This window comes from Dendrobates tinctorius, unplaced genomic scaffold (genome assembly GCF_039654945.1).
Source record: "Dendrobates tinctorius isolate UK_male_01 unplaced genomic scaffold, ASM3965494v1 ptg000032l, whole genome shotgun sequence".
NCBI classification, from domain to species: Eukaryota; Metazoa; Chordata; class Amphibia; order Anura; family Dendrobatidae; genus Dendrobates; species Dendrobates tinctorius.
The window spans coordinates 7,752,156-7,896,334 of record NW_027361700.1 but is presented as its reverse complement, the minus strand read 5'-3'; the positions used below and the strand labels follow the sequence as shown (position 1 = coordinate 7,896,334).

Sequence of the window (144,179 nt, the reverse complement as noted above, 5' to 3'; positions counted from 1 at the left end):
TTCAATTGGTTCGTGTTTTTTTTCTGATGTGATTTTTCTTTTCTCGATTTTTTTTTTTTTTTGCTTTTTCTTATAAATTTTATCTGTGAATGTAATAAAGAAATGTTATTTTATATACAAATCAATGATCGTGTTTTATCATGTGATAGATTCGCACGTCACAGTGTGAACTTTGACTTTTTACAAAAAACATGTGACTATTGGCGCCAATTTTCAAATGTGAAGTGTATTTAATCTGGAAGCAACGCCACTTTTTCATGTATGCTATCCCCTGAGGAAGAAGTAGCTCATACTTCGAAATGCGTTGGGAAAAATAAAAAAAATATCGATCTTTTAATGTATTAGTAATCAGCGCACGAAGTCCAAAAAAGTTCCATAGGAGTTGATGTTTCCACGGTCACTTGTTTGACCCTTGGACGTGCAGCAGCTGATCAATAACTATGCGCTGACAAAAAACTGGTGTGTGAAACAGGCCTAATTAGTTGAATACCTTGTGATATTTACATGCAGGCACATGCACTTTAAATCGTATGCCATTATATTTAATTACATGTTGGTAATTAGTGTTACTTTAAACCACCTTCCCACCTCTTAATGTTGATTCAGGGCCCGGTTTATACACTCATTTTTCTGTCCCTTCCCCTATATATATGGACTCTTTCTTTGTATGTATTTGTACATGTATATTGACATTGTAATAAAATTTGAATTTTATTTTTTTGGATTTACACTCAGTTTTTTTGTTTATTATGTCTGATCGAGTGTAACATTTGGGAACTTTCCCTGGTCTCCATGTAATTCGATCCTATTGAGGATCACTTGTTAAATAATTACCATGCATTCTGTTCTAATTTGCATATATATTGTGTAATGGCTGTGTCTGACCGTACAGGAACATGGTCTGATCATACCACAGCTCCTGGGCAGGGGAGGAAGCCAAAGAGTATACAGACTTTACAGCAGGGGATCGCAAATAATTATTTCTTTGAGGTAAAATATTAAAAATAAAGAAAACAGATGTGATTGCATACTGTAAAGTTTGTATCCTCTTTTCCTTCCTCCCCTGCCCAGGAGCTGTGATATGATCAGACCACGTTCGTGCAGTCAGACACGGCCATTAGGCTGTGTTCACACACAGCTTTTTTTAGCGGTTTTTACCGCGGTTTTCACTATAAAACCGCTAAAAATAAGGTGCACAGTCATTTCTATGCATTTTGCACTTTTTGTGCACATTGATGCGTTTTTTACTGCGAAAAAACCGCATCGCGGTAAAAACCGCAGCATGCACATTAATTTTGCATTTTTTTCCGCGGTTTAGGCTTCTCCCATGCTTTTAGAAACCGCTGCGGTAAAAAACGCATCAAAACCGCGCAAAAACCGCCGAGGAAAAATAGGTGCGGTTTCTGGGAAGGGATTCAGGTTTTTGTGCAGAAATTTTCTGCAACGTGTGCACATACCCTTACACAGTACACAGCAGGGGCACATTAAGATTAAAAAAAAAAATGCTCCTGTGCCGAGATAATTATTTCCACAATTGGATGTGTTTATTATTCCAAGATGTACTGATTAAAATCTACTTTAAAATTAACTTTGTTCATGGGAAAACCCCTTTAAAAGATTATCAGATTTGTTTTTTTATAAAAGCTAATGTCAGACAGTATACAACACTCCAGAGGTTTAGAACCATACAAGAACTGTATTCAATGAAACACACTTATGACAAGCCTTCCTACTACATTACAAATATAAATGAAAATTAAGGAGACAAAGGAATATTCAGAAATGCATTAACTATTCCATCCATGTGGATGTGCAGCATGAATGACAATAAGCAAGGGGTGTTATTATAAGGACTGTCCAGGATAAGCTTCTAGTTAACCAAAAAGGCTTGTTGGTGTATAAAATAATAAATAGAACTGGCTACCCACCCTCCTGGCTCCAGCGCTGCCTCTCGGTTGTTTTTCTGGGCTTTGCTGATAGAATATTTGTACTATAGCCTGTCAACAGAACTTGCAACCGACTACAGCCAATCACTGGACTAAGCAAGTCATGCCATCTATATCGGCAAAGTTGCTGAGCCCAACGATTGGCTTCAGTAGTGGTCACGTGCGCGGTCATGACCACTGCAGTCTACTACCAAGGATCAGAGCAGCAGCCCAGAGGCACTGCTGGGGCCAGGAAGGATGAGTAACCACTTCATTTATTATTTTATGCATCTACAAGCCTTTTGGTTAAACAGAAGTTTATCCTACACAAACTTCTGAGTAGAGAAATAAAAAATTCTAGGAATGTAAATGAAGCTTTTAAAATAACATTTCAACTCTGCAAACTAAGAAGGAATGCTTTTGAAAGGTACAACTTTAACAAATATCAAAGCAAACCTGTTTTGGCGGCCATCATTTTGCAAAACTATCAAACTACAGGCCATTACCAAGCATGTTTATAGTCCTAAGGCAACACTAAATTTTCACAAAAATCCAATCTGCAATTACATTTATAATTTTATTTTTCGTTATCAAATTACCTGCTGCCAATAAAAACTATTAACAAAATTAACCACTTCAAGTTTGGCCAAGATCTGCTAACTGGAATGTTTTATATACACGCTCATCTGTTCCGGCAGGTAAGACTAGATAAGTACATTTTATGCACAACATCTTGTGTCAATCAATATACACATTTTGAAGTGTGAACGCTGACATGCTAAGGCTCAGTTGACATCAGCACTGACAATTTCACTGTCTTGTACCATCATAGGAATAGGAAATTCATGCAGAGCAGGATCTTTCATACAACAGTCACCATCATCAGACCCCAATTACTTGTAATCTGTTCTGGCAGGTTCTCTCATTTTTAGAGGAATAGAGCTGCATGCTGCACTATTATCCTCACAAAAATCAGACTCAGAGCCTAAATATGGCACTCACACTTATTAATGAACTATGTAAACATGTTAAGCATTGAAACTTACTATACAAAGTTAAAAAAAAGAAAAAACTCATTTCATGTGCAATTGCATCTAAAAAGATACTGGAAAAGCATTGGAGAATATGGATTTAGCATTCAATCTGGGATCGAGGAGTGCGCCGCAAATTCATAGTGTGCCGATGCAATTCTTGCATCTGTCTAATTCTATCTTTCTGCCACATCAAGTTAGGGGGCATGGGGTATTTCTGTGTCCCATGCAAGTATCTGAATGGGATTCTCACATGACAGGCTGTAGCGCGGCACCGCGGCTGAGGCATGGGCGGGAGCAGCATCCAGCGCTTGCGTTCAGCACAATAGCGGTATGCCTCTTTCCTGTATTGTTTGTCTATGTCATCACTGTTCTTCCAACCCCCAATAATAAAAACATCATCTTTATAGTAGCAGATAGCTGCCCCTTCTATGCCTAAAACTTCTGGTGGCAAGCTCTCAAGAATTTCATTTGAGACTTGCCTAGAAATTTTACTTTGAGCCTCATCCACAGTCACAGAGTAGCTCTTAGGACAGCAAGAGGCAGTATTATAGAAATTGGTGCATGCAACTGACATCTGGAATGCACAGTAATTGTCCAGAAGTGGCAAAGACTCAATATCCTGCCATCGACTACTTTCTATGTCATATCTACAGTTGATTGTTCTAAGGCCATCTTCATTATCACTGTCAACCGGTGTGCGAGCAGTTATGTAAACGTAACGATCTTCTACACTAACAGCTTTCACATCACGTAAAATCTTGGGTGCAGATTCTAAGATCTGCCATTTATCTTGCTCAGGGTCATAGACAGTGACATCTTTGAAGCCTGGGCTAAAGTTGCCATGACCCCCAATACTATACAGGTTGCCCTTCACAGACATAAGGCCAAAGGAATGTTTTCGAGTGATTAAGTTGCATACTTGTTCCCAAACGTTTCGGTTTGGATTGTATCGCTCAACAGTTTTAGCAAACCCAGGTTCCATGGAGCCAGCCACATATACATGAGCATCTGTAGCCATTACTGCATGTCCATCGAGGTGATTGTGAATATGAGGCAAGTTCACCCATCGATCTTCATGAATAAAATAGCCAACACATTCACTTAAGTAGTCTCCTCCTTCCGAAACGCCTCCAATGACCATAATTACATCCATATTCTGGCCAAATCGTGGCAACGACGTCATGTGGGTGGCCAATGACTGCAGGTTTCCAGTTTGTACATTTTCTGATCGCAAAGCATGGCCCTCAACAGCCTCAGCAACCAACTGCAAGCAGGCATCATTTGCAGCAACCAGCCTATCAGCTTTCACATGTCTTGTAAGATAAGTGGGTTTCATTTGAGAGAGTCGAAGGAGCTTAAACAATTCCTCAAAATACTTCTCCCTTTCATCAGCATTTTTCTGAATCCATTTTAGAATGGCCTCAAAGAGGATCTCTTCGGAATCTACCGTAATCTCGGGATCGGAGAGCCAATCTCTAACAAGATGGAATGGAAGTGTATAAAATTCATCATCCTCGATGACCTTGTAAAAATTTCTACGAATCATGTCAGCTGACTTCAAAGCTAGCTGGTTCAGTGTGTACATATGAGCCAAACTGTGAATAGCAACACAGTTCGAAAGATTGAGCTTTTTCTTCAGAAATTCTCCACAGAAGTCCTTCAATCGAAGCAACAAAAGTCTAAACAGCGAGAAAAAGAGAAAAGAAAGAAAAAAAAAAAGAAGAGGTTAGATTACACTGGTGAAATATATTAAAGAGGCTGTGAGCCCTCATGAAATGTCTATTTTAATAAATACTAAATAATTTCTAAGTACTCTCTTGTACCGAACCGGTTACTCCTCCTTATTAACTGGCCTGCAGTCTTCCCGACATCGGAAAATGTTGGTCTGCATATAACTCTGCAAAACATTGTAGAATGTCACTGCGAGTAAGCAGCAAAGCGTTGGCTACCAAACACAGCCAGACTCCCAATAGAGAGGACAGATGTGTTATTACTTACTCTGCCTTCCTGATCACGGTATACACAGCATTGAATGAGCGCTCTGTAAACAGTACAGGAAAAAGAGAAACCGCTTCCTTCTCCAGACCCAAAGATCATGTGCTCTGTAGGTGCAAGGAGAAAGCAGAAGCTGCTAGGTCTTAGACTAAAGGCCCCGTCTCACATAACGAGATCGCTAGCGAGATTGCTGAAGCGTCACCGATTTTGTGACGCAACAGCGACCTCGTTACGTGTGACACTTCGCAGCGGGGGCCTGGTCGCTGCTATGTCGCTGATTGTGCTCGAATGTCCTGGGCCATTTTTTGATCGCTGGTGTCCCGCTGGCCAGTGCGCATCGCTGTGTTTGACACCGACGAGCGACCTCAAATCATGGACTGTTATGAATGAGTCACCGTAGGAGGCAAAAACAGAAATGCTAGCTAAGTCCAGAAAACCAGAGAAGTTGGCAGCTATCGGATTGCAGACCCCTGAACCTATCAACACAACTAGCAGTAGCCTTGGGGGGTTCCTACGATGCCCTAGACCCCTCGATCACAGCCGGAGGACTATATAGCCTAAAGACGGAAAGGGAAATCTAAACTGCCCCAGAGCAGACCCCAAAGCAAAAGGCAGCCCCCAACATATAATGACGGTGAAGCAAGAAGAAAGAACACTAACACCAACAAAAAGATAGACTGAGCAAAGACGGGGCCCAAGCTAACTAGATAGGAAAGGACAGGAAGGCTGCTGTCTGCAATCCGAGAAAAACCCTATGAAAATAAGAGCCAACAAACTGACAGTGAAAAAGGCCCTGAAGACGCTAGGCTTCAAAAAGGCTATGTCAGTACTCAGGAATATTCTGAAGACAGAGCAACAGGCAAAAGGAGATTCAGCTCACCCCAGCAGGGAATGGCAGAATCCAGAAAAGCAAGGCAAACAAAAACAAAACACAAATGCTAACAGGCAAAGCAGAAAACTTAGCTTTAGAGGAGCAGGAATCAGACTGGTCTCCTAGAAGTCCACAGAGAAATCACCCGCAGGGCAGAAGGGCGTCGGCAGCCTTATATCCAGTCCGTGACTCCACTCAGCCAGTCATCATCATTAGGCTCAGGTGCCTGATAATCAGGCTCATTACCTTCCTTTACCAGAATAGGGAGTTCACCAGACCTCAGTGACGAAGGGGAAAATGAACTCACAACAATGGACGCAGGCAGGAGTCGTCAGAATCGCTGCTGAGTGACAAGGTCCTAACGAACGCCGAGGTCGTTATACGGATTGCTGGATCGTTGCTGCGTCCAGGGGTAAATCTGACTGTTTGACAGCTTACTAGCGACCATTTAGCGATACCCTTACAGTAGATCAGTTCAGAAGTGCAATTAGAAGGTTGAATTTGCCCTGTAACTGGGGATAATATGCCAAAATCAGTTATAGGGAGAATCCACAAAAAACAAAAAAAATGTATTTACCGTATATACTCGAATATAAGCAGAGATTTTCAGCCTGATTTTTTGGGCTGAAAGTCCCCCTCTCGACTTATATTCGAGTCATATACACCGGGGGGTCGGAGGGAGAGGGGGGGGGCGGGGGTGTCAGGTCATACTTACCCGTCCTGACGCTGTCTCTTGAGCCCCCAGCTTCTCCGCGCTCTCTCTTCCTGCCTTCAGCGGTCACGTGGTACCGCTCATTAAAACTCATGAATATGCGCATATTCATGAGTTTTAATGAGCGGTATCACATGACCGCTGAACGCAGGAAGAGAGAGCGCGGAGAAGCTGGGGGCTCAAGCGACAGCGTCAGGACAGGTAAGTATAGCGATACTCACCTGTCCTGCGTCCATGGCTGCTTGCTGCTGTCTGTCATCCGTCAGTGACTTCAGACAGCAGAGGGCGCGGTGACGTGATTAGTGCGCGTCGCGCCCCCTGCACTCTGAACGTCATTGACTGATGACGTGGCAGATAGCGGTGAGCAGCCATGGACGCAGGACAGGTGAGTATCTGACACCCAGCAACGAAGAGGTGAGTATGTCATTTTTTTTTTATTTTTACATGCAGCAGCAGCAGCACATGGGGGAATAATCTAAGGAGCTTCTTATGGGGGCAGCATATGGGGGAACAATATGGAGCTTCTTATGGGGGCAGCATATGGGGGAACAATCTATGGAGCTTCTTATGGGGGCAGCATATGGGGGAATAATCTATGGAGCATTTCCCACCCTAGGCTTATACTTGAGTCAATAAGTTTTCCCAGTTTTTTGTGGCAAAATTAGTGGTGGGTCGGCTTATACTCGAGTATATACGGTAAATGTTGAAATGTTCCACATTATGTGAAATAAATAAAAAAGTAAATAAAAGCATTACAAAAATCCAAAGTCAGTTCAAATTGCTGCTCCAGGACAAAAAACATTCTAGATCTATACAACGCCATTTGGGTATTGGCATAAAGCATCTTTTGTCAGGCAGATTGCGCCTTAAAAACCACTGTCAAAAGTGAACATAGTGCACAGCAATGTTAAAAAGACATACAGTAGCTGTGCACGTTTCAATTTTTTGTTACTTTTCAGTCGCTTGAAGGTTTGGAAATCGAGAAGTGGTTAGAAGTAGCATGTTCATTCATGGGGAGGCTTACAACAAGTTAAACTACATAAAAATAAAAACATAAGTTAAAAAAAAAAAAGTCGCCATGTGATGCAAAAAAACAAAAGCGCCAGCAAAGCCGCTACAGGAAAAACATTGCCATTTTTTTCTTAAGCGGTTTCGCAGAGGAAAACCTTAGAAGGTGCATCGGTATCTTAACCTCTTACTGCCATCGGACAGAATAATACGTCCAATGACAGCACCCCTGCGTTGATGTGGGCTCCGGCGGTGAGCCCGCATCAAAACTGGGACGTCAGCTGTTTTGAACAGCTGACATGTGCCCGCAATAGGTGTGGGTGGAATCGCAATCCACCTGCGCCTATTAACTAGTTAAATGCCCGCAATAGGTGTGGGTGGAATCGCAATCCACCTGCGCCTATTAACTAGTTAAATGCCGCTGTCAAACTGACAGCGGCATTTAACGCATGCCTCCAGCCATTGGACCGAAAACACGCGAACCGCCGACCCCCGTCACGTGATCAGGGATCATCGGTTCGTCGGCATAACAACCAGAGGTCTCCTTGAGACCTCTATTGTTGTTGATGTCGGATTGCTATGAGCACCACCCTGTGGTCGGCGCACATAGCAGTACAATAATGCTGCTACATAGAGGTGATCTGAGCATTGCCTCTATGTAGCAGAGCCAATCGGGCTATCGCAGCTTCTAGTTTCCCATGGATGCTATTTAAGCATGCCAAAAGTTAAAAAAAGGTTTAAAAAATATTAAATCACCACATATTTGGTATCACCGTGACATTGCGTTAAAATGCAATAACGGACAATCAAAAGATTGCATCTGCACAAAAGTGGTATCATTAAAAACGTCAGCTCAGTGCACAAAAAATAAGCCCTCACCCAACGAGAGATCATGAAAAGTGGAGACGCTACGGGTCTCGGAAAATGGCACAATTTTTTTTAGCAAACTTTGGAATTTTTTTCACCACTTACATAAAAAAGAACCTAAACATGTTTAGTGTCTATGAACTCGTAATGACCTGGAGAATCATAATGGCAGTTCAGTTTTACCATTTAGCGAACCTAGCAAAAAAGGCAACAAAAAACAAGTGTGGGAATGCACTTTTTTTGCAATTTCACCACACTTGGAATTTTTTTCCTGTTTTCGAGTCCACAACAGGCTAAAACCAATGAAGTCGTTGAAAATTACAACTTGTCACGCAAAAAATAAGCCCTCACATAGCCATATTGACAGAAAAATAAAAAAGTTATGGCTCTGGGAAGAAGGGGAGCAAAAAACGAAAACGCAAGACTGAAAAAAAACTCCGGTCATAAAGGAGTTAAATAAGTCATTTCAATATAATATCTTACTGCCTTCCAGTTCTTAAAGAGGCACTTTATGACTTTAGCTGTAGCGGTCATTTAAATCACTTTTATGAGAATTCGGTATACAAATATATACAAGTATGGCTAGGAGGAAGTGGCTCAGGATTTTTTTTCTTCCTTCAATATAAGTCAGCAGGTGGATATATAAGTATACCAACTAAAATAAATAGCTGACAAACATTCCGTCAAAGTTAGTTTTATGCGGACAAGTCCAAAACCTGCACGATTGGATGGAAGAAAATGGGGCGTGGGGGGTCCCTTTGCCTAGTAGAAGAAATCAAAGAATACACTGGACACATTGTTTATGAACCTGATGTATTTACAAAGGAAATGGTAACCCAGCCTGCCCTCGCCTCTCAATGGTGATTGATGGCAGCTCATCAATCAACGTGAGGACGACAAGAGGAACGCTCCCATTACAGACAGAACATTCACTTTTATGGAACAATAAAAAAAGGGTTATTCAGGGCTATTTTTTTTTATACTATTGGCCTAAGAACTATCAGGCAGGTAGTTTCTAACTATCAAGCATGTTGTGCTCAACGTCAACCTCGGCCAGCACAGAGTGATCACAGACTACTGGCATCTCCTTGGCAGCGCAGCGGCTAATCTTCCGCTCCGTTGACAAGGCGTGACTGCTGACGTCATGCCGATCGACAGCCGGATCCCCACTGCCTGTCAGCATAACGTCAGCACTCACGCCCCGTCGTCAGAGAGGCCCCAGAAGGAGAGCTGCTGTGTTGATGTGGAGCAGCTGAATCGCCAACAGGAGCAGTCAGTGACTGCTCTGAGACGGCGCCGGGTAGTGGATAACAAAGGCACCTACCTGCCTGTTAAATTTTAGGCCCACAGTAAAAAGAAAAAAAAAGAAAATAGTTCTCGACAACCCATTTAAAAAGGGAAACTCATGTCCTAAAACTATTTACTTGCAAATATAGGGGCAAATTCATCAAGACTTGCGCAACACAAGCTCACAACGGCAGTCTTGCGCCATAAAAGCTTTGATGGATCAGGGCCGTTGTGTTAATCAGCAGGTTAATATAGTTAAAAACCATCTCTGGCTCCCTTACTGGAGCAGCGGCTACAGAGAGAAAATTAAGTTTTTAGTCTCCCTTCAGCCACTCGCTTCCAGTTATGAAGGTATTGGTTAGAGTCATTGCTTACTTTATACAGCAAGAACGCTGTACACACTCCTCGGCACATTGACAGTCTGTTTGGACACAGACAATGTGCCAGGGCGTGCATTTATATGGCACACAGAGTATATAGTGAGCGATGATTGGAAGCAGATGCTGCAGTCGCTGCTCCAGCATGTTCAGCCTGACATGACTTTACCTCTGATTACCTACAGATTCCCCTCTATCTGTAGGTAAATGGTGTTTTTTGGAGGATATGACAGGTTTCCTTTGATCTAACACTCACCGGCATCATGTACATCATAAAAGATAACTCAATAAGCAAAGAAATATCCTTTAACCCCTTCACGACCAATGACGCCACATAGGCGTCATGAAACCTGGTACAAATCTGACCAGTGACGCCTATGTGGCGTCATGACTTTAAAGCCCCCCCGCGGGTCGGGTGACCTAGGTCACTGAAAGGTCACCCGACCCGCAGATACCGGGGGTTTTGTTCTTCAGCATAGGGGGCGTGGCTTCGCCCCACGTGACTACGATCGCTCTGATTGGCTGTTAAAAGTGTAACAGCCAATCAGAGCGATAGTAATATTTCATCAATGAAAATTGATGAAATATTACAATCCAGCCATGTCCGACGCTGCTGTAGCATCGGACATGGCTGCTGACAGCGATCCGACCCCCCACCCCCCACCCGTTAACGGGGGCGATCTGCCCCCCGCCACTGAATGACAGCGGCGATGTGCGATATTGGAAAATGGCGGGCGCATGCGCAGTGCGCCCGCCGGCTCCAATTTCCATTCATTCATTTTGATCACTTTCACAGTGATCAAAATAGAATGAAATGTAAATAAACCCCCCGTTTATCATCCCCATAGGCAGGATCAACTAATAAAATAAAGAAATTATTTTTATTTTTCCATTAGGGTTAGGGTTGGAAAGAGGGTTAGGGTTGGAAAGAGGGTTAGGGTTGGAAACAGGATTGGGGTTGGAAAGAGGGTTAGGGTTGGAAAGAGGATTAGGCTTGGAATTAGGGTTAGAATTAGGGTTGGAATTAGGGTTAGGGTTGTGGTTAGGGTTATGGTTAGGATTAGGGGTGTGTTGGGGTTAGGGTTGGGATTAGGGATGTGTTGGGGTTAGGGCTGTGTTGGGGTTAGGGTTGAAGTTAGAATTGAGGGGTTTCCACTGTTTAGGCACATCAGGGGGTCTCCAAACGCGACATGGTGCAACCATTAATTCCAGCCAATTTTGCGTTCAAAAAGTTAAACGGTGCTCCCTCCCTTCCAAGCCCCGACGTGTGCCCAAACAGTGGTTTACCCCAACATATGGGGTATCAGCGTACTCAGGAAAAATTGGACAACAACTTTGGGGGTCTAATTTCTCCTGGTACCCTTGGGAAAATAAAAAATTGGGAGCTAAAAAAATATTTTTGTGGAAATTTTTTTTTTTTTTATTTTCACGTCTCTGCGTTATAACCTTCTGTGAAGCACTAGGGGGTTCAAAGTGCTCACCAGGCATCTAGATAAGTTCCTTGGGAGGTCTAGTTTCCAAAATGGGGTCACTTGTGGGGGGCTTCTATTGTTTAGGCACATCAGGGGCTCTGCAAACGTAACGACGACCGCAGACCATTCCATCAAAGTCTGCATTTCAAAACGTCACTACTTCCATTCCGAGCCCTTATGTGTGCCCAAACAATGGTTCCCCCCATATATGGGGCACCAGCGTACTCAGGACAAACTGTACAACAACTTTTGGGGTCCAATATATCCTGCTACCCCTGTGAAAATAAAAAATTGCTGGCTGAAAATCTTTTTTTTTGAGGAAAAAAAAATATTTTTTATTTTCACGGCTCTGCGTTATAAACTTCTGTGACGCGCTTGGGGGTTCAAGGTGCTCACCACACATCTAGATAAGTTCCTTGGGGGGTCTAGTTTCCAAAATGGGGACACTTGTGGGGGGTTCCACAGTTTAGGTACATCAGGGGCTCTGCAAATGTTACATGGTGCCCGCAGACCATTCCATCAAAGTCAGCATTTCATAATGTCACTACTTCCCTTCCGAGCCCCGACGTGTACCCAAACAGTGGTCCCCACCCACATATGGGGTACCAGCGTACTCAGTACAAACTGGACAACAACTTTTGGGGTCCAATTTATCCTGCTACCCTTATGAAAAAAAAACTTGCTGGCTAAAATTCATTTTTTTTTTAGGAAAAAAAAATATTTTATTTTCACGGCTCTGCGTTATAAACTTCTGTGACGCGCTTGGGGGTTCAAGGTGCTCACCACACATCTAGATAAGTTCCATGGGGGGTCTAGTTTCCAAAATGGGGACACTTGTGGGGGGGTTCGACAGTTTAGGTACATCAGGGGCTCTGCAAATGTTACATGATGCCCGCAGACCATTCCATCAAAGTCAGCATTTCATAATGTCACTACTTCCCTTCGAGCCCCGACATGTACCCAAACAGTGGTTCACCCCCACATATGGGGTACCAGCGTACTCACGAAAAACTGGACAACTTTTGGGGTCTAATTTATCCTCGTACCCTTGTGAAAATAAAAAATTGCGCACTAAAAAATAATTTTTTGAGGAAAAAAATATTTTTTATTTTCATGGCTCTGCGTTATAAACTTTTGTGAAGCACTTGGAGGTTCAAAGTGCTCACTATGCATCTAGATAAGTTCCTTAGGGGGTCTAGTTTCCAAAATGGGGTCATTTGTGGGGGAGCTCCAATGGTTAGGCACACAGGGGCTCTCCAAACACGATATGGTGTCCGCTAACGATTAGAAGTAATTTGCATTTCAAAAAGTCAAATGGCGCTCCTTCCCTTCTGAGCCCTGCCATGTGCCCAAACAGTGGTTCCCCCCCAAATATGGGGTACCAGCGTACTCAAGACAAACTGGACAACAACTTTTGTGCTCCAATTTCTCCTGTTAGCCTTGTGAAAATTAAAAATAGTGTGCTAAAAATCATTTTTGAGGAAAAAAAATATTTTTTATTTTCACTGCTCTGTGTTATAAACTTTTGTGAAGCACTTGGGGGTTCAAAGTGCTCACTACACATCTAGATAAGTTCCTTAGGGGGTTTAGTTTCCAAAATGGGGTCACTTGTGGGGGAGTTCCAATGTTTAGGTACACAGGGGCTCTCCAAACGCGACATGGTGTCTGATAACGATTGGAGCTAATTTTCCATTCAAAAAGTCAAATGGTGCTCCTTCCCTTCCGGACCCTGCCGTGCGCTCAAACAGTGGTTTATGACCACATATGAGGTATCGGTGTACTCAGGAGAAATTTTTTAACAAATTTTAGGATCCATTTTATCCTGTTGCCCATGTGAAAATGAAAAAACTGAGGCTAAAAGAAAATTTTTGTGAAAAAAAAGTACTTTTTTTTTTTTACAGATCAATTTGTGAAGTACCTGTGGGTTCAAAGTGATCACTATGCATCTAGATAAGTTCCTTGGGGGGTCTAGTTTCCAAAATGGGGTCACTTGTGGGGGAGCTCCAATTTTTAGGCACACAGGAGCTCTCCAAACGCGACATGGCAACCGCTAAATATTTCAGCATATTTTCCATTCAAAAAGTCAAATGGTGCTCCTTCCCTTCTGAGCCCTGCCGTGCGCCCAAACAGTGGTTTATCACCACATATGAGGTATCGGTGTACTCAGGAGAAATTGCCCAACAATTTTTAGGATCCATTTTATCCTGTTGCCCATGTGAAAATGAAAAAATTGATGCTAAAAGAAAATTTTTGTTGGAAAAATTAAAATGTCCATTTTTTCTTTCCACGTTGCTTTAGTTCCTGTGAAACACCTGAAGGGTTAATAATCTTCTTGAATGTAGTTTTGAGTAGCTTGAGGGGTGGTTTTTAGAATGGTGTCACTTTTGGGTATTTTCTGCCATATAGACCCCTCAAAGTGACTTCAAATGTGAGGTGGTCCCTAAAAAAAGGGTTTTGTAAATTTTATTGTAAAAATGAGAAATCGCTGGTCAACTTTTAACCCTTATAACTTCCTAACAAAAAAATATTTTGTTACCAAAATTGTGCTGATGTAAAGTAGACATGTGGGAAATGTTATTTAGTAACTATTTTGTGTCACATAACTCTCTGGTTTAACAGAAAAAAAATTCAAAATTTGAAAATTGTGAAATTTTCTAAACTTTCGCCAAATTTCTGATTTTTTCACAAATAAACGGAAAAATTATCGACCTAAATTTACCACTAACATGAAGCCCAATATGTCAGGAAAAAAAACTCAGAATCGCTAGGATCTGTTGAAGCGTTCCTGAGTTATTACCTCATAAAGGGACACTGGTCAGAATTGCAAAAAATGGCCTGGTCATTAAGGTCAAAATAGGCTTGGTCATGAAGGGGTTAAAGACAAAGCAGGATGTGAAGTGCTCGGAGCTGTTCTGTATGGTGGGTATTTATTGGATCAATATCTCAGTGTTGGATTTACACAAGACCATGATGGGGAGATTCTCACACTAATTGGGACTGAATAGATATCCAACTGATATTCAGTACATTAGTAACTTAGTCACAGCTTGTAACATCTACGGTATATGTGATCACACTGTCCTAAGGGGTTTTATAGAGTTGTAGCCAGGGCTGTGGAGTCGGTAAGCCAAACCTCCGACTCCTCAATTTCCATGACACAGACTCCAACGCCAACACCACCAAAATGGACTCCGACTCCACAGCCCGGGTTGTGGCAGCTGTTTGTTTTTGTTGTGTTTTTATCAGCAAGAGCTATAAGAGGTAACTCACACAAGCGTATTCATCGGACAAGTGCTATCTGATGTTCTATCGGACAGCATTCAGACCAATGTTGTACCATGGGACAGTGCAGATCTGCTGTTCATTGCTCTTGCAGATTCTGCACAATTTAAAAAAAAAAAAAAAAAATTGCAGCATGCTGTGAGTTATGCACATGCACCCATTCAAGTCTATGAGTGCATGTAAGGCTGTGTGCCCACGTTGCGTTTATGCGTTTCTGCCGCTAGGTAAAACGCATTCCATGCAATCCTATGGGATTCCGCAGTTGCTGTGTCAATGCTGCGGATTTTACCGCTGCGGAATCGCATAGCGGAAAAATCTGCAGCATGTTCATTAACTTACCGGAATTGCAGCGATTCCGCCGCCATAGGATTGCATTGAAACGCTCATTTTACGCATGGTGGGCATAGCCACATGTGTAAAGTGGGCGCTTCATGTGCAGATGGTACCCAGGGTCTGGAGGAGAGGAGACTGTCCTCCATGCCCTGGGTACCATATTCCTGTTAAAAATAGAATTAAAATAAAAAATAGGGATATACAGTGCCTTGCGAAAGTATCCGGCCCCCTGGAACTTTTCAACCTTTTCCCACATATTATGCTTCAAACAAAAAAGATACCAAATTTAAATTTTTGGTGAAGAATCAACAGGTGGAACACAATTGTGAAGTTGAACGAAATTTATTGGTTATTAAAATTTTTTGTGGAAATGTGGGGCATGCAATATTATTCGGCCCCTTTAACTTAATACTTTGTTGCGCCACCTTTTGCTGCGATTACAGCTGCACGTCGCTTGGGATATGTCTCTATCAGTTTTGTACATCGAGAGACTGAAATTCTTGCCCATTATTCCTTGGCAAACAGCTCGAGCTCAGTGAGGTTGGATGGAGATCGTTTGTGAACAGCAGTTTTCAGTTCTTTCCACAGATTCTCGATTGGATTCAGGTCTGGCCTTTGACTTGGCCATTCTAACACCTGGATACGTTGATTTGTGAACCATTCCATTGTAGATTTTGCTTTATGTTTGGGATTATTGTCTTGTTGGAAGACAAATCTCAGTCTCAGGTCTTTTGCAGACTCCAACAGGTATTCTTCAAGATTGGTCCTGTATTTGGCTCCATCCATCTTCCCTGTCCCTGATGAAGAAAAGCAGGCCCAAACCATGAGGCTGCCACCACGTTTGACAGTGGGGATGGTGTGTTCAGGGTGATGAGCTGTGCTGCCTTTACGCCAAACATATCGTTTGTCATTGTTGCCAACAAGTTCGATTTTGGTTTCATCTGACCAGAGCACCTTCTTCCACATGTTTGGGGAGTCTCCCAGGTGGCTTATTGCAAACTTTAAACAACACTTTTTATTGATATCTTTGAGAAATGGCATTTTTCTTGCCACTCTTCCATAAAGATCAGATTTGTGCAATGTATGACTGATTGTTGTCCTATGGACAGACTGTCCCACCTCAGGTGTAGATCGCTGCAGTTCATCCAGAGTGATCATGGGCATCTTGGCTGCATCTCTGCAGTTCATCCAGAGTGATCATGGGCATCTTGGCTGCATCTCTGATCAGTCTTCTTGTTTGAGAGGAAAGTTTAGAGGGACGGCCAGGTCTTAATAGATTTGCAGTGATACTCCTACCATTTCAATATGATCACTTGCAGTGCTCCTTGAGATGTTTAAAGTTTTGGAAATCATTTTGTATCCAAATCCGGCTTTAAACTTCTCCACAACAGTATCACGGACCCGCCTGTTGTGTTCCTTGGTCTTCATGATGCTCTCTGTGCTTCAAACAGAACCCTGAGACTATCACAGAGCAGGTGCATTTATACGGAGACTTGATTACACACAGGTGGATTATATTTATCATCATTAGCCATTTAGGAAAACATTGGATCATTCAGAGATCCACAAAGAACTTCTGGAGTGAGTTGGCTGCACTGAAAGTAAAGGGGCCGAATAATATTGCATGCTCCACTTTTCAGCTTTTGAATTTCCACAAAAATTTAAAATAACCAATAAATTTCATTCAACTTCACAATTGTGTCCCACTTGTTGATTCTTCACCAAAAGTTTACATTTGGTATCTTTATGTTTGAAGCATGGTATGTGGGAAAAGGTGGAAAAGTTCCAGGGAGCCGAGTACTTTCGCAACGCACTGTACTTACCCTCTGTCAGCCCCCAGATTCATCAGCGGCGCTGCCAAGTTCCGTTCCCAGGCGTGCTTTGCGAGAATGACCTGTGATAATGTAGCCGTCACGTGACCGTGACGTCACAAAGGTCATTCTCGCAAAGCACGCCTGGGAACGGAACTTACCGGCAGCAATGTTGAGGACCGGGATCACCACTGAGAACGGGGACCGCCAGGAGGTGAGTATAACTTTATTTTTTTTTAAATTATTTTTAACATTCTTTTACTATTGATGCTGCATAGGCAGCATCAATAGTAAAAAGTTGGTAAGACTTGTCAAGCACTATGCTTGACAAGTGTGACCAACCTGTCAATCACTTTTCCAATTGATGCTTCAAATTGCTTGGAAAGGCGCTAGCATTCTGCAAGCTAAAAACGCTTTCAAAACGCTTGTTTTGCGGGAAAATGCATGTGAATTCCGCATGTGTTTTACACGCAGGGGGGGGAGTTGTGGAAATGCTGCGGACAAATCCGCAGCATTTCTACAATGTGGGCACATAGCCTAACACTTCGGACTGTACCTGGAGGACATCCGAGTGCAGTCCGATTTACGCGGGCACAGACAACGGAGGAGATAGGTGCAGAGAACTTAATCTCTATGATATGAATCTCTCATGCGAGATAATCGAATCACACTAAAGAGACACTCAGATCAGTCGCTAACAGAGTTTGTGCTAAGTGTCATTAGTATAATCGGCCCAATTCTCTCGTATGAAAGAATCACTCATATGACCCCGGCCTAAATTATATTTCTGTACTACTTGAGTTACAGACTTTGATCCATATGATGTTGGCGAGTGTTATATTACTCTGTCATACATGATGGTGTTAAGTAATTATTGGTTAGTCTCTGTATTGTGGACTACAAATGAACATATTGTTTCATAACTAAACAAATTTGTTTTGCCATTTTACTGGCTACTTTATAGGGCTGGGAAGGGGTCAGAAGTATTAAAAAAAAAAAAAGCATACTCACCTGTACGAGGTCTGTCCCAGACCACCAAATTATAATAGGAGCAAGAAGGGGGGGGGGTTACAATAACAATGAGCTACCTTCATACTAAGCTGTGCTCTTCTTCCCTCACTCCCCACAGTCTGATCTCTTTGGCAATACCGACACTAGTCGTAGAGGACACATCCCGTTACTGAGTACTTGGTAGTGTCGGAAAAGCCAAAGAGCTAACGTTGACTGTAAGGAAGGAGGAGGACCTAGTGGGGGGCAGGACAGGCGATTATTTGCTTATTTTTTCACCCATTCCTCCGTGTATTATGCTATGGGGTCTGGGGAGACCTTCAAACATGCACACATGGTCAAAATTGTTGGTACCCCTCGTTTACTGACAGAATAATCCACAATGGTCACAGAAATAACTTGAATCTGACAAAAGTTTTTAATAAAAAAATGAAAATAAACAAATTAAAGTCAGACATTGCTTTTCAGCCATGCTTCCACAGAATTATTAAAAAAATTAAACTCAAGAAACAGGCCTGGACAGAAATGATGGTACCCTTAACTTAATATTTTGTTGCACCTTTTGAGGCAATCACTGCAATCAACCGATTCCTGTAACTGTCAATGAGACTTCTGCACCTCTCAACAGGTATTTTGGCCCACTCCTCAAGAGCAAACTGCTCCAGTTGTCTCGTGTTTGAAGGCTGCCTTTTCCAGATGACATGTTTCAGCTCTTTCCAAAGATGCTCAATAGGATTTAGGTCAGGGCTCATAGAAGGCCACTTCAGAGTAGTAATGTTTTCCTCTTAGCCATTCTTGGGTGTTTTTAGCTGTGTGTTTTGGGTCATTATACTGTTGCAAGACCCATGACCTGCAACTGAGACCAAGCTTTCTGACACTGGGCAGCACATTTCTCTCTAGAATCCCTTGATAGTCTTGAGATTTCATTGTACCCTGCACAGACTCTAGACCCCCTGTGCCAGATGCAGCAAAGCAGCCCCAGAACATAACAGAGCCAGCCTCCTCCATGTTTCACAGTAGGGACAGTGTTCTTTTCTTGATATGCTTCATTTTTCCGTCCGTGAACATAGAGCTGATGTGCCTTGCCAAAAAGTTCCATTTCTGTCTCATGTGTCCATAGGACATTTTCCCAGAAGCTTTTTGACTTGTCAACATGTAGTTTGGCAAATTCAAGTCTGGCTTTTTTTTTTTTGTGTGTGTTTTGTTTTTTTTAACAGCGGTGTCCTGCTTGGTCCTTTCCCATGAAGTCCACTTTTGCTCATACAATGACGGATGGTGCGATCTGACACTGATGTTCCTTGTGCTTGAATCTGTTTAGAAGTTTTTCTGGGCTCTTTTGTTGCCATTCATATTATTTGTCTCTTTGATTTGTCATCAATTTTCCTCCTGCTGCCACATCCAGGGAGGTTGGCTACAGTCCCATGGAGCTTCAATTTCTGAATAATATGTGCAACTGTAGTCACAGAAACATCAAGCTGCTTAGAGATGGTCTTATAACTTTTACCTTTAACATGTTTGTCTATAATTTTCTTTCTAATCTCCTGAGACAACTCTTTCCTTTGCTTCCTCTGGTCCATGTTGAGTGTGATACACACCATGTCATCAAACAGCACAGTGAGTATCTGTAGCCCTCTATACAGTACAATCACTGATTCCAAGATTGTCGACACCTGTGATGCTAATTAGTGGACACATTCTGACCACATTCTGTGGAAGCATGGTTGAAAAGCAATGTTTGACTTTCATTTGTTCATTTTCATAGATTTTTGATTTATTATTACTTTTGTCAGATTTAAGTTATTTCTCTGACCATCGTGGGTTTTTCCGTCATTAAACGAGGGGTACCAACAATTTTGACCACGTGTGTAAATGGTTTCTCAAAGCAATTCAAATCTGAAAGAATTGTGTTCAGGACGCACAGAATCTGATGGGATAATTCCAGCGATTCAGACGGGAAAGCATTTGGGGCGATCTGTTCATGGCCAGTACTGTGGCAGCTCTGGATATGGAGACGGGTGACAGCTGTCATTGTTGCCATGACAGACCCTCACCCGTCAGCCGCCTCCCCCCGACACACACACACACACTCACCCGTCAGCCGCCTCCCCCCGACACACACACTCACCCGTCAGCCGCCTCCCCCCGACACACACACACACACTCACCCGTCAGCCGCCTCCCCCCGACACACACACACACACACACACACTCACCCGTCAGCCGCCTCCCCCCGACACACACACACACTCACCCGTCAGCCGCCTCCCCCCGACACACACACACACACACCCGTCAGCCGCCTCCCCCCGACACACACACACACACACACACCCGTCAGCCGCCTCCCCCCGACACACACACACCCGTCAGCCGCCTCCCCCCGACACACACACACACACACACCCGTCAGCCGCCTCCCCCCGACACACACACACACACCCGTCAGCCGCCTCCCCCCGACACACACACACACACCCGTCAGCCGCCTCCCCCCGACACACACACCCGTCAGCCGCCTCCCCCCGACACACACACCCGTCAGCCGCCTCCCCCCGACACACACACCCGTCAGCCGCCTCCCCCCGACACACACACCCGTCAGCCGCCTCCCCCCGACACACACACCCGTCAGCCGCCTCCCCCCGACACACACACCCGTCAGCCGCCTCCCCCCGACACACACACCCGTCAGCCGCCTCCCCCCGACACACACACCCGTCAGCCGCCTCCCCCCGACACACACACCCGTCAGCCGCCTCCCCCCGACACACACACCCGTCAGCCGCCTCCCCCCGACACACACACCCGTCAGCCGCCTCCCCCCGACACACACACCCGTCAGCCGCCTCCCCCCGACACACACACCCGTCAGCCGCCTCCCCCCGACACACACACCCGTCAGCCGCCTCCCCCCGACACACACACCCGTCAGCCGCCTCCCCCCGACACACACACCCGTCAGCCGCCTCCCCCCGACACACACACCCGTCAGCCGCCTCCCCCCGACACACACACACACACCCGTCAGCCGCCTCCCCCCGACACACACACACACACCCGTCAGCCGCCTCCCCCCGACACACACACACACACCCGTCAGCCGCCTCCCCCCGACACACACACACACACCCGTCAGCCGCCTCCCCCCGACACACACACTCACCCGTCAGACGGCTCCCTCCCCCCCCACTCACTCGTCAGACGGCTCCCTCCCCCCCCCACACACACACTCACTCACTTGTCAGACGGCTCCCTCCCCCCCACACACACTCACTCGTCAGACGGCTCCCTCCCCCCCCCACACACACTCACTCGTCAGACGGCTCCCTCCCCCCCCCCACACACACTCACTCACTCGTCAGACGGCTCCCTCCCCCCCCACACACACACTCACTCACTCGTCAGACGGCTCCCTCCCCCCCCACACACACACACTCACTCACTCGTCAGACGGCTCCCTCCCCCCACACACACACACACTCACTCACTCGTCAGACGGCTCCCTCCCCCCCCACACACACACACTCACTCACTCGTCAGACGGCTCCCTCCCCCCCCACTCACTCGTCAGACGGCTCCCTCCCCCCCCACACACACACTCACTCACTCGTCAGACGGCTCCCTCCCCCCCCACACACACACTCGTCAGACGGCTCCCTCCCCCCCCACACACACACTCGTCAGACGGCTCCCTCCCCCCCCACACACACACTCACTCGTCAGACGACTCCCTCCCCCCCCCCCCCCACACACACACACACACTCACTCGTCAGACGACTCCCTCCCCCCACACACACACACACACACACTCGTCAGACGGCTCCCTCCCCACACACACACACACTCGTCAGACGGCTCCCTCCCCCCCCCCCCCCCACACACACACTCACTCGTCAGACGACTCCCTCCCCCCCCCCCCCCACACACACTCACTCACTCGTCAGACGGCTCCCTCCCCCCCCCCCACACACACACACTCACTCACTCGTCAGACGACTCCCTCCCCCCACACACACACACACTCGTCAGACGGCTCCCTCCCCCCCCACACACACACACCTGTCAGACAGCTCCAGCACCTCATGCACGTTGCCAGTGCACACTCGGATCTGCCCCGTGTACATGTATTGAATAACGGCCTCCACAGTCTCCAGATCCGGCCCGGGCTCCGCGCTCCATTTCATGTCCACCCGGCCCGAGCGTGACTCCTGGAAGTGTCCGGACAGCAGCGGGGTGAAGTAATCCGTGGCCGCCGCCAGCACTGAGCGATGAGCGGGGAATTCGCGACCTCCTCCGACGAACACCAGAGTCATGTCACAGAACAGGCCCTGCTTCCTCTGCTCGTTCTGTCGCCACGCCAGGTCCGAGCAGTGCGTGTCCGCCATGAACACCTCGGACTCTCCATCCTCTACGGCCCCATCCCGCTGCTCTGCATCCTCCTGAGCCGACAGCTGCGGAGACAGCGACGTCATGGCTAGTGCCGCAGCCATCTCAGCCTCCAGCGTGCAGAAGCCTCCACTTTTCCGGCCCGACAATCGCCTACGTCACCACAACTTGTCACTCTAAACATACAGGCGACGTGTAGGAGGAATGCGCACATACGTCATCACGTTTACGTGCATTCAGTTAAACTGTCTAAATTGCTGCACTTCTAGAGTCTAAAGGGTGTTGTTAGGCGTGTCTGCACGGCCAGCAGCGGCCATGGATCCGGAGACCCATAATATACTGAGGTACTAGACAGGCAGGTAAGAGGTGGAGCAGCTCAGTACCAGCCAATCAGGTTCCAGCTTCCAGGTTAGTAACTGTAAGTGGCGATCTGATTGCACTACACTGCTTCAGGTATGTCTCCAATATGGAGGGTTTCCCTGGTGAAAGAAGCCATGCTGGGACCACGGCAGCATGGTGATGACCGCCCACTTAGGGCACTTAGAAATAAGTATATGTCAGCTGCAAACTATACCTAGCACAATGGCAGCACCAATGATGGCTGTTTAACTGCGTAGTTGCCGCTGTCAATAGCGATGTCCAGATGGGTAGCAAAAGAATCTGAATCACCCCATCAGCACCCTGCGATTGCCAACAGTGTTTCAGTGCAAAAAAAAAAATCATTCCACTTTGCGTTAAGTTTATGTGATACAATAATTTGGTTGGGGGGGTCCAGTGCATTGGCCACTCAAAGTCACATCAGAGGTGAATAATAAAATAACATAGGATAGGGAAAGTCAGCTCACCACGTTTGGCATTTTTTTGACAGCCAATGAACATGTGGGGATTGCTGGCCTTTGAAGGACAAGTTTCGAAACGTGCGTCGGGGTGTGTGCTGCACTTGGACCATGGACCACCCCAGGTATCTCCACTCTGACTGTTTATTTCTACCCTTATTATGTACCATGGTATTTCCACCCCAGATATTAATTTAGTACATGTGACATGTTCATCCTTGTATTCATCTAGCATACATGGATCTCCGTATCTACACCACACACCTGAGTCTGTCTAATTACTTATTTCAACCCATACTTGCTTATGAGGCATTTTCTTAATTTAGGAGCGTCCTCACTGATTGATTGTGTCAGGAATTTAGTTACTGGGAATATAATCAATTTGTCATGAGATACATCACCCGACAACTTTTGATTCCACTTTCAGTTCCAGTTAGGAACTTGCATCTCCCTGGTGCCCCTCTTATCCTCAGGTCAGTCAGGGAACTGCACCTAGGATAAGTGGTCGCCTGAAAGGCTGCCTTGTCGCGTACTGGCTATCAGGCACTCTGCAGTGAGGGCGGTGTGTATATCACCAGTCCCAGGCAAAGAATAAACCTCCGATCCGACACTGCCAGGGTTCCCCAGTGCCACCAGTTCCTCGTTTGATACTAAGACCTATAACCAACCCACAGGTAGCGTGATTTGGCGCGGAGTACATGTCGGTTCAATCATAGAGCAAAAAGAACAAATTTATAAGTTTACTCCAGAAAATATAGGCAGTGTTTACAAAATTACAAAAGATATTACAAAAGGAGACAAAATAAAGTATGTACAAACAGTTACAAATAAAAGGGATTAAAAGAAGAAACTTACTCTCTCAGTCACAGGCATGATGTGACGATAAAGGGGAGGAGGGCCTTCCCAAGGAAAATGGTTCATCAGCACAGCATCTTAGCAGGCTCTTCTGGCATCTGACACCTCCCCTAATAAGTGTCACAGCTTTATGCTTTTGCCCAAAACCAAGGGTCTCCTCCCTTGCTGACCTCACTTGGTGGGCTGTGTTAGAGGATGTATGCCACTTTTGAAAAGTTAATAAAACTCCTATTTTTCCATATCTTTGGCTAGGGGGCTCACAGGGTGATGACGGGCTGGGAGGCAGAAACTGTTTCCCCAGTTTCTGATGGGCGTACCCGGCTGCAAAACGCCATGCGTAGCCGTAATTATACTGATTCTGGAAATATATTTTTTCCTGTCTCTAGGATCATTGTGTTATTAAATTCGACCTGGAATGGGCAAAGGAGATCTTGGCGGGAAAAACGGTATTTAAAGGGAATCTGTCACCCCTTTTTTGAGGTATCATATAATGATATCATTCAATTGTGTGTCACATAAGGATTCTCTTAGTACTTTTGCTTCCCCCTGACCCCGCACCTTTCATGCATAAATACCTTTGTTATATCGGTTCAGATGTATGTAAACTGCTGCTGTCCAGTCCGCTGGGCGGGGCTTACTCAACTGATTCCCATCCCCTTCCCTGTCTTGCTCTACCCAAGAAGAAATGCATAGAGCAAGACAGGGAGGGGGGAGCAGATGAATAAGCCCCGCCCAGCGGACCGGACAGCAGCAGTTTACATACATCTGAACCGATATAACAAAGGGGGGAAGCAAAAGTACTAAGAGAATGTGACACACAATTGAATGATATCATTATATGATAGCTCAAAAAAAGGGGTGACAGATTCCCTTTAACTGGCCAGATGCAATAAAAGTGACCAGCTGCTGAAAGGAAGGGGAGAGAGTGCATAGAGTTTCACAGAGGCAGAGAGAGGGGGGACGCTTTCTCTTTACAAACCAATAGGGGGAAGGACAGTAATTCAGCTCTGGATTTTTACCTCGGATATTAGGTAATAACTCATATTTTCCTGACAGATTGTTAATATCGCTCTTGACTTTACATTCATGTGCTTCTCCCTATTAATCTGGTGTTTGCCTAATTATTATTATTTATTTTTTATCTTGTATTATAATTATTGTTTTTCATTCAAGTGTGGGCACTTCTTTGCACGTAGTGCTACCATTTACCATGCTTGTTTAATAAAGGTACTTGTATCCTATATACTTCGTCCCATACATCTTTTCTTTGGACCTCAGGTTCGGCACATCCTCTTTTGGTTCACCATTATTACTGTGGCAGTTGTGCATCAAAAGAATACAGTCAGACTTGGTTGGGTCACAATCGCATCGCTTTGATACTGCAGTCTTATACGTCCATCTGAGGTGTACAAATTTGTCTGCCATTGTAATACTGCAATTTTTTCCACCAGTGACATTTTATATGGCATTTATGTGCTACAGTTGGGCCTCAATTCAGCACCAACCAGTCTTCCACACAGTTCTGTCTCAGTAGCCGCGATTCTGGACCACATATTCCTCACCCTGATCCTCCTTCCTTTCAGCATGCCAAGTGCCCGGAGACAAGTGATCCCACACTTGGACACTCCCAAGAGCTGTTCACATTTCCATTTATAGATTCTGGCCTCTCGCCCTACCTGTTTCAAGCGAGACATGAGGAGACCACATGTAGCGATGCTCAAATATTTGAGCAGCTATGCTCACAAGAAGGCGACGGTGGGAAAATTCAATTACTGTCGCAAGAGCTGAATGATGATGAGACACAAATGCCTGCAAGTGCTTCTGTTACATCAACAAGTCAGTAGGAGGACCAGGGTGCGGAAGTAGAAGACAAGGTGGTGGACGATAAAGTCACCGACCCAATATGGGAAGGTGACTTGCGGAGCAAAGAAAGCAGCGCACAGGGGGAGTGATCCGCAGCACCACAACTTAGCAGGAAGAGGCAGTGGGGTGGCCAGAAACACTAGGCAGGTAACTTCCCCAGATCACCAACATGGGTGAAGTTGCCTAGTCAAGGGTTACGAGTTCACGAGTCTGGAGCTTTTTTTTTTATTTTTTTTTTTTCAAAGACAGAACAGATAACCCAAAAAAGGTCTTCTTCTTCCATCATCTTCCGTGCCATCATCAGCAGGGACCACCACCACAATGCTCAGGCACAAGCAAGCAAAGCACCAAACTATTTGGGCCAAACACCAGGATCCAGAAATAGTATTTGCGGGTGACACCACTGCCTGTTCTATGTGCACGCCAATCCCCTGTCCAAGACGTAGGCGCACCTGTCGTTGCACACTTGCAACCACTTCCATATCTTTGTCCCATCGCTGCATTTACGTGTCCCTACGTCAGTCCTTGGAACACAAGCATAAATACGCAGCCACCCACAGGCTACAATACTAAATGGCCACATTTCTAGACTGCTTGCCCTGGAAATGTTGCCGTTTAGGCTTGTGGAGATGGAACCTTCAAGCATCCTCATGGAGGCGGCCATCTATCGCTATCCGGTCTTCACCTTACACAGGAGAGGCATTTTGCCCATTCACACTGTAGATGTTTATCGCACAAGAAAGGCATTTATTAGATGATAGGACCCATCAGAGAAGTGTCACCTTGTCGCGGTTGATGGGCTCACATGAATTGGCCAATTTAGGCGCTAAGAACCTTCATTTTGTAAGTAATTTTTTTTTTTTTACTTATTACAGTTTATTCAGCAATTATGATAGATTTTGTGTTCGCATGTGTATTGGTCTCTACAAAGTTCTGCTGCATTCCTCCTTTTTGCAAGTTATGTATTCATTGCAGTAGGCACCTGTTCATTCTATATGGAGGTGCAGGTCAGGTTTTTTTGTTCCATGCTGTATGTAGTTTAGCAGCTTCTATGATATACAAATATGTAGTATACTATTGTATGTCATCTAAATATGCTAATCTCTTTCATGAGCTATCATTATTAGCTTTGTATTGTGTTGTTTCGCTGTCCTGGCAGTTTAACCCCTCATGCTACTATTGTGACATCGGCACATGAGATCAGAGTTGTGAGATTATGCCTACATTAATAAATAAATCTTTATTTTTATATTGCGCCAACATATTCCACAGCGCTTTACAGTTTGCACACATTATCATCACTGTCCCCGATGGGGCTCACAATCTAAATTCCCTATCAGTATTGTCTTTGGAATGTGGGAGGAAACCGGAGTACCAGGACTCCAGCGCTGCAAGGCTGCAGTGCTAACCACTGTGCTGCAGCAGTGTAACCAGCGACGTGGCGGTGAAATGTATATGGGGTTAATTTATGCTGCAACTGATTCTATTGATATGTACGGTTTAACCATCACTATTTTTGCAACTAAATAAGCTCTGATTTTTACCACTGTGGCACATCTGCTGTGTGAATGTGTTCTTAGGGTGCAATTAATACAGAGAATGCAATTCAGTACCAAGATGACGGGAGGAAGCATCTTCCTTGCACGATGTGTTAATATTGTGCCTGTTTTTCATACCAGAGTCTTCACCTCTGCTTCTATTAGGTTTTAATCTGGATTGTGTAATTTTAGATATTTAATAAACTAAATCTGTTCCAATTGGATTTTTTACTCCCTTTATTTTAGGATTTATATCGACTTCTCGAGTTGTCCCCTATACATTAATTGTATCCCTCCTTTTGACCCATGGACCGAATCTTTACATATGTGACTTTTCATGTGCGCATGAATTTATAGCAGCTTTTCCTAAGAAAAATTGATGGTAAAAGTCTCCACAACACATCTGGGGGTCTTGAGCTTTCCCATTGACTTGTAGAGAGTGTCTTCAAAGTAAAAAATGCCAGAGGAATGGACGTGACACATCTTTTAACCACTCGGAATTTTTAGAAATCCAAAGCGGTTAAGAGACATTGGAAAGCCTGAACATATAAATAGCAAGTCGTTTTTACATAGAAATGCATCTATTCATTCTTGTGCTTGTCCTCTCATAAGTTTTTCAGGTAGTTTCCACCTGAAAAAGACATGGTGTGCCCCTACCTTTGGCTTATTTATGAACCACACTGGTCTCCGTGTTGCTTCACAGGTGTCAAAATGCCTGTTATTAAAAAGGAACAATCATCAAATTCATGGACAGGCAGCATGACTGAGACAATAGCTGCAGTATTGCAATCAGGTATGATTAAGGGCTCTTTCAGATGTCGGATCACAATGCACAGGCTGGCCGCACACCTCCCAATCAGAGCATGACGGCTTCATATATTTCTATGAAGCAGTCATGTTCGAGTCAGGAGATTTTCAGCCAGTCTTTGCATTGCGATTGGACATCTGAAAGAGCCCTTACTCTGAAATGCTGCTTCTTCCAGTCATGCACCCCATGCTCTCCCTATTTGTGTACTTTGGGGGGGAAAGACCAATCAGTTAACTGGGCGGGAAGAAGCCAACAGTGGACTAGTCAGCCGTGGCACAGTCCCCGATCAGCTTCAAACATCACAGAATATCAACATACCCGTCTGTTTTCATGTAGCTGGGCTCAGATTCATGCTGCTCACAATTCAGGTTCCCATTAGTCCTCCGAACATGTACTTGAACAGATGTCTGAATATCTGTAGTTTTCATTGACCGACCATATACCCATTATAGTTTATGGAGCTGTTCACACACACATCTATAATTTTTTGTAGTATAATGAGGCCCTGAAACATGTGCAGTAATCATCTAGTAACGCTGGTTATGGCGTTTCTCGGCGTCCTTCATGTGATGGCCAGTAATCCAGACTGGATCAGACACCACTATTATTATTCACACAGCTGTTATCCATTATGAAATTATGATTAAGGAACACAGAGGTTTAAATGTAATTGAATAAGGCACTTTACAGCACAAAGCACTTTGTATGATGTATTTTAATATATGATTATAGCACAATGAAATAAGTAAAAGAAATTATGGTTTTATATGACTTTTCGCACTTTATGATGGAATCATGATTGATTGAGGATTATTAAAACCTTAATGACCGGAACGTTTATCTGTTTTGCGTTTTCATTTTTTTGCTCCCCTTCTTTCCAGAGCCATAACTTTTTTTTATTTTTAAGTCAATATGGCCATGTGAGGGCTTATTTTTTGTGGGACAAGTTATACTTTTGAACAACATCATTGGTTTTACCATGTCGTGTACTTAAAAACGGGAAAAAAAAAAATCAAAGTGCGGTGAAATTGCAAAAAAAGTGCAATCCCACACTTGTTTTTTGTTTGGCTTTTTTGCTAGGTTCACTAAATGCTAAAACTGACCTGCGGTTATGATTCTCCAGGTCATTACAAGTTCATAGACACCAAACATGTCTGGGTTCTTTTTTATCTAAGTGGTGAAAAAAATTCCAAAGTTTGCTTAAAAAAAAAAACATTTTCCAAGACCCGTTGCGTCTCCATGTTTGGTGATCTCGGGTCGGGAAAGGGCTTATTTTTTGTGGGCCGAGCTGACGTTTTTATTGATACCACTTTCGTGCAGATACCTTCTTTTGATCGCCCGTTATTGCATTTTAATGCAATGTTGTGGCGACCAAAAAATTGTAATTCTTGAGTTTCGATTTTTTTTTCTCTCGCTACGCCATTTACCAATCAGGTTAAACCTTTTCTTATTGATTGGGCAATTCTGAACGTGGCAATACCTAATATGTGTATGTGTTGGTTTTTTTATTGTTTTATTTTGAATGGGGTGAAAGGGGGGTGATTTAAACCTTCATTTTTTTTTAGATTTTTAAAAACCAGTTTTTTTTTACTTTTTGCATGCTTCTAGCCTCCATAGCCCGATTGGCTCTTCTACATAGAGGTGATGCTCAGATCGCCTGTATGTAGTAGAATTACTGCATTGCTATGAGCACCGACCACAGGGTGGCGCTCATAGCAATCTGGCATCAACAACCATAGAGGTCTCAAGGAGACCTCTGGTTGTTATGCCGACGCACTGTCCACCCCCCCAATCACGTGACAGGGGTCAGCGGTGCGAGTATTTCCGGCCAGATGGCCGGAAGCGCTCGTTAAACGCCACTGTCAGTGTTTGACAGCGGCATTTAACTAGTTAATGGGTGCGGGTGATCATGATTCCACCCGCGCCTATTGCGGGCACATGTCAGCTGTTCAAAACAGGTGACATGTCCCGGCTTTGATGCGGGCTCACCGCCTGAGCCCACATCAAAGCGAGGGGTGCTGCAATCGGATGTACTATTCTGTCCGATGGCAGAAAGGGGTTAAATTATATGTACAGTGCCTACAAGTAGTATTCAACCCCCTGCAGATTTAGCAGGTTTGATAAGATGCAAATAAGTTAGAGCCTTCAAACTTCACACAAGAGCAGGATTTATTAACAGATGCATAAATCTTACAAACCAAAAAGTTATGTTGCTCAGTTAAATTTTAATAAATTTTAAACATAAAAGTGTGGGTCAATTATTATTCAACCCCTAGGTTTAATATTTTGTGGAATAACCCTTGTTTGCAATTACAGCTAATAATCGTCTTTTATAAGACCTGATCAGGCCGGCACAGGTCTCTGGAGTTATCTTGGCCCACTCCTCCATGCAGATCTTCTCCAAGTTATCTAGGTTCTTTGGGTGTCTCATGTGGACTTTAATCTTGAGCTTCTTCCACAAGTTTTCAATTGGGTTAAGGTCAGGAGACTGACTAGGCCACTCCAATACCTTGATTTTTTGCCTCTTGAACCAGGCCTTGGTTTTCTTGGCTGTGTGCTTTGGGTCATTGTCTTGTTGAAAGATGAAATGACGACCCATCTTAAGATCCTTGATGGAGGAGCGGAGGTTCTTGGCCAAAATCTCCAGGTAGGCCGTGCTATCCATCTTCCCATGGATGCGGACCAGATGGCCAGGCCCCTTGGCTGAGAAACAGCCCCACAGCATGATGCTGCCACCACCATGCTTGACTGTAGGGATGGTATTCTTGGGGTCGTATGCAGTGCCATCCAGTCTCCAAACGTCACGTGTGTGGTTGGCACCAAAGATCTCGATCTTGGTCTCATCAGACCAGAGAACCTTGAACCAGTCTGTCTCAGAGTCCTCCAAGTGATCATGAGCAAACTGTAGACGAGCCTTGACATGACGCTTTGAAAGTAAAGGTACCTTACGGGCTCGTCTGGAACGGAGACCATTGCGGTGGAGTACGTTACTTATGGTATTGACTGAAACCAATGTCCCCACTGCCATGAGATCTTCCCGGAGCTCCTTCCTTGTTGGCCTTGGGTTAGCCTTGACTCTTCGGACAAGCCTGGCCTCGGCACGGGAGGAAACTTTCAAAGGCTGTCCAGGCCGTGGAAGGCTAACAGTAGTTCCATAAGCCTTCCACTTCCGGATGATGCTCCCAACAGTGGAGACAGGTAGGCCCAACTCCTTGGAAAGGGTTTTGTACCCCTTGCCAGCCTTGTGACCCTCCACGATCTTGTCTCTGATGGCCTTGGAATGCTCCTTTGTCTTTCCCATGTTGACCATGTATGAGTGCTGTTCACAAGTTTGGGGAGGGTCTTAAATAGTCAGAAAAGGCTGGAAAAAGAGATAATTAATCCAAACATGTGAAGCTCATTGTTCTTTGTGCCTGAAATACTTCTTAATACTTTAGGGGAACCAAACAGAATTCTGGTGGTTTGAGGGGTTGAATAATAAATGACCCTCTGAATAAACTTTTCACAATTTAAAAAAAAATTAAACAAAGAAATAACATTCTTTTTTGCTGCAGTGCATTTCACACTTCCAGGCTGATCTACAGTCCAAATGTCACAATGCCAAGTTAATTCCGAATGTGTAAACCTGCTAAATCTGCAGGGGGTTGAATACTACTTGTAGGCACTGTATATATACACTCACTTGTATGTGAAAGTCATTGCTTGAAAAAGGCTCAGTGTGAGCCGAAACGTCACCACTCCATGTGGGTCTGAATAAAAGCCACATTTTTTTCACTAAGTCTATGGAGTGCTGCCTTCCTTTTTCGCTTTATTTTTGTAGATCATTTGACCACAAAATAAAAAAAGGGGAAAAAAAAAAACAACACAGGACATGTCCTTTATTTTTTATCGCTGTTATGAATAAAAATTACCCATACAAGTCTATGGGTCCATGAAAATCATTAACAGTACATGTATGGCAACTGTGTGCTGTACGTAATTAACATTGTAATTCATAGGAAAAAGCTTTTTAAGGATATGTATTTACATTTTCCATACCTAAACATCGGTGATGAAACACGGATGGTAAAACCTGAAGCACTGACAAAAGTCAAATCAAAAATGCTGATGACACTTGGGACAGTTTTTATTTTTGCACATGTGAAAAATCACAGACTTCTGAATGAGGCCTTAAGGAGATTACTATTGATTGCATGAATAACCACCTCTTTATACCTGAAAATCAAACGCTAGTCAGGAAATCGGAGGTAATCCATGATTTAATGTGTCTGAAATATTTCAGCAAGCTCTACAGCAGTGCACCCACATTGGGAGACATTTAATAAAACCAATGAAAAGGAAGAATGAGGACATTGCCTCAGCCACTGATCAGATCCCAGTGCTGCAGTAGTAAGGAAGGCAGGTGCGCCGAACCTTGCACACAGTCAATGAGGACTTAAGTCCGACACAGTGCCATTTCATTTAATAAATACGGTCGTCAGTACAATTTAATCTGACGTAAACGTACACACATCAAAGTAAAAGAATGTAACATATTAATCAATGAGGAAGGGGGGGTGGGAAAATATAAAATAACACATTTAAAAAAAAATGAATAAACACTCTTGACCATAACATTAAAGACATTAAACAGCAACATAAAATTCTAGTCTCTGTTTGCATTGCTGCAGAACGCAAGAACTACTGCAAGAAGCCTGCACAGAGGAAGCGTCCATCGGGTGCGCAACAACGTATCAAGTAGCCTAACGGGAGCGTCTTTCATATGACTACATGGTCATGTGTTCAGGCAGAACATAGGAGATGTCATCCCAAGGATGTCGATACAATCCTTGCTTCAGCCTCTTTTGGTCCAAGTAATGTCCTGCAAAAAATAACATTAATATTTCATATAAACAGATGTCACCAGGAAGTAACTGTTGATTGTAAACCATGTGTTAACAGCACCACACTGATCCCTACTGTAGCTCTGCTACCCTGAAGTGAATGAGGCGGAGATGTAACATTACCTACTCCCTTAATCGCCTCCTTTTCTTTCATTATAGTTTGTCTCGTTGCAGTGAAAACTACTTATCTAGAAACTCACCAGCATTTCCAAACAAACAAAAAGTGTGAACAGGTGCGAGCTAGTAGAGCCACTATATAACCGTTTGATATTTGCAGTGTACACCTGACTGAGTACTCCTCCCATCAGCCTAAGGCGGTTTTAAATAGAGCTTGATCCTACCCACCATATAATTGCAGGCTTTTAGCCCAGAAAAGAGGCATCATGTTAGGTTTGAGTCCCTTGTCGCTGGCTGTCGGGCTCACACGAAATGGCCAATTTGTGCCTAAGTACCTTCATTTTTACCATGTTTTCTACAGCAGTAATGCAGTTCCAATTTCATATATTCAATATTAACATATTATAATGATTCAGAGTGCAGCTTTAATTGGTTAACAAATCTATAAAGACATCTTCTCTCGGTCTCTGGAGCCAATTCTTGCTCCTCCTCGCTGTAAGAAAACTGGCTACAACAGAAACCTGCTCCCATTGCAGTAGAGAAAAAAAAAAAAAAAAAAAAAAAAAAAAAATCATCCAGCCTCACTCCTTGGCTAATGGGAAGGGCTTCATTTGGCCACAAAACATAAAAGGAGTTGTCCACTACTAGGACAACCTCGTCTTAAACTAAATGTTCGGCCCCGATAAAGCCTACACTTACCTCCTGGGCCGGCTTGTTCCAACAATGTCAGCACTCGCTCTCCCCGGGGCTGTGATGCGGTGGAATGAAAGGTGATGCCCGGCATCCAATCAGCGCTGGCATCGCTGACTCCGCCTTCGGACAAACTGAACATGAAGAGGAAGTCCGGGATGAGCTGCAGACTTGGCTGCTGCTTGATGTTCAGTTTGTCTGAAAGCGGAGACAGTGACAGCAGGGCTGATGGAGCGCCGGCATCGCAACACCGCACCACAGCCCCGAGGTGAGCTAGTACAGACACCGTGGGAACAGTGCCACCACGAGATGAGAGTATAGGGTTTATAAATTTTATCGGGGCCGAACATTTAGTTTAAGAAGGGGTTTTCCTAGTAGTGGACAACCCGTTTAATGAAACTGATCAACAGGAGGATTAACCCCTTTGTTCCTTGCAAGATTTCTACAAAATCATTTCAAAGTGTTCAGAATCATGAAGAAAAAACCTTCAGACTAAAACCCTAAGGACAACTATTGTACTAATCACTTTATATATTAGCTTCGAGGTTTTTTGTTCCTTTATACCAATTGTATTATTACGACTAGATGATTGCAGTCCTGTAACAGTAGTGCTATGATACAAAGATTGTTTGCTTATGTATTGATCTCGATAGTTGAACAAAAAGTGCTAAATTCCACATATGTAGGGCACATGTAGACTGATCCCTACCACATAGTACAAACAATTACCCTTCGCCATAAACAGTGGAAGGTACTGCCTCAAGTTCTTATACAAATAGGTAATTTTGCAATTTACCTTTTACTAAAAATCCTCTTTGTTCTCAAGAATGTTGAGATTTTTAAATCTTTAGTTTACTGCTCATTGCCTAGGTAACTGGCCAACTATCAGCATTGGCCAGTTTCCAAGGCCAGGAGTGCAAGCTTTGCTATACGGCTTACAAGTACGGCTCAAAAGCTAGCCAGCTCCACTGCTGCTGCTAGCGGCATTTGAGGGAGTAGAGTTTTCGCCAGCGGAGCAAATATGCCACTAGTCCCAAATGTGGATCATTAGGTGTGCACCACCCTCCCAGAACTCATGGAGGCTGGGGAGTGATGTGCTCCTACAGACAGAAGAGAATACTCCCTTTAACTATGATCTACAAACTGTAAGAAGTATATAGCATAATTTTACCGATAAACCCCATGCTTCGTCCCAGTACAAAGATGCCGTTCAGTGCTCCAATATCGATGTACTCATCAGCTTCTTCCCTGATAAGAAAAAAAAACAAACACATTTTGGAAAAAATCCTCAAAACTAAAAATCTGAAAAGTTAGCAGTAATTAAGTGACTAGCTGATCACTGCCACATTATCTCCATGTACTGCACAAAAACCAAGAGAAACTATACGTCCATACACCGCACACAAGAAGGTTATTGAAAGCCTTCATCCAGTCAATATACAAGAATAGAAGACTATAGTTACCTTGTAAAAGAACCACAGTTCCTCAATAAATCCACAAAGGCAACACCAATCAGGCCATCTACATTCAGGATCAGATTCGGTTTCTACCAGGGTAAAAAAGAAAAGAATTAGGCCTTGATAATTTTCTGCATGACGCTATAAAGACTGCATTTAGAGTAGATTTCTCTTTCTAATTTGTGGTTTTTAATTTAGTTTTTGCATTTGATTCTAAAAAGGTAGGATACATAGAATAAGAAAGAAGTATAAATCAGCGTTTATGTCCTCGTGATAATAACTGAGCTGATCTAGCAAGTCCCAACAGTTCTCATTACGTAAACCCATGCATGATTTTTATGTGATCTGTAAACTTGAGATAACATAGCAATTATACCTACAGGTGACTATGATTTACTATTCTAAATCCATAATTACTGATATGGAATTGCCCCCCACCCCCTTTTTCCTTACAAGAACTCCCACTCTTTCTAGTAAAACGTTTCACAAGATTTTGGAGTGTATTTATGGGACGTTTTGCCAAGTCATCCAGAAGCGAATTTGTGAGGTTAGACAGTGAGGTGGGCCAAGAGGTCCGTGCTCGCAATCTCCATTCTAGTTCATCCCAAAAGTGTGCAATGGGGTTGTGAAGTCTCTGTGTGGCCGGTCATGTTCTCCCACACCCATGTCTTTATGGGCCTTGCTTTATGCACTGGAGCAGTCATTCTGGAACAGAAAAAGGCCTTCCGCAAACTGTTCCCACAAAGTTGGAAACTACAATTGTCCAAGTGATCTTGGTATAATGAAGCATTAAGATTTTCTCCTCACTAGAAATAAGGGGCCTCAGCCGACCCCTGGAAAATAACCGCATAGCATGATCCCTCGTCTACCAAACTTTTCCATGTGCACAGTGCAGCTAGGCAGGAAACGTTCTCCTGGCATTCACCAATCCCAGACTCGTCTATTACGATTGCCAGTGATTTCTCAGTCCAAAGCCCAATGTACTTGTGCTTTATACCACTGCATGTGACACTTGGCATTGTGCTTGGTGATGTAAGGCTCGTATGTAGTCATTGGCCATGGAAACCCATGAGATGAGGCTCCCAGCATACAGATTTTGGGCGGATAATGCTGATTGTAACAACACTGACATCTTATTACAGGACCACACTTATCAGTGAACTAGTTAGAAAAAGCCATTCATTCACAAAATGTTAGTAAAGACAAACTGCATGACGAGGGGCTGGAATTTAGGCTAGTTTCACACTGGCGTTCAGGAGGGCTGCGGATGGCAGCCTGGTTCCTCCAAAATTTTGCGTTTCTGTGCAGTCGCTGCACACATCAAATCGCCGCATGCGGACACATCAGCATACAACGCATGTCCCTGCATACCTAATGTTAAAGATAGGTACGCAGGGAAATGCTGGACGCTTGCGGCAGTAGTAGGTGGAGCATGGGCGGAGCTTCACGGAGGAAGAAAGGAGGAAGTGGGCAGCCATCCGCAAGCCCTCCTGAACACCAGTGTGAAACTAGCCTAATACACTCGTGTCAATGGGGCTTAAAGAGGTATTCCCATCTCCAAGATTCTATCCCAATATGTAGTAAGTGTAATGTTAGTATTAGCAAATACTTCCAATTAAAAGTGTAATATTTAGTTCTTCTGATTCGCTATGTCACTTTCCCCATGTGCAGGGCACTACAGTAGCTAAGGTATCCATGGTTACGACAACTAACAACTAGCACTTTGAGTGCTCGTAACCAAGGTTACCCAAGCTACTGTGCCCTGCACATGCAGTAGGCAACATAGCTTATCAGAAGAACTATACTACATTTCTAATTGGAGATATTTGATAATTATAATACTACATCTACTATATATTGGGATTGAATCTACGAGATGGGAATACCCCTTTAAATGTAAAACATGAATGAAATGATTAAAAGGGGTCTCCCAATACTTTTCTTTATGTAGTGTATAAAGACTGCATTATATGCTCGAGATGTGTTCATATTATACTTACATACTTCCAGAGACTAGTAGATTATAAACTAAATCAGTGAATAGTCAAGCATTTTTCATTAATGAGAGATATTTTAAATAACCTTTGATGTGGTGATCTTTTCCACTTCCAAAGCATAGTCTAACAGGGGAGTAGCAGGGAAGTTTTGTTTGACATAGTCTTTCAAGATCTGTACTCGCATGTCTGGATTGTTGATCTAAAAAAATAAATACATTAAAAAAATGTTACAAAGACCATCATTAAACCAAAATGTAAAAATGTTCTAGATTCCCAAGAAACAGGAAAAAAAAAACCTACATGTATCGATATAAAGAAAAATATAATTGATTCTTCAACACCCTCACCCACAATTAAAGTATACATCAAAAGTAGAATTTAATCAATGTATGGGACACTTACAGACTTGACTCTGTGCCCAATGCCCATAATAAGTTTTCCTTCCTTCTTCATCTTGTTAACAAATTCCATTGGGATGAGACCGCTGTCAAAAGCCTTGCTAAACATCTTGGCAGCAGCATCAAGGGCACCACCAAAGCGATCTCCCTGTAAAATATTATATAGTACGTTGGCACAATGTACACTTTGGGAAATAAGTTCTCTCACACTGAAGTTTTATGGTGAACTTACAATGGTGAGTAGACCAGATGTAAGACTGGAGATGAGATCTTTCCCAGCTCTAGCACAGACAATAGTGTTATGAGCTCCGGATACGGCCGGTCCATGGTCTGCGGTTACCATCAGACACATTTCAATAAAGTGGGAGGCATACTTGGGTACCCTGGATGAAGTAGAAATGGTTAAGTTAAGCAGGTCTACAAGTTGTAACAAAATGCATATACAGCATAGCAATGACTCTTACCGTCTTTGGAACCAAAGTAGCCCCAATACTCCACCGATGCCAATGTCCTCCTTGAAAACATCAGTTATGGGCATCCCAGCATAAATGAGCTCTTGTCCCCTCTCATCACAGATACTGGTCATGAAGGAGGCTGGCTTTCTGATCAATCCCAACTCCTGAAGGGAAAAAAAAATAAATAAATAAAGAACACAATATAAAAAGCTGACATCGGCATGTAACAAGCACTTCCGGCAGTCGCATCAGAAATCGCCCACCGGTAACCCAGTGTCACATGATCACGGGGCATCGGTGTGTTAGTATGACAACTAGAGGTCTTCTGGAGACCTCTATGGTTGGCATTGCCGGCTTACTGTGAGCACCACCAAGCGGTCGGCGCTCATAGCAAGTAATTCTACTACATAGAGGCGATCTGATCATCACCTGTATGTAGCAGAGCCGATCGGACTATGGCAGCTTCTAGGCTCCCATGGGGACTATTGAAGCATGCCAAAAGTAAAAGAAAAAAAACACCAAGGTTACTTACCGGTAGCCGGTTTTTCCGGAGCCCATGACGGCACACATGAGAGAGGGGATCCGCCCAGTCAGGACAGGAACCCTACTGAAGATAAAAGGGCGGTACCTCTCCCTCGCTTCAGTTGGTTTACAGAGCATGAGAGGCCCCCCGGGTTAGTACACATGGTAAAACTATCACCACATTATATCTAACTAAAGAAACACCCAAACTATAGTGCACACCAAAGGAGTGAAAAGGGGGGGAATATACAGGTGCCGTCATGGGCTCCGGAAAAACCGGCTACCGGTAAGTAACCTTGGTGTTTTCCCGTCTCCCATGACGGCACACATGAGAGACTTTTGTAGAATAAGACACCTTAGGGAGGGACCACCGCTTGCAGCACCCTTCTACCAAAGGTTAGGTCAGTAGAGGAAGACAGATCAAGTCGGTAGTGTTTAAAAAAGGTGGAAGGTGAGGACCAAGTAGCGGCTTTACAAATTTGCTCAATCGATACCTCAGCCTTCTCTGCCCAGGAGGTAGCCACGGCTCTGGTGGAGTGAGCCTTGATGCCTTCTGGAACCGGAGCGCCACTTGCGGAGTAGGATAACATAATGGCCTCCCTGATCCATCTGGCAATGGTACTCTTAGCTACCCCGTGCCCTTTTCTACTACCCTGAAAGGCTACAAAAAGGGACTGATCTTTCCTCCACTGACTAGTTATTGACATATATTGTATTATGGCTCTTCTTACATCTAATGTATGGAACTTTTGCTCCCCCGGGTTTCTGGGATTGTTACAGAATGACGGCAAGGAGATCTCCTGAGTCCTATGAAACTTTTGGACTACCTTGGGGAGATAGGCCGGGTCTGGTCTTAGAACCACACGGTCATCCAAGATCTGTGTATAAGGAGGACATATAGACAGAGCTTGTAGGTCGCTGACTCTTCGGGCTGACGTTAAGGCTACCAGTAAGACCGTTTTAAGTGTAAGTAGCTTTGGTGACAGCTCTAGTAGTGGTTCGAAGGGGTCTTTGGTTAAAGCCTCCAAAACTAGGTTCAGGTCCCAGGGTGGTATCTTTGGGATAATGACCGGCCTTGACCTGCCACAGGACTTAATGAACCGGGACACCCACCTATTGGCTGCTAAATTGCAGTTATATAGGGCCCCCAAAGCTGAGACTTGGACTTTGAGTGTGTTAGTGGCTAACCCTAGTTGCAGCCCCGACTGTAAGAACTCTAGGATAGGTCCCACTGGAGCAACATCCCCTAAAGGTTCTCCCAGGAAGGCTAGGAACTTTTTCCACTTTCTACCGTAGATTTGGGATGTTATTGGTTTCCTACTTTTCAACAGGGTGGAGACTAACCCTGGAGAGAAACCCTGGCGACTCAGTAGCGCCCTCTCAAATTCCAGGCTGCTAGATGGAAGCCCTTCACCTGAGAGTGGACCACTGGTCCCTGGGAAAGCAGGTCTGGAATCTCTGGTAGTATCCATGGATCTGTCACTGACATGAGCCTCAGAAGGGAGAACCAAGGCCTTCTCGGCCAAAAGGGAGCTATAAGAATTATTCTTGCCCGATCCTCCCTGATTTTCCTGACTACTACTGGGATCATTGTTATCGGGGGGAATGCATAGGCCAGGATGAACTTCCAGGGTATTTGTAGGGCATCTACTGCGAAGGGGCTTTCCCTTGGATTTAGCGAGCAGAACTTCCTGACCTTCCGGTTGTGTGCAGTAGCAAACAGGTCTATTTCTGGTCTGCCCCAGGCCTGAACTATTTGTTGGAAGACTCGGGAGTTTAGGGACCATTCCCCTTGTCTTAGATGCCTGCGACTCAGGAAGTCTGCTTGTATATTTTCTGCCCCCTTTATGTGCAATGCTGTGATGGATAACAGATGTTGTTCTGCTAGCTGGAAGAGTAGATCTGATATTTGCATGAGGCCCCGAGATCTCGTTCCCCCCTGATGATTGATGTAGGCTACTACTGCCTGATTGTCCGTCATGACCCGGGTGTGGCGGCCCTGAAGTAAGGGAAGGAAATGTTTCACGGCTTTTTTCCACTGCCCATAGTTCTTTTACATTTGAATTCTGATCGCTTTCTAGTGAGGACCAGGTCCCCTGTATTGTATGGGATCTCAGGTGTGCTCCCCACCCTGTGGCACTCGCGTCTGTCATAATGATGTCCTTGACTGGTTTTTGCCACGGGACACCAGCTGTTAGATTCTTTTCTACAGTCCACCAGAGCAGGGAATCTCTTACAGCCACTGAGAGACATAGTTTGCCTTCTAAATGCCCTTTTAATTGTTTCTGCGCAGACAGGACTTCCCACTGTAGTTGCCTTAAGTGGTACTGCGCCCATGTTACTGCGGGTATACATGATGTCAGTGAGCCTAAAAGGGACATTGCGTTCCTCAGTGTCATATTTGGCCTTTGTATTGCTGTGCGAGCTAGGCCTCTTATCTTGGCCATCACTTTGGTGAATACCCTGGGGGCTGTAGACAGGCCAAACGGAAGGGCTGCGTACTGGTAGTGTCTCACCTGCCCCTGGATATAGAGCGCTACTCTCAAATATCTCTGATACTCCCGATGGATTGGGATGTGATAGTAGGCATCTTTTAAGTCTATCACTGCCATGAGGCAATGCTGGAACAGGATCTTTGTGGCTGTGTTGATTGACTCCATTTTGAAGGAGCAATTGTCTATCCACTGATTGAGTCTCCTCAGGTTGACAATGGTTCTCCAAGAGCCGTCTGGTTTTTGTATTAAGAAGAGGGGGGAGTAGAACCCCCTTCCTTCTTCTTGCGCTGGGACTTCCTGTAGGACTTGTTTTTTCACTAGTCCCAAGACTTCCGTCTCCAGGGCCAGCTGTTGCTCTTGGGCTTTCCTTCTGGGTGTTATTATGAAGGTATGCCTGGGTGGTCGGATGAATTTTATTTTTAAGCCGTCCTTGATTATATTTAGGACCCATGTACTGGGGGAGATATTTGCCCAGGCGGAAAGGAAGAGAGAAAGCCTTCCCCCTACCTCCGGCCCAATGTCATTGGGGAGATTTTTTGGAGGAAGTGGAGGGCCCTTTAAACATATAGCCCGATCCTCTTTTTTCTTTAAAGTCCCAGCTTTTTCTATCTCCCGGGGGACGACCCCTGTTAAATCTCCTCCTCCGAAAGGGCTGCTTCTTAGGTTCTCCCGGAAATCGGGGAAAGCTTTTCTTCCTATCCCCCGCATGCTCCAAAATCTCTTCTAGTTTTTTCCCGAAGAGGAATTGGCCATCGCATGGAATGGAACATAACTTGTGCTTAGAGGGTAAATCTCCGGGACACCCTTTAAGCCACAGGGCTCGTCTTGCCGCATTTGACAGGCTTGCTGCTCTAGCTGTCAATCTTGCGGAGTCTGCAGAGGAATCGGCCAGGAAAGCCGCTGCTCCGTGCACCAGTGTCAGATTAGCTAGAATTTCGTCTCTAGGAACTCTATCCTTGATCTGGTCCTCTATTTGTTGCAGCCAGACCATGAGGGCACGAGCGGTACAGGTACCGGCTATTGCTGGCTTCAATCCCCCTGCTGAAGCTTCCCAGATGTGCTTCAGAAACCCATCTGCCTTCTTATCAAGCGGGTCTTTCAACACGCCAGAATCTTCTAATGGTAGGGATACCTTTTTTGAGGATCTGGCTACAGCCCCATCAATTTTTGGGACTTTTTCCCAGGTTTCTGAGTCCTTCTGGTCAAAGGGGTACCTCCTCTTTGATGTGGAAGGTAAGCCCCCTGACCGCTCTGTCTTTTTCCATTCCCTGTCAATTAGCGCTTTTATTTTATCATTTACAGGGAAGGTACGCTTTCGCTTTTCCTCCAGTCCTCCAAACATTACATCCTCTAATGATTTGGGAGTTTTTTCTTCTTTAAGGCCCATTGTAGCTCTAATGGCCTTGACCAGTTTTTCTACGTCCTCCGTTGGAAAACATGGACGGCCGCCTATATCGCTGTCCGAGGAGGATTCTGAGGACTGCGTGGAGGAAGAGGAGGTGGAGGGGGACAAAGATCTATCCCGCCCCTTCTGCTTTGGCGAGGCCTCTGAATCAGAGCTCCTTTTACGGTTTCTTTTCTTTTTAAGGGCCGCCTTTAGGGAACCTTTCACCTCCTGATGTATTAACTCCTTCAGACTAGTCACCAAATCAGGGGTCTCCTCCTGTATAGTCCTGTTAATACAGTCAGCGCAGAGATCTTTCTGCCACTGATCTGCCAGCGGGTTTTTACATAGGGCGCATTCTCTATTTTTGGTTTTGCTGCTGGCCTTCCTCGCCCCCTAGTGATCAAACAGAAAAAATGGAACCCCATTACCATAAGGGTGACATTCACGTAGATCACTCACCACCGCTGTCAATCAGGGGTACCGATCTCGGAGGCTCCTCAGATGCACTCGTGATGTTTCTCCTGGAAGTCACCGAAGTCATGCCGATTGCGCTTATGACTGCCGCTCCCACCACTGGAGCGACTGCTTCTGGTATGTTGGCGGCTCGGCCTGGCATCTGGCGAGAGGTCTTGCTGCTGACGCTGATGCTGTCGCTGCTGCTGACGCTGCTCGTCTTGCCCCACTTCCATTCTGAAGCCTTGGGCATGAGTGCGTCTTCTGTGGTCATCCCCCTTATGTAAGGGGGATTCACTGCACTCTCCGCCTCCTCCGGTTACCCCCACAGCCCCTCCCCCCCCCTGCCATACCGCTGGGATCTCTCTCCACCGATCGGCGTTCTTCACCATGGGCGCCGCCATCTTGGATTGTCGGCGCCGCCTCCGACGTCACGCGGGCACGCCCCTTCCCCAGCGTGCCCTGCGCGTGACGTCAGAGGAGCGCGACCCGGAAGCGGCCGCTCCTTCAGCGCTCGGGATCACCGGCAGAGGGGGAGAGGGCGGCGCGGCAGCCACGGCAGAGCCCCAGGACCCCCGCCGTGCTGTTCCTGCGCCCGCTCGGACGCTGAGCCCCGGAGGACCCGCGGACGGCGCTTCCTCCATCCCGACGCCCAGCGCTCAGGAGCCCAGCCTGATCTTCTACGCCGGCACGGGAGAGGGGCAGGTAAGTGTGACCTGCTGTCTTCAGCACGGGTCCCTGTCAGGACAGGAAACCCAACTGAAGCGAGGGAGAGGTACCGCCCTTTTATCTTCAGTAGGGTTCCTGTCCTGACTGGGCGGATCCCCTCTCTCATGTGTGCCGTCATGGGAGACGGGAAAAATATATATAAAAGCTCAAATCACACACCCCTTTCGTCTCATTCAAAATAAGATAAAGAAAAAAAAAACTGGTATTGCCGCGTTCAGAATCGCCCAATCAATAAAATAAAGGATTAACCTGATCGCTAAATGGTGCAGCGAGAAAAAAAGTCAAAACGCCAGAATTATGTTTTTTTGGTTGTCGCGACATTGCCTTAAAATGCAATAACAGGAGATCAAAAGATCGTATCTGCACCAAAATGGTAACATTAAAAATGTCAGCTCGGCACGCAAAAAATAAACCCTCACCCGGCCCAAGATCACAAAAAATGGAGACGCTAGGGGTGTTGGAATATGGTACATTTTTTTTTTTTTTTTTTTTAACAAAGTTTGGACATTTTTTTCACCACTTAGATAAAAAAGAACCTAGACCTGTTTGGTGTCTATGAACTCGTAATGACCTGGAGAATCATAATGGCAGGTCAGTTTTAGCATTTAGTGAACCAAGTAAACAATCCAAACAAAAAACAAGTGTGGGATTGCACTTTTTTTGCAATTTCACCGCACTTGGAATTTTTTCCCCCCGTTTTCTAGTGCACGACATGGTAAAATCAATGGTGTCGTTCAAAAGTACAACTTGTCCCGCAAAAAACAAGCCCTCACATGGCGATACTGATGGAAAAATAAAAAAAAAAGTTAGCTTTGGGAAGAAGGGGAGCGAAAAACAAAAATGCAAAAGCATTGTACGAAGGATTTCAGAGTAAAGGGCCCGTCACACTAAGCGAGATCGCTAGTGATGTCGCTAAAGCGTCACCGATTTTGTGACGCAGCAGCGATATTGCTAGCGATATCGCTGTGTGTGATACTTACCTCCAACCGGCTCCCCCGCTGGTTATCGCTGATCGCGCGAGAACGTCCTGGACAGTTTCTCTTCAGCCGCTTCTTGCTGGGCTTCCTGCTGGCTCCGACGAGCGACGCATGGATGTGGGCGGGAGGATGTCTTCATCGCCGTGTCTGACGGGTAAGTAACGACCGCCGCTATGTCGCTGGTGAGATCTGCCTGTTTGGCAGCTCACTAGCGATGCACCAGCGATCCTGACCGGGTCGCATCGTTGTCGGGATCGCTGATGCATCGGTAAATGTGACGGTACCTTAAGGCATACCTGCCTGAAATGAAGGAGCCAGACTCTGTATTATGTTGTCCATCATTAGGGGCAGCATGTCAGCATACCTGTCAATGCATAGAATACCAGATTGGTGGGGTTCAACAACAGACACCCTCACTTATCAGCTGGTATTAGCTCCGACAGCAGCTGGATGTAAACAGCACAGGTACATTCAATATGTAGTAACACCTTAAATAGGATCGGATCTGCAATACCCAGCAGGAACCACTAAACATTAGACAGGCCATTGCTATTCCACTCCAGTCAAATTCAGCTGCTGGATGTCAGCACCATTAATCTGATATCCTAGGAATAGGTGATCAATATATTGTGAGCGGACAACCCCTTTAATGATTTGCTTCCAGATATGTTATCTTCTCATGAGAAGTACCTACCCTTGCCCAAGAGTAGTCCATTGGAACTGTAGGAGGTGGCACCTCCTCTGCTGGCACTATTTCTCCCTTGGCAACCAGATCTTCGTATACGGACCTGAACAGAGTACAGAAGGTTACTTTGGTATTGCTTAGTCTGGTTATTAAGACAACTAAAGCACCCAAAATTTGTATATGTGATATACCGTATGTGTTGAATTTAAAGGGGCGTTCCAACAATAGAGATCTAACACCTATCACTAGAACAGAGATCTCAAAGCTACTTCTCTTCCTCACAAAAAAAAAAAAAAAAAGAGAAAGGAGCTTGCATGGAGCAGCGGTCAGGCACTAATGATCGAGTATGGCACTTGGTCACACAGAAGATTTGATGCAATTTTTTCATCAGATTTATAAATTGAAAATCTGTAGCACAAAGTGAAGCTCATTGAAACATTGTGAATTTCTATGCAGAAGAATACCAGAGATGCATCCAATCAGATCAACTTCTGTCTGTGGATTGCACCCTTTACAACACATGGGGTAAAATCTGCCGCTAAAAAAAAAAAAAAAAAAAAACACCATGTCATACAGATCTGGCATAGAATCAGCAATGGATGTTTTTTTTTTTTCCCTCTGACATGTGGACACACCTAATCAGCCCAATAGACATTTAACAGAGCACCAGGGGGCTTTTCACCTATCCCGTAAGTGGGTCATAAATGTCTACTGTGGGATAACCCCCTTAATGGATGCCATATAAAACAGTGAAGTGGAACTAATAAAAACCTACAACATCTCAATCTAACAAATGTGCCCTGTGCTAGAGTCCACCACCTAACAAATATCTCTTTTTCACAATACATGCATATGGATAACCTTATAGAAGAAAATACTGCATTACATAGATGGAAACTATATAAAATTCAGAATTTAAAAAAAAAAACCTATCTGAAAAGTGCTCATTTATTGTCTCACTTACTGAATTACATCACCCAGTTCATCAAAGCTACGTGGCACAAACACGCCTGCTTCTTTCAAGGCTTGGTTTTTGGCAACCGCGGTTTCAGATGCCTGGTTGGCACAAGCTCCAGCGTGTCCAAACTGCACCTGTGGGTCAGGAATATGGGTTGGTAAAAGTTTAGTGTTGATTAACCTCTATCAGCTAATAATATAGAATGCAAAACATGCAATACAGAAAACCAGAAGTATTTCCAAAGAAGAAACCTTTCAGCTTTTCAAAAGAAAGGCATTCCTGCAGGCCATGGACTGTAATGTTATATTTTACAGAAACATTAGTGCTGTATGTTCTTGGAACTTGGAGTATGTGACCAGTTATTACATATTGTGGGAGAATAATCTTAGTAAGGCATAAGTCGCATGTCCAACATTCAGAGTCTGAGAATGGACCGTGATGCCCAGACCGGCTGTGGGCCTCCTGACTCTACAGCCTCATGTATGCTTATGAGGCAGACACTCCAGACATCAGGATCTGTACTCTGATTGGATGGCTATGTGCCCACGTTAGCGTTTTAAACCTGACAAAACCGGATTCATTCCCAGAAAATGCGCGTTTTATTTCTGTGCATTGTTGACAAAAAAAGGTGCGTTTTTGACGCTTTTTTCCGCGCATCTTCTGGGCCCATAGGAAATAGCTAAAAGGGGGACTACGCCGCAAAATTAATGAACATGCTGCATTTTTAGCCGCTAAGCGTTTCCTTAGCGGAAAAAAAAAAAACCGCATCCATTGGCACAAAAAAGGCCAAAATGCATTAAAATGAATGAGAAGCTTATTTTAAGCGTTTCTGAAGCGTCTGATCCGGAACAAACGCTTAAACGCTAACGTGGGCACACAGCCGAAGTGTCGGATGTGTAAACCTGGCTTATATTGTAATGCAGCCTAAAGGCTTTTTCCACATTGATTTTATTATTTTACTACAGAGGTAAAAAAAAACAAAAAAAAACCACTTGATATTACACACCCTCCTCCCTAGGTCCATCTCCAGTCGCTCGATACTAGTTGCAGTGTTGACGTCACAACTACAGCATTCATCACTGCTGCAGCCAATCGCAGAGCTCAATGGCTCATTTCAGCAACCTTGGTGGAGCCGCTGAGCTCACTGGCCGGAGTGCAGCAGTGATGAGCGCTGTAGGGGAGATATCACCACAAAGTTATAGAGTAGCAATAAGAAAAAGAACTGCAAATTGAAAACAAAATATGAGGCTTGTCCTACTAGAGGATAAAGTATTTGTAGTATAATTGCATAGATCTGTCACCTTTCCAGTGAGATTCCAGAACATCTTGCGGTTCTGTGATCTGAACCAACACCTGTATTATTGGATTGCCTAATTAAATGTCGCGTCAGATGACTTTGCAGAGTAAGTTGCCGTGTATGTGTGTGAATAATCACACTTTTCTGACCCTTATATGACTTGTACAGTATGTTGCATTTTATCAGTTTGCCTCCCAATATAGGAGCTGGTCACTAGAAGCTGCAGCAGCTTCTCTATTGTGCCTCTCCAGGTGATTCCCTCTCCTCTGTAAGTAGACTTCTATACCCAGCAGCTGAAATCTGATCCCTCAGTGAAGACAGATCTTAAAGGGAACCTGTCACCTCTTTTTGCCGCTATAAAAGATACGCCCACCGCCTTTCAGGGCTTATCTACAGCATTCTATAATGCTGTAGATAAGCCCCCGGTCTGACCTGCAAGATAAGAAAAATAAGTTTTATTATACTCACCCAGGGGGCGGTCCGGTCCGATGGGTGTCGCAGGTCTGGGTCTGGCACCTCCCATCTTCATGCGATGTCATGCTCCTGCGCAGGTGTACTTCTCTGCACTGTTGAGGGTAGAGCAAAGTACTGCAATGCGCAGGCGATGGACCTCTCTGACCTTTCCCGGCACCTGCGCACTGCAGTAGTTTGCTCTGCCCTCAACAGGGCAGAGAAGTACACCTGCGCAGGAATGCGACACCAAGCAAGCAGGAGTAAGACATTGCATGAAGATGGGAGGCGCCGGACCCGGACCTGAGAAACCCATCAGACTGGATCACACAGGAGAATGCTGTAGATAAGCCCTGAAAGGCGGTGGCCGCATCTTATAGCGGCAAAAAGTAGTGACAGGTTCCTTTTAATACAGATGGTCATATTTTAGAGTGAATGATCAGTGCAGTAGATAGGATTGCAAGATGTGTAGTGACATGTAAGTGGGGTAAGAGGCATTTTTCTCAGATTTTTGATGATTCTGATCTCCACTTGCACTTTGATTTATGAAAAAAAATTGAAGGAATAGTCGATGAAATCTTGCACATTTGAACAGATTTAGATTCATGTCAGTGGGAAAAGGATAGATTCGCTCCAACAAAGTGTTAATCCGCACAGCGGGGAAGCCCATTCATTGCACAAGTGATTGTGTGAGCTGGTACTGCAAACATGCGTACCGCGGGAAGTGCTCCATGAACCGGGGTGCCACTCCAAAGGAATTAGCCACAATAGATACAAAAAAAAAAAAAAAAAACACGGATGGCACTCACCGGTTAAAACTTCTTTATTACAATACTTTACCAGTAGAAGCGCTACTGCAGCGCGAAACGGCTGTCTTCCTTTCCACTCCTGCTCCCATCCTCCCTATGCCGATGTTTTAAAGTATTGGAATAAAGAAGTTTTAACCAGTGAGTGCCATCCTTTTTTTTTTTTTTGTATCCATAAAGTATAGATTAGATTTTTTTTTTTTTTTAAAGATACAACAAAATTCAACCCATCCTACATTTTCTACCCGTACCTCAGATGAGAACATGGTTGCACAGGTACCTATACACCAGCATACAATGGGCTTGGTAAGTCTACCTTCTTTAACACCGCGACATATCTTATATTCCTCTGTGCCACCAATCTGAAAGAAGGAAAACCATCATTTAAGTTTCATTACAATTAAAGGACCATAAAAAGGAAAAAAGTCTAATAGTAAATTTTGGATTTATAGATAAATTCCCACCTCTCCAAGGACCACAATCATTTTAACGCCTTCAGTGTCTTGATAGCGGAGGACATGATCCATAAAGGTAGAACCAGGATACCTAACAGTAAAGAAATGACAGGGTCTATAAAGACAGTGGTCGTGATTGAATAATAAATGCCATTGGGTGTGACCTAAAATGGTCCTTACCGGTCTCCACCAATGGCCACGCCTTCATAAACGCCATCTGTGGTTCTGGAGATGATGTTATTAAGTTCATTAGACATACCCCCAGAACGAGAGACATAAGCAACACTTCCGGGACGGTAAAGTTTAGAGGCCAAGATGTTATCCAGCATTCCTCCAGTGTTCCCAATCTTGAAACAGCCAGGCTTGATGCCACCAACCTACACATGATGAACACTTTATGTGAGCACCAATAGAAAATAATAATCCTCCCTCAAGGAGAATACCCATACTATAGGTAATTCTTACTGTTGCAGGTCCAATAATTGTGACCCCTTTTTCATCAGCCTTCTTGATCAGCCTCCTGGTTAAGGCCTCTGGGATTCCTTCAGCGATTATGGCAATGGTGTGGATCTATTAGGGAAATACAACCCTGAGCAAACACTATAACAAGATTATTAAAAAAAAAAAAAAAATACTAAGAATAAAATAAACCTGAGGGTAATTCATGGTCTCCATGGTACTGTCATAAGCAGACCTTAGGGAGGCAAAGTTGATCAGAACGTCCACTTCAGGATGCTTTCTCATGGCATCGGCCATGTTCTTAAAAACTGGAATGAGGATTTCTTTGTGTCCCCAATAGAACTTTTGCTTATGATCACCACTGGTAAGAAAGGGATATCCAATTAAAAAATTAAAATTACTGAGTAATATAATTGTCAACCCATACTTTTTGCCTAGATCACGTTAAATGTGGTCATTTTCAGATTCCATGTCTAACTAAATAAAAAATAAAATGGATCAATTGTAGACATCTTCTTATGGTCTTTATTCATAGTTGTCCAACATAAAAATAGTATGCTAAATCGCTATATTTTTGACAAAAAATACTAAGGTTCACAGACTTACGTGAAAGGGTAGACCATTGCTGAAACCGATGGTTCGGAACGGGAGCATATATAATCGAAATCCAGCATGCCTTGAACTGCCCGGGTCTGCATGCCCCACACAATAGCTTTGGTATGGTGGCTGAACAGCGTAGTTGCCTTAGCTGCAAAAGAACATGGATGGGACTTAGCCGGCATGCAATAGGGAAAATTGGACACACTATGAATCCAAGCAGAAAGGTGGCATAGAGCAAGGAACACACAGCAAGTCAAGGGAGCACACACCGGATGACCTGCACACATCTACGGAGTTGTCGGTCTACACCTTAGTTTTTAGAATAGTTATCTATTCACGAAACTTGTAATATGATTTGCATTTTGTTAAATTCAATGCTGAAAACAGTATTTAGCCAATTACAGGCACTGCAGAATTTCTTGAGTGTTTATGGTAACTTTTGTGAAGTTCCAAATGTATTAAAAGCATACATTCTACTTTTAATTTCTAACTCGTCACTTGAAAAATTATAAATCTGCAAATCATATTATTCATCTGGCAACATAAATAGAAAAAGTTGGAAATAAGCTACAGGATAAGTGTCCCAGAGCGCCAAGCTACTGCTTTAGAGATACTTAATGAACCTACGTACACGTCAGTGACAAAAACAACCATCAAAGCAAACAAGTCACACAAGCCAGCACATCATGGCTAGGCCACGTTACTAGGGTTGGAGTGTCACTAATGGTCTCCCATGCAGACTTATCATTGCCGACATCAGCCATCTTACCATTTTGATGGTTACCATAGAATCTAGAAAAACCTATTTTAGCCATCTTTTTACACCAATTGAAATATGACTCTCGTTAATGAAGGATACCATACACTCTTAATGAGTCACATCCATTGGAAGGAATAAAGTCGGCAAAGCGGGGTCAACTGAAGATCTAGTGTGTATGGTGTCCTCCTGAATGGTCCCAGTTGTCGTGGAAAAGAAGAATTGCACAGATCCATTTCAACATGCCTGATCCTTTGGTTTTATAGGACCCAAGCTGCCCTAAGGTGTCTTAATTCACCGTCACTATACAAAACAATGCATGCTTGATCGACTGAAACCTGCAACAGTATGGGGGTGGTAAAGATAAATGGTCGTCAGCTTTACACATACCATACTCCTCTTTTCTCCAGACAGAAGCCAGCATTACCACTTGTATGGCCACCTCAATTTTAGACATTTTTCTAGGATTTACTTCCATAATAACTTTAAGCATGACTACCCTTTTGCATAGCAGAATAGGTCTCCTCTTATTTTTAGGTTTCCTATTGTGAAATGTAGATTTAATTATATCATAGAAGGATCCCATATTAAAATGGACACAATCTGCATTGACATACTGACAGCCAGGAAGAAGTCCATTTTCACAGCAACTATAGTAGACCGTTAACTACAAAACCACCATGGTTACTTACAGGTAGCCGGTTTTTCCGGAACCCATGACAGCACCACATGAGAGAGGGATCCGCCCCGCCAGGACAGGAACCTACTGAGACATAAGGGGCGGCACCTCTCCCCCGCTTCAGTTGGGTTACAGAGCATTGAGAGGACTTCCCGGTTAGTTACATGTTTAAGCCAACACCACATCACTCAAAAGCACCCTACTAATTGTGCACACCCATACGGTGGGGAGGGGGGGGAATATACGGGTGCTGTCATGGGTTCCGGAAAAACCGGCTACCGGTAAGTAACCATGGTGGTTTTCCCTTCACCCATGACAGCACCACATGAGAGATTTCTGGAGACTTCGAAACACCTTAGGGAGGGACCACCGCTTGCAGCACCCTTCTACCAAAGGTTAAGTCAGCAGAGGAGGATAGATTTAATCTATAGTGCTTACAAAAGGTTGAAGGTGAGGCCCAGGTAGCAGCCTTACAAATTTGTTCAATTGATACCTCTGCCTTTTCAGCCCAGGAGGTCACCACGGCTCTGGTGGAATGAGCCTTGATGCCATCAGGAATCGGGATACCACTAGCTGTGTAGGCTACACTAATGGCCTCCCTAATCCATCTAGCAATAGTCCCTTTTGAAACCCCGTAGCCTTTCCTGGCACTCTGAAAAGCTACGAATAGGGACTGGGACCTCCTCCGCTGGCTAGTGACAGATATGTATTCTAAGAGAGCCCTCTTAACATCCAAACTATGGAATTTTTCCTCCCCAAAATTTTTCGGATTCTCGCAGAAGGATGGGAGGACAATCTCCTGACCTCTAATGAAATCTGACGCTACCTTAGGGAGATAAGCGGGGTCTGTTCTTAACACTACCCTATCCTGAAAAACTTGCGTATAGGGTGGATTTATTGAGAGGGCCTGCAAGTCGCTTATTCTGCGGGCTGACGTAAGGGCCACTAAAGTGATCGTCTTTAGGGTCAGAAACTTCAGGGGTAGCTGGTGTAACGGCTCATATGGTTCCTTTGTAAGGGCTTCGAGCACTAGGTTTAAATCCCAGGGGGCTATTCTGGGTATTGGGATAGGCCTAGCTCTATGGCAGGATTTAATGAATCTGGCTACCCACCTATTTGATGCCAATTTGCAGTTGTAGAGTGCCCCCAGTGCAGATACCTGAACCTTAAGTGTGTTCACTGCTAATCCCATCTGCAGCCCCGATTGTAAGAATTCCAGGATGGCACTAATCCGGGGTTCTTTTCCTAACGGCTTACCTAGGAACTGTAGGAACTTATTCCATGTTCTGCCGTAGATGTTAGTCGTCACTGGTTTCCTGCTCTTTAGCAGGGTGGCCACCAGCCCGGGGGAGAACCCTCTATCCATTAAAAGCGACCTTTCAAATTCCACGCCGTCAGATGGAATCCTTTGACCTGAGTGTGGAATATTGGCCCTTGCGCTAGTAGGTCCGGGATCTCTGGCAGAACCCATGGATCGGAGAGGGACATTCTTTGTAGTAGAGAGAACCAGGGCATTTTCGGCCAAAATGGGGCTATTAGAATCACCCTGGCTTGATCGCTTCTGATCTTCCTGACAACTGTTGGGATCAGAGCCACTGGGGGGAACGCATAAGCTAGCCTGAAGTTCCACTGGATGTGCAATGAGTCCACTGCCCATGGCTCTTTTCTCGGGTTCAGAGAGCAAAACCTTTCTGTTTGCCTGTTGTACTTGTTGGCAAAGAGGTCTATTACTGGTTTCCCCCAAAGCTGCATTATTTTTTGAAAGATGGAACGATTTAGTGTCCATTCTCCTTGCCTCAGGGTATTGCGACTCAGAAAATCTGCCTCTATGTTTTCTGCCCCTTTTATGTGTAAGGCTGTCAAGGAGTGTAGGTGTTCCTCTGCTCTGCTCAGAATGTCGCTTGCCGCTTTCATTAGGGAGTGTGATCTTGTCCCCCCCTTGGTGGTTGATATACGCCACTGTTACTCTGTTGTCTGACATGATGCGTACGTTGCAACCCTGGAGTAATGGAATGAAGTGACTTAGGGCCTTGTTCACTGCCCACAGTTCTCTTAGGTTGGAAGATTCTTCCCTTTCTTGAGCTGTCCAGGAGCCCTGGCCTATTAGGCCCCTTAGGTGTGCCTCCCACCCCGAGGAGCTTGCATCTGTTAAAATCACATCTGTCGTCTGTCTGTCCCAAGGTATTCCTGAGGTCAGATTTGTACCGTTCAGCCACCAGTTGAGAGAATCTCTGGTTTTTACGGAAAGCTCCAGCTTCCCTTCTAAACACCCTCTTAGCATTCTTTGCGCTGATAATATCTCCTCCTGGAGTTGACGGGTGTGAAACTGAGCCCACCTTACCGCCGGAATACAGGCTGTTAGGGTACCTAGTAGGGACACTGCCCTTCTCAATGTCATACATGGTTGGTTCCGGGCCGCCGAGACCAGATTTTATACCTTCTCTATTTTGGAATCCGGGAGCAGACACTCCTGCCTTTCTGAATCCAGTATGAAACCCAGGAAGGTCTGTTTTTTTAGGGGTTGTAATTTGGATTTTTTGAAATTGATTATCCACCCGGCTCAACTGCGCCGTGCAGTGGTCCTCTGAGCTGCCCACTATAAGAAAATCGTCCAGGTATGGTATTATAACTGTTGTGAATTCTGAGAAAGGCTGTCACCTCTGCTATGACCTTGGTGAAAACTCTCGGGGCTATGGACAGGGCTGTGGAGTCGGAGTCGGAGTTAGTTTTGGTTGGAGTCGGAGTCGGTAGAAATGTACCGACTCCAGCTTTAAAAAAAATGTATTAATATTTCATAATTGAACTTTCATATGAATTTTATAAATGTTACTCAAATATATATGTTCTATCAAACTATGAACAACAGTGATAAGCAGTTCTGCTGGAGATAGAGACATTTCTTACTTCTTTTGTGTGTCACTGTTCTCCACTGCCCTTATCTAATCTTATACTTGGTTAACCTCATGCTGCCCCAACCCCCCTACTTACAATGTATGAAACTGAAAGTGAAAATGTGTTGCAAATTCTTAGTAGTAAAGCTCCTCCTCTAGACTAGATCATACTAGGTGTGCGTCTTCCAAGCATCTCACAGCTGCCTGCTACTCAGAAGAGGAAGACTGTAAGAAGTATAATCCTTTCAACAACCTCGCATCAGTTAACTGTGAGTACATGAGGAATAATAACAGTATTACTGACCACTATATCAGTTGTACGACCTGGCAATAATTTTGTACAATTGTTTTTAGGAAAAACAATTGTCATTTGGATTGTGAATGCAGAATTAAAAACCTGAGAATGTCAAAGAAGCATCACATTAAATCAGCTGTATTTGAACATTTCACCATCACTCAAGATAGAAAACATTATGTCTGTCAGTGTATGACAAATGATCCAGACAAAAACAAATGCTGTGAAGCCAAGATGAGTGCATATTCAGGCAAAGATAAAAATGCTCCTACCAGAGCTTCTAATCTAAAGAGACATTTACAGCGCTTTCATCCAGAAGTACTGAAAGCAGTGGATGAGAAAGACTGCATCCAAACCAATGAACCAGTGCCCAGCTCTTCCAGCCAAACAAAGGAGCAGAGAACTTTGCAGCCATCAGTTGCAAGATATTTTGTCAGTAACAAAGTTACTGTGACAATGACAGTAGATACATTTAAAAAACAGATCATAGAGCTTGTTGTAAAGGATAGTGTGCCTATTTCATTATTTTCACGACCAGCTTTTATGTGTCTGAATGGGGAAATGGCCCGCAAGCTTGATGTTTCTCTGGAGAGAGAGAGAGTATTAGAAAATTAGTAATCGAAGAAGCTTTTAAACAAAAGGAAGAACTTAAAAAAACTCTCAAGGGACGCTTTCTGTTTCTTAAAATGGATGCCTGCACACGTCACAGAGTGAACTATTTTGCCATCAATGTCCGATTTGTTTGTGACAAAAATGAAATAGTTACCAAGACATTGGCAGTAAAAGACACCAAAGCTCATCACACCAGTGAGTTTCTCCAGGTCTTGGTGGAAAAGGTTCTGCAAGACTATGAACTTAAAAAAGAGCAAGTTCTTTCTGTCGTAACTGACAATGCTTCAAATATGATAAGTACTATTAAGCTAATGAATGAGAGTAATGATGGTGACCAGCAGCTAGAAGAACATTCTGGGTCCACAGACACAAATGTTTGAAATAGAGGAACACAGTATTGTAACTGAGGAGCAAACTGAAGTTGCTTCAGATGAACAGCAACATGATAGTTTAGATGATCTTGTTGAAACTGTGTCAATATGTTCTTTCATTCATCACATGCGCTGTGTTGTGCATACGCTACAGCTGGCTATAAGAGACAGTCTGCAAGAAGGACATGCTGCTGCACTGATTGGCAAGGTGAGAAAATTGGCTACTGTTGCCAGAACCCCTAAAGTTGACTCAATTTTGAAGAGACGTGCTGGAAAAGGGGCAATTATTGATCAAGCCACACGATGGGGCAGTACTTACTTAATGATTCAGCGCTTGGTTGAACTGAAAACCTTTCTTGTAGACATGGCTAACCCTCAACTGACGCTAAATGAAAGTCAGTGGAATCAGGTGACTGAGCTGGAAAAATTGCTAGAGCACCCATTTACAGTGACTAAAAAATTACAAGCAGAGGACTTAACTCCCGGTATTTTCTTAAAGGAGTGGAAGAACCTGATGTTTCGCCTGTCCCAAAGAGGAGGGTTAATTGCAAGTGGCATTGCTACATCAATGAAACGGAGAGGGGAGCTACTATTACAAAATAACATTCTTTTGGCAGCTGTTTATGTAGACCCAATGCATCGGATTCTTCTAGATGATCAACAGCTAAGTAAAGGAAAAGAAGCTCTGTTTGAAATAGCAGTAAGGATGAAAGGGTTGCAGAACAGTCAGGAGGAACAAGAAGAATTTGGTCGTCCTGCCACATCTTCACCCTCATCATCAACTGATGAAGAATTTAATTTCGAAAAATATTTGGATCACAAGGACCGTGCAAAGCGTTCTCGCATAGAAGAGTCATCCCCATCAAGGAACACAGCCAGTACATTTCAGCAGAATTTTTCATGTGCACTAAAAGAAATTGAGAAATTTGACCGTTCATCAAAAATAACAGTGCAACAAGCGATTCCTCTGTATCCTGACATTGTCAGACATGTTGCCCGAGTGGTTACTGCTTTGCCACCAACACAAGTTAGTGTAGAGAGGTTGTTCTCTGCTCTCAAAATAATTAGATCAGATTTGAGGGCATCCATGAAGGAGGATCTGACAGAGGCAATACTTTTTCTGAGGACAAATTTATAGATTTCTTCTTATTAACTACATAAAATTGTTTATTGCATATTTACTTATAGTTTAGAAAAGTTTATAAAAGTTATTTGCTATATTCTAATTGTATTCTAATAAATGTAGTTTTTGCTCTAAGTGGTCTGATTACTTATATGATGGTGAGAAACTGAATAAGCACGATGTTTAATATTTTACAACAGTAATTTGTTGTTATGAATTGGCCATTTATGAAGGAGTCGGAGCCGGAGTCGGAGCCTGATAAAATCCAGGAGTCGGAGTCGCAACTGTGGCTTACCGACTCCACAGCCCTGGCTATGGATATTCCGAATGGAAGAGCTCTGAACTGGAAATGCCTCAGTCTTCCTTGGATATAAAGTGCTACCCTTAGGTATTTTTGGTAATCTGGATGGATAGGGATGTGATAATATGCATCCTTTAAGTCGACTACGGCCATAAAGCAATCTTGATGTAGTAGCTTCACGGCTGTGGCCACCGACTCAATCTTGAAGGTCTGGCTTCTTATCCATCGATTGAGCCCTCTGAGATTTATAATTGTCCTGAATGACTGATCCGGTTTTTTTATGAGAAAAAGGGGTGAATAGAACCCCATTCCTTCCTGCGTGTGTGGGACCTCATAAAGTACCTGCTTGTCTATCAGGGTCAGGATCTCGGCTTCTAGAGCCAACTGTTCTTCGGTTACCTTCCTGATGGGTGTAATGACAACCACGGGTTTTGGCTGGCGAATAAAGGGGATTTTCAGGCCATCTTTTAGGATGCCCAGGATCCAGGTATTGGAGGAGATCTTTTCCCAGACCTGGAAAAAGAGTGCCAATCTCCCCCCCCACTGGAATACTGGCATCATTGTGGTGATTTCTTTGAGGTGGAGGTACCCCCACCAAACATAAATCCCGACTCTTTTCCTTTTATCCTCCCATCTTCTGTCAGCGGGACAGGAATCTTCCCCTCCGAAAGGGCTGTCTTCTCTGTTCCGTCGGGAACCTGGGGAAGCCTTTTTTCTTGTCCCCTGCTTTCTCCAGGATATCGTCTAAGTTCTTGCTGAATAAGAACTGACCATCGCAGGGGAGAGAGCACAATTTCGCTTTTGAGTGTAGGTCACCTGGGCAGCCCTTAAGCCATAATGCTCGCCTAGCAGCGTTTGACAGTCCCGCTGCCCTAGCAGTCAACCTAATAGAGTCTGCCGAGTTATCTGCCAAAAAAGCCTCTGCCACGTGCAAGAGATACATATCTGCTAAAATCTTCTCTTGGGACTTTTGATGCCAGCTTCTCTTCCAACTGCTGCAGTCAGATCATGAGGGAGCGTGCCGTGCAGGTGCCCGCTATCGCCGGCTTTAGTCCTCCTGCTGTCGCTTCCCACGCGTGCCTCAAATATGAGTCCGCCTTTTTGTCCAGCGGGTCTCTAAGGACCCTTGAGTCCTCCAAGGGCAAGGCCGAACTTTTGGAAGATATGGAAACTGCTGCATCTATTTTTGGGACTTTATCCCATATCTCCGCATCCTTGTGCTCAAAGGGATATCGTCTCTTAGAAGTGGACGGAAGGGCCCCCGATTTTTCGGGTTTCTTCCACTCTCTCTCTCAATAAGCGCCTGGATTCTCTCATTCACTGGGAAGGTCTGCTTTTTCCTCTCTTGAAGCCCCCCAAACATGACATCCTCTAGGGTTTTAGCCGCCCTTTCTTCCTGTAGGCCCATTGTGGTTCTAATGGCCTTTATGAGGGTATCTGTGTCTTCTACAGGGAAACATGGTTTACCCCCCCGTGTCACTGTCTGAGGATTGTTCCGCCTGAGACGAGGCTGATGCGGACTCTGAGGGAGAACTAGGTGGATTCTTCCTACTTTTCTTCCCTTTTTTCAATAGGGACTTAATTGAACCCTCCATTTCTGACCTGAGGGCGGATATCAAATTGGCTGCGAAACTAGGCGCTTCCTCCGCCATAGTTCGCTGAATGCAAGAGGCACAGAGATCTTTCTGCCAATCTCTTGCTAGGGGATTTTTACATATAGCACATTCCCTATTGTTCTTCTTGCTTCCTGCTTTTCTGGGCCTTTCCTACGGGGTAGAGCATACAACAGAAAATCAATATTAACATAATGCTAACATTCACGAAGATCACTCACCACCCGTAATCAAGGGTACCGGACTCGGAGGCTGCGTCGGAGCATGAGACCTGTGCTCTTTGGACCTTGAGGAGTCCCCCGACCTGCGGCTGGGGCGACTACTGCTTGAATGGCTTCCATGTTTTCTGCCAGAGGGCTGTGAGGGAGTCAGGGACACTGAGCGCTCCTGCTCTGACTCCATCTTGCACCGCTCGTTCTGCCGTTGCTTCCTCTTTTTGAATTACGCGCTTCCGTCCTGGTGAGCGTCTCCCTCCCCCCTGCGACCGCCGGCCGACCGCTTCAGAAAGCCGGCCGGCGTCGCCTCAGGCGCCATTACACAGTCGCCTTCTTGCTGACGTCAGCCGGCGCACCCAGAATCCACAGCGCCGCTGACGTCAGCGGCCGGAAGAAGCCAGCGTCTCTCCCCTGCCACGGGGATCGAGATGCGGCGTGCGCGAGGGGAGGGCGGCGCGGTGGGGGCTTCCCGGAGCCACCGGGATCCCATCCGCGCCCGCATGAACCCGGAGTCCAGAGGAACCCCGGGGGACTGCGCTTCCAGGACCAGACGGCCGGCGCTACAGGTAAGCTCCCTGTTCTTCCCGCGCCAGGACGGGCCTGGGTCCTTTTTTTTTTTTTTTTTTTTTTTTCTCTTCTTCTTTCTTCGCCATGACAGGCACCGCCACAGTGGGATTCCTTTCCAGGACAGGAACCCAACTGAAGCGGGGGAGAGGTGCCGCCCCTTAGGTCTCAGTAGGTTCCTGTCCTGGCGGGGCGGATCCCTCTCTCATGTGGTGCTGTCATGGGTGAAGGGAAAACAAAAGTTTTCACTGAAGGTTTGTATTGTACAGGGAATCATGCCAATAGATGTATCTTGGGTTGCTCTTAAAGGCATTCTCAACATCAATCTCAAGCGTGCCCTGCTCCCTTGCCATGAGATTGCCTAGGGGAGTTGCGCTCTTGCTTGATTGCCACTGCTTGTGAACACCAGTGCTGCAAGCAGGGGCAGTCTCGCCTTTGCAGCATCGGAGGTGCAAAGAGGGACTGAAGCTGGCCGGATCCATTCAGTTTCAGAGCAGCGATTACAAGCTCTGTTGAAAAGAGCTTGTAAGCACTGCTCCTGTTTGGTCACTGTTGATCAACTCGACCTCAGCAGTGATTGGAAACCTAGATAACAAGTAGTATCAAATTAAAAATCCCTTCCGTTCTTTAGAAGGGAGAGAATCTTTAATAAAAATGTAATTTTTAAACTTGCAGGTTTTCACAAGAATTTGAACCATTTATCATGATGAAAATCATCTTTAACCTTGTAAAAGCAGGTTCTGCTTTTCTAGCTAAGCAAAAGGAGTAGCATAGTTATATATACACAAACCAACGATGTAAAAAAGTACAAAGAAAAACAAGAAACACTACACATGGGCAACCATAACAACTGTGCTGAATGATCAGCTTTTTGGAGGGAGTAATGAATGCACAACAGTTATTTACACACAACAATGGATCGCCTTGATTCTGAGTCATGTTTTTCAAAAAAGGAACAGATGAGAGGGTAGGGCAGCAGAATACACACACTGCAGACTGAGACAGCACAGCCAACACCCAGCTCTCAGCTGCCAGCCTACCTTTAATAGGTCCATGTACAGCCGATGGATCTGTTAAAACGAGACAGTTAGGGTGCATGCCCAGAATGGCCACTTTAAGAGAAGGTGAGGTTGAACAAAACCCAATTCTATGCATTCACCAATACTAGATGCGACTATGGTCATCTACAGATTAGAATCGTACTAAGTCGCTAATACAGCAAGTCAAGGTTCTGAAACCTTCTTGTACAGTAACAATTGCTTCCTATTTTCCATATTTGAGCTTGTGGTCACTGAATACAAGGATTCTTGTTAACATTCAAAGGCCAATAACACAGCACGGACATTGAGCAGTACCCACAAAGGTGCCTTGCTTGCTAAAGATAGTGTCAGCACAAAATGACTGTACAAACCAAGCACAGGTTATGGTGCACCTGTGGTGTGGTCGAGCAGTTCAGTTCACCTTTCCACCCGCTTCTTGTTTTCCCACCTATCGCCACCCTCTCTGACTTACGCAAGGCCAGAACAGTCAATCAAGATAGAAGAGGGTGGAGATAAAAGGGAAACGTAGGTGGGAAGGTTCACTCAACTCCGTGTCCATGCCAAGGGTGCATTTAACATCAGTGCTTGGTTTGAATAGTTATTCTGTGCTGACAGACTCCCTTTAGGAGCATAAGAAATCTCTTGTTAAAAGCCACATATAATCATTGATAGCAAGCAAATATTTTGGAAATGGCATGGAAATTAAACAGATTACAAAATTGCGAATTTTTCCTTATGTACAGAGTACATTTCATGTATATGATCATCTTTAAACTCCCCATGTTCCATGGATTATATATTTGTACCCTTTTGCCAATGATTACCATTATGCCAGTATGGTATAGAATGTTAATGGTTCTGGAAAATACCGGGTGGGCCATTTATATGGCTACACCTAAATAAAATGGGAATGGTTGGTGATATCAACTTCCTGTTTGTGGCACATCAGTATCTGGGAGGGTGAAAACTTTTCAAGATGGGTGGTGACCATGACGGCCATTTTGAAGTCAGCCATTTTGGATCCAACTTTATTTTTTCCAAATGGGAAGCGGGTCACGCGACACATCAAACTTATTGAGAATTTCACAAGAAAAACAATGATGTGCTTGGTTTTAACATAGCTTTATTCTTTAATGAGTTATTTACAAGTTTATGACCAGTTATAAAATGTGTTCAAAGTGCTGCCCATTGTGTTAGATTGTCAATGCAACCCTCTTCTCCCACTCTTGACACACTGATAGCAACACCGCAGAAGAAATGCTAGCACAGGTTTCCAGTATCCATTGTTTCAGATGCTTCACATCTCGTATCTTCACAGCATAGACAATTCCCTTCAGATGACCCCAAAGATAAAAGTCTAAGGAGGTCAGATTGGGAGACCTTGATGACCAATCCACTTTCCAGGAAACTGTTCATGTAGGAATTGCTCGGACCTGACACCCATAATTGATGGTATGGTATGATATATGGGGTACAAAGATAGTGGGGCCATTCTTCATCTATGGAAACCTCAATGATACTGGATATCTGAAATTGCTACATGATGTGTTGCCCTCTTTATGCACAGAAGATGGCACATTCCCTGAGTTTTTCCAACAAGATGGTGCACCACCACATTATGGGTGTCAGATCCGAGCATTCCTACAAGGAATCTGACCCTCTTAGACTAGCATTTCTTCTGCGGTGTTGCCATCAGTGTGTCAAGAGTGGGAGAAGAGAGTTGCATTGACAATCCAACACAATGGGCAGCACTTTGAACACACTGACAGAACACTAATACAAATATGACCCACACCACTGATTTAAAAAAAAAAAACAAAAAACTCAAAAACCAAAACTAGCGTAAATGAGGACTTGAATATTTGATTTTGATTAAAAAAAAATATTTGTAACAATCTCCAATAATTGCAAAAGACCTAGTGAGAAAAATATATATATATATTTTTTTTTTTTTTTTGGGGGGGGGGGGGGTTAAAAACAATTCTGGCCTAGGGTATATGACAGACGTGACCTCTGACATTACACTTCAGTTATTTACCACTTCATCAAGTGTTCTTTTATGCCACACGTAAGTGATAAGAGATACTTAAAAAGGTTGTAGAAAGAAATAAAATTTACCATTGGGTATGGCCTGCTTGGACTTTTTTGCTGGAGTAATCTCATCCTGGCGCGATTCTGAGAAGGATGCTGTTCTGCTCGGTGCAGGAGTCTGTGGAACAGCAAATCATGAAGACTGTATTACAGTAACAGTAAAGCCATATACAGAATCTTCAAGGAAACGGATCTGAAAGCCACCTCAATCTTGTATCCTGTGTGTTCTTTCAACACTAAGACAACCCCTTCACAATTGTTATATTCCCCTATGTAAAATACAAACAGTCGATACTTGTCTCCGCCAGAAAAGCCTCAACAGTCGCCTCAACCTGCTGCTAGTCTCAGATTTCCTTTAAATATCAGGTATATTACAAGAAAATGAGAGTAATGCTACCCAATAGCATCTGCTGATTGACTGCAGAGCTTATGTTACATAACGTCACACGAGCCCCAGAGGAGGAGTATGGACTGTTTTTATGTTACACGTGGGAATATCTCAATTGGGAAGGGATCATCCAAGTAGTGTACTAGTGGACAACCCCTTTATGTTAGGAAGACTAATTTATTGGGATCATCCGATTTATAATACCCATTCACATCTCCAAACGCCTATCCCAATATTTAATAATAATTTATTACTACTATTATTATCATCATCAGCAAATACCTCCAACTACAAATGTAGTATAGTTCTTCTGATTGCCATGTCGCTTACCGGATGTGCAGGGCACTGCAGTAGGTTAGACATCCATGGTTACGACCACTCATATAGTGACAGTTAGTGGTCATAACCATGAATACATACGCTACTGCAGCGCCCTGCACATGGGGTAAATGAAATAGAATCTGAAGAACTATGGCTACATTTCTAATTGGAGGTATTTGCTGTAATATTATGACACTTACTACATATTGTGATAGGTCCTTGGAGATGAGAATGCCCCTTTAATGGGTGGATGAAGTCCTCTATTCCGTATCCTCTCCTCTTGGCATTGCCTCCTCTCTGGAGGAACTATGCAGTCCTGCATTACACAGAAAACTTACTGATTTTGCTTAAATTTTCCTTCTGGAGGCACTGAATGAAAAACCTAACAGAGTTATCTTGTTTTTTTTTTTTAATGCATGGGGCTAAGAAGTTACCGGCAGGTAGTTGCCAACTTTGTGCCTGTTCTGCCCTACAACGATCTTTCCCGACTCGGAAGGTGACTCTCCTGCATCTTTGATCTCACCTCAACAGTGCAGTGCTTTCTTTTCCAGGATGCTCTCTTGTTGAGACATCACTACTGCTAATTGACAGCAGCTCCCAGCAGTTAGGCAGCGGGGAGCTGGCTGTTATTCAGTATGACATTGGCAGTGACACCCCATCGACAGAGCGGAGCATAAGAGAAGGCGCTGCTCTGCCAATGTGACTTCACACGATGCAGGAAAATAGCAAGCGGGAAGAAATTGGTAGGCAGCCAGAAGATAGTCGCCGGGCAGAACAGGTAGGTAATTCATAACTACCTGTCGGTAAGTTCTCAACCCCATAAAAAAAAAAAAAAAAAAAAAAAAAAAAAAAAAGTAAAAATGCCCCGGATAAGCCCTTTAACACTTACTGACACTGACAAGTATCCCTACATAATACAGCTGATAACTGGGATCAGCTTATCGAGAAGGGATTCAGCCATCAGGCTGTGGGGTAGTATACCAGACCCAGTAACAGGGAAAATTAGCAATACTAAAAATCTATTTAAATGTTAAAATGCCCCCCAGATACATTTATATATTGTAATGCCCCCTCATGAAATGTCCCCCCAAAATTTTAGAATATATCTGACTTACTGAGGAGCTGCCACTGGCATTCAGCAGGAAATTAGCGGTGTGAGCTGCAGTAGGAGGCTGGTTTGGAATTGGTCTGTGGCCCAGGGCCATACCCACAATGGCTGTCATATGAGTTTCGGTACCAAACACATGTATTGGAATCCCAGTGGTTTTACCTTTATAAGAAAAACAGGACAAGCAGAGACATTTACTTTTAATGCAAAAAAATAAATAAATTAATTAAATAATTAGTCCATATCTCTTTGTAACGTTATACGCATGCAAAGTCAATTGTGCCTGGAACACAGCTGAAAAAAGCAACACAAAACTGGCACAAACAATGAATGTATTGCACAGCATTGTAAGAATATTGCTGTGCACCACAGCTCAAGCTTTTGCTACTTGTTATAAAAGTAATAGCATGTTGACCATTTGGGTGGCTTCCATTATAGTGGAAAGCACAGGAAAAAAAAATTTTGGCAGCGAAGAGACCACAGCAAAGCTGCCAGTGAGACCACTCCAGAAAAAAGAAACTGCCAATACAGCTAGGCGTTTTCTCTGAAGTGGCTTCACCTAGAAAAACTCGGCAGTACTTTTGCTGAAAAAACAGCGGTGTGTGCATATACTCTAAGAATATGATCAGTGAGGTTACCTCTGAATACATTACTGGTATGAGAACACAGGAACTGAACATTACAATGTAAGCTAAACATTTAGTCTTAAAGCCAAGATCTCTGGGATAGCGCAGCATAGGAAAAATATATATATTTTTTTCTTGCTCTCATTCTTTTACTCACCTACTTCACCCATAACACGAAGTCCCTCCTGATAATTTGGCCCACCTCGTCTCACAAATATTGTAACCTCATGTTCCTTCAGTGGTCCCTGAAAGTCTTTGATGGCTCGAACAATACCCTGGGGCCAAAGAAATGGCAAAGGTGCAAAGGCTGATCGAGATAAAGCCAACATGCTCTCTTCTGTAAATTTATAACCATCTGACAACTCACCTTGAAAGTTGCAGCAACATTGGTGAAATTTGCAATACTGCCGCCAATTATAAGGATTTTACCTTAAAAAAAATAAAATAATAATAAAATTATATCACACACACACAGTTACAATAAATGCTTTCTCAAACCTATTACCAGTTTCTAAAATGGGATAACTTGCTGATATCTCGGGTTCGGACTTCTCGGATTCCTAGCGATTCTAAGAAAGGGGCCCTGGGACCTGAGCATCGGGCTCTGCTGCCCCACCTTGAACACAGTAGATGTGCAAATATTCAGCCTTTGCTACATTCATGATCTCTGAGACTGCTAGAAGTACTGAGCACTTGGCAGTAACATAGACAATGCAATATAATGGGAGGCAGAGCATGCCCAGTTCTGCTCCATTCAAAACGGGGCTTTATAACTCCCATCTTAGCATTGCTGGGAATCTCAGCAGTTGGACCCCCAACAAATCGGCATAACTTGTGTTTTTTTTGTGTTGGGGGGGGGGGGGATAAGATGATTTTGTGGGTCTTCTAGCACAACAACTTTGGTTAAACAAATTTTCGCAAAAGGATACCCTAAGCATCTTATATACTTTTACCAGGTTCTCTAATGCAAGAATATATAGAGATATAGCTGAAGTAAGCAAACAAAGTGGATCTTCTAATGGATACGTTATAAGGTCGCTTACCATCAAGATGTTTTTCTCTAGTCATAAGAGACAGGATGGTCTTGGCGTAGTCGTAGGTCTGTTGCTCACTTGGAGCTCCAGAATACTCTCCATAGTTGGCTAGTTCATCCACTCCACCCAAATCACAGATGGTGTCACTAGTAGAAAAGAGTAAATGAAATGAATGCCAAATGTGCCATCTTAAAGAGAGTGAACTTGCTTGACCTAGTTTAATATTCAAGTACACAATCGAATAACCAGATGGCAATTAAACAACTTAAGGCAAAAAGGTCTAGACCACACCAGCTGCTCATTATGGGTCAAGATGGATTTCCCATACAGGCTGACAACGGGTATAAAATCACAGAATTTAAAGTTTGAAAACATTGGTTTACCAAGCCCATCCTATAATCCTTCAAAGGAGAAATGCTCTCCAATTTTAAATGTAGCAATAGAATAAATTCATCAGTGCCCTATATGCAGAAACCTAGTACCCATAACGTGGAAAATTATAAAATGGCAAGAACTACAGTGCATCCAGGCAGTCTTGACCTTGATGAAGGAATCAATCTTTACACATCTTGTGGCAGAACCAGTTTACAGTCTCACTGCCCTTACAGTAAAGAATCTATATCTATTATAGTAAAACGCTCTTTCCTTTAGAAGTAGAGGATTTCCCCTTGTCGTTGTTAATGGCCCAGGTGTAAAAAGATGAAAGATCTTTGTACTGTCCATACATATATTTGAGAATAAGTCAACCATAAGTGAATAGCCCCATGTTTGATTAAAGGCTTGTAATCCCCCAATTCCCTTAAAATGACCTTGGTGCCCATCTTTCATACTTCAGTTTAACTAAATCTCCATTTTAAAAGGTGTCCAAAATTGTACTAAATGTGCGGTGTTCAACGGCTAGTGACTTATATAAAGGCTGAACTGTTTTAGTCATGAGCAAATAAGCCTCTTTTTATTCAACCCAGGATTTTCTTTGTCTTGGCAGCAGCTGCCTGGCACTAGTTAGAAACGTAAAGCTTAACATCTAACAACATCTCCAAACCTTGTTCTGTGGCAGTTTCATCCAGTGTTTGAATGTGCGTAAAAGGAATGGTGGGAAGAATATTCATTAATATCATAGGCTCAGCCTTACTACTAGAGGAAGACCCCTCAGAACAGCAGGAGGCATTGAAATTTGCAGCTGACAAATGTGCTCAGAGAAATTTCCATTGTCAATGGAGATTAAAATCATCGCTCATAGGTCTCTTAGGAGACAAGTAATTCGATAAGTAGAGCATGCCGTACTTGGACTACCGTAATGACACAGCAGTGTCGGTCCCAAAACTTTTGGCCATGGCACAAATTTTGATTTTCACAAAAAGTTTGTGTGCTTCAACTTTTATAGTGCCAATTTAAATGAACTCTAGATTGTTATGTCCTGTAATCAGATGAATTGCAAAAAAAAAAAAAAAAAAAAATTTGAATAGCAATTATTTTCCAAGAATATCTTTATTAACAAAAACCCCATTTGCACTTAATTTCAGTTCTACCACAAAATGACATGCTTACACATTTTCATTGTTGCTCTCACTAGCCCAGATGAAAGCGATAATGAGTACACGGTGGCTGAAATATTTCTTTCAATCAGTATGACAGAGTTGTAAGAGAAGACTGGTTGATTTAAAAGGGGGCTGTGCTTGAAATAGAATCATAGAATCGTAGCGTTGGAAGGGACCTCCTGGGCCATCTGGTCCAACCCCCTGCTCAAAGCAGGATTCTCTAAATCATCCCAGACAGATGTCTGTCCAGCCTCTGTTTGAAGACTTCTATTGAAGGAGAACTCACCACTTCTCGTGGCAGCCTGTTCCACTCATTGATCACTCTGTCAAAAAGTTTTTTCTAATATCTGTGTCTCCTCCCATTCAGTTTCATCCCATTGTTTCTAGTCTTTCCTTGTGCAAATGAGAATAAAGATGATCCTTCTACAATGTGACAGCCCTTGAGATATTTGTAGACAGCTATTAAGTCTCCTCTCAGTCTTCTCTTTTGCAAGCTAAACATTCCCAAATCATGCAACCTTTCCTCGTAAGACAGGGTTTGCAGACCGGTCACCATCCTGGTCGCTCTTTTCTGAACTTGCTCCAGTTTGTTGATGTCTTTTTTAAAATGTGGAACCCAAACTGGACACAGTATTCCAGATGAGGTCTGACCAAAGAGGAGTAGAGGGCAATAATGACTTCACGTGATCTAAACTATATGCTTCTGCTAATACATCCTAGAATTGCATTTGCCTTTTTTGCTGCTGCATCACACTGTTGACTCATATTCAGTCTGTGATCTATTAGTATACCCAAGTCTTTTTCACATGTGCTGTTGCTTAGCCCTATTCCTCCCATTCTGTATATGCTTTTTTCATTTTTATTGCCCAGATGTAGTACTTTGCATTTTTCCCTGTTAAAAACCATTCTGTTAGTTGCTGCCCACTGCTCCAGTTTATTTAGATCTTTTTGAATCCTCTCTCTTCTCTAGTATTAGCTATCCCTCCTAGCTTTGTGTCATCAGCAAATTTAATCAGTTTACCCTCAATTCCTTCATCTAAATCGTTGATAAAGATGTTGAACAATACAGGGCCCAGGACAGAGCCCTGTGGTACCCCACTTGAGACATTCTTCCAACTGGATGTGCAGCCATTTACGATCACTGAGTCCGATCACTAAGCCAGTTATGAATTCACCCAACACTTGCCTTGTCCATTCCATACCTAGTCATTTTTTCAATAAGGATTGTATGAGATACTTTGTCAAATGCTTTGCTGAAGTCAAGATATACTATATCTACAGCATTTCCCTGATCCACCCAATCCGTGATTCCGTCATAGAAGGAAATTAAGTTAGTCTGACATGACTTATTAGTTACAAACCCATGCTGACTCTGGTTAATCACTTCATTCTTATCCAGGTACTGACATACATGTTGTTTAATAATTTGTTCAAAGATCTTTCCTGGTATAGAAGTCCGACTCACCGGCCTATAGTTCCCTGGGTCCACCTTCTTCCCCTTTTTGAAGATAACAACATTTGCTTTTCTCCAGTCTTCTGGCACTTCTCCTGTTCTCCAAGAATTTTCAAAGATTATGGAGAGGGGTTCAAAAATTTCTTCTGCTATCTCCTTCAGTACTCTGGGGTGTAATTCATCTGGACCTGGAGACTTGAATTCATTTAGGTTAGCTAAGTGTTTCCTCACTATCTTTCAGTTTATAGATATCCTGGATTCTTCTATTCCCTTAATAGGACAGTGAAGAACAGTTGACGTTACATTTCCTTTCTGAGAGAAAACAGATGCAAAATAGGAATTTAAAAGTTCGGCCTTCTCGACATCCTGTCTTACCATTTCATCATTTTCATCCTGTAAAAATCCTATAGCATCTTTGACTTTTCACATATCCCCAAAATCCTTTATTATTGCTTTTGATGTCTCTTGCAAGCCTCAATTCATTGTCAGCTTTAGTAATCTGATTCGTGCCCTGCAGGTTCTGCAGACAGCATTATATTCTTCTTTAGATATGCCTCCCTCTTTTTATTTTATAAACATTTCTTTCTTCCTTTTTAGCATGTGCTTAAGTTCTGTGTTCATCCATCCTGGTTTCCTTAAATGCTTCCTATTCTTCCCTCTTTTCGGAATGGTTAGCAATTGTGCTTTGAGAATTTCATTTTTCAAGATTTCCCATCCTTCCTGGACATTTTTGTCTTTAAGGATATCCAGCCATTGGATCCCTCCAATTCTCTTTCTGAATCCCTTAAAATCTGCCTTTCTGAAATCTAACCTTGACATCTGAGTCTTCACAGGTCTTCCTCCTCTAGTTATCCAAAATTCTAAAATAGCATGGTCGCTACCTCCTAGGGTCCCAGCCACTTTTACCTCCTCAACCATTTCCTCCCTGTTTATAAGGATTACATCCAAGGTAGCAGATTCCCTTGTTTTCTCCCCTACCTTTTGGAAGATAAAGTAGTCAGCAAGAAAGGATAAGAATTTCCTTGACCTGTTAGTTTTACCTGAGAGAGATTCCCAACAAATGTCTGTTGATAGTTGAAATCTCCCATGACAACTGTGTCATATTTTTTGGAGAACTTGGCCATTTGATGCATAAAGAGTTCATCCATATCTTCAGCTTGCAGAGGCGGCCTGTAGTAAATGCCTACAATGGTGTCCTTTCCATTGTTCTGTCCTTGTATTCTTACCCAAACAGTTTCCAAATAACTCCCAGTCTCTGAAGCTTCAATCTCTGTGCAGATATACGCGTTTCTAACATACAATGCGACACCCCCTCCTCGTTTATCAAGTCTGTTTCTAGCAAATAAGTTGTATCCTTCTAGCCTTGTATTCCAATCATGTGTATCGTCCCACCAAGTTTCAGTGATTCCAATGACATCATATTTCTTTTCCTGCGTTAGTAGTTCCAGTTTTCCTTGTTTGTTGCCCATACTTTGTGCATTAGTATAGAAACATTTTAGTTTGTGATTGGTTTCTCTTTCTCAAGTATTTTTGTTATTTAGGATTCTTTTGTCTTTGTTCTTCCTTTCCACTTCTAATAGCAGAGTTCTCAATACCATTTGCCAGGTGTATGGCTTTTTCAGGCTTTTTGCTTCCCTTCCCACATTGTTCTAGTTTAAAAGCTCTCCTGATGAGTGTAGCAAGGCGACTTCCAAATACATGTTTTCCAGTCTTCGTAAGGTGCACCCCATCTCTAGCAAGTAGTCCATCGTATAGGTAATTCACTCCGTGATCCAGAAATCCAAATCCTTGCTGACGGCACCATCAACGTAGCCAGTTGTTCACCTGCAGAATCTTATTCCACCTCCTTGTTCCATGGCCATCCACTGGGAGGATGGAAGAGAAGACTACCTGCGCTCCCAGTTCTTTCACTTTCTTGCCTAAGTTTTCAAAGTCACTGCAGATGGTTTCCAGGTCGTTTCTTGCTGTGTCATTTGTCCCCACATGTATTAGCAGGAATGGGTAGTCATCTGTAGGTCTGAAGAGTCCTGATATCCTGTCAGACACATCTTTAATTTTTGCACTTGGAAGACAGCACATTTCTCTTGAAGTTATATCCGGTCTGCAGATAGCGGCCTCTTTTCCTCTCAACAGAGAATCCCCCATGACCACCACTCTCAGTTTCTTCTCCATCCAGGAGGATTCTGAAGGCGTACAAGGTTGCGGTTTGTGGGCAAAGTATTATCCTGATGTATTTTTTGATCGTTCTCCTGCATGAGAGCCTGGTACTGGTTCCAGAGCAGTATGGGCGCTGACTGCCTCCCGATCCTCCTGCTTCTCTGGGTCACATGTCTCCATTCCTCTGTTTCTTCAGGTGCACTTCGAATTTCTTCTCTTTCTGTAACATGAAGAGATAATTCTGCTCTGTCTAAGAACTCTTCACCTTCCTTAAATGATTTTCAACGTAGCTAACCTCTCTCCAAGATTTTGAAACTTTTCCTCCAATAGGGACACAAGATTGCATTTGTGGCATGTGAAGTTTGGCTTTTCCACTGGTAAGTCTGTGAACATGTAGCAAGAAATGCAGCTCACCAAATGGCTCCTGGCCTCTTACATATTGTTATAGTTATTGAGATTTCAAATCGATGAAAAATGAGCCAAAATTTGCGCGCCGTACCGATTTCCTCTTTTCAGCTGCAACGGCCAAAATCCAGTGATCGTTGAGCTCGCGGAGACTCTTCACTTATCCCAGAAGGCACTGGGAATATGCAAATGATCTCCTCAGCACTCTTCCCCTGGTTTATCTTGTTCCGTTGACCATGCTTACCTCCAAGGAAACAGATGAAATCATCACTGCATCAAAAGGGCTTTAGAGGCAAGGACATTGCGGCTTGTAAGATTTCCCATAAATCAAACATTTATTGGAACATCAAGAACGTTAAAGAGAGGTTTATTTGCTGGAAAGAAGGCTTTAGAGTGTGCAAGAAAGTCCAGCAAGAGCCGAAACAGTCTCTTAAAGAGGATTCAGTTATGGGATCAATTCAACACCAGTGCAGAGCATCCTCTGGAATGGCAGCAGGCAGGTGTAAGTGCATTGGCTCTCACAGTGAAGACATTAGAGGCTGGCATGGCCAATAAAAGAAGCCAATGGAGGCTGGTATGGCCAACAAAAGAAGCCACTTCTCTCAAAAAAAAAAAAAAAAAACAACATCAAAAGGACAGTGACACCGCAGAGGACTGAGGTAGTTATTTTTTTTTTATGAAGCCCCGTTCTGACTGGGACATCTGGAAGGATTGTCCGGAGAAAAAAAAAAAAAAAATGTGAACACTACCATGAGTTCTGTGTTACTCCCAAAAGTAAAAACAGCCACAGACCATTCATATTTGGGAAAAAGCAGGTGGACAAACAAAGACCCAGAAATTGTGATAAAATTCCAAGAACTGATTAGGCAAAATGGGGTTGGTATCAGTCAGGATTTGGACCAGATGTTGAAAGTAGGAATTGTCCCACTGGTAATTGTATTTCCAGGAGTCTATAATGACAGCACACAAGGAGTAGCCCTTCTCACCCTCTAGGGACAGGAAACACACGGGAGGTTAAAAGCCCCCCTTCCACCTCAGTGTTTTACCAATCACCACACCAGGATGGATGCAACTAAATTTTGAGTGCTCTTACACAAATGCTAACTGCACATACTGTAAGTACAAGGAATTCAGGGGAGGGAATGTAAGGGTGCTGTCATGATGGACTCTTGGAAATACAATTACCTGTAGGACCAATTCCTACTTTCCAGGAAGTCCCTCATGACCGCACACCAGGAGAAATACCAAATTAATGGATTTTGGGGCGGGATCACTGCCGGAAGGACTTTCCTTCCATAGGCCATCTATTGGCCAGATAATATGTCCAGCTTCTAATGTTTACAGAAGGTATTTCGGCTAGACCAGGCTGCGGCTCTATAAATCTGGTCTACTGAGGCTCCTGCCCTTTCAGCCCAAGTGGAGATCACCCTTTTTGAATATGCATTGAGACTTTCAGATGGTGCTCTCCCCTCGGATTCGTATGTCTGGGAAATGGTGGATGTGATCCATGTGGCCAATATCGCTTTTGAGGCCTTTTTGCTTTTGTTCTACCCTGCGAATTGAACGAAAGTTTGAATCTTGCCTCCAAACTCTGGTAGCCTCCATTAACGTAGAGCTGTCAGTCTTGCATCCAGTGAAAGAAACATTATTTCCTTCTAATTTTTGTATGCTGTCAAAAGGAGGGAATGACTTGACACCACCTTCGGAAGAAACGTCGGGTCCAGCTTAAAAATGTTATCTTCCAGTATACAAAAGATAATGATCTCTGACTGACAGGGCTTGGATTTCGCCAACAATCTTCGCTGAAGTGAATGCTACCAAGAAACTCTTTTTCAGGGTAGGCATCTTGATGTTAATGTCCTCCTGAGGTTCATAAGGAGACTTGCGTAGAGCGTTCAGTAACAAGTTTAGATCCCACGGGAGCACCGATTTCCCAATTTTGGGTCTTAAATCTGCTGATCGCTTTAGAAAACCTAGTGACCCAGAGAGTGTTAGCCACCGGATAGTCAAAAAAAGACGCTCAGCACTGAGATCTGGACTCTTAGCACGCTTGGTTTTAAACACTTTTCGAATCCAAGTAAGAAATCCAGGATTTTAGAAATGTATAGGCAGAAGTTGATAATGGTTTCCACATATTGTGAGCAGAACTTCTTCCAGATTTGAATAAATAGCAGAAGTCACCAGTTTCCTGCATCATTGTGACCACCCGATCGGACAGACCCCGAGACATTAAGATCTGCCTCTCAGGATCCAAGCTGTCAGATACAAAAGTTGTATATTGTGATGTAGGAGCGGACCTAGAGAGATGGTCATCCCTCCCTGGAAGGAGAAGCGGATCTTCTAGAGCCATATGATTTAATAGTGGAAACCAGATCCTTTTCGGCCAAAAAAGGGGTGGGGAATCAGTGTTACCATAGGTTAATTTCCCACCTGGATTTTTGTCAGGACCCTCTGAATCAATGGAAAAGGCATATAGCAAATTTTCTGTCCCATTTTTGGGACAAGGCATCCACCCCTGCAGGTTGTCTTCTGGGTTCAGGAAGAAGCAGCTTGTCACTTTTGTGTTTTTCCAGGATGCAAACAGGTCTATTCGAGGGGCACCCCAACATTGGGTTCGCTGTAGAAACAAGTCCGTGTTTAATTCTCATTCTGAGGACCATTAGGTTTCCCTTCTAAGAAAGTCTGCCACCCTGTTCAAAGAGCCTTTCAGGTGAACAGCTGATATAGAAAGAACTGTCCTCTCTGTCCACTGGAAGATTTGTAAGGCTAGAGCATGCATGTGACAATGTCGAATAAGATTTTGACATGTCAGCCTCTGAGATGATCCTGGTACCTCTGGAGCATCTCCCATACTGCCCGCAGTTCTCTGTAGTTGGAAGATCTTGCACGGACTTCTGTAGACCATGTCCCCTGAAGGTATTGACCTTCCACCTTGGCACCTCAATCTTGCTGACTTGCTTTGGTAGTAACCTAGACACATGGGGAAAGGACCAAGGCACCCCTCTTTGGAGATTTCTTAGAGACGTCCACCATGTCATTGATGTCTTTAGCTCTGTATATATGACCATCTTCATGTCGAATCCCGATGGTTGCCTGTCCCAGGAGTCCAATATTGCTTTTTGCAACATTCTTGAGTGGGCTTGGCCCCCCAATTGTACACTTAGAATGCAGGATGTCAATCCCAATATTCTCATTGCGCGCCCAATTAACATCCACTTTTTTTTTCTTGGGAGGGCCCAAACTGTGTTCCTGACCTCCTTTAGTTTTATAAGAGTCAGAAACATGATCTGATGTGGGAGTTGAGAAGAACTCCCAGAAACACTTTCCGTGTGCCTGGCTCTAATCTGTATTATTCCCAATAGCTGAACCAACCCAGTTTTTTAAAGGTGATGATAGTTTGAGGAATGACAGTTGAGTTGTTGCACCGAGTCCTCCACCAAAAGGAGATCATCCAAATATGGGATGAAGATAATCCCTACCTTCCTTAAAAAGGTTACAACCTCTGTCATTAACTTTGTAAGTATCCGAGGAGCCCAGGATAGGCAGAACAGAAAGCACCGAAATTGAAAATGCTGGATTATCCTCTGATGTTATGGCACAAACCTCAGGAACCGGTGACAACGATGGATGGTCACGGGCTAATATGCATCTTTAAGATCCAAGGTGCACATTAGCGAATTCTCTCCTATTATCAGGACAGTTTATATTATGGCCTCCATTCTGACCTTCCTGTTCCTGACCCACTGGTTTAGGGTATTTAGGTTTATAATGATATAAAACCCAAGACAGGAAGAGTTTTCACAAGGGGAGTAAAGTTTTTTTTTCCCACTCTGGCAATTGGGAGGTAAATTTTTGAGATTTTTTCCCAAACCTTAACCTCTTCCAGTTCAAATTAGAAAGGAGAGACAGGCTGAGAAATCTCTGGGGATAACTTGCCTTTTTCTGCATCTTCCCCCTCTTCCATTATCATGGCTTTGATATGTTTGATAACACGAAAGACTCTATACCTTTGAGTTCTCAGCCCTCCAAACATCTGATCTTGTATTGCGTGAGCCACCTGCGTCTCCTCAATCTTCATAGTGTTCCGTACTGCACGTAATAGTTTATTAATGTCCTCAGATGAGAAATAGTATTTTTTCCTTTCCTCTGGGGGAATCTGAGGTGTATCCTCTTTACCCTCCAGATCCTGGTCAGAATAATAGGAACACCAACTCTTCTGATGATCCCTCCATTTTCCATCTGGCTGTCTTATGTCAGGACATGCCCTGTATCGTCCGTAGGGAAGCTAGGCTAGAAACTGCTTTCTACCTCTTCCCTAATCATGGATCCCGTGTCAGCCATAAAGGAGGTCTACTCCTCCTTTATTTTCACGATACACTGGGCACACAACTGCGTCTTATGTGTTTCTTGTAGTTTAGCATTACATGTCGCATATCTTCTGGTTTTATTCCTCTAGGAAGAACCAGACCCTGTAGGGGATCCTAAAGTTAAACAAAATAGGAAAAAAATAAGGCTAAGGCCTGTTTCACACTTCCGTTTTTGTGTCCGCCAAACGGATCCGTTTCCGTTTTTTTGACGGAAACTGATGCAAACGGATCCGTTTTTTTAAAAACGGATCCGTTTTTTTGACGGATCCGCGGTAACCGCTAATGGAAGTCTATGGGACAAAAAAAACGGATCCTGAAAAAAAATGGCGGATCCGTTTTTTTACGGAAACCAACGGATTTTGACGGATTTGAAAAAACGGAAGTGTGAAACAGGCCTTAGGGTCCCTGAGCTTACTCAATAAAACATTGGGGCCAAAAGACCATCAGTATGACTTACAATGCCCAGGGATTGTTCGGACAGTGTCTCTAAACGTGTTGGAATAACATCCATGGTCAGATTGTGCACATCAGAATCTCATCCACAATAGGCTTTATAGTATTCTACCTTGACTTCTGGTATACACCCCAGCACCTCTGTCCATAATCCCCTGCGTTCTACCCTGGAACGCACACTGCGCCGACAGATTTCCTTGCGTCCCCTGTATTCCGGAAGCACGTTCCACCCTGGAATGCATGCCACACACGTTATCGGATGTGTGCCTGGGTGGGGGGGGCTGCAGAGTGGAGCAGAGAGCCAGCAGCAGAGGAAGCGGTGAAAGCCAAGAGCCACATCCCGCTCTACTGACCCAGACTGAGGGACCCCTATTCAGCAAAGTGTCAGCCACAAGATTCTTCACAGGAGGAAGGGAAAGGATTGTTTCCATCCAATCCCACTTAGCTTGTTAAAAGGTAATCCTTGCGACAATGCACGCCCTCTCTGCATGTGTCCTCCTAAGGACAGGAAAAAACACTGAGTATGAGGTGGAGGGGTTGGTTAGGCGTTTAACCTCCGCTGCGTTTTCTGTCCCTAGAGGAGGAAAAGCAATACTCCCTGGTGTGCGGTCATGAGGGACGCTCTGGAAAAATAGGCTAGGGCTACATGGCATCACATATTGCACAGCCAAAGTCATTGTGCAGCCCAAGCCATAAGGGGCACCATTTCACCTCGGAAACAACAAACAAAGCAGCAAAACAGAAAAAAGGGTGTAGTTGATTAATCCTTTCATGATGTTCCTATAATTGATTATATCAATGCCTGCTTACCTATATACAACTGAGGCTCCTCCACCAGCAACCATAGTCCAGATCCTGCCACGAGGGTTCAAAATGGTAAGTTTTAGACTTGCTCCACTCTTGGCATCCAAGTCGGCAATATAGGCTTCCTGTTATAAAAAAAGAATATTTCATAAATATACATAAAAATTATAAAAATGTATTTTATCTATCTAAACTCATGTACATGTAGTTATACAGCATCAGTAGTGGATTAAGCCTACCTAAGGTAACAGTTAAAGGGGTAGGCCCTTTCTTCGATATTAGGTCAGCGATGCCTGCTTGCACCACTGGAGCCCTTATTTCCAGAACGGTGGTTCCCCAGACACAAGTCCCACCTGACGAGCTTCAGTACAGTTGTTGCATACAGGTAAAACATGGATTATGTGAGTGGCTTCCTCCATTCATTTCTATGAGTCATCAAAACAGTTGAGCACGCAAGCGGCACGGGGATCAGGACAGTGTTAAGGGCCTGTCACACTAAGCAATATCGCTATAACGTCACTGGTTTTTGTGACGTAGCAGCGATATTGCTAGCGATATCGCCATGTCTGATACTTACCTCCGACCGGCTCCCCCGCTGATTGCGTGAGAATGTCCTGGACCGTTTCTCGCCGTCAGCTTCCTGTGGCGCCCACGAGCGACACGTGGACGCGGGCGGGAGGACGTCAGGATCGCCTCGTCTGACAGGTAAGCAACGACCCCCGACCGCTGCTATGTCGCTGGTGAGATCTGCCTGTGTGGCAGCTCACTAGTGACCACTTAGCGATGCACCAGCGATCCTGACCGCGTCATATCGCTGGTCGGGATCGCTGGTGTATCGCTAAGTGTGACAGTACGTTATGCACCAGATTCATCAGAGCTGAGTTGATAAATCTGGAGTGTTTGAAAAAAAAAAAAAAAATTACCAAGATTTTGGAGCAAGTTTCAGACATTAGGACATCCCATCTTGTTGGGCAAGGCGCAGAAAGTGTCTAAAAAAAGACAGCTTGTATGGTGCAAGTCATAATAGACAGTTTTTTGGCACAAATTATGCCACAATTCTATGGGCAGTCAGGAGGGAGCAATCTGTGTAGGTCAAAGCCCTTACATATGCGCAGTCAGTATGAAAGTATTAAGTTACGTACCGGTAACGGTATTTTTCGGAGGCCCATGACAGCACCACGAGAGAGGGGATCCGCCCTATAGGAACAGGAAACCTACAGATACAAAAGGGCGGCACCTCTCCCACGCATCAGTTGGATTACAGAGCTTGAGAGGCTACCATGGTTAGTACACAACATATGATATATACAACCTATCTACCCTATTTAACAGAATTATTTCATACCATCTCCCACATAAAGTGATTCTATGAACAATCTTCTAAGGAGTGCACCCCTATATGTGAACAAGGGAGGGAACTAAGGGTGCTGTCATGGGCCTCCGAAAAATACCGTTACCGGTACGTAACTTAATACTTTATTCGGACTCCCATGACAGCACCACGAGAGAATTACAGAGATGTAAACTAACTTAGGGAGGGACTACAGCCTGCAGCACCCTTAGCCCGAAGGTGAGGTCTGAGGAGGCACCCATGTCTAACCGATAGTGGTTAAAAAAAGGTGGACGGAGATGACCAGGTGGCCGCCTTACATATTTGATCAATTGATACTCCAGATCTCTCCGCCCAGGATGATGCCATGGCCCGAGTGGAATGTGCCCTCAGGTTCTGTGGAGCCGGACCGCCACCTGCTGTGTAGGCAAGAGAGATAGCCTCCCTAATCCACCTTGCTAATGTGCGTTTTGATACTCTGTATCCTTTCCTGGAACCTTGGAAGGATAGGAATAATGCGTTCTCCTTCTTCCAAGGATCCGTGGCTGCTAAATATGTCAGTAAGCATCTTCTAATATCTAACGCCTGGAGTTTCTGCTCTTTAGGGTTGGTTGGGTTAGGGAGGAAGGAAGGCAGAACCATCTCCTGTGTTCTGTGGAATTGTGTTGCTACCTTGGGAAGGTATGCTGGATCTGGCCTTAGGATTACTCTATCCTGTAAGAACTCTGTGTAAGGAGGCAATCTGGAAAGTGCCTGTATATCGCTCACCCTACACGCGGATGTTATTGCTACCAGGAATGCTGTCTTAAGAGATATAATCTTTAGTGAGGCGGAATCTAAAGGTTCAAACGGACTTTCTGTCATGGCTGTAAGGACTAAGTTTAAGTCCCACGGTACGCATCTGTCTTTGTGTATAGGTCTCGATCTGGCCGCTGCTCTGATGAACCTTGCTACCCAATAATCTTTTGCAATATCAGCTGCAAACAGGGCCCCTAAGGCTGAAACTTGTATCTTTAGCGTACTTGTGGAGAGACCCAATTCGAAACCTTTCTGGAGAAATTCCAGAATATGTTTCGTGGGAATTCCATCTCTGATGTCAAAGTGAAAGGTGGACAGGAAGCGTTTCCAGGTCCTAGCATAGATATTAGTGGTGGTTAATTTTCTGCTTCTTAGGAGGGTGTCAATTAAGTTCTTGGAGAACCCTCTATTTTTTAATAGTGACCTTTCAAATACCACGCCGTCAAATGAAGTCCCGCTACTTGTGGGTGGCTGACTGGCCCCTGGTAGAGGAGATCCGGAAGGTTCGGCAGTACCCAGGGATCGCCTACCGACATGGTCCTCAACCACGCGAACCAGGTCCTCCTGGGCCAAAAGGGGGCAATCAGTATGACTCTTGCCTGATCCTCTCTGATCTTCCTGACTACCAGAGGAAGAAGATTCAATGGTGGGAAGGCGTATGCCAGAGAAAAGTCCTATCTTATCAGTAGGGCATCCACCGCCAGGGGATTTTCCCTGGGGTTCAGAGAGCAGAACAATCTTTCTTTTCTGTTTTTTCTGGTGGCAAAGAGGTCTACCTCTGGCTGGCCCCATCTGCGGACAATCTGGCGGTAAATATCTTTGTTCAAAGCCCATTCTCCTTGTCTTAGAGCCTTGCGGCTTAAAAAGTCTGCTCTTACATTGTCCTTTCCGCTGATGTGGAGCGCGGTCAAAGATAGACAATTTCTCTCTGCTATCTGGAGGAGCCGTTCTGTTATCTGCATCAGAGCGCTGGAGCGGGTTCCACCTTGGTGGTTGACATATGCTACCGCTACCTGGTTGTCCGAGTGTATCCTCACATGATGGCCCTGCAGGTAGATAATGAGTTTCTTGACTGCCCGCTCTATCGCCAATAGTTCTCTCTGGTTGGATGAGATTTCAGAATTAGAATCCCACTGGCCCTGTACTACTATGTCCCCCATATGGGCTCCCCAACCGAAGGAACTTGCGTCTGTGGTTATAATACGGGTTATCTGTGTTATGCAGGGCACCCCTGACGCTAGGTTCTCGCTCTCAAGCCACCATCTCAGTGATGTAACAGTTGAGGGGCTTAGACATATCCGACCCTGTAAGGAGCCTCTAAGGGCCCTGCTATTAATCAAGACGTCGTTTTGAAGGGTTCTGGTATGGAACTGTGCCCACCTTACTGCTGGGATGCATGAAGTTAGAGAACCTAACAGGGACATGGCCTGTCTGAGGGTCATAGATGGATTATCCATTGCCCGAAGAACCTGCTCCTGTATCTTTTGTAATTTATCTAGTGGTAGCAGGCACCGCTGAGTGTCTGAATTTAGTATCAACCCTAAAAATTTCTGTATTTTTAAGGGCTGGAGTCGGGATTTCTCGTAGTTTAAAATCCATCCCAGGTTTTCTAACCTGGATCTAGCTTTTTCTATCTGGGATTTACAATGACCCACCGATTTTCCTACAATCAAGAAATCGTCTAAATATGGAATGATTAAGACGTCAACCTCTCATAAGTGAGCCATAACTTCGGCCACTAACTTTGTAAAAACCCTGGGTGCTGCTGAGAGACCAAAGGGAAGGGCTCTATACTGAAAATGACGTACTGTGCCCTCTACTGAAACTGCCACCCTCAGGAACTGCTGGAAGTCTGTATGGATAGGTACATGATAGTACGCGTCTTTCAAATCTATGACTGCCATAAAACAACCTTTAAACAATATTTTTATTGTTGTATTAATGGACTCCATTTTGAATGTATGATTAATCAAAAACTCGTTAAGGGAACGAAGGTTTATAATCGTTCTGAATGTGTTATCAGGTTTCTGGATTAGAAACAGGGGAGAGTAAAACCCTCTTCCCCTTTCAGCCTCTGGAACCTCTACCAGGACATTTTTCTGACATAGGCTCAAGACTTCCGCTTCTAAAGCCGCTTGTTCGAGATGAGAAGATCTTAAGGGGGTCAGTTTAAAGGTGTCCCGCGGGATCTGGGTAAATTCCAACCTAAGCCCGGTGGATATTACCTTACGCGCCCAGTCACTATTCGTAATCTGTGACCATGCCGGGAAGAAGGATGACAGTCTACCCCCCACGGGAACCGCTAGTCATTGATTTGGTTTGTTTTGATCTCTCGACGAGCGTATAAACATATAGCCCGTACCTCGTCTCCTTCTGTCTTCCCATCTGGGTCGATCTCTAACAGGTGAAGAGTTGCGCCTTCTCCCCTGGCCAAATCTCCTTCTACCAAATGGGCGACGGTAGGACGCTGATGAAAGGTTTGGGAATCTTTTCTTGTCGTCCCCCGCCTTTTCAAGCAGCTCGTCTAGGACAGTTCCAAACAAATATTCGCCCTCACATGGAATCGCACAGAGCTTTGCTCTGGACTGGATGTCCCCCTGCCAGCACTTTAGCCACAGGGCTCTGCGAGCTGCGTTAGAGAGACCTGCTGCTCTGGCGGCCATTCTCACTGCATCCGCTGAGGCATCTGCCAGGAAGGCTGCTCCCTCTTGGATGGTCGGTAGGGCCCCAAGAATTGTCTGTCTTGATGTACCCTGTTTTAGTTGTGACTCCAACTGGTCCAACCAGACCATCATGGACCTGGCCGTGCACGTTGAAGCCACTGCTGGTCTTAAGGACCCGGCCGCCATCTCCCAGGTGTTTTTCAGGAAAGTATCAGCTTTCCTGTCTAAGGGATCTTTAAGGGATCCCATGTCCTCAAAGGGGAGCGAGGATTTTTTTTGATGCCTTCGCAATGGCAGCATCTAATTTGGGGGCTCTGTCCCAAGAACTTACTGCCGGATCGTCGAAGGGGTATCTCCTTTTGAGGGCTGGTGGTAGCGACCCTCTTTTGTCCGGTTTTTTCCACTCTCTGTGGATCAGATCCTGTATCTTTTGATTTAACGGAAAGACTCTCCGCTTCCTCTGTTCCAGCCCACCGAACATGACATCCTGCATGGATAAATGGGGCTTAAGCTCCTCTACCTCCATTGTCCCTCTGACTGCTTTGACCAGCTTGTCTACCCGGTCAAGAGGCAGACAAAATCGCCCCAAGTCCTCTTCTCCTGAGGAGGACGAGGGAGATGAAGCCTGGGAGTCTCTGCTTTTTCTCCACTCTACCGAGGAATCAGACTCCGCCGGGACCTCGCCCCTTAGACTTTGCGGCTGAGACAAGGACTTTAGGGTTTCCCTCATTTCTACCCTGACAATGTCTCTCAAACTCGCCGCTACTGCGGGCGACTCTTCTGCCGTCTGCTGAATACAGGGGGGGGCACAATCTTTTGAGGCACGCGTCCGGTAATGGGCATGCACAGAGTGCGCATTCCTTATGCTTATAGCTTTTTTTCCCGGAGAACGAGGGGGATTTCTTTCGGTCGATGCTCCTGTCTGCCTGGAGGAGCTCTTACGAGTGGACTGGTCACTTCGTCCCGCATTACTGTCACGGGACCCTTTCTTTTTCTGTTTGACCTGCCGAAGGTCATCCAGGGGCGGCAGTGATGTTTGCCGCTGCTGCCCTTGCTTCTGCTGCTGTCGATCGCTTTCCATTACCACTGCTGCTGCTGCATGTAGTAATGTGGCCAAGGCAAGGTACCCTGCCCGGGTCCCGCCTAAATACCCCTCCTCCGGTCAGCAGTATCCATGCCGCGCCCCTCCCCCCCCCCTTAACGGAGCTCCCTACCCCAGCTGGCGCCCGACCGCGCGCCATCGGTGTTTCCGATGGGCACCGCCATCTTGGAATCGCCGCGCATGCGCAGTGGCGCGCTGACCCGGAAGCGCCTCCTCCGCCCGCCCCCTGACGTCACCGCTACCCCGGAAACGTCGGAAGCCCCGCGGGACGCCCGGGAGCTCCGGAGCAGCGCCCGGTCGCAGCCCCCTGCACAGCGCTGCCAACATATTCGCGCCGCCGGAGCCGGGAATCCCCGGGGGGGGGGGGGGGGGGGGGGTATACTTACCGGCGGCGGCTTAATTCCGGAGACGGACATCCTCCGGACGCCGCTCCCTGCTGTCCACGCCACCGCCGTGACACCCATCCTGGACCACCGTGGCGCCTTCCAGGAGATCCGAACCAGGCCGAGGTAGGAGACCCCCTCGCTACCGGTGTCGGCTGGCCGGCCTGGGATCCAATTCTTCTGTAGGATCCCGTCCCCTCAGGAACAGGAAACCAACTGATGCGTGGGAGAGGTGCCGCCCTTTTGTATCTGTAGGTTTCCTGTTCCTATAGGGCGGATCCCCTCTCTCGTGGTGCTGTCATGGGAGTCCGAATAAAGAGGCATATAAAGAGTTAAATAGCTGTGATCACTCACAGCTGCAAGCCTGGTGTTTCAATAGGAGCCAGCTGTAACTGGGGACTACCGCTTTCTGGCACAGGCAAAGCACCTGTGCCTGCTCCATCCCCGCACCATACATGTACGGCATGGTGCAGTAAACATTTCACCTGGACATGCTCCTCTCCTTTTTATACATTTTGAACCAATAGACTCCCTTTAAAGGTCTGGATTAAAGGCCTTGGACACCTTTGACAATGAAAAAATATAATTTTTTTTTACATGTGACAGTGGCCATCTTTAGGTAATAAAGTTGCACCAAGTTTCAGTCTGCAATCTTCATTCAGGATTCTCTGACATGCAGTTTGCAGTCTAATACAATCATCAGAACTTTCTCTTGTATTAGGGTCTCTCCTGGAAATATAGGCTGGATGTAAGGTGTATGGGTGTCCAGGTTTCTGCAGTCTTCAATAATTGATATCAGCACAGCTTCTATCCTGGACTTATTTCCTCCTTTTCTATAGACAGTTTTCTTGAGACCCTCATCCCTCACTCCATGGAGTGCAGAGTTGTTTACAACCCTGCTGACTTAAGATACTGATATAGAGAACAGAGAAAAGGGCGCAAAGGGAGATAAGCAGAAGTTCTGATGGATGTGTAACCATTTTGTAAAAGCACTCGGCTAGATGAATACGTTTCAGCCTTGAGTCACCTTGAGGCAGCCTTGAGGAGACACATCCCTCTAGGGAGAGGCCCTGTTAAGACTGATTTATTAAAACAAGAAAATTGAGTTTGGCTGGTATGGTGGGGGCCCGAGATACAAGGCTTCTTGCATCAATACAGAATGTCAAGCTAATGGAATGACTGCAGGGACATCATTTGTAATTCATAAAATGCCTTTATTACTCAGGCATTTTCTTCCTGCTTTATGCAACGGTGATAACAAAAGGAATAACATTTCACTGCAAATTAATGGGCACATAGAGTTCACCCTTCTCCAGTTCTTTTAAGACTTGTTCCTCAGCCAAGTTTAGTAAGCACATCGCCTGCCATAAATGGTTTTAATATATTGATTTCTACATTTTCTATATAGGATATCTCCTTCTACACCTTAAATTAGTTAACAAATCAAAAATCTCTGACCAACAATTTATCTGATCTCAAACAAACAGAATGGAAATTACATGAGGTGCTCACGTTTAGGCTATGTACGCACATTGAGTATTTGCTTGCAGAAATTTCTACATCTCTTTGCCGTACAAAAACGCATGCAAAACAAGCGTTTTTTCTGCAGCGTTTTTTCCTGCCATGAATGCTTTTTTGAGCTAAATAAAAGATATTTTAAAAAAAAAGTTTTGTGATGTAATTTCTTGGTTCACCACCACCTTTTTCATGCTAATGCAGTAGCATCAGAATAATAGGATTAGGGCTTAGCGTCAGCAGTTGTCACTGACACCTAGCTCTAGGCTTAAGGCCCTTATACATTTAGCAATGCACCAGCGATCCGACCCGGTCAGGATCGCTGATGCATCGCTAAATGATCGCTAGTGAGCTTTCATACAGAAAGATCTCACAGCGATGCAGGAGCGACGCAGCGCACGATACTCACCTTTCACACACAGCGATCCTGACGTCCTCCCGTCCGCGTCCAGCGTCACTCGTCGTCACAGCAGGAAGCCCAGCAGGAAGCTGACGACGAGAAATGGAGCCGCCCAATCTCGCGCGATCAGCGATGGACAGCGGGGGAGCCGGTCGCTGGTAAGTATCACACATAGCGATATCGCTAGCAATATCGCTATAACATCACAAAATCGGTGACGTTTTAGCGATATTGCTAGCGATATCGCTTAGTGTAAAACCCCCTTAAGTAATGAAAAGGTGTCAGCCCGACACCCTCATTACCAAGCCGATAAGTAAACACAAACGTGCACACACACCATCCTATATAGGAGCGTTAACAGAACGATCAGCTGTAACCAGACAGCAACTGTTAATTTTAAAGAAAAAAAAAAATAAAGGAAAAAAAAAAAAATTGCGTGGGCTCCCACATAATTTTAATAATCAGCAGAGGGAAAGCCGATGGCTAAGGGTTGTTAATATTCTGGGAAGGAGCCAATAGCCATAAAAGGTTCCCAGGCTATTAATATCAGCTCGCACGGCAACAGTTTGCTTAGACTTTACTGGCTAGTTTACAGGGGGACCCCAGAAAAAAAAAATTGACATAGGGTCCCTCTATCAAATCTAACCAGCAAAGGCTAGGCAGACAGCTGCGGGCTGATATTAATAGCCTAGGAAGGGGCCTTGATATTGGCCCCTACCAGACTAAAAACCATCAGCTCTCAGCCGCCCCAGAAAAGGCGCATCTATAAGATATAGGGGTTCATATTTGTGGGGTTGATGTCACCTTTGTATTGTCAAGTGACATCAAGCCGACAGGTTAATAATGGAGAGGCGTCTATAAGACACCTATCCATTAGTAACCCCACAGTGATATTGTATTAAAAGACAAACACCCAGAATAAAGTCTTTTATTTGAAATAATGACAGAGTTCTTTAATAAATATTAAACCATACTCACCGAACATCTAATCCACAGAAGCCAACATCTCCTGCAACAAAAATAAAATAAACCATAATATTCCTCACCTGTCCGCTGAGAAGCTAATCCATAATATCCCACGACAATCCTGATCACTTTGAGAGCAGACACATCAGTGATGTGACTGCTCTCAAAGACAACCAGCGATACACTGACAGGAGGTAATCGCTCCCGCAGTGTATCACTAAGCTGCTGTGAGAGTTCACCGGAGTTCATCAGCTCCAGAGCTCTCACTTATGGCACCGCTGTGTGAGACCTTTCCCACGCAGCGGTGGTATGCCGTAAGGAAGATCACCGGAGCTGATCAGCTGATGAACTCCGGTGAACTCTCACGGCAGCTCAGTGATACACTGCGGCAGCGATTTACCTCCTGTCAGTGTATCGCCGGTGCTCGGGTAGAGCGGTCACATCTCTACACGTGAGGTCGCCGTGGGACACTTGGGATTACGGCGAACAGGTGATTATATGTTGGTTTATTATTTCACATTATTTCTAGGAGACGAGGGCGGCGGGGATTTGGTGTTAGTTGCGTATAATGTAATTTATTTTTATGTGACTATGTTTTTTGTTTTTTAAACTGTGAGCACAGGCGCCAGCAAATGAGAATGTCTCCCACCAGCGGCATCTGCTGTCACTGTTATCAGTGACAGCAGACATAGCCCCATGGGAGCAGTAGTCTCATCAGCCCACGCCTGTGGGTCACAGTCACAGCTGCATGGACACGCTATCTGTCAGAATGATCCCGCAGTGCTCTGATCGATGGTCTTACCGGCGGTAGTGTTACCACCGATAAGAACTACTGCGCCGGTGTTTCTCCATAGAGTGGAAAACACCATAGGAAGCTGGTAAAAACAAAAACTCAGCAAATCAGCAAACATTTTTTACACCTGCGTTTTTGCTGTGGCTTTGACTGACTCAACTTAAGTCAATGGGTGCAGAAACGCAAAAAGAATTGCCATGCTGCAGAAAAAAATATTCACTGCAAATACACACGGAAATTTACTGATCATGTGTACAACACTTCAGGATTGTCATTGAATTACCTTGCACAATGTTTCCATAGCATTTTTGAACCATTTCCATGCGGAAAAAACGCATCAAAAACGCACCGTGTGCACATACCCTTAAGGAGATTACTTTTGGATTCTTACCTCTGGATAAGCTTCTCTACCGAAGGGTGGTGGAAACTCCACATCTCCCCATTTAGCTTTGCAGACATAGTCAGCAGTGGCATCAATCTTGGCTGCCATGTCCAACACATATACGCCATCCTTAGTGACAACTGGAAAGTGGAAATGGAGGAACAAACGGAAATGTGTATGATCATTTTGGTTTCGTAGACTAAAGAGGTGCAGACAACAAGCAACAGACAACTAGCTCAAAATTTGACTTACCTAAAGGATTGATCTCTAGATAAGTGAAGTAAAGGTCATCATACAGGTTAAAAAGTCCAGCAATAAAGCTTGCAAGGATCCTGTAGAGTATAACAGAAAAGATATTTAAGCTAGACAAACAGTATTAGCTCATTTACACAAGCCGATCCAGGTCATAAAGGGGTTGTCTGGCCATAAGGCCCGTCTCATATAGTGAGATCGCTGATGCGTCACAGATTTTGTGACACAACAGCGATCTCTCTACTTGTGACACATAGCGGCGACAGGCCCCCCCCTGCTGGATATCGCTGATCATGCTCGAATGTCCTGGGCCATTTTTTCATAGTCGACGTCCCGCTGACCAGCATGCATCGCTGTGTTTGACGCCGACGAGCGACCTCGTTGGCGACGCAGAACTCAGGGATGCAGGCTGGAATCGTTCAGAATAGCTGCTGTGTGACAACGCACCAGCGATCCTTACCAGGTTGCATCATTGTCGGGATTGCTGGTGCGTCGTTGAAGAGATCTTCCTGTTTGGCAGCTTACTAGCGACCATGTAGCGACGCACCTGCGATCCTTACCAGGTCGTATCGTTGTCAGGATCGCTGGTGCGTCGCTATGTGAAACGGGACCCACAGATTGACTGCAGACTTGTAGCCTATGTGATTGCTCGAAGTGACTCACATCGCGTGTGGTTAGGTTTCTCGGGACTCATTGACAGGTGCGGGACCACAAGTATGTAATTAGCATATATGCAGTCACGTTTCGACTAGATGTGCTCAGCTTTACTCATTACAAGCGAAACCAGACAGTTTAGCTGAAATATGGCTGAAAGTATGCAATAGTCATATGACCGTCCAACAAGTCTGCAGTCATGGAGTGACTGTAGACTTGTAGAAGGAGGCTGGATAACCCCTTAAAACAACCTCCTGTCGCCTATTTACACAAGCCGACAAAATAGTGATGGGGACAGAATAGTTGTTAATACAATCAGTAGCCTGTTGGCAGCACCTCTCCCCCATTTACATGCAGCAATTTGCTGCCAATAACAATGATTTGTATGCTAGCATAATGATCGCACCTGACGAGAAGATAATTACTATTTCAAAAACTGACCGTCACATCCAAGCATAATGTGAACAGGTGCTTAACCTAGAGTCACCAACTCATATACATTCAAGCAAAAAAAGGAAGCACACTGTAGCGCCAAACCATGCAAACATGAAAAATGAATAATGAATTGCATTACTGCATTAGAATGCATTCTAATGCAGTAATGCAATTCATTATTCATTTTTCATGTTTGCATGGTTTGGCGCTACAGTGTGCTTCCTTTTTTTTGCTTGAGAAGATAATTACTGGCTTGTTTTTTATTGTTTTTAATTGGGAACAATGCTCATCAGTTCAATTATTGGCTTATACAGTATAACTGGGCCAAAAAAAAAAAAAAAAAATTAGCAAGTGAAACATCTCTACGGAAAGTAGCAGTCATGTGACACAATGAATAACACAATTTTGTAGCCATAATTGACTTGTATACTTCATTTCCCACCAATTTTTCCTAAATCTTTAATTTTAAGTTGATCGAGAATTCATAGGTAGAGACTAGCTGCTTAGAGATCTCCAATACACAGCACGCAGAGGAGATCTGGAGCACGTTCTCAGGAGCAGAAGCAGTATGAAGGACATTATGTAGCAGCACTAAGCAGTGTTCCTGTGAATGGTCTTGGTACGGCGCCTCCCATCTTCTTATGATCACCGCCTTCCTGCTAGCTTCTTGTAGATGAAGCGACCCTGCATCATCCACACAGAATCCCTGGCATCGTGCTCCTGCGCAGGCGTACTTATCTACCCTGTTGAGGGCAGAGCAAAGTACTGCAGTGCGGAAGTGCTGGGGCTCTTTGACCTTTTCCGGCACCTGCACACTGCAGTACTTTGTTCTGCCATCAACAAAGTAGAGACGTACGCCTGTGCAGGAGCATGATGCCGGGGAGGCTGTGTGGATGATGCAGGGTCGCATCTACAAGAATCAAGCAGAAGGGCGGCATCTTAAGATGACGGGAGGCACCGAACCAAGACCAGTGACAGCCATCGGACCGGACAGACCAACAGGTGAGTATAATAAAACTTATTTTTCAGTTCTTACAGGTCAGGTTGGGGACTTGTATACAGCATTATAGAATGTTGTATATAAGCCCTGAAAGGCGATGGCCGTATCTTATATCAGCCAAAACTGCTGACAGATTCCCTTTAAAGACCAACATATAAAAAAATTACATCATAACCAAACTAAGAGGAACAAAATGAGTGCCAGAGGGATAATAATGCATTACACAATCACATAACACTGTGCTTTCCATCTCAAGATGATCTATTAATACCCAAGGAAGAGTCAGTAGGAAAATAAAGCCCTCAGGCCAATCTAGTAACACATGTTAGCCTTCTCCTCTTACTTACTCTTGCTTATCAGGGGTGACATGAATCAGAAGTTGGTTCTTCACATCTTGTTCGGTCAAGCGTTCCCCCACACCGACAAGTAGCTTCTGTGCTTTTGCATCAACATCCCCAACATCCACACCTCCTTCATGATGGAAAAGCACATAGTCCCCCTCCCGGGCAGCGTAGATGCAGACATAGAACTCCTCATTCTGCCACAAAAAAAACAAAAATAAAGCTTGGATAATGCTATAAGAAGTTCTACAAAATGTATAAGTAAACGCGCATGGTCTTTACTCTTAAAGGGGTTGTCCACTACTAGAAACCCTCTTGAGCAAAATGTTTGGCCCCCATAAAATAAACCAATGTTCATTGTCCCATTAAATGGAATGTGTCAGCAGTTTTTTCTATGTAATTTGAAGACAGCATGAGGTAGGGGGTAATGTCACATGTCCTGCTGTGGGCTGTTTACTTGGATAAGCAGCTCAGGGTCTATAGCCATTGTGTATAGAGAGCCTGGAGTGGGCAGGGTTAGCTTTCTCACCTCTGCTGCATTGCTTAATCAAAAAACGCTCAAACTCAAACGGCTGCACCCAGTAATCGAAGTGATGCATCATTGGATTCAGCTTCTCTTAGTCTATATCATGCTGCTCTCAGGTGAGGAACATATCAATATATGTAAGGTATTGGTTAATATTAAGGCCTTAATACAGAAGCTGGCAAACTGCGTCAAAGTTCCTTACACTTGCCAGTCCTACTCTAACATGAAAACCTCAAAAAGAGGAAAAAATCCTCCAAAAAATTCAGATACAAACCAGACAGGCCTAAATGCATCTGCACTAATACACGGGATGCATTCTAGTTGGCACTGGGCAGCCCCCCTATATGGTGTTACTAAGAGGTTGTGAACCAGAAGCCCTGCATTCCCTGTGTGAATACTGCCACATGCGGATTATTTCTTCTGCACTGGTGTACCACACGGCCAATCCCTGATTGTAGGCTGGCTGTTTCATTTGGTATTTATGCACCTGTGCAGCTGCACCCTGTATTAGTGCAAATGCATTTAGGCCTGTCTGGTTTGTATCTGAATTTTTTGGAGGATTTTTTCCTCTTTTTGAGGTTTTCATCTCAGGTGAGGAAGCAAAACAATGCTGACAGATTCCCTTTAACCCCTTCACTACCAAGGGTGGTTTGCACGTTAACTCCCGGACCATTTTTTACAATTCTGACCACTGTCCCTTTATGAGGTAATAACTCTGGAACGCTTCCATGGATCTCGGTGATTCTGACATTGTTTTCTCGTGACATATTGTACTTCATGTTAGTGGTAAAATTTCATTCAAATAACTTGTGTTTATTTGTGAAAAAAAAAACGGAAATTTGGCAAAAACTTTGAAAATTTCGCAATTTTCCAACTTTGAATTTTTATGCCCTTAAATCACAGAGATACAGCACACAAAAAACTTGATAAGTAACATTTCCCACATGTTTACTTTACATCAGCACAATTTGGGAACCAAAATTTTTTTTCGTTAGGAAGTTATAAGGGTTAAAAGTTGACCAGCGATCTCTCATTTTTTGCAACACCTTTTTATTTTTACGGATCACATCACATTTGAAGCCATTTTGAGGGGTCTATATGATAGAAAATACCCAGAAAATACCCAAAAGTGACACCATTATAAAAACTGCACCCCTTAAGGTGCTCAAAACTACATTCAAGAAGTTTATTAACCCTTTAGGTGCTTCACAGGAATTTTTTGAGTATTTTAAAAAAAAAAAAAAAAATATGAACATTTAACTTTTTTTCACACAAAAAATACTTCAGGTTCAATTTTTTTTATTTTACCAAGGGTAACAGGAGAAATTGGACTACAAAAGTTATTGTGCAATTTGTCCTGAGTACGCTGATACCTGATATGTGGGGGGGGGGGACCACTGTTTCGGCGCATGGCAGAGCTCAGAAGGGAAGGAGCGCCATTTGACTTTTTCAATGCAAAATTGGCTGGAATTCAGATCGGACGCCATGTCACACTTGGAGAGCCCCTGATGTACCAAAACAGTGGAAACCCCCCACAAAAGACACCATTTTGGAAACTAGACCCCCCAAGGAACTTATCTAGATGTGTGGTGAGAACTTTGAACCCCAAGGGCTTCACAGAAGTTTATAACGTACTGCCGTACAATTAAAAAAATCGTATTTTTTCTACAAAAATGATCTTTTCACCCTCATTTCTTATTTTTCCAAGGGTAACAGGACCCCAAAAGTTATTGTGCAATTTGTCCTGAGTACGCTGATACCTGATATGTGGGGGGGAACCACTGTTTCGGCGCATGGCAGAGCTCGGAAGGGAAGCAGCGCCATTTGACGTTTTTAGCTGGAATTGAGATCGGACACCATGTCGCATTTGGAAAGCCCCTGATGTACCAAAACAGCAGAAACCCCCCACAAGTGACACCATTTTGGAAACTAGACCCCCCAAGGAACTTATCTAGATGTGTGGTGAGCACTTTGAACCCCCCAGTGCTTCACAAAAGTTTATAATGCCCGGGCGTGAAAATAAAAAAAATCATATTTTTTCCACAAACATGATCATTTAGTCCCCAATTTTTTTATTTTCCCCAAGGGTACCAGGAGAAATTTGACCCCAAAAGTTGTTGTCCAATTTATCCTGAGTACGCTGATACCTCATATGTAGGAGAAAACTACTGTATGGGCACACGTCGGGGCTCGGAAGGGAAGTAGTGACGTTTTGGAATGCAGACTTTGATGGAATGGTCTGCGGGTGTCATGTTGCCTTTGGAGAGCCCCTGATGTACCTAAACAGTGGAAACCCCCAACAAATGACACCATTTTGGAAACTAGACCCCCTAAGAAACTGATCTAGATGTGTGGTGAGCACTTTGAACCCCCAAGTGCTTCACAGAAGTTTATAACGCCCGGGCGTGAAAATAAAAAAAATCATTTTTTTTTCCACAAAAATGATATTTTTGCCCCCAATTTTTTATTTTCCTAAGGGTAACAGGAGAAATTGGACCCCAAAAGTTGTTTTGCAATTTGTCCTGAGTAGGCTGATACCCTATATGTCGGGGTAAAACACTGTTTGGGCGCATGGCAGAGCTTGGAAGGGAAGGAGCACCATTTGACTTTTTCAACGCAGAATTGGCTGGAATTGAGATCAGATGCCATGTTGAGTTTGGAGAGCACCTGATGTGCCCAAACAGTGGAAACCCCCCAATTATAACTCCAACCCTAACCCCAACACACCCCTAACCCTAATCTCAGCCCTAACCCTAATCTCAGCCCTAACCCCAACGGGAAAATGGAAATAAATACATTTTTTTTTAATTTTATTATTTTTCCCTAACTAAGGGGGCGATAACGGGAGGTTTGATTTACTATTTATGGCTTTTTTTTATGTTTGGCAGCTGTCACACACTAAAAGACTCTTTATTGTAAAAATAGTTTTTGCATCACCACATATTGAGAGCTATAATTTTTCCATATTTCGACCCACTGAGTCATGTGACGTCTTATTTTTTGCGGGACGGGTTGACGTTTTTATTGGTATCATTTTCGGGCACGTGACATCTTTTGATCGCTTTTTATTCCGATTTTTGGGACGCAGAATGAACAAAAACCAGTTTCATGAATTTCTTTTGGGGGGGTGCGTTTACACCGTTCCGTGTGCTGTAAAATTTATAAAGCGCTTTTATTCTTCGGGTCAGTACGATTACAGCGATACATCATTTATGTCATTTTTTTATGTTTTAGCGCTTTTATGCAATGAAAACAATTTTATATAAAAAATAATTATTTTTGCATCGCTTTATTCTGCAAGCTATAAACTTTTATTTTTTCGCTGATGACGCTGTGTGGCGGCTCGTTTTTTGCGGGACAAGATTACGTTTTCACCAGTACCATGGATATTTATATGCGTCTTTTTGATCACACGTTATTGCACTTTTTGTTTGGCGGTATGATAATAAATCATTATTTTTTGCTTCGTTTTTTATTTTTAAAGGGGCTCGCTAAAGAGGTTAACTAATGGGACAGTTTTATAGGGCGGGTCGTTACGGACGCGGCGATACCAAATATGTGTACTTTTATTGTTTTTTTTTTATTATTTCCAAAAAATTAATTAGGGAATTTTTTTTTTTTTTAATTTATTTAGCGATTTTTTTTAAAATTTTTACACTTTTTTTTTTTAACTTTATTACATTGTCCCAGGTGGGACATCACTGTCCTGTGACAGATCGCTGATCTGTCACATCACAGATCAGCAATCTGTCACAGGCAGTGCAAAAGGAAGCCAGCTCCCTGCAGGCCCCCGTCACCATACTGGATCCGGAGACTGCAGGGAAGGAGCCCCCCCGCAGCAGCGCTGCACATTGCGCTGCTGTGGGGGGCTCAGGGAAGCACGGAGGGAGCCCCCTCCCTGCCGATGCTTCCCTCTAACCCCCGGTTCACCGCGATTGTGTTTGATCGCGGTGTGCCAGGGGTTAACGTGTCGGGGGCGGTCCATGACCGCCCCTGACACATTGTGCCGGGTGCCAGCTGTGATAATCAGCTGACACCTTATCGCTGTGATGTACTATCCCGTCCATGGGAATTAGGTCCCAGGTCACATGGACGGAATATTACGTCCATTGTAGGAAAGGGGTTAAATTGTGTGGGATTGATCAGTGTTGTACGCACCTGCTTATGTCGAACAAATGGCTCAATCAGGAAATTCTTAAGAATCCCTTTTGCTTTTGCAATCTGAGAAGAAAAAAAAAAATTCCAAGTAAAAAAAAAAATATATGGGATTATTAAATAGTAGAAATAATGGAAACAAAAACACACAAATACAAAAGTTCAGTAATTCACCTAATTAGGTCTTTGTTCATTAAATCGAAGTGGGAAAAAAAAGCTAAAATTATGCATTTTTTAATTGCAGCATAGTTATCGAATATTTAACCAGCAGATATGCATAAAGGGGATGGTCAAGTTCTTGTCTCCATGAGTGCACCCCTTCTCTGCCTCCAGTCTTCCTGCTTTCCAGGCCAGGGAACGAGCACTCCTGGAAAGTGACAGTTTGGGCTGGTGGTAAGGCCAAGCCGTTGGCCCAGATTGCCTGTGCTATGATGCTGTAGGGTCACTGACACAGCGATCTGGCCAGCATTAGAGCACTGCTTACAGGCGCTATAGCAAACAGCTTGCAAGTGTATTCCTTGCCTAGGAAAGCAGCCACCTTTGAAGTGGTTAACAAGCAATAACATAGTAACATATTTTTGAAGGCTGTAGGAAGACCTTATGTCCATCTAGTTCAGCCTATTTTTATAGTGCAGCTGTTCTGCATTGTTGATCCTGGGGAAGGCAAAAAACCCACAGAGTAGAAGCCAATTTTCTCCATAGGGAAAAAAATTCCTTCCCCTAAGCTGGGTCAACCATCTACCTATAATATTCTGTTATTCGTAACCTTCTATACTGTTAAGCTGGAGTCACACATAGCAACTTACCAGCGATCCCGACAACGATATCAACATGTCAGGATCGCTGGTAAGTCGCTATGTGATCGCTGGTGAGCTGTCAAACAGACTGCTTCACCAGCGATTAGTGCAGCGATGCCGAGCGCGCGGCATCGCTGTGTTCGTTAGCGCTGATGCCATGGATCCATGTAAAAAATAGAATTAAAATAAAAAATATTGTTATTCTCACCTTCCGACGTCCCACGCAGCATTCCCGCCTCTCTCCACGCTCCGGTCCCAGTAATCCTTTGCGAGAATGACCGTGATGACGTCCGTTCTCGCGGGATCACAAAGTCTCGCGGTCATTCTTGCAAAGGATTACTGGGACCGGGAGCGTGGAGAGAGGCGGGAAGACTGCGCGGGACGCCGGAAGGTGAGAATAACAATATTTATTTTTTTACTTATTTTACAGCTGATCGCTGGTCTCCCGCCTGTCACACGCAGCGATGCGTGCTGGCCAGCGGGAGATCAGCGACGAAAAAATGTCCAGAGGTTTCTTGCAGCGATCAGCGATACCGGCAGGGGGGCCCGATCGTTGTCACACACAGCGATCTCGCTGGTGAGATCGCTGTTGTGTCACAAAAGTTGTGACCCAGCAGCGATCTCGCTAGCGAGATCGCTATTGTGACGGGGCCTTTACTCACAAGAAAAGCATCCATTCCGTGAGTTGGCCATCACCACTTCCTCAGGAAGAGAATTCCAGAGCCTCACTGCTCTTACCGTGAATATATCATACAGCTAGAAATCCCTCCATTCATAAAAGGAGAGGATTTGTAATAAGTTAAATTGGCAAGTATAACTTACCGTACTTCATATTTAATAAGATGTGAACAAGTTTAAAACATTTTTTGGGAATACACTATAGTAAGGCCCATTATGGAGTTAGGGTAATAAGAGGGACTGAGCCTTAATAAAAGCAAATGCGGCTTGTATTATGTTGATTTACATTAGTACCTAATTCAGGGGGAAACACAAACAGAAAAGCTTAACAGTTGCTAGTGCAGAATCAGTTGTTTTTTTTTCCTTAGCAAAGATATAGCTTATTTTTGTCCCCTCCTGCTTCTCCGCTATTGAGAAAGCCAATCACGCAGTTGTTTGTTTCTTCAGAAAGTGTGCAGGATCATCCTGCGCTCTGACAGCAGGCAGCCAATCAATCTTCAAGAGCCGAGCTACATCCTCTGCCAAATCAACACACCGGGAACACATCCTACTAATTGGACATTCTGACAGCGGAAAGAAGTGGATCCAGATATTACAGATACTGCAAAGTGATTTATTCTAAGGATTAATGCACACAGTCAGCCAAGAAAGACCAACAATTTATAATATGTATTAACAGAAGCATACAGTCTAGATCACGTGAAGTCATTATTTCCCTCTACTCCTCTTTGGTCAGACCTCATCTGGAATATTGTGTCCAGTTTTGGGCACCACATTTTAAAAAAGACATCAACAAACTGGAGCAAGTTCAGAAAAGAGCGACCAGAATGGTGACCGGTCTGCAAACCCTGTCTTATGAGGAAAGGTTGCAGGATTTGGGAATGTTTAGTTTGCAAAAGAGAAGACTGAGAGGAGACTTAATAGCTGTCTACAAATATCTAAAGGGCTGTCACATTGTAGAAGGATCAACTTTATTCTCATTTGCACAAGGAAAGACTAGAAGCAATGGGATGAAACTGAATGGGAAGAGACACAGATTAGATATTAGAAAAAACTTTTTGACAGTTAGAGTGATCAATGAGTGGAACAGGCTGCCACGAGAAGTGGTGAGTTCTCCTTCAATGGAAGTCTTCAAACAGAGGCTGGACAGACATCTGACTGGGATGATTTAGCGAATCCTGCTTTGAGCAGGGGGTTGGACCAGATGGCCCAGGAGGTCCCTTCCAACTCTACGATTCTATGATTCTATGATTCTAATATACCTTAAAGCTGACACTGCATACAGTGACTGGGGTGTGGGCAAAAATGCAGATATGCGGTCTCACCCAAAATAATAGAGATTTATAAAAAGAGATTGTTAATAGTTACATGGTTTTGACCATAAAACTGTTACAGCCATTATCAATTGGAAAAACAGAGAGGATTTGTGGTATAAGAACATGCTGACAGTTATATCCCACATCACATCCACTAGGCGTCAACTCTCCCTAAGTGATCTGAAAACCAGTCATCAACCCACCCACTTGATACATCGCTATATAAGCCCAGCTGCCAGTCAGGCCAAACGGAATACTAAGCAAAACCTTGTCAATGTAGGGCAAAGACCAGCAAAATCAGCATGAAAAAAATACAAATTATGAAAATAATACAAGTTTATACAGGAAATGCAAGACTTATAGATAAAACAGGGAAACAAATACAAGCAATACTTAAAAAAAAAAAAAAAAAAAAAAAAAAAAAAAGGTTCAAAATATTAGTTACATAAATCAGAGGTCAGAATCACAGGAAAATAAAACGCACCCAATGGCTGAAAAAAACCAAAATCATAACCTGGGCACGAAGAGGACATACTGTATACATAGTGGATCACAAATACCAATCTTAAATTAACATTCACACATTCACCATTTTCCTTAATTTCTTTCGCTGACACTTAAATACTTACAGTGGTTTCATGTCCCAGCCGAGGTTTTAACCAACTCTTCACCTGATCCAAGTTTAGGTTGACACCAACAAGTCCAAGCTTACCACGGCGTTTGATGAGTTGGTCTGGTTTCACTACCAAAGGCTAAAAGAAACAAAAATAATGAAGAAAGCAAACCAAAGCGAACCAAAAACATTAATACTAACAGTGAATATGGATAAATAAATATTACTTAACAGGAACCAAAAAGGCAAAAAAGTTTGATATTACCATCATCTAGATAGCTCTACACGCAAGTCACTTACAATAGCGGATGATCCTGACAACCGGCAGATTACATTAAAAGTACCCTCTAATTAACCCAATATCTCTGCTGTAAATTTCAAAAATATTTATATACAAGTTATTCACCAACAACAATGGGTCATTGCAAAATTCAAAGTAATGCGTTCGTGTACAAGCCCAACTCAAGAGATAAAAGGGGCAACAGAATATCTAACAAGTGGCTATGTTTAAGCAGGGTAGAGCAGTTTTTCAGAGCACATACGTGCAGTTTCCATGACCCCGAGTCAGTAATGTATCCCCACCATCACATTGCAGCCAGTAGTCAGGTCATGGGGACAAAGTTAGGTGATTTTACTGTAAGTGCACAAAAAAAAAAAAAAAAAAAAAAATCACCCACTACTTTTAATATTTTAAAAGTGAGCCCATGTTGCTCAGAATAAGCACAAAAATAAAAAGAAAACTCATCAACTCCACGGTATTGGCCCTGATCTCCCCACTTCCTCTTCCAGCAGGGAGCATCACTCTTCTAGCTTGCTCTTCTGGCTTGGCTGTCACGTGACCACTACAATTTAGCATCTGTCGTTACTTAACACCCTCGCCAAAAGAGGAAGCAGACTGTACACCAGTGACAGTGCTGAGAAACATCCGAGAAATCCAGTAGGCATATGGTTTTAGGACCACTGTGGTCTCATTTTTTTTTTTATTTTTTTTTTAACCCCTTCACCCCCAAGGGTGGTTTGCACGTTCATGACCGGGCCAATTTTTACAGTTCTGACCACTGTACCTTTATGACTCTGGAACGCTTCCATGGATCCCGGTGATTCTGACATTGTTTTCTCGTGACATATTGTACTTCATGTTAGTGGTAAAATTTGATTCAAATAACTTTGAATTTGTGAAAAAAACGGAAATTTGGCAAAAATTTTGAAAATTTCGCAATTTTCCAACTTTGAATTTTCATGCCCTTAAATCACAGAGATATGGCACACAAATAACTTGATAACTAACATTTCCCACATGTTTACTTTACATCAGCACAATTTTGGAACCAAAATTTTTTTTTGTTAGGAAGTTATAAGGGTTAAAAGTTGACCAGCGATTTCTCATTTTTACAACACCATTTTATTTTTAGGACCACATCACATTTGAAGCCACTTTGAGGGGTCTATATGATAGAAAATACCCAAAAGTGACACCATTCTAAAAACTGCACCCCTTAAGGTGCTCAAAACCACATTCAAGAAGTTTATTAACCCATTAGGTGCGTCACAGGAATTTTTTTGAATATTTAAAAAGAAATGAACATCTAACTTTTTCCCCACAAAAAAAATACTTCAGGTTCAATTTTTTTTATTTTACCAAGGTTAACAGGAGAAATTGGACTGCAAAAGTTATTGTGCAATTTGTCCTGAGTACGCTGATACCTGATTTGTGGGGGGGAACGACTGTTTCGGCGCATGGCAGAGCTCAGAATGGAAGGAGCGCCGTTTGACTTTTTCAATGCAAAATTGGCTGGAATTCAGATCGGACGCCATGTCACGTTTGGAGAGTCCCTGATGTACCTAAACAGTGGAAACCCCCTACAAGTGACCCCATTTTGGAAACTAGACCCCCCCAAGGAACTTATCTAGATATGTGGTGAGAACTTTGAACCCACAAGGGCTTTACAGAAGTTTATAACGTACAGCGGTAAAATTAAAAAATCATATTTTTTCCACAAAAATGATCTTTTCACCCCAATTTTTATTTTCCCAAGGGTAACAGGACCCTAAAATTCATTGTGCAATTTGTCCCGAGTATGCTGATACCCCACATGTGGGGGTAAACCACTATTTGGGCGCATGGCAGAGCTCGGAAGGGAAGCAGCGCCATTTGACGTTTTTGGCTGGAATTGAGATCGGACATCATGTCGCGATTGGAAAACCCCTGATGTACCAAAACAGTGGAAACCCCCTACAAGTGACCCCATTTTGTAAACTAGACCCCCCAAGGAACTTATCTAGATGTGTGGTGAGCACTTTGAATCCCCCAGTGCTTCACAGAAGTTTATAATGCCAGGGCATGAAAATAAAAAAATCGTATTTTTTCCACAAACATGATCAATTAGTCCCCAATTTTTTCATTTTCCCAAGGGTAACAGGAGAAATTGAACCCCAAAAGTTGTTGTCCAATTTGTCCCGAGTACGCCGACACCCCATATGTGGGAGAAAACTACTGTATGGACACACGTCAGGGCTCGGAAGGGAAGTAGTGACGTTTTGGAATGCAGACATTGATGGAATGGTCTGCGGGTGTCATGTTGCCTTTGGAGAGCCCCTAATGTACCTAAACAGTGGAAACCCCCCACAAATGACCCCATTTTGAAAACTAAACCCCCTAAGGAACTTATCTAGATGTGAGATGAGCACTTTGAACCCCCAAGGGCTTCACAGAAGTTTATAATGCCAGGGCATGAAAATAAAAAAAAAAAAATCGTATTTTTTCCACAAACATGATCAATTAGTCCCCAATTTTTTTATTTTCCCAAGGGCAACAGGAGAAATTGAACCCCAAAAGTTGTCCAATTTGTCATGAGTACGCTGACACCCCATATGTGGGAGAAAACTACTGTATGGACACACGTCGGGGCTCGGAAGGGAAGCAGTGACGTTTTGGAATGCAGACTTTGATGGAATGGTCTGCGGGTGTCATGTGCGTTTGGAGAGCCCCTGATGTACCTAAACTATTGAAACTCCCCACAAGTGACCCCATTTTGGAAACTAGACCCCCTAAGGAACTTATCTAGATGTGTGGTGAGCACTTTGAACCCCCAAGTGCTTCACAGAAGTTTATAACGCTCGGACGTGAAAATAAAAAAATCATTTTTTTCCACAAAAATGATATTTTTGCCCCCGATTTTTTATTTTCCTAAGGGTAACAGGAGAAATTGGACCCCAAAAATTGTTTTGCAATTTGTCCTGAGTAGGCTGATACCCTACATGTGGGGGTAAAACACTGTTTGGGCGCATGGCAGAGCTTGGAAGGGAAGGAGCACCATATGACTTTTTCAACTCAGAATTGGCTGGAATTGAGATCAGACGCAATGTTGCATTTGGAGAGCCCCTGATGTGCCCTAACAGTGGAAACCCCCAATTCTAACTCCAACCCGAACCCCAACACACCCCTAACCCTAATCTCAGCCCTAACCCAAGCCCTAATGGAAAAATGGAAATAAATACATTTTTTTTAATTTTATTATTTTTCCCTAACTAAGGGGGTGATAACGGGGGGGTTTGATTTACTATTTATGGCGGTTTTTATGTTTGGCAGCTGTCGCACGCTAAAAGACGCTTTTTATTGTAAAAATAGTTTTTGCATCACCACATTTTGAGAGCTATAGTTTTTCCATATTTTGACCCACCGAGTCATCTGAGGTCTTACTTTTTGCGGGACGAGTTGACGTTTTTATCGGTACCATTTTTGGGCACGTGACATTTTTTGAATCGCTTTTTATTCCGATTTTTGGGACGCAGAATGAACAAAAAACAGCGTTTCATGAATTTCTTTTTGGGGGGTGCGTTTACACCGTTCCGCGTGCGGTAAAATTGATAAAGCGGTTTTATTCTTCGGGTCAGTACGGTTACAGCGATACCTCATTTAGGTCTTTTTTTATGTTTTGTCGGTTTTATGCAATGAAAACTATTTTATATAAAAAATAATTATTTTTGCATCGCTTTATTCTGCGAGCTATAACTTTATTTTTTCGCTGATGATGCTGTGTGGCAGCTCATTTTTTGCGGGACAAGATGACGTTTTCAGCGGTACCATGGATATTTATATGCGTCTTTTTGATCGCGCGTTATTACACTTTTTGTTTGGCGGTATGATAAATCATTATTTTTTGCTTCGTTTTTTTTATTTTTATTTTTTAAGGGGTTCGCTAAAGGGGTTAACTAATGGAACAGTTTTATAGGGCGGGTCGTTACGGACGCGGCGATACCAAATATGTGTACTTTTATTGTTTTTTTTTTTTTTTACTAATTTATTTGGCGATTTTTTTTTAATTTTTACACTTAATTTTTTTTTTTACTTTATTACATAGTCCCAGGTGGGACATCACTGTCCTGTGACAGATCGCTGATCTGTCACATCACAGATCACTGTGACAGATCAGCGATCTGTCACAGGCAGTGCCGAAGGCTTCCTCATGCCTGCGCTTTGCAGGCACTGAGGAAGCCAGCTTCCTGCAGGCCCCCGAAGGCCCCCGTTGCCATCTTTGATTCGAGGGCCTGCAGGAAAGGAGCCCCCCGCAGCAGCGCTGCACATTGCGCTGCCGTGGGGGGCTCAGGGAAGCACCGATGCTTCCCTTTAACTCCCGGTACACCGCGATCATGTTTGATCGCGTGTGCAAGGGGTTAACGTGTCGGGGGCGGTCCGTGACCGCCCCTGACACATTGTGCCGGGTGTCAGCTGTGATAATCAGCTGACACCCGTCCGCGATCAGCGGCGCTCACCACGTGGGCGCCGCTGATCGCGGTAGACGTACTATCCCGTCCACGGTCATACGGGCTCGGGTACCGTGGACGGGATAGTACGTCGGATGTCAGGAAGGGGTTAAATAATGAAAAGTAGTGGCTATCCCCATTAAAATAATTGAAAAACACTAATCCTAGATGTCTTCTAGTACAAGAACCAATGTTCTGTGGCCAATACACTGGGTAATTGAACAACTGATGTTTGCTAATATGTTGATTACCAATTGAACCAGTTTGTTAACCTGCAAGAAGTGAAGGATGAACGAAGCAGATAAAATACTCAACCATTGAGAGTTGACCTCATCCCATCTTCCCCCTGACCTGCGGAAGAAGACCTGAAGGACAGATGTGGATATAAAAAGGGACCGTTATCCTTTTGCAAAGAGACTCTACAGGACAGTAGACAGGGAACCATGACTCCAACATACAGATTTGACATTCTACAGACCGCCAGCTTAAGGGACCACGGCCCCAGCTGGAGGGATACAGATCTGCTCCACTGATCATCACTGAACCCATGAGGACAGTCGGAGAAGCCAGGTTGGAACCATCCAATCACCTGGCCCCATGGGAACACCTGCAGAAGTCAGGTTGGGAACATCCAATCACCTGACCCAATGGGGACATCAAAAAAAAAAAAAAAAAACACCACAGGTTGGCACCATCCGGTCACCTGGCCCCATGGGGACATCCAGAGAAGCCAGGTTGGGACCATCCAGTCACCTGGCCCCATGGAGAAATCCAGAGAAGCCAGGTTGGGAAGATCCGATCACCTGACTCCATGGGGAAATCCGGAGAAGCCAGGTTGGGAAAATCCGATCACCTGACCCCATGGGTGGACATCCGGAGAAGCCAGGTTGGGACCCTATGGTCACCAGGCGCCATGAGGACATCCGGAGAAGCCAGGTTGGGACATCCTGGTCACATGGCCCCATGGGGACATCCGAAGAAGCCAGGTTGGGAAGATGTGATCACCTGGGCATGTACCACAATGGACTGTCAGCATCCTAAGATCGTTGCTACCTTCTCCGTGTGTGCCCGACAAAAGCAGAGTGCCACTGGTGGGGGGGGTGGTTGGTCCTGGAAGTCCTGAAGTAGCAGCTGCTCTAATCCCGGCAAACCAGCAGAAGGGCGAGACTTTGTAACTTGCACCATCTTATGTATTTGCAGGGACTGTACTAGAAGTTATTGTCTGTTGGTGCTTCAATAAATTATTGCCACACTATTTTACCCTCACCCTGTTGTCTGAGTAGTTATTTGCTCACAGGGAAGAGTGCGTTCAGTGGTATGAGCCCTAGTCTATGCTGTCTTTATAAAGAAAGTCGGGCCAGCAGACGAGACACCCACTGACCCATGTGTCGCTATACTGCCTATTAAAAGCATAGCATGTGCACAATGCAAAAAGCCTCCAGAGACATAGAAAGTACTCGGGACATATATCACTGAATAAGAACTTAGGCTATAGGTAACTCAAAATCATTGAATATTTACAGAAATACACTGTATGGCCAGATACAGATAACAAAGTATACCAGTGGGATCAGGAATCTTAAGCACTATAGCAGTTTAGAAACTACAACTCCCAGCATTCGTCGACAGTCACAGCCCATCAAGCAGCTGTTGCCTTTGGGGAATGTTGGTAGTTGTAATTTCACAACAGCTCAAGTACTGAGGATCGCTGATTCCAACCACATCATATTGTTGCTGTTTAACTACATGCTCTGATCATCCTTAGTCCCCACCTAGTAGTTCTGGTTTCACTTAATAAACGCATTCATATTACATAGGGGAAAGCTCCAGCAATAGGTAATAAACTATCAGTCATGGAGAAGCTTTGTACTCTGCATTTCACCAGACCGCATAGCAGAGGCGGGTGGGAGCACCAAGACACTGACCTTCCTTATTAATTCAGAAATGACGGTAAGTCATAAGAGTCCTAGACTCCCAGGCTGCCCTGCAGCAGTGCATTAACTAGATTAACACTCCAGTGATTAGATATTGCTCAGTGATTTGGGCTCTGGCCCAGATTGCAAATGGACACTATGCAGATACAGAGATTTAATGATCGCACTCCGCTGTCATATATCTACATTACGTGAAAGCTTCCAAGGACTTTAGCATCCACCGCTCGGGAGATCGGGTTTTAAAGCAGATTATTCTGTTCTGATGGGAAAAAGTTTGAATAAATTACAGAATTTCTTTATGCCAAGACTGTGAAATAGCGTTTTAGACTTTTCCTAGTCCTGGAAACTGTATGCATAGATCCGAAGTAGACAAAGACGACAATCTGGAGAGACGCAGAGACCAGGGTCAGGTGGAGTGTAAGACAAGTCGCTGTTAACCACTTGTATGCTAATCTGGGTTCATTATTACAGAAAAGCCACTTGTGCAGATGCCAATTGTTGGAAATGCCAGCTAAGCTTACCTCTGTGAGAAGCCATGGATGGTCCTGAACGAGCCTGTCCCAGTCAGTGTCATAGGTAACCTGGGCATACTTGAAGCGGTTCTGCACTGCAGCGCTGGTACAGATGTATTTATACAAGAATTCCTTTCCGGTCTGCTCAGAGATGGCTTTCGCTGACATGGTGATGCTGGACCGTTGTGGATGCTACCTGTGACTAGAATAAATGACAAGGTATAAGACGGGAGACTGCATATAGGGTCTGAGACCTGCTCCTATTTTAGGCTCCGTCAACAGTTTTTTTTTTACAGCAAAAACTTCATATGCACCTTTGAACCCTGATAGATATCTAAAAGGGAATCCCGAAATTAAAAGTTAACAACTAGGAAAAGTCGCCCATCACAACAAATCGTGTACAACACACAAAAGTATAACAGTAGGAGGCGAATCTGAAAATGACATCATAAAACACAAAAGCAAAACAATTACAGTTGTCTTGCCTATTGGAACGCATAACCGGGAACTTCTCAGCTGCTTCATGGTGCCCACACAACGGCAGCATGAGTCAAAGACAGTGCCCAACATTCTCATCATCGATGGTTTACTCGGAAAAGTTGAAGCTTGTCAGTCTAGTTGATCGCGAGAGAAGATGCAGCGGAGGCCTGCCTCCTGGACTAGTCATCTCATCTCTGGCCACACTTTAAACTGTTTTCTCTGTTACCACTGCAGCATTTAACAGCAAAACACAGTTTACAGTAGGGACCCAGGGTCAGATTCACACTCCAATTCAGGCACCATCAGTCAGCTGATGGGTTTCCTATAGGGGTTATTACATACCTCAGATTATGCATGCGTTACGCATATTACTACGCAGGACACATATTTGGCACAAGGTATTTTGTGAGATCCAAGGCTATAAATGCTTACATTTTAATATACTCTCAAATACATGCATGCAAAAACTTTTGCTCTTCAGAAACAGTACTTTCAACATACTTTGTAATTGTTTCTTTTATTGTCTTGTACTATTGATTTATGCAAAGTATCTGAAATCACAGATAGATTCCTTTCCCACTTGTCTGACACTTCTTCCCCTCCGCCTCATCATCCACTATGGGGAGCGAAAAGAAAATGGCTCAGGAGCAGGAAGAGGAAACAGGTAGAGGAAGAAATAAAGACTGAGGTGAGCATTCTATCAAGTCATTTACCTCACCCTGGAGCCGAGTCATATCCAGAAAGCTCAGCTCTGCAGTATAACCTGCTCCATACTGCTGCAGTTTGTCTCTGCACACTAACTAATGATTGAAGAGCAGAATCCATCTCTTGTGTGTTTATGGCAGAGACAAAAGCAGCTACTCTCCTCCCACGAGCTAACAGTCGATTGCAAATTAGAAACTGAGCATGCAAAGGTAAAACTGGTGGAAATGCAAAATACAAGATATGTAATGGCCAGAAATAGTATTCTATTCATGTATACACACAGGACTGCTTATTCTAAAAAGTAACTTGAGAGTACAGTTCTCCTATAAACTACTGAACAGCCACCTTGTTCTTATGCACAAAAACACATGTTTTGTAGAGGCAGTGGCCTCCCTGAACAGCCAAAAGTCTGGAAAACATTATGACCCCAGAAAAGATGCTTTGCATCAGATATGCGTAATCTAAGTGAGTGACCCTGGAGTAAAATACTACACCAAGGACAACATCTTCATGGAGTTTATATGTTTTCCCTGTGTATACGTGGTTTTGTTTATCGATCTCCTCCCACATTCCAAAGACATACCGATGGGAAATCTCGTTTGTGACACCCACTGGTGACAGTGAGCAAAAGCTCTGCTTAACATGTTAGGGCTATAATAAATAAACCACAATATCCTAGACTGTGTTCTTGAGCTTGATGTATACATGAGAAGCTTGTTTGGCTGATCGCAATCTTTCCCAAACCCTCATACAGATGCATGCTCAGATCAGGGGCTCATGATCCAGTTCAAAAGGAGTGGAACTCCAAATCCAACTGCCTCCGATCCTCATCTGACAACATCTGCCATCAGAGGAGAGTCGGAGACCCTGATGCACATTAGATGGCTGGCAGCGCCAATGCAACTTGGCAGTTATACATCAAATGTGCATTACCAGGTTTGTGGGCACCATGCGCCTTAGGGTACGTTCCTACGGTCAGTAAACTGCGGGTTGGACGCTGTGTACATCCGCAGTGGCCAGATTTTACAGCATAGGGGATGTGATTTCAAGAAATTCCACACCCACTATGTGTGCACCATAAATTTCACCCTCACAATGAACTGTCAAAAATTCCAAAAGTGGGCGTTCCTTCCTACATGGAATGATGGTGCTTTAGCAGCTCTCTTTCAGAAGGGTTTATCAGAAACCGTAAAAGATGTTATGGTGGGATTTCCTGTTCCCTCTGGTCTTGATTCTATGTCATTATCCATTGAAGTTGATCTGCGTTTACGTGAACGTAAAACTACACGAGGCATTGCCGCCTTTTGAACAAACGCATGAACCCATGCAATGTGATAGGGTTTTGTCTAGTGCGCAACGTCAGGAGTTTAGAAGGCGTAATAAGCTGTGTTTTTTCTGTGGTGATGCCTCATACTATTTCTGTCTGCCCTAAACGAGAGAAACGTTTTGCACACACATTTGCTGTGGGCAGTGTACAACCTAAGTTCCTTTTGGCAATTACTCTGATCTGCTCCTTATCCACATTTTCCGCTAAGGCTTTTGTGGATTCAGGAGCAGCTTTGAATCTGATGGATTTGGACTTTGCTAAACATTGTGGTTTTGCCATGATACCCCTGCGGACGCCTATTCCTTTGAGGGGTATTGATGCTACTCCTTTGACGGAGAATAAACCAGTTTTGGACCCAGGTGATAATGTGGGTCGCCCCGGACCACCAAGAAAATTGTAAATTTTTGGTGCTGCACAATTTGCATGATAATATTGTTCTGGGTTTTCCTTGGTTGCAAACTCATAATCCTGTTTTGGACTGGAAATCTGTGTCTGTGGTGAGTTGGGGTTGTCCGTGTGTTCTTAGTGACACTCCTGTTTTCTCCACCTCTCCCCAGTCTCATGATATTCCTGATTATTTGGCTGATTTTTCTGATGTATTTAGTGAGAGCAAGTCTGCGTCTTTGCCTCCTCATAGGAGTTATGACTGTGCAATTGAGTTGATGCCCGGGTGTAAGTTTCCCAAGGGTCGGCTTTTCAACTTATCGGTACCCGAACTTGATGCTATGCGATCTTATATCAAGGAGTCGTTGGAGAAGGGTCATATTAGACCATCCTCTTCACCCTTAGGTGCTGGGATTTTTTTGTGACCAAGAAAGATGGTTCATTAAGGCCTCGTATTGACTATCGTTCCCTTAACAAAATCACTGTTAAATATCAGTTCCCGTTACCCCTGATTTCTGATTTATTTTCCAGAGTTAAAAGTGCCTGCTGGTTTACTAAGCTTGACCTCAGGGGGGCATATAATCTTATTCGCATCAAGCACGGGGATGAATGGAAGACGGCGTTTAATACTCCGGAGGGACATTTTGAGTACCTGGTGATGCCTTTTGGGCTCACTAATGCCCCTTCTGTCTTCCAATCCTTTCCGAATGATATTTTCCGGGACTTTGTGGATACGTTTTTGTTCATCTATCTGGATGATATTTTGATCTTTTCCAGTGATTGGGATTCTCATGTGGAACATGTCCGGACTGTGTTCTGGATTTTGAGGGAAAATTCCCTGTTTGTTAAGGGATCGAAATGCCTCTTTGGTGTACAGAGGATTTCATTTTTGGGATTTATTTGGTCTCCGTCGGCTATTGAAATGGACCTGGCCAAGGTACAGGCCATTTATGACTGGGTTCAGCCCACTTCTTTGAAGACTCTCCAGAAGTTTTTGGGTTTTGCTAATTTCTATACTAAATTTATAGGTAATTTTTCTGGTATTGTCAAACCACTGACTGAACTGACCAAGAAGGGCGCTGATGTGCTGAATTGGTCTCCAGAGGCTGTCTCGGCATTTCAGGAGCTTAAGCGGAGATTCACTTCTGCTCCGGTTCTATGGCAACCTGATGTTTCACTTCCATTTCAGGTGGAGGTAGATGCTTCTGAGATTGGTGCAGGAGCTGTTTTGTCCCAAAAAGATCCGGCGACTTCTAAAATGAATCCCTGTGCCTTCTTTTCTCGAAAATTCTCCCCATCTGAACGTAACTATGACGTTGGGAAAAAGGAATTGTTGGCCATGAAATGGGCATTTGAAGAGTGGAGACATTGGTTGGAGGAAGCTAGACATCAAGTTGTGGTCCTCACCGACCACAAGAATTTGATTTATCTTGAATCAGTCAAACGCTTGAATCCTAGACAGGCTAGGTAGGCCTTGTTTTTCACGCGTTTTAATTTTGTGGTCTCTTTTCTTCCGGGCACTAAGAATGTTAAGGCGGACGCCCTTTCTAGGAGTTTCTTTGCGGATTCTCTTATTGTGACCGAGCCTGCCATTCTAGGTGAGGGTGTACTGTAGTTCTTTCCGCCATCTCACCCGATTTGAGACGTGCCCTGGAGGAATTTCAGGAGGACAAACCTGAGCGTTGCCCTATGGGAAAATTGTATGTTCCTGACCAGTGGAGGAAGAGAGTGATGTCTGAAATTCATTGCTCCGCGTTGGCTGGTCATCCAGGTCTTTTTGGTACCAGAGATTTGGTGAGTCGGTCTTTTTGGTGGCCTGCCTTATCTCGTGATGTCAGGAATTTTGTGCAGTCCTGTGGGACTTCTCGGTCTAAACCCTGTTCTCGTTCTAGTGGGTTGTTGATGCCCTTGCCGGTGCCCAAGTGGCCATGGACCCATATCTCAATGGATTTTATTTCTGATCTTCCTGTCTCTCAGAGAATGACTTATCTGGGTGATTTGTGATAGATTTTCTAAGATGATCCATCTTGTACCACTCCCAAAGTTGCCATCTTCTTTAGAATTGGTGCCCTTGTTTTTACAACAGGTGGTTCGATTGCATGGGATTCCTGAGAACATTGTGTCGGACAGAGGAGTTCAGTTTGTTTCCAGATTTTGGAGAGCTTTTTGTTCCAAACTGGGAATTCAGTTATCTTTCTCCTCTGCATTTCATCCTCAGACCAATGGGCAGACTGAGAGAACAAACCAGACTCTGGAGTCCTATTTGAGATGTTTTATATCTGCTGATCAGGATGACTTGGTCTCATTTTTGCCCTTGGTCGAATTCGTGCTAAACAATAGAGCTAGTTCTGCCACTTTGATGTCACCCTTTTTCTGTAACTTTGGGTTTCATCCTCGATTTTCTTTGGGGCAAGTGGAATCTTCGACCTGCCCAAGTATGGACACTGTGGTAGAGAGAATGCAGCAGATTTGGGACCAAGAGGTGGATAAGTTGTCCCTCTCTCAGGAAAAAGCCCAACGGTTTTCTAACCGGCATAGGACGATTAGTCCCAGGTTTAAAGTGGGTGATATGGTTTGGTTTTCGTCAAAGAATATTCCTATGAAGGTTGCGTCTCCAAAGTTCAAGCCAAGTTTCATTGAACCTTATAATATTTTGGAGATTCTTAATCCTGTTTCTTTTCGATTGGCGCTTCCAGTTAGGTTTAAGATCCATAATGTGTTTCATAAATCTCTGTTGAAGAGGTTTGTTGAGCCAGTAGTTCCTATGGCGGCATCCCCTGACCCTGTATTGGTTAAAAGCAATGTGGAATATGAGGTAGAAAACAATTATTGGATTCTCCTTTGGCTAGACGGAGACTCCAGTACTTGGTCAAATGAAAGGGTTATGGCCAGGAGGATAACTCTTGGGTCTCTGCTTCCGATATTCATGCCAATAGATTGGTTCGTGCTTTTCACCGGGCCCATCCTGATCGGCCTGGTGGCGTGGATGAGGGTTCGGTGACCCCTCCTCAAGTTACTGTTGTGAATTCACTTTCTGGCCTACCTCTGGTTACTAGTGAACCTTCCGGGCTCCCTTTGGTGGTTACAGGAGGTAATGGAGCTGATCTAATTAACAGATGTCTGCCACCTGATGAGGAGGACGATTGGACATCTGGAGTTTCTGATTGGATTTAAGACAGCCGACTCCCTCTATCCCTGCTGGTGACTTTTTCCTGCCTCCTGAGGTCTTAGGGTGTGTGCAGACGCTGCAGAATCCGCTGCGGATTCATCCTCGCGGATTTTGCAAAAACCGCAGGTCAAAAGACCTGCGGTTTATCTGCGGTTTAGCCTGCAGTTTCACCATCTCCACAATGGTGGAGATGGATTCCGCAGAAAGAATTGACATGTCAATTCTTTCTGCGGTTTCAAAACTGCAGGAAAACCGCGCAGATAAATCCGCACCGTCTACACAGCGGTTTTTGGTTACCATTCATTTGAATGGTACTGTACACCGCAGCTAAAACTGCTGCGGGTCTGCAGCGGCCGGAACCGCAGCGGAATCTGCAGCGTGTGCACGTAGCCTTAGTTTCCAGCTCAGACCCTGCATGCTCAAGCCAAGTGTTCTTTTGCTATTGTTCACATTTGATTTGGTTTTGTCTATTTCAGTTTTGTGTGGTCAGCCAGCCCCGGCTGGGGCTGTGCTGACTTTCCATCCTTATGTTACGGTTTGTGCCAGTTTGTTTTTGTCCCTTATTAGAGTGGCATCTCTTTGATCATTTTTCAGAATATATCAGAGTGCTGATATAGTGGGAGAAGTCTAGTGACTTCAGTATTTTTTCTATCACACGTGTTGGGCATTTTTTTGCAGGGTTTTTTTTGCGTGATTGCAGACAGTGTCTTTCCTTTCTTGTCTAGTTAGTTTTGGCCCTGTTGCTCAGCCTATTTTCCTATCTGCGTTTGTGTTTTCATCTTGTCTCACCGACAGTATATGTTTGAGGGCTATCTATTCCTTTGGGTCTGCTCTGGAGCAGTTTAGATTTCCCCTTTCTTGCTTTAGGGTTATTTAGTTCTCCGGCTGTGTTCTCTGCACAGTTGAGCTGAGTTGACCTTTACCAAAAAGTCATCCAAATAAGAGTTTATCAAAATGTCCTGTTCTCTCAGGTGCGCCACTGCCTCCACCACTAATTTGGTAAATACCCTAGGGGCTATTGATAACCCGAAGTGAAGGGCTCCGTACTAGAAACACCTTATTTCTCTTTTTATGAAAACCGCTTCTCTGAGAAACCTCAGAGTCTTTGTGTATAGAGATATGGTAGTAGTATGCGTCGCTGAGATCCAGTACCGTCATGAAGCAATTTGGAAACAGTATTTTGATGGCCGACTTTATTGACTCCATCTTGAATTTGAGTTTTTCCATAACTGTTCAACCCCCTCAGGTTTATGATTGTTCCTGGTAAACAAACCAGATGGGTCATACCGGACAATGGGGAGTAGAATCCCTCACTTCTTTCTTGAGGGGGAACTTCTTGGAGAACGGCTTAGCTTACAAGGTCCAAATCCTCTCCCTCCAGGGCCTCTTGTTCCTCCGGAGAGGACCGTAGGGAAGTCACAACAAAGTTCTGAGTAAGGAGTGAATGAAAGTCTATTCAAAGGCCTGTCCCGACAATATTTAGTATCCAGGGACTGTGAATTTTTTTCCCAGGCCGGAAGATAACGGGATAGTCTGCCAAACAGCTGGAAAAGACATCAACTTCAAGGGCTTTCTATCCCAGGAGGAGATTCCGAAGAGGGAACCCTTGTCTTTCTTCTTCCCCTCGTCCCATTTACTCTGCTCCCTCGGGGGCCTCCTACGGAAGAATTTCCTACTCAGAAAAGACCGTTTGAGCGTGGGGGTGGCCAGGTTAAGGGCATGTCACACTAAGAGATATCGCTAGCAATATCGCTATAACTAGTGACGTTATAGCGATATTGCTAGCGATATCTGTGTCTGATACTTACCTACAACCCGCTCCCCCGCTGCTTATCGCTGATCGCGCAAGAACGTCCAGGACTGTTTCTCGTCGTCAGCTTCCTGCGGCGCTTCCTGCTGTGAGGACGAGCAACGCGTGGAGCCAGGCGGGCGGACGCAGGATCGCATGGTGTGACAGGTAAGTAGCAACCCCCGTCCCCAGCGATGTCGCTGGTGAGATCTGCCTATGTGGCAGCTCACTAGCGACCACTTAGCGATGTACCAGCGATCCTGACCGCGTCATATCGCTGGTACATCGCTAAGTGTGACAGTACCTTTAGGAAACCCTTTTTTTCTTGTCCCCTGCATTCTGAAGGATGTCATCTATTGTATGTCCAAAAAAAAAAAAAAAAATAAAAAATAACTCCATCAAATGGGATTGAGCATAACTTTAATTTGGTCTGCAAATATCCCGGCCAACACTTGAGCCAAAGTGCTCTGCGGGCTGCGTTCGAGAGAGCTGCAGACTTGGATGCTACTCTGATGGTGGATTCTTCAGCAGACTCTACCAAGAAAGCAGCTGCCCCCCATATCAAGGGGATAGTCCTTTAGCACTTTGTTCCTGGGTATCCCATCCCGGAGTTATTTCTCTAACTGATCCACCCATATCATAAGAGATCTAGAGGTGCAGGTAGCTGCTATAGCGGGCCTAAGATTACCCCCAATGTTTCCCATGACCCTGCAAAGCACAGATAAGAACACGTACTGTATGTGAAACATCTGAATGAGGTCTAACAAAGTTTCAATGTACAAGTATTACACTAAACATGTTATTGTGGTCACTAATAACCCACTTTTATAATTAGACGTAAAAAAAAAAATAATTGCTGAATAGAGGTAGAAACTGTAGAAGTGTACAAAACATTAGAAATGCTGAGTCAACTGACATCTATAGATCAATATTCTGGGTTAGTTATAAACTCAACATTGTTTGCTATGCCGGATATAAAATTTATTTTGATAAATGATTGGTGATTTCTACACTAATGACTTTCCTCCACTACACCACTGAGCGAAAACAAATACACTTGACAATTAGTGAGTGTCCAAGTCAGAGACCAGTAGAAGATAAGTACGCAGCAGATAAGTAAGCATCTATTGTTTGCATGGCTCATCAGATTTTATGCTGCCATTAGTACAGTAAGTGACAGCTGAGGTCACAGATTGGATGTAGCAGGCACGTACAGCATGTCATCTGGTACAGCATGTCATCTCGTGAAACCTGTATCTCGGGCAACCTGTACGTATAAACCTTCGGAATCACCAGAGCGCACCTGCACTGATCAGCAAAGCTAAAGGCTGGTCTACTGTAAAGCAATAAAATAAGGAATTTTAGGAATCCATCAAGTCATCTTTTTAGCGTACCTGATAAAAAATTTTTGCTACGATTTTACGAAAAAGCATTTAAAGGACTGTGATTCTAGCACATTTTCAGAAACAAAACCCAAAAATAATAAGCCGGAGTAAAAGTTGGTATACATGCAACGTATAGGAACATGTTCACACTGGCATTAAGCAGATAAAACCTAAGATAGAGACAAAATGAGCAAAAATCCTGCTGTAAGGGTCCCGTTTCACATACCGACGCACCAGCGATGCCGACAACGATACGACCTGGTAAGGATCGCTGGTGCGTCGCTACATGGTCGCTAGTAAGCTGCCAAACAGGCAGATCTCTTCAACGACACGACCTGGTAAGGATCGCTGGTGCGTTGTCACACAGCAGCTATTCTGAACGATTCCAGCCTGTGTCCCCGAGTTCTGCGTCGCCAACGAGGTTGCTCGTCGGGTCAAACACACCATTGCATGCTGGGCAGCGGGACGCCGGCGATGAAAAAATGGCCCAGCACAGTCGAGCACGATCAGCGATATCCGGGGGGGGTGGCGGTCGCCGCTATGTGTCACATGTAGCGAGATCGCTGTTACGTCACAAAATCAGTGACGCATCAGCGATCTCGCTATGTGAGACGGGGCCTTACATAAGTGAAAAGTAACAGTACATAGAAATAACATAGGTTACTTAGCAAATACTCTTTTTTTTTTTAATCAAAAAGAGTGTAAAAGCCTTCCCACCACGACAACGGGTACCCAAATCGGGATGGTCCTATACTATCTCTAATATTAAAACCTTACCATGCGTTCTCAAGGGCAGAAAGTGTAAAACCTCCATCCTTAAAATATCTAAGGCGGCAGTCCATTACAACAAGGTCAAGCAGCAGATATTGGGGACAGCAAAGTTACAGACCGGCAGAGGGCGAAAATGACTCTCCACTGACCGGGATGACAGTCATCTTATTCATCTTGTTACTCAGCAACCGCAGGATGACATCAAGTCACCTACAAAAGGAATGGCAAATGGCAGCTCCTAGAGGCAGTGCTCAAGTCATGTAAAGCTAGAACAAAAGCCTTTCATCAATGAGAAGCAAAGGAGAGCCAGGCTGAAGTTTGTCAAAGACAATAAGGGTTTGACAGTAGAGGACTGGAGTAAGGTAATCTTCTCTGATGAGTCTAATTTTCAGCTTTGCCCAACACCTGGTCGTCTAATGGTTAGACAGAGACCTAGAAAGGCGTACAATCCACAGTGTCTTGCATCCACTGTGAAATTTGGTGGAGGATTGGTGATGATCTGGGGATGCTTCAGCAAGGCTGGAATTGGGCAGGTTAATCTGTGCGAAGGACGTATGAATCAAGCCGCATATAAGGTTATACTGGAAATACAGTTGATTCCTTCTGCTCAGGCAATGTTCCCCAACTCTGAGGACTGGTTTTTCCAGGAGGACAAAGCACCATACCACACAGCTAGGTCAATGTGTGGATGAAGGACCATCACATCAAATCCCAGCCCATTCTCCAGAGCTGAACCCCATTGAAAACCTCTGGAATGTAATCAAGAGGATGATGGATAGTCATAAGCCATCAAACAAAGAAGAACTGCTCACATTTTTGACATAAGGTCAACCAAAAGCAGTGTGAAAGACTGGGGAAAAGACTGCCAAGACGCATGAAAGCTGTGACTAAAAATCATGGTTATTCCACAAAATAAGTTAAAACATTAGCATTGTTATTTCTAAATCATTATGAACTTGTTTTCTTAACATTATTTGAGGTCTGCAAGCACTGCATTTTTTGTTATTTTGATGATTTCTCATTTTCTGAAAATAAATACAAAATTTGAGTATAATAAAAGTTATTTTTCTTATCTTTCAGGTCGGACCGGGGGATTATCTACAGCATTATAGAATGCTGTAGAAAAGCCCTGCAAGACAGTGGCCGTATCTTACAGCAGCCAAAACAGGTGACAGGTTCCCTTTAACACTGTGCCCAAATTTCTATGACATTTGCATTTGGTGGTGTTTTATACACCAGTCCCAGACAGCTCCGTGGTCAGGGATGTCTAATAAATTTATTTATGCAAAAAAACAAAATGTACTGCAGACCCCTAGCTGGCGGTAGCTAATGTCAAATGAACGATGCGCCAAACAAATTAAACATGCACACTCCTCTTAATCAATTTGGCGCATTTACTTCAGCACTCCCTTCATTAAGACAGACAGAATCCAAGGTCAGGTTTTTATATTTTTAATTTTATTATTCCAGCAGGAAATACTCTAAGAACTGGACAGTGAGATCTTATGGTTATACCATTGTAGTCACTAAATCAAATGGGCATGGCAAAGGTTAAATCTGCATGCCACTTATCAGTCCTTACATCAGATGTTACTCCACACACACAAAAAAAAAAAAAAAAGACACACAGACATCCTCCCCATTCCAGTCTGCACAACTCCGATCTATGATTGGTATGGAGAACACAAGGCTACGGGTGATTTAGCAAAGAGCACGCGGAGACAGGACAGCGACACGTCAACGGTGACATGGAAATTCTACTCTGCCATCAGCTGAATCACTAATGGGAGGAAGACTGACAGGAGCACCGAAGTCATAAATGACATTAACAGTCCATGGGCAGAGGGGTTTCTTTTAGGTGTCACAGTCATGAGTGGAATGTATAATACAGAACCAGACAGTCTATGACTATTGTTATGCATAATAAGTATGTTCACTTTATGTAGATTATATAGTACCATCTACATATATCAAGTGTTAGGGTCTCGTTTCACATAGCGACGCACCAGCGATCCCGACAACGATACGACCTGGTAAGGATCGCTGGTGCGACGCTAAATGATCGCTAGTAAGCTGCCAATCAGGCAGATCTCTTCAGCGATGCAGCAACGATCCGGTGATCCTCGGCGGTTGTTGGTACCTTGTCACAGCAGCTTTCCTGACGATTCCCGCCTGCGTCCCTGAGTTGTGCGTCGCCAACGGCGTCACTCATCGGGTCAAACACAGTGATGCATGCTGGCCAGCGGGACGCCGACGACGAAAAAAAATGGCCCAGGACATTAGAGCACGATCAGCGATATCCAGCGGGGGGGGGCGGCGATCGCCGCTGCGTGTCACATGTAGCGAGATCGCTGGCGTCGTCGCTGTTGCATCACAAAATCGGTAACGCTTCAGCGATCTCGCTATGTGAGACGGGGGCTTTAGCCTGGGGTTACCAGAAAATTGCTATCGCCTATCCACTATATACAGTAGGTGAACTCTACTAGATAGGTGGGCGACTGATCACCGAAACCTCCACCAATAATTGAATGGTGACTGAATTCCTATTGGTTATCCTAAGCCACTGAATGGATTATAAATACCAGAATATCCCTTTAGAGCGGATCTGTCACTGGATTTCACTATACAAACTTCATTCATACATTACATAGCTCCCCCAGACCCGATGAGGTGGTTGTTCTTATTCGTAAAATTCACATTATATCAGCGGTGTATTACTGATAATAAACGGAGCATTTTAGGAGTCTGGACAGAGCTGGATTCAGAAAATGCTCAATTTAAAGATCGGGGAACAAACTTTAAATAAAGATTATGTACCGATTCTGGCATTCGTTTTTCAAGTAAACACACAAACTTCTCCGGGTATAATAAATCCATTTAATAATGCATTCTAAATTGTGAAATTTGGTGAGAGATCAGCGTTAAGTGACCATCCGCTCAGGGGTTGAAAAATAACCACTCATTTCACATGTGGGCTCGGTATCTTGTGTCCTCCATTTGCCTCCTATATTACGATCTGCGTTGCTCTCTTGCTTCCAAGATGACCACTGCAGTGGAATGGGGAGTGCAGCTATGAGGCCGGGGCCAGACGTGCAAGAAACTCGCAGGAGTCTCGCACCTCAATACCAGGCACTGCTGCTGGCATTCGGACCGGAGCGCTAAGCTGCATAGAAATACATGCAGCCGCACACTCCAGTCCCGAGTGCCGGCGGCAGTGTCGGGTATGGAGATGCGAGACTTGTGCGAGTTTCTTGCAAGTCTGACCCCAGCCTAAGTCTGATCCACACCTCCCCTGCTCTTCCTACCCAACAGCACAGGAAAGAAAGGGAAGATATGGTCTAGACTTACTACGGCAGGTGACGTCTTGGAAGCAAAGGGAAGTGGAACGCTGATCTAAGTGGTGGAGGCAGTGGGAGGAAAGCGCAGTGCACCAAGTATGATAGCAATACATAGGAAATGTATACTAACTTTTCTGTCCCAGGGTGGAGGGTCACTATATGCAAAGACTCCATACACATTAAGATCCGCTGAAAGCACAGATCCAAAGACATACTGATAAGGGATTTAGATTGTGATCCCCATCGGGGACAGTGATAATAATGTCTGTAAAGTGCTGTGGAATTAATGGCGCTATATAAATGAGTAAAATAAATAAATAATTATTAGTCTGAAGAACATCCTAATGTGTATGTGTTCCCTGGTAAATGTAATGGGACAGAAAGAGCAGACATGTCTGAATTGGGATGTGGCAGCGGCTCCTCTGTATGGGAGAGTTGCAGACCACGTGATCGACCAAACCATCGTTCAGCAGACACCTGTCTATAACATATGAGGGGCTTACCTGAAATACATTGCATATCTGATCTTTTACTAGTCCGGAGAAGCCTTCACAGTTCTGCAGCTTCTGTGCCGAAATCTCCCAGACCTTCTTTCTGACTTAATACATAGAACTCATTACTCTGGGTTAGTACTAGATTGTGATTTATTTGACTTTATCTTTAAACACATTTTCTATCTTTCGCTTAAAGGTGAACATAGAGTGTGGGGTGTGAACATACCTTTAGGGCCCAATAGTTTTTGCACAGTGACAGGCAATTGGCAGTTTACTATTACACTCGTAGTCTTATTCAATTCGGTGTTAGGACACCAGCAATTTCACTAAACGGACAGAAGCATCATTTACATTGTGATAGATGCTAAATCGAATTCCAAACTAGGGTTTTAGCTCATTAACATGGAATGAGGTGTTAGAGGACTGTTTATTCATCATTTGCATTGGAACAATAATTGCTATGTGTAAATGGGTCATTATTTAGGTGAACTGTCACATTCCTGTGAGAGCTGCTCCTTCATAGTCCGAATCTCCCACTTCGGTCTCCAACTTCTCTCCTACTGCACCAGTTTTCTGGAATGCAATACCCTAGACAATCCTGTTAATTCCCAGTATCCATAGTTTCAATAATGTCCTAAAAACACATTTCTTTAGAATGGCCTATTCCTTCATCTCACTAATCTAACTAACTATTCCATGTTGTCCATAAGCACTTTATATCTGTACTTGTATACATACTGGCTAGTGACCAGCTCACGCAGCGTTATCCGAATGCCCCCACTATATTGATGGCTGGACCATACACGCCAAGCATTTTATTGTTACTTTTTGTGCCTACCCAATTTTCTTATAGATTGTAAGCTTATGAGCAAGACCCTTACTCCTCTTGGTATCTGTTGGACTATGTGTTACTCTATAATGTCTAAGGGTACCATTACACTTAGCGATGCACCAGCGATCCCGACAACGATATGGATCGCTGGTGCATCGCTAACTGGTCGCTAGTGAGATGCCAAACAGGCAGATCTCACCAGCGACATAGCAGCGGTCGGGGGTCGCTACTTACCTGTCAGACGAGGCGATCCTGACGTCCTCCCGCCCGCGTCCACGCGTCGCTCGTCGGCGCCACAGGAAGCTGACGACGAGAAATGATCCAGGACCTTCTCGCGCGACCAGCGATAATCAGCAGGGGAGCCGGTCGGAGGTAAGTATCACACATAGCGATATCGCTAGTAATATCGCTGCTGCGTCACAAAATCAGCGACGTTATAGCGATATTGCCAGCGATATCGCTATGTGTAACGGGCCCTTTAGTCTGCTTGTACAAATACTCAGTGAATTGTAAAGTGCTGCAGAATAAGTTGGTGCTATAGAAATAAAATATATAAAAACATACACACACTTATTACACACATACGGTACATACACCCTGATGGAGCAAGAACCACAAACGTGGCTACAAGCACTTATGACCAACTTCTGTGCATGCTTGAATAATGCTATATTTTAGGCACGTATAAGGCTCTGTGCATACGGTGCGGATTCTGCTGTGGATCCGCAGCAGTACTGCAGGTGATGTACAGTACCATTATTGGCTTTGTAAAAAAAAAAAAAAACGCTGTGCACATGCTGCGGATTTTTCGCGGAATAAAAGAAGCAGCATGTCACTTCTTTTGTGCGGTTTTGCTGCAGTTTTCCACCTGCTCCATTCTACAAATCCGCAGGTGGAAAACGCCACAGAAACGGCAGTAAATCCGCACAAAAAATGCACTAAATCCGCAGGAAAAATGCAGGTCATTTGACCTGCGGATTTAGAAAAATCCATGCAGAAAAATCCGCGGGAGGATCCGCACCGTGTGCACATAGCCTAACTGTGCCACAGACTTCAGATGGGCCATTGTAGAGTTTGCAGGCTGCCACTCTAAACAGGACAAGGGACCTACGTTCTCTTGATTAATCGCTAGGAACCAGAAAAGTTTTAATTATGGAAAAATACTTTGAAAGAGGATCTTGCCCAATTTATGACGCTTCACAGCAAAGCATCAAAAGAAGAAGGGCTAAGGCAATCATTAAAAAAGGTCTTCTACCATATTCTACATTTTTGGGGGTGAACTTTACTCTGTAAATCTTCCCAAACGTGGCCAAGGAGTGTTGAGAAATTATGGAATACATGGCGGTAGAGTGACTCGTACAAGTAATTTGGGCTACATTTCCATCCAGCAGTGCCACCGCTGTACAAAAACAGAAGTTTGCATACACTTTCCATGGGACACCGCCCTAATGTACTTATATTTGCTTAAAAGTGCAGAAAGCCAAGTTTGAATACGCAGCATTCATTATTATAATGACGTTTTTACACTGCGGGAGGAGAAAAAAAAAAAAAAAAAAAAACATTTCTGCGATTTATGATCAAGTATTGCTTAGATAAGATTAAGAACTTCCAGCGAATTGTCAAAATAAATGGGAAAAATGACGTGGGCAATGTTTCCTCAATTCGAAGTGTCAAGTGCACCTTCTCTCCTACTTGTTTACTGCATTCTCACCCTCCCTCTTTAATTGACAGCTCTGGCTTTATAGAGCCACAGAAGGGCACAGATTGATGGAAAACTAGCCGGTGGGAAGGAGCACTTAACTGTTTGGCCCCTCCATGGCGCATAGAGCGCCTGTACTTTATTTTAATAATCTTTCTGAGCGGAGAGACTCCCTTTAAGCAACTCATAACCCTGTAAGAATGAATGTGCCCTTAAAGGGGTTATCCGGTCCAAAAAGATAAGTCTGCAGTCACACACAGTGAATCACCCCCAGCATACGCAGTGTGCGCTGCGGGTAATCGCCGGTGTCTGACCCAGGAATGGAGTTAACTCAGACATAAAGGTTTGGACCGGACAACCCCTTTAAAAAGGACTTACCCACTACTCCAACAACCATGTTTTTCCCCAGTAAAATAATAACTTATACTCCCCCTAAAGTGCCAACGCAGCTCCAGTGGATCACATGACTTTGGTAGGTCACGTGATCCTTGCAGCCAATCAGCACAGACTTCACTCACCTTAATGCCACCTTTGCGATACTCCCCACATGCCAATTAGCATCGTGATCGGTGGGCGGTTATCGCACCTTTACTGAGAGTTTCCCAAGATAGCACAATCTTTAACCACAGATGTAGATAGGTGGAGATGTGCATTCTTGGATTACAAAAGTAGGACTGCTTGGAATGATTATCATAAAGGAACGCCTTCAGAACAAGGTCACCCTCCCAGGCACACCTTGTGACTATCAAGATATGTCACAGAAATACGTGGAAGATATTGTGGCCTAGATCCTTATTATAGACACTATGTGGTGACCAATGTAATAGATGTGGGAGCCTTCATCTTGCTCCTAAGGGCTAAAATGAGAACCTGATGTTTTAGAATAAGAACCAATGTGACACATTCATCATGTTCGAGAGAGCTACACATTGTGCCTGTGCTCTACACACAGGAGGTATACGCCCGACACGATGGACACAACCACATCTGTCCACCATAACAAAACACTTACTGCAAGGCAGAAATGTCTTTGCATTGGCCCTCTGTAGAGGAAAGTGCAGTCTGCTGTGCCTTCTTAAAGGCAACCTGTCAGCTGTTTTGGCCGCTATAAGATGCGGGCGGCTGCCTTTCAGGGCTTATCTACAGCATTATAGAATGAGGTAGATAAACCCCCAGGTCCAACCTGAAAGATAAGAAAATTAAGTTTTCTTTTTCTCACCCGAGGGCTGGGGGGTTGGGGGCAGTCCAGTCCGATGGATGTCGCAGGTCCGGGTCCGGCGCCTCTCATCTTCTTGCGACGACGCCCTCCTGCTTGCTTCATGGCATCGCGCTCCTGCGCAGGTGTACTTACCTGTCCTGTTGAGGGCAGAGTTCAGTACTGCAGTGCGCAGTACAGTACTTTCCTCTGCCTTCAACAGGACAGGCAAGTACACCTCTGCAGGAGCCGCAACAGAAGCAAGGAGGAGGACGTCATCACAAGAAGATGGGAGGCGCCAGACCAAGACTTGCGACATCCATCAGACCGGACTGCACCGAGTGAGTATAATAAAACATATTTTTCTTATCTTTCAGGTTGGATTTGGGCTTATCGATAGCATTATAGAATGCTGTAGATAAGCCCTGAAAGGCGGTGGCTGCATCTTATAGCGGACAGAACAGGTGAAAGGTTCCCTTTAAGCCACGTTCCCATGACGAGCTCTTGATGTTGCTGATTTTCTGCACCCATTATGCAAAATCGGTTACTTGCATTTTTTTTTTTTTTTTTTTAAAATACGCAGCATAACAAACGCATCATGGTAACTTAGCCTTATACAATTAAACAAATGATATGCAAGTACCCTTTTGGTCTCTATCCGATTTATGGGGGGATGGGGGTTTGGGAAGAATACAGTATATGTCGGGAAAAATTTATAGACAAACATACTATAGAACAGACATGGGCAAAGTGCGGCCCAAGGGCCACATATGGCCCACTGGCTGTCTAAGTCTGGCTCGCGGACCAAGACAGCCGTGGGGCTGGAAACCTGAGGTCCGACGGCCACACCCCGTGCCCACCCGCTCGCTGTCTCCCTAAGCTCAGAAAGCATCGGTGGAGGAGGGGCTTCCGGCCACTTCCTCCACCAATCAGCGCGTGAAACAGCTGACGCGATGACGTAATTTCATCGCGTCAGCTGTGTACCGCCGGAGAGTCAGCGCATCGGAGACAGCAACAGAAGCAGGGCGCCTGGGAACGGGACCGAGGTGAGTATTAGGTGTTTTTTTTCATGGGGGTGAACATGGGGATTCTATGGGGGTGATGTACAGCACATGGGGAGGCAGTGAGGGGCTCATGCTGTATATAAGGGGCTCTGGGGGGGTAAAGATATATAGGGGGTGTCAGCATACTTAATTCTGCTCAATATTAAGGGATACAATTAATATTAATAAATATTGCAAAGAATTAATTTCAAGCTATTGGTTCGACCCTCCACAACAGTCATGGTCTCTCATGTGGCCCCTCGGGAAAATTAATTGCCCACCCTTGCTATAGACTAAGTGCACAAACTAGTGTGCTACTGGCCTTAGAAATTACATACAGAGAGGAAGAAAACAGTAAGGGCTTGTTCACAAGCTGAACTTTTTTTTCTGTAGCAAAATATGAAACATTTTACAGTACTGTTCATTTTTACCTAGCAGATTTGAACAAAGTGTTTTTTTCAATATCTAGAATTTTGTCTGCGTTTCTGCAGCATTCTTCAAATGAATGGGGAGGAAAAAAAAAAAAAAAAAAAAAAACTAAACATTATGGTACGTTTTATTCCTGCCAACACTCTGGTTTCTGCTGCAGAAAAATCTACCACAAACACTCAATGTGTGCACATAGCCTAACCAGATAGGAAAAGCAGAATTTGAGAAGCATATAGTAACATCTAGATACATGTTCAAGTCAAAAAGTCTGGGATTATGAGAAGAAAGGACACATAACTAGACTCTTATGCAATTGGGAGTTCTGCTCTCCCGTAGGTCGCTATAGATGAAAAGGAGGACTGGATCTCAATACAAGAAAAAAGTATTTTTCAGATTAAGTGACATATCACTAGAACGTGGCATCACTTGGGAGTCCAACCGATCAGGAGAATGAAGAGCTGCTTCAGTGCTCCTCACAGAGAAATAACAGTGATGGCAATACACTGCAGCATCCCCTACATTCTGAGAATTGGAGGGGTTCCCAAAAATCAGGAATCCATGGAACATTAGAGGGGGGATGTCTGTTCACAGGTTCATTGATGACCTATCCTGAAATGATACTAGCTTGGGCAGAATGTAGACAATGAACATCTGCACTAGGCAGCTCCATCCAATGTGTAGCAGCCGCTGACAAGTGCTGCAGAACAACTAAATGCAACCTAGTGAAAAAAAACAAAAAAACACAAAGGTTCATTTACAAAATCGGACTGAAAGAATTTTATAGTTTTTCGTCTACCTATAGGGGCGCCATTTTGTGAATGAGGGACGAAGTCTACAATTTCCCTAGGGATCAATAAAGTGAATCATATCCTAAATGCCCTGGTGACCAACTAGTTCTTGCTATACAAGTTGATGTGGCCAAGATCTCTGTTGTCTTGACTCCTGCAACTGACTCAGGAGGGGGAGAAAGATTGTGCTCAATACAGGTCAAACCTGAATTTTCAGGTTTGACTGAAGTTATACATTAAAGAGCGCAAGTCGCCTAGACAGACCCCTTAGCCGAGAGAATCTGCGAGATGAAAATCAAGGCTGATCACGTCCTAGAGAATGAACGTCAGCTTGGGACACTTACCCACAAACCCAAAAATAGATTAGAAAAAGGGGAGCTCTAACCTACAAAGCCTTATACTGTGTACGGTCTATAAATCCATACATCGGTGGTCACTGTACACAGAAAGCACACATACATTAACTGATATGGCTGCTATTATACTAACAAACCGCATGAAAGGACAATTATACTACCGCTATACTATATAGCCACCATACACCACTAAGAGCTCCGGGAACATTTCAGATGATCTCAGTCATGAACACGTGGAGGGCAGGACGACTGCAGATCAAGGGTTTTAATGAGGAAAAGCCATGTCTTATTCATTGCAAGCGTCTCTATAAAACACAAGTCCCACCACACTCAGACCTTTCAGATGGAACTTAAAAACGTGCCCCTCCAAGAAAGCTTACAGCCTGCAATACCCCGGGTGCCATCTCACCACCACCGCTGCTGACGCAAACTACGGTCTCCATCCCCATTATCCCGTAGACTGGAAGCCCAGGGCCCTCTCTACCGGGCAGTGTTAGTTTCTTGCCTGTAATTTATATTTGTATGTAACCCCCTCGTCACGGACAGCACCATGGAATAATAATCACCGCCTTATACCTAATGTGATGCAAGCCACACTATACAGAGCCCGAGAGAAGCTGAGATACGGGGTGCTGTAGTGCAGGATGTAGACCGCTGAGCCCCCATGTACAGCGCAGTCACCGTGCTACCTGCATGTAACACCAGGGACCCTGTGTTAGCGGATAAGGTGGTACCTCAGCAAACAGCACCCCATATCTCATCTGCCCTGATCACAACCTCAGGCTACACTGAGACTTTCATAAACAGGAACACAACTATCAAAAACTTCTGCTAAACTGCAAGAGCCTGTGGGGCTTGGATCAGTGAGACGAGGCAGAGTGGGGTTACCCATGGCCTGGCACCGTGACACCTGGGTGCCATCACAGGTGGCAGGAAGTGATGGGCACAGAGCAGCGCTCCAGCCGGCATAGCAGCAAACCCCGTGCCCTGCGCCCCAATGACTAGTCATGTTCCCGTCCTGCAGTGACACAGCAGCACTCACCCGGCTCTGCTATCCTGTCTCTGGCAGCTCCTTCTCTTTTGTTGCTGCCTCGGAGCCCCCTCTTCCTACAGTGCCTCTCCTCACCATCTGCTGACATGGGTACATCACCTAGCGATGCTCCTATTGGCTCAGCCCACACCACGTGTACTGTCTGCCAACTGCCGACCAATCAGAGTCATACAGCCCATAGAAAGACACCGCCCCTGACACGTCCCAACATGCTGCAAGGGAGCTTGGGAGATGTAGTCTTGCCATATATTAGGTCTATATATACCGTAGTACTACAAATGTTTGTGTCACATAATGACTATATAGAGCTGCTTTTTGCTTATATATTCTTTTGGTTTTGTTTTTCACAGATTATAAAAGGTATCAAACTTACAAGATTTGTCAATCACTTTTAACTTCAGGAGAGGTTTCCTAAAGGGGTTGTACAGAATTTAAATGAAAAAAAATGGCTGTTTTTTTCTTAAAACGGTGCCATAGCTGTCTGCAAGTTGTTTGTGATATTGTAGCACAACCTACATCACTTCAATGGATCTGAGTTGCAATATCATTGACAATTTACAGATACTAGTGGCGCTGATTTTTTATATGTATTTTTTTTTTAATAAATCAGTCATGTTTTTCTAATTCTGTAAAACTCTTTAAACAAAATATCACTTTCTTTGCTGGTTGTTAGTTCTGACTAAACGTCATCTTTACGATCGGAAACATTTTAGATAGTTGTCAACTTAAAGGGCTAGCACAGAAATCAGTGTAAGGGTGTGTGCACATGCTGCGGATTCTGCTGCAGTTCCGCAGCGGATTTGGCCGCTGCGGATCCGCAGCAGTTTTTGCTGCGGTGTACAGTACCATTATTCCTATGGATATTAAAAACCGCAGTGCAGACGGTGCCGATTTTTCCGCTCGGTTTTCCTGTGGTTTCAAAACCGCAGAAAGAATTGGCATTCTGTAATGCTGTAGATAAGCCCCTGATGTAACCTGAAAGATAAGAAAAAAGAGTTAGATTGTACTCATCCCGGCGTCCGGTCTGGTCCGATGGGTGTCACAGTCCGGTCCAGCGCCTCCCCTCTTCATACGATGCCATCCTCTTCCTTCCTTCTTGTCGTGGCTCCTGCGCAGGCTCACTGCTCTGCCCTCAACAGGGCAAAAAGGGGTGACAGATTCCCTTTAAAGGCTCACTCACACTAAGGCCGTGGTCACACTTGTGAGTGCAATGCGAGAAACTCGCACGAGTCTCTCGCCTCAATACCCGGCACTGCCGCCGGCACTCGGGACCCGAGTGTGCGGCTGCATGTATTTCTATGCAGCTGAACGCTCCGGTCCAAGTGCCGGCGGCAGCGCCGGGTATTGAGGCGAGAGACTTGTGCGAGTGTCTCGCATTGCACTCGCAAGTGTGACCCTGGTTTAAGTGTTATGTTTTATCGGACAGCACTCGACCCAATGTTATACTATGGGGCAGTGCAGGTCTGCTATTATTTTCTTCTGCTGATTCTGCATGAGAGAACAATGGCAGCATGCTGAGATTGGCAGTGATACTGCTCACTCGCACGCATACAAGTCTATGGGTGTGTGTAAAACAGGTACGTGGACAGAAACATCAGTGAACATGGAGAAATTAAGTTCTGCATCTTTTGCACTCTTGTGCTGCCATTCTCTTATGCAAGAAATCGGATCACGCTCAGAAGACACGCTAACAGAGTTTGAGCCAAACGTCATTGGCATAGTCGGCTTTGTCGCCACCACTTTTTTCATATAAAGTCAGAGTAAAATTTGCAATTTTCCATAATAAGATTGAAAAGGACACCACACACCATTTAATTTGCATCCAATGTTTTTATCTTTACAGAATTTTCCCTCAAAGAACAGTTAATACTTCTCCACAGCATAGGTGATAGATCATTGGGGGTCCTAACAAGGAGCTGGAGTCCGGGTGTTCATTAATCTTCCATAGATATTGTGTTTAACGGCAGCACATGTGTTCAATCCTCACTCCCACCTTTCATGATTGTGGATGTATTGATCAGCTGGACCAGGAGATGCTAATACTGGAGTGGAGGTCCCAAGACTGGGGGCCCTGCGAGCTAACATTTATCCTGTGGATAGATAATGTTGGGTTAAAATCTCTTCAAAGTAAATGCACCTTAAGACTCTGTTTATGTCACATCATGGGCCAGTTTTGGAGCAGATGTCAGGGAAAGTTAATGGTTATGTACATTATGTCTACGAAAAGAAAACTCTGAGTTCTGTTTTGCTATTTTTTCCAGTAATTCACTATCTCATGGTGCTCCAAGAAGTTGACTGGTAACAGTCTCTTTATAAAGCATTAAAGAAGAATTGCAGTTGGAAAAAATAGCGATCACCTACCTGCCATGCAGATATTCAACCACCACTTCATTCATTCTCAACTCTACTAGAGCTCTGTATTCGTCTTTATTCAGCATTCCCATTGGTCAGGAATGGAGCAGTTGTCGAGAATGTGCACTTTGTTCAAAAAGGGGTATTCCCAGAATTGAATCCCTGCCCGCAGGGGTCCCACAGCTGGAACTCTACTCCTGCAATCTTGTGCCAATGAATGGTGCGGAGGTTGAGCATGCGCACATCTACTCCATCTTCATGGGCTCTATGGAGCCCCAATGTCTGGTTCTAGAGCCTCATTAGAATTGTTGATGGTTTCAACTGTCAGATCTCTAGCAATCAGTACAGTAAGTTATATCTTTCAAATCTGTTAGCCCTTTAACAGCTTGTACTACATTGGAAGAGGTCCACTGCCCATCTTAAAGTGTCCTCAATAAAAGTGTCTCCACTTTTGTTTAAGATTTGTTGAGAGTATACTTTAGAGCAGTGTCCCCATCTCCAGTCATCAAGAGCCACCAACATTCATGTTTTCAGGATTTCCTTAGTATTATACAGGTGATGGAATTCTTGCCTTTCAAGGTGAGGCAATTATCAACTGGGCAATACTAAGGTAATCCTGCAAACATGACCTGTTGGTGGCTCTTGAGGGCCGAAGTTGGAGAAAACTGCTTTATAGAAATCTTTGGATCCTCTTGTGATTATTAAAAAGCTAAATGCTGGACATTGGAAGGAGTAAATAGCCAATGATCATGCCAAACATTTGTCCTTTCAAGGGAAAGGAGAAGAAACTTGTACTGCACCTTCCTATCAGTTTGGGGTTGTATGAAACAACAAATTCTATCTTAGCTATGGGAGTCTCCTTTATGGACGCCTTTGAGCGCAAATGTCCCTTCAGTGCCATCAATGGTGGCTGTGTCTAATGGCAGATGAGGGATATGTTCAGTAAGATCGCACAATACGATAACTGATTGATTGTGTGTTAGACAACTGTGGTCAGGAATGCAGTCTGTCTTCTCCAACCTTACCTGGATTCTTTGTGAATTATTAATAATAGAACATAGTTTTCTGCTCCACCCCATTTTACTTGACAGAATTTACATGATGAACACATTTCATTTTTTTATTATGTTTTTATTCTTGTGTATTACATAGATTTACCCAATTTTCTAAACATAAAGCGACTATCAAAACAAAATATAAAACTAATAAAAAACTACAATAATTTCAAGTGTGGTTTGTGCTGTTTAAACATTTCGGGCAGGTCAGATGGAGTGGGAGAGGTCAGCTCACCAACTTTGATCCTCCATCCTGATTAAATGTATGCATCTATAAGAAAAAAGTGGCATTCCTGCTCCAAGGTAAAATTAAAAAATTCTTTATTAAATAAATGCTAAAATAGCATGGCACTAGGCTTGTAACAACACGAAACAAGAAAGAGCAATGTGTTTCAACAGCAATTGTGGTCCTTATCTGAGCTGAGATTTAATAAAGCAGACGGCCGTAGAGTCTCTAATTTGAGAGTATCGGCAGATTATTCTAATCACACTCTGATCATAATAATAATCTTTATATAGCGCTATCATATTCTGCAGCGCTTTACAGTTTGCACACATTATCATCACTGTCCCCAATGTGGCTCACAATCGAATTTCCCTATCAGTATGTCTTTGGAAAGAAACCAGAGTACCCAGAGGAAACCCACGCAAACAAGGAGAGAACATACAAACTCCTTGCAGATGTTGTCCTTGGTGGGATTCGAAACCAGGACCCCAGCGCTGCAATGCTAACCACTGAGCCACCATGCTACCCAGTGTGATCTGACTCTCTTGGATGAGGCAAACAGAGAAAAAAATGTCCCCATCTTCTACATTCTGTGAGGCCATGAAATCTGGACTACACTCAGCTTGCGCAGTATATCATGGAGCCGCGCTTGCGCAATGTCGGTCGGGAAGCTGCGCAGGCGCCATGACAAGCGCCTCCCAGTGTGTGTACACTGAAACTGTGTGTATTACCCAGCTTCATTGACTGTGCGGCTGGAGCCACTCTTCATGGAGCAAGCTAGGGGATCCACTCATCACGGCGTATGCGCTGCTCCCCGTTCAAGACTGTGCAAGCGCGGCTCCATAATAAACTGCACAAGTGCGGGATTTTCAGATCAGATTTGAGTGACATTGGTGCAACCCCAGAAACAAGATTCAAATTGCGTGGGCAGCGATAACCCGTGACTGAACCCAATGAAGCACACCGCTAGGAATAAATGACCAGGTACGATATAACAATAAAAAGTGCTTTCTTAGACCGCCGTTTTTAATGAAAAAACTATATTAGTGATGCACATTGCATCACTGACAATGCACTGGAGACAGTTTACATGTTACACATGACATGACATGCTCCCTTTAAGTTTTACCTTCAAAATTTTCCTGTTTTTTGGGGCACATTGATGTAAACTTGCTGTAGAGTAATTTAAATTGCCGCCTTCAATGCAAAAAAAAAAAAAATTACCCGTATGAGGCAAATGTTGTGATTTATATTCTGACAACAGGAAACTGGAGTAGATGGAAGGATAACTTTCACCCTTAATTTTTTTGAATAGCGACATCCCAAACTAATGCTTTCTTGTTTTTTCGGACAACAAATGTCATTGTGACCATGAACATTGTAAGCAAATCTACTATGGGAAACATTTTACAAGGACAAATATTTAGAAGCAAATCCATTATGAATTTCTCATTTATTAAAGGTGGCGTTCTCACCTCCGCTTCCATTCCATCAATATACATTTCCCAAGAAGGAGGCATGGGGGGGGGAAGCTGACGTACTCTTGCTGTGTTTTCTAATTGATCCAGTCTGTTTTCCCAGTCGTGATTTCTAACCTGACAGCATCTGTTGGAAAGGCTTGTTTTGATTTAGACAAATTGAGCGCAGTCTCCTGAAACTGCAGAATATATGAGACACGCACGCCACTCAAGAGATAACATTAACATTTAGTTTAGTGGACCATGTTCTTACAGAGAAAAAAAAACAAGATGTACACCCAACACTCAGTATCCTGGCAGAGAATTATGTAACAAGAGATTTTCTTAATAGTTTTGCCTTAATTTACTACAGGTTATTTATACAGCGCTGACTTTTAATGCTGCACAGAGGATACATTCAATCAATGTCTGCCAAGGGACTTCACAACCTGATTGCATTTTTTATTACTTGAACACCACAGGACCAATTTAGGTTGGAAAAATGATCTGCCACCGTCTTGCAAAAAAAAAGTTTAACTATTACATGGACCCCGCTGTTATTTTCCAGAGCAGGGGTCCCCAACATGTGGCTCAGGAGGCATACACGGCTTGCAGCTCTATGAAGTGTTGCTCGTGATGGTCTGCAAGCTTTCTACCTGTGGTCTTTAAATTACCTGCATCCTTTGCTTGAAATCTCAGCAGTGACCTGTCATTTAAAGACGTGAGGCAGGCGGAGAGCCAGGGAATCACAGACAGAGAGAAGAACCAGTGCACAGTCCGGCCCCTGTGCACTGAAATCTAATTAGCAGAAAACTTTCACTAGTGATTAATGAAGAACATCAAGGCGTATTTCTTCATCCAAGGTATCAATTTAATCTGTATTACAGCGCAAATACAGCCATGTTTTTACATTGCAAAATTACGATGACGGGCTCTCTTTAGGATAAGAACGGTTGAGGACCACTGTTTAAGACTTCCTTGATTGCTATCAGCTGCTGTTGTCCCTGTGGAGATGAAAAACTACCAGGTTAACAAAATATTGAGAGAGCGCCAATGCTAAAGGTAGCTAACTATGGGGGTGAGTAGTAGTCAGTATTAAATTGTGCCATCCCAAGGCTGAGATAGGATCAGAGGAGCAATAACACCCCATACTGAGCTGTAGTTGTGTAATAAGGTTTGTCCTGGGTGGAGAAAACAAGCAAATCCGAAAAATAGCAAGTTGCCATAGCTGACGGGAGCAGTGAGGTTTATAAACATTTCTGAAGACTACTGTTGCAGATTAGGCCTGTTTCACACTTCTGTTTTTTGACGTTAGTCAAAATCCGCCAGTTTTTGGAAAAAACGGAACTGCCCCTTTTTTGACAGATCCGTTTTTTTCCCCCATAGACTTGCATTAGCAGCGGATTTTGACTGACGGTCATCCGTTGCATCCATTTTTGGACGGTTCCGTCGGAATTGTAGCGTCTCCCGGGCGGAGCAGACGGACTCTGAAACTTTTTTTGTAGCGACGGCCCGCTTTTTGGAAGTGCACATGCCTGGAAGATTTTCTCAGAGAAGCATTTAAACCCTGAATATGGTTCTGGCAGCGGCGTAAAATCTCTCTCTCTCACAAAAAACGGAAGTGTGAAACACGCCTTAGGTAGATTGAACCTAATGCCTGGAAACCACACATAGCCATACCTCCATTCAATCTTTATCTAAATGTAGTCATCTTTCCACCTCACCTGTGAAAACACAGTTTTAGGAGCTCGCTTTATCCCATTAGGTGGTGGTCCTATGAGTAGGATATGTACCATATGTTCATTTTTCCTGAGCAGTGCACTGTCATTAAGTCCTTTAGCCTGTGACTCAATTCCTCATAGCTGAATCTCTTGATGACACATTTGATGGAAGAAATACGTCAGCAAGCCCTAGTTATTATATGAACAGTTGGGCAAAGGTCTTGTAAGGGTGGGAGCTAACTGGGGTCTGTAGGATGACAATAGCTTATATAGGGTTTAAAAGTGATAATAATTGATGCCTGTCTGAATCTAAACTCAGCAACACCGCATTTACCTGTGGTCTCCAGGATTGCTACCCTCTGAAGATGGGTGAGAAGGTTCCTTTTTATTTTTTTTTCTGGTCATATGCCATTACACAGCTGGTTATAGCGTAGTCACATATGATCCACATTATACTTCATGACACACATGACCAAGTTGTTGCTTGGCCAGGATCATCACTCTAATCAACTATCCCCTAGTGAATTATATATATAACCAGCATCAGACTAGGTTGCTACACTGTTTTAGGGGCCCACTATTCAGAAAAAAGCAAAAAATGGTGTAGCTGCACCAATGATATATTCTTATAGATCTCACCAAAAGGTATGATATACAGCAAAAGTGAGAATTAAAATTTAACCTTTAATACAACAATTAACCCCTTAACCCCCAAGGGTGGTTTGCACGTTCATGACCAGGCCAATTTTTACAATTCTGACCACTGTCCCTTTATGAGGTAATAAGTCTGAAACGCTTCCATGGATCCTGGTGATTCTGACATTGTTTTCTCATGACATATTGTACTTCATGTTAGTGGTAAAATTTAATTCAAACAACTTGCGTTTATTTGTGAAAAAAATGGAAATTTGGCGAAAATTTTTAAAATTTCGCAATTTTCCAAATTTGAATTTTTATGCCCTTAAATCACAGAGATACAGCACACAAAACTTAATAAGTAACATTTCCCACATGTCTACTTTACATCAGCACAATTTTGGAACCAAAATTTTTTTTTGTTAGGAAGTTATAAGGGTTAAAAGTTGACCAGCGATTTCTCATTTTTGCAACACCATTTTATTTTTACGGACCACATCACATTAGAAGCCACTTTGAGGGGTCTATATAATAGAAAATACCCAAAAGTGACACCATTCTAAAAACTGCACCCCTTAAGGTGCTCAAAACGACATTCAAGAAGTTTATTTACCCTTTAGCTGTGTCACAGGAATTATTTGAATATTAAAAAAAAAATGAACATTTAACTTTTTTTCACAAAAAAATACTTCAGGTTCAATTTTTTTTATTTTACCAAGGGTAACAGGAGAAATTGGACTGCAAAAGTTATTGTGCAGTTTGTCCTGAGCACGCTGATACCTGATATGTGGGGGGGAACCACTGTTTCGGCGCATGGCAGTGCTCAGAAGGGAAGGAGCACCGTTTGACTTTTTCAATGCAAAATTGGCTGGAATTCAGATCGGACGCCATGTCACGTTTGGAGAGCCCCTGATGTACCTAAACAGTGGAAACCCCCCACAAGTGACCCCATTTTGGAAACTAGACCCCCCAAGGAACTTATCTAGATATGTGGTGAGAACTTTGAACCCACAAGGGCTTCACAGAAGTTTATAACGTACAGCGGTACAATTAAAAAATCATATTTTTTCCACAAAAATGATCTTTTCACCCCAAATTTTTATTTTACCAAGGGTAACATGACCCTAAAAGTTATTGTGCAATTTGTCCTGACTACGCTGATACCCCATATGTGGGTGTAAACAACTATTTGGGAGCATGGCAGAGCTCAGAAGGGAAGCAGCACCATTTGACTTTTTTGGCTGGAATTGAGATCGGACACCATGTCGCGATTGGAAAACCCCTGATGTACCAAAACAGTGGAAACCCCCCACAAATTACACCATTTTGGAGACTAGACCCCCCCCCAAAGAACTTATCTAGATTTGTGGTGAGAATTTTGAACCCCCAAGGGCTTCACAGAAGTTTATAACATACAGCCATACAATTAAAAAAATCATATTTTTTCCACAAAAATGATCTTTTCACCCTCAATTCTTATTTTTTCAAGGGTAACAGGACTCTAAAAGTTATTGTGCAATTTGTCCTGAGTACGCTGATACCCCACATGTGGGGGTAAACCACTATTTGGGCGCATGGCAGAGCTCGGAAGGGAAGCAGCGCCATTTGACGTTTTTGGCTGGAATTGAGATCGGACACCATGTCGCGTTTGGAAAGCCGCTGATGTACCAAAACAGTGAAAACCCCCACAAATGACACCATTTTGGAAACTAAACCCCCCAAGGAACTTATGTAGATGTGTGGTGAGCACTTTGAACCCCCCAGTGCTTCACAGAAGTTTATGACGCCCGGGCGTGAAAGTAAAAAAATCGTGTTTTTTCCACAAACATGATCTTTTAGTCACCAATTTTTTTTATTCTCCCAAGGGTACCAGGAGAAATTGGACAACAAAAGTTGTTGTCCAATTTGTCCTGAGTACGCTGATACCCCATATGTGGGAGAAAACTACTGTATGGGCACACGTCAGGGCTCAGAAGGGAAGTAGTGACGTTTTGGAATGCAGACTTTGATGGAATGGTCTGCGGGTGTCATGTTGCTTTTGGAGAGCTCCTGATGTACCTAAACAGTGGAAACCCCCCACAAATGACACCATTTTGGAAACTATACCCCCTAAGGAACTTATCTTGATGTGTGGTGAGCACTTTGAACCCCCAAGAGCTTCACAGACGTTTATAATGCCCGGGCATGAAAATTAAAAAAAATCTTATTTTTTCCACAAACATGATCATTTAGTCCCCAATTTTTTTATTTTCCCAAGGGTATCAGGAGAAAATGGACCCCAAAAGTTGTTGTCCAATTTGTCCTGAGTACGCTGACGCCCCATATGTGGGAGAAAACTACTGTATGGACACACGTCGGGGCTCAGAAGGGAAGTAGTGATGATTTGGAATGCAGACTTTGATGGAATGGTCTGCGGGTGTCATGTGCGTTTGGAGAGCCCCTGATATACCTAAACTATTGAAACTCCCCACAAGTGACCCCATTTTGGAAACTAGACCCCCCAAGGAACTTATCTAGATGTGTGGTGAGCACTTTGAACCCCCCAGTGCTTCACAGAAGTTTATAACGCCCGGGCGTGAAAATAAAAAAATCATTTTTTTCCACAAAAATTATATTTTTGCCCCCAATTTTTTTTTTCGTAAGGATAACAGGAGAAATTGGACCTCAAAAGTTGTTTTGCAATTTGTCCTGAGTAGGCTGATACTCTACATGTGGGGGTAAAACACTGTTTTGGCGCATAGCAGAGCTTGGAAGGGAAGGAGCACCATTTGACTTTTTCAACGCAGAATTGGCTGGAATTGAGATCAGACGCCATGTTGCATTTGGAGAGCACCTGATGTGCCCAAACAGTGGAAACCCCCCAATTATAACTCCAACCCTAACACCAACACACCCCTAACCCTAATCTCAGCCCTAACCCTAGCCCTAACCCTAATCTCAGCCCTAACCTTAGCCCTAACCCTAGCCCTAGCCCTAACCCTAGCCCTAACCCTAGCCCTAACCCTAACCCTAATGGGAAAATGGAAATAAATACATTTTTTAAATTTTATTATTTTTCCCCAACTAAGGGGGTGATAACGGGGGGGTTTGATTTACTATTTATAGCGGGTTTTTATGTTTGGCAGCTGTCGCACGCTAAAAGACGCTTTTTATTGTAAAAATAGTTTTTGCATCACCACATATTGAGAGCTATAATTTTTCCATATTTTGACCCACCGTGTCATGTGAGGTCTTATTTTTTGCGGGACGAGTTGACGTCTTTATTGGTATCATTTTTGGGCACGTGACATCTTTTGATCGCTTTTTATTCCGATTTTTGGGACGCAGAATGAACAAAAACCAGCGTTTCATGAATTTCTTTTGGGGGATGCGTTTACACCGTTCCGCCTGCGGTAAAATTGATAAAGCCGTTTTACTCTTCGGGTCAGTACGGTTACTGTGATACCTCATTTAGGTCTTTTTTTTTTGTTTTGGCACTTTTATGCAATGAAAACAATTATACATAAAAAATAATTATTTTTGCATCGCTTTATTCTGTGAGCTATAACTTTTTTATTTTTTCGCTGATGATGCTGTATGGCATCTCGTTTTTTGCGGGACAAGATGATGTTTTCAGCAATACCATGCATATTTATATGCGTCTTTTTGATCGCGCGTTATTGCACTTTTTGTTCGGCGATATGATAATAAATCATTATTTTTTGCTTCGCTTTTTATTTTTTAAGGGGTTCGCTAAAGGGGTTAACTAATGGGACAGTTTTATAGGGCGGGTCGTTACGGATGCGGCGATACCAAATATGTGTACTTTTATTGATTTTTTTTTTTTTTTTATTTCCAAAAAATGAATTTATTAGGGAATATTTTTTTTTTAAAATTTATTTAGCGATTTTTTTTAAAATTATTTTTACAATTTTTTTTTTTTAAACTTTATTACATTGTCCCAGGGGGGACATAACTGTCATGTGACAGATCGCTGTGACGTACTATCCCGTCCCTGGGAATTAAGTCCCAGGGCACATGGACGGGATAGTACGTCACATGGCAGTAAGGGGTTAAAAAAATAACATGAACGTGCCACCCTTGTGAAAACACAAATAAAGTGGTTGTATAATTATCCTAAAGCAGTCAGATGCCGTCTGACTGAAAAAACAACCACCTCAGGATAAAATAAGACGTATTCTGCAGTAGTCAGAAAGTCTATATACGCCGAGAATAATGTTGCAATTATAATTAGCTGGTACACAGAAACAGTAAACCAACCATAGAAAAAGCAAACATCATAATACTGGTTGCATATACAATGATATCTATGACAGAGAATATCAATATGTAAACAGGAAAATAGAAAAAAATCGGAACGTTCTCACCAATTCCATTTAGCCATAGAAAGGGAAGGAGATGATTCTGGGCTATAAAGCTATAAATCCCACCTCAGGAGAGAGACCGACATTACCCTGTCAATCCCTATGGGTCTAGCAGTAGTCTAACACCCATTAACTCCTGCCCTTACAAGGGCAGTCCACAGCTATCCCTAAGCTGGGCATGGCCTGCACTTTCCCTCAGAATGTTGTCCCAACGCGCTTCTTCCAAGCTGAATCATCAGGGGACTAGGTTGAGCTGGGAAATAAAGTGCTAATGTAAACATATGCCCTCTGCTATCTGTACTGTCCAGCAGAGAGACAGAGAAAAGTCATGGCTATCCTTATATAGGGAGTGGGTTAAGTGAGGGAATTCACCACTTCCTGTAATGCCATCTGAAGGTTAATGAATTATTTAGGATCCCTCAGATTTTAACCCATACTATCTATTAACCTGGCTTGGTCAATGGACCGCACGCCATGATAAATCGCGGGTATGTGGAACGCACCTTAATATGAAAAAAGTGCCAGAAATACAGGAAAGCTGCTGCTATAATGGCTTTTCAGTGGACCGCACGCCCTAGTCATTTTCAAAAATTATGCTATGCCGCGAAAAAAAACTATCTCAAAATCAATGTGATATGTTTTAGCGTTCCAAAATTATTACTAAATGAAATGACATTTGTCAGATATCAAAAATTTGACCCAGTCACTAAGGGGTTAAATGAATGATTTGATGCTGCCCTTGCCTACACATGTTGCATAGAGTCTGATTCATCTATGCCCCTCTGAGCCCATCTGAGCCTGTATAACATCATTAAGGCCTCACCCAGCTGTTGCTCATTGGGAAGTCCATCTGTCTTGTGGATACAACCTATGACTGGTTACCTAGGGACTTTCCTGATTAGAGTCTCCATTAGTGATTATGGTTTACTTTATTATAGTTTCTATTTTTTATTGAACTTATTAAAGGATGCATTTTAATCTTAAGTTTTCTCCATGTAGTTTCAGGTAATTTTTGTAGGCCTCTTTGAAAAACCATGCTGGATAATCAACAAAATAAAAAACCATGTTGCCGCTACTCAGTTGCATAATGAATTAAAAAAAACACAGAAGTTCCTGGGATAGATGACGATGTAGTTTAAAATATCTGCTGCAAGCCTTAGATTAAGTTGCCTGATGAATTTTTGGTAAGTTTTTGACTCTGTATATTTTTGCTGTGACAAAAATGCATTAAAAAAATCCACTTTGCCTTACAGTTCTAGAAAAGTGGATAGGATTATAGAAATCTCATGCCCACTGTGAAGACACCAGAGTACATCTTAATTACCCAGATGGCTATGTTTTTGCAAACCAAGAAAAATAGACTTTTTATCTGTATATTGGATTGTTTATTTAAGTGTTTATCTCTGGTGGTTGAAGAAGACATACATGCACACCATTTAGCATACTCGTTACACATAGCGACACTCCAGCGATCCAAACAACGATACGACCTGGTAAGGATCGCTGGTGCGTCGCTACATGGTCACTAGTAAGCTGTCAAACAGGCAGATCTACTCAACGATGCAGCAACGATACGGCGATCCATATAACGACCTCGGCGGTCATTAGGACCTTGTCACAGCAGCTATTCTGACGACTCACGCCTGCGTCCCTGAGTTCTGAGTCACCAACGAGGTCGCTCGTCGTTGTTATGGTGTCAAACACAGCGATGCATGCTTCTTAGAGGGACACCAATGATCAAAAAATGGCCTAGGATATTCGAGCATGATAAACGATATCGCAGTGGGGGGCCAGTCTCCGCTATGTGTCACACATAGCGAGATTACTGGCGAGGTCGCTGTTGCATCACAAAACCTGTGACGTTTCAGCGATCTCGCTAACGATCTCACTATGTGTGAAGTACCCTTAAGTCTGTAATAGTGACTTGTACATAGTGTGTGTTTATCTTTGTTTATTGTGTGCTCATATGCAAATTGTGTATTGTATTCTATAACCAGTTGTCATGATCCAGGTTGGATTATGACAGATTTTGCACAAGTAACCTTTTTTTTCCCTTTAAGCTGTTTGCTTAAAGTTAGTTTTGCCCCCGGTGGCCATTAGGGTCATTACACTGTGGTTGTTTTAGTTCTAGTTTTGCCCCCGGTGGCCGTTAGGGTCATTGCACTCTGGTTACTTTGGTTCAGTTGCCCCCCGGTGGCTGCTGATGTTATTGCACGTCATAATGAAGCAGGTGTGATTCCCTGGCTGCTACCTATAAAGGAGTAGCAGGTGGTCTCACTCACTGTTGGTGATATTGCTCATTTCCAACCAAGTCTGGTGAAGGAAGGAACTACAGAGAGGAGTTCCTGGCAGCTCAGGGGAGCTCTGGTGTAATAGCTTAAGGCGGAAGCTGAATTCAGGTGTCGAGCTTCAGGGGTGAGGCTGAACTTTGGTGTTGTACTCTGTTGCTGGGAGCAATAGCAACAGAGCAAAGCTAAGTGGTGTTTTTCCCTGTTTGTGACTTTCCTTGTGTGTGTGTTAGTGCAGTGGTGGGATTAGTTTCTGCACCGTCCAGTTCACTAGAAAGGGATAGGTGCAGGGTGAGCTAGGGATTTGAGGTATCCAGCTCATCACCAGGTGCGGAACCTGCCTAGGGATCGTCAGGAGTGTAGGGACACTGACTCAGGGGAGTGCAGGAGGTCTCCACGTCCCTGTTCCCTATTGCAGGCCCCTCCATTGAAACGGTTTCCCCAGGTGTTCCCCTTAACTCTGTTTAAATTCGCCCTGCTGGAGGCGGTGTATCCAGGGTCACGAGTGCTATAGAAATTCGCCCTGCTGGAGGCAGTGTATCCAGTCACATGTGACATTACACAGTTTGTTGACTTCGAAGGTAGATATGGAAAGGCTGTGAGGGTGGACTGAAAGACATTGGATAAATCTAAAAATAAATCACATGCCTCAGGTATAAAAAGACTCAAGAGACAGAGAGAGCAGATCTCATCACACAGAGCTATCAGTCAGACATTCTGCAAAACACTCAACGGACGAGAAGACTGCAGCCAGTTCATCATGGCACCGTCACGAGGGACACGGATCTATGATTCTATAGGAATCAATCTAGGGGTTGTCGGCTCCGGCTGGAAGAACACAGATCTGATCCAGTGACCATCTCTTAACCATGGATATGTTTGGAGAAAGCCAGGTTTTGGGACCCGCCGGTCACCTGGTTCCATGGAGATGGTCGGATATGCCAGGTGGTGACTCTCGCGTCAACTGGCTTTGGACCTCGTACAGACTCTATGGACTGTTCTCTGTCATCTCCCTACACTTGTCGATATCTCTTCTCTGTGTGTATATCACAGGTGGAATAGCGACCCTGGGAGCTCTGACGTAATATCTACCATTATCCCAGCGAGACAGCGAAAGAGTGAGACCCAGTAATGTGCACTATCTTAGGGTAATTGCTGTGATTTTTCTGTTTGCTACTGGGTGTTGTGGTTCAATAAAGTATTGCCACACTGTTTTACCCTAACCCTGCGTTGTCTGTGTAGTATGTTACCCACCGGGAGATAGAGCAGGCGTTCAGTGGTATGAGCCCTGGTCCATGCAGTCTTGCTAAAGGCAGCCGGGCCAGCGGATAAGAGCACCCACTGACCATGTTTCTCTACACCCACTTTGTTCTTTTTTAGAGCAAACTGATCTGCGGTACGTGTTTCAGATCGGCAATGTGTTAATTTCTCTTGTGAATACACTGGTTTTTTATGTGCAGATATTCCCCATAAAATTGCACTAGATGCGGAAAATTCACAGGTAAAACAACACACACGCATTTTTAGTGCGTTTCCGGAGCAGAAATGCATCAAAACCGCATATAATCTGCACATGACTACATCAGTAAAGTTTGGACAAAGCCAAATACCAGGGAGTATCAGAAAAAAAAGCTTTCTTTAAAACACAGCATACCAAAATCCAAAGAGTGAAAAACACAATTCAAACGCATGTTAAAAAAAAAAAAAAACGCACTTAAAAACGCAATAAAAAATGCAACTAACGTAAATTACCTAAGGATATGTACGCACATTGCGTTTTTGCTTCGGAAAAACTTTTATTGTACCAGCAAAGCGAATGAGATTTCTGAACTCTCATAAGATTGCTCTCATTGGGATAAACAAGATAATCTTGTAGTTATGATACCTTTTAATTTCTAACAAAAATAAAATAAATTATGTTACGAAGCAAACTTTAGTGATGTCTTAGGTCTCTTCCTCAGGCATGGTATAACACATTTTCTGAAGAAACACCAATATATGCACCCCAAAAAAAACACAGAGGCATGGCATAATAAATGGACATTTAAATAAACAAACAAACTGAACTCAGAAAATTAATCCATAATTGGATTAGATTAGTGGTGTGAAAGTTTTATAGTCTCAGTATCCAAGTAAGATCAGAGGCCTAGTTTCCTCACTGTCTCTGGAGCAGATTCCTTAGATTTTGTAGTAAGTTCTAAATCCTCCTGACAGATTTAAGGGGGCTTTACACATAGCGATATCGCTAGCGATATCTCTAAAGCGTCACCGATTTTGTGACGCAGCAGCGATATTGCTAGCGATATCGCTATGTGTGATACTTACCTCCAACCGGCTCCCCCGCTGTCTATCGCTGATCGCGCAAGATCATCCACGGTCCATTTCTCTTCGGCCGCTTCCTGCTGGCGCCGACGAGCGACGTGTGAACGCGGGCGGGAGGACGTCATCATCGCCGCGTCTGAAAGGTAAGTAACGACTGCTGCAGCATCGCTGGTGAAATCTGCCTGTTTGGCAGCTCACTAGCGACCATTTAGCGATGCACCAGCGATCCTGACCGGGTCATATCGTTGTCGGGATCGCTGGTTCATCGCTAAATGTAAAGGGGGCTTTAGTCCTGTGTGGAGGGAATCAAAGACCGTAATAAGTTTGTATTCCTAAACCTTTCAATGTTTTTGTGTCTTAAAGTTGCCTTTTAATATGACAACTTTCATATTGTTTATGTTGTCCCCTGGACCACAGAAATGTTTGACCACAGTTAAATGTTTTTTTTTAATCATGTATAATCATGTGG

At 44.0% G+C, this 144,179-nt stretch overlaps 2 protein-coding genes across 3 annotated transcripts; both read right to left on the bottom strand.

The window, feature by feature from the left end:
- Window positions 1-2,488: 2,488 nt before the first annotated feature.
- On the bottom strand, window positions 2,489-22,584 carry KLHL11 (kelch like family member 11). The gene is made up of 2 exons (XM_073572375.1): window positions 22,043-22,584; window positions 2,489-4,638 (listed from the first exon to the last, which is right to left on the bottom strand). Exons 1-2 carry the CDS (start codon window positions 22,471-22,473, stop codon window positions 3,057-3,059), a joined length of 2,013 nt encoding a protein of 670 aa, XP_073428476.1. The 5' UTR covers window positions 22,474-22,584; the 3' UTR covers window positions 2,489-3,056.
- Window positions 22,585-32,510: 9,926 nt separating this feature from the next.
- ACLY (ATP citrate lyase) lies at window positions 32,511-127,433 on the bottom strand. 2 transcript variants are annotated; one of them, XM_073572373.1, is made up of 29 exons: window positions 127,281-127,433; window positions 106,064-106,256; window positions 98,861-98,983; window positions 95,444-95,506; window positions 90,766-90,956; window positions 88,330-88,409; window positions 88,087-88,217; window positions 77,752-77,870; window positions 66,578-66,714; window positions 65,902-65,963; window positions 65,692-65,809; window positions 64,916-65,070; window positions 63,119-63,209; window positions 61,001-61,030; window positions 50,546-50,687; window positions 50,132-50,300; window positions 49,946-50,050; window positions 49,661-49,857; window positions 49,490-49,571; window positions 49,277-49,387; window positions 46,479-46,606; window positions 45,524-45,617; window positions 38,276-38,430; window positions 38,044-38,194; window positions 37,816-37,959; window positions 37,499-37,612; window positions 35,423-35,505; window positions 35,131-35,207; window positions 32,511-33,130 (listed from the first exon to the last, which is right to left on the bottom strand). In XM_073572373.1, exons 2-29 carry the CDS (start codon window positions 106,220-106,222, stop codon window positions 33,036-33,038), a joined length of 3,306 nt encoding a protein of 1,101 aa, XP_073428474.1. In that variant the 5' UTR covers window positions 106,223-106,256; window positions 127,281-127,433; the 3' UTR covers window positions 32,511-33,035. The 2 variants fall into 2 exon arrangements, with proteins under 2 accessions (XP_073428474.1, XP_073428475.1); XM_073572374.1 differs by lacking the exon at window positions 61,001-61,030.
- Window positions 127,434-144,179: the final 16,746 nt, after the last annotated feature.

Coding starts and splice junctions, on each gene's coding strand:
- KLHL11 (XM_073572375.1), bottom strand. CDS start 22,473: ATGGCTGCGGCACTAGCCATGACGTCGCTGTCTCCGCAGCTGTCGGCT. Junction 4,639..22,042: donor GTGCTGGAGCTGTCTGACAG/GTGTGTGTGTGT, acceptor CTCGCTGTTTAG/ACTTTTGTTGCTTCGATTGA.
- ACLY (XM_073572373.1), bottom strand. CDS start 106,222: ATGTCAGCGAAAGCCATCTCTGAGCAGACCGGAAAGGAATTCTTGTAT. Junction 90,957..95,443: donor CATTTGTTCGACATAAGCAG/GTGCGTACAACA, acceptor TTTTTGTGGCAG/AATGAGGAGTTCTATGTCTG. Junction 50,688..61,000: donor TGTACATGGACCTATTAAAG/GTAGGCTGGCAG, acceptor GTTCTTTTGCAG/CTAAGGCAACTACGCTGTTC.